Below are 143,849 nucleotides of genomic sequence, written 5' to 3'. Positions count from 1 at the left end.
GGGCTAGGGCTGGGACTGCGGCTGCGGCTACGGCTGGGGCTGGGGCTTGGGCTCGGGCTGGGGCTAGGGCAGGGGCTAGGGCTGGGCCTGGGGCTACTGCTGGGGCTGGGGCTGGGACTGGGGCTGGGGCTGCGGCTGGGGCTGGACTTGGGGCCTTAGTTAGAAATAGTGTCAAGGCCTTAGTTACCACATTGTCAGGGGAAGGCCTAGGAGGATCGCAAGGGCCTCTATAGGATCAGCATAAGGGGCTAGGGCTGGGGCTGGGGCTGGCGCGGGGGTTGGGGCTAGGGCTGTGACTGCGGCTATGGCTAGGGCTAGGTCTGTGGCTGGGGCTGGGGCTGGGGCTGGGGCTGGAGGTGGGGCTGAGGCTAAGGCTAGGGCTGGGTCTGGGGCTAGTGCTGGGGTTGGGGCTGGGGCTGTGGCGGGGGTTGGGGCTAGGGCTGGGACTGTGGCTGCGGCTAGGGCTAGGGCTGGGGCTAGGGCTGGGGCTGGGGCTAGGGCTGGGGCTGGGGCTGGGACTGGGGCTAGGGCTGGGGCTGGGGCTGGGGCTGGAGCTGGGGCTGAGTTTAAGGCTAGGGCTGGGTCTGGGGCTACTGCTGGGGCGGGGGCGGGGGCTGGGGCTGGGGCTGGGGCTGGGGCTAGGGCTGGGGCTGGGGCTGGACCTGTGGCTGGGGCTGGGGCTTGTGCTTTGGCTGGTGCTGGAGCTGGGGCTGAGGCTAAGGCTGGGGCTGGGTCTGTGGCTAGTGCTGGGGCTGGGGCTGGGGCTGGGGCTGGGGCTGGGCTGGGGCTAGGGCTAGGGCTAGGCCTGGACCTGTGGCCGGGGCTGGGGCTGGGGCTTGGGCAGGGGCGGGGGCTGGGGCTAGGGATGGGACTGGGCCTAGGGCTGGGGCTGGGGCTGGGGCTGGATCTGTGGCTGGGGCTGGGACAGTGGCTTTGGCTGGGGCTGGAGCTGGGGCTGAGGCTAAGGCTAGGGCTGGGTCTGGGGCTAGGGCTGGGGATGGGGCTGGAGCGAGGGCTGGGACTGGGGCTAGGGCTGGGGCTGGGGCTGGGACTGGGGCTGGGGCTAGGGCTGGGGCTGAGGCTAGGGCTGGGTCTGGTGCGAGTGCTGGGGCTGGGGCTAGGGCTAGGGCTGGGGCTGGGGCTGGGGCTAGGGCTGGGACTGGGACTGGGGTTGGGGCTAGGGCTGGGACTGTGGCTGCGGCTGGGGCTGGTGCTATGGCTCGGGCTGGGGATGGTCCTTTGGCTGGGGCTGGAGCTGGGGCTGGACTTGTGGCTGGGGCTGGGGCTGGTGCTTTGGCTGGGGCTGGAGCTGGGGCTGAGGCTAAGGCTAGGGCTGGGTCTGGGGCTAGTGCTGGGGCTGGGGCTGGGACTGGGGCTAGGGCTGGGGCTGGGGCTGGACCTGTGGCTGGGGCTGGGGCTGGTGCTTTGGCTGGGGCTGGAGCTGGGGCTGAGGCTAAGGCTAGGGCTGGGTCTGGGGCTAGTTCTTGGTCGGGGGCGGGGGCAGGGGCTGGGACTAGGGCTAGGGCTGGGGCTAGGGCTAGGGCTGGGTATGGCCTGGGGCTGGGGCTACACCTGTGGCTGGGGCTGGGGCTGGGGCTACATCTGTGGCTGGGGCTGCGGCTGGGGCTTTGGCTGGGGCTGGAGCTGGGGCTGAGGCTAAGGCTAGGGCTGGGTCTGGGGCTAGTGCTGGGGCTGGGGCTGGGGCTGGGGCTGGGGCTGGGACTGGGGCTAGGGATAGGGCTGAGGCTGCGGCTGGGACTGGGGCTGGGGCTGGGGCTAGGGCTGGGACTGCGGCTGCGGCTACGGCTGGGGCTGGGGCTTGGGCTCGGGCTGGGGCTAGGGCAGGGGCTAGGGCTGGGCCTGGGGCTACTGCTGGGGCTGGGGCTGGGACTGGGGCTGGGGCTGCGGCTGGGGCTGGACTTGGGGCCTTAGTTAGAAATAGTGTCAAGGCCTTAGTTACCACATTGTCAGGGGAAGGCCTAGGAGGATCGCAAGGGCCTCTATAGGATCAGCATAAGGGGCTAGGGCTGGGGCTGGGGCTGGCGCGGGGGTTGGGGCTAGGGCTGGGACTGCGGCTAGGGCTAGGGCTAGGTCTGGGGCTGGGGCTGGGGCTGGGGCTGGGGCTGGGGCTGAGGCTAAGGCTAGGGCTGGGCTGGGGCTAGTGCTGGGGTTGGGGCTGGGGCTGGGGCGAGGGTTGGGGCTAGGGCTGGGACTGCGGCTGCGGCTAGGGCTAGGCGTGGGGCTAGGGCTGGGGCTGGGGCTAGGGCTGGGGGCTGGGGCTAGTGTTGGGGCTGGGCCTGGGGCTGGGACTGGGGGCTAGGGTAGGGCTGCGGCTAGGGCTGGGGCTGGGGCTGGGGCTGGGGCTAGGTTTAGGGTTAGGCCCTTAATTTGGAGTACGGTCAAGGCCTTACTTAAGAACAGTGTCAGGGCAAGGCCTAGGAGGAGCACAAAGGCCTCTATACGATCAGCATCAGAGGATGGGGCTGCGGCTGGGGCTGGACTTGGGGCTTTAGTTAGAAATAGTGTCAAGGTCTTAGTTACCACATTGTCAGGGGAAAGCCTAGGAGGATCGCAAGGGCCTCTATAGGATCAGCATCAGGGGCTAGGGTTGGGGATGGGGCAGGGAGCTGGGGCTGAGGATATGGCTAGGGCTGGGTCTGGGGCTAGTGTTGGGGCGGGGGCTGGGCCTGGTGCTGGGACTTGGGCTAGGGCTAGGGCTGGGGCTGGGGCTGGATCTGGGGCTGGGGCTGGAGCTTGGGCTGGGGCTGAGGCTAAGGCTAGGGCTGGGTCTGGGGCGAGTGCTGGGGCTGGGGCTAGGGCTAGGGTTGGGGCTGGGGCTAGGGCTGGGGCTGGACTGGGGCTGGGGCTAGGGCTTGGACTGCGGCTGCGGCTGGAGCTGGGGCTAGGGCTGGGGATAGGGCTAGGGCTGGGGCTGGGTCTGGACCTGTGGCTGGGGCTGGGGCTGGTGCTTTGGCTGGGGCTGGAGCTGGGGCTGAGGATAAGGCTAGGGCTGGGTCTGGGGCTAGTGCTGGGTCTGGGGCTGGGGCTGGGACTGGGGCTAGGGCTGGGGCTGGGGCTGGGGCTAGGGCTAGGGCTAGGGCTGGACCTGTGGCTGTGGCTGGGGCTGGGGCTTGGGCTGGGGCGGGGGCTGGGGCTAGGGCTGGGACTGGGCCTAGGCCTGGGGCTGGGGCTGGGGCTGAGGCTGGATCTGTGGCTGGGGCTAGGGCTGGGGCTTTGGCTGGGGCTGGAGCTGGGGCTGAGGCTAAGGCTAGGGCTGGGTGTGGGGCTAGTGCTGGGGATGGGGCGGGAGCTGGGGCTGGGACTGGGGCTAGGGCTGGGGCTGGGGCTGGGGCTGGGACTGGGGCTGGGGCTAGGGCTGGGGCTGGGGCTGGGGCTTGGGCTCGGGCTGGGGCTGGGGCTAGGGCAGGGGCTGGGTCTAGGGCTGGGGCTGGGGCTACTGCTGGGGCTGTGGATGGGACTGGGGCTAGGGCTGGGTTGGGGCTGGGGCTGGAGCTGGGGCTGAGTTTAAGGCTAGGGCTGGGTCTGGGGCTACTGCTGGGCCGGGGGCGGGGGCTGGGACTAGGGCTAGGGCTGGGGGTTGGGGTTGGGGCTGGGGCTGGGGCTGGGGCTGGGGCTACACCTGTGGCTGGGGCTGGGGCTACACCTGTGGCTGGGGCTGGGGCTGGGGCTATACCTGTGGCTGGGGCTGCGGCTGGGTCTTTAGCTGGGGCTGGAGCTGGGGCTGAGGCTAAGGCTAGGGTTGGGTCTGGGGCTAGTGCTGGGGCTGGGGCTGGGGCTGGGCCTGGGACTGGGGCTAGGGATAGGGCTGAGGCTGCAGCTGGGACTGGGGCTGGGGCTGGGGCTGGGGCTAGGGCTGGGACTGCGGCTGCGGCTAGGGCTGGGGCTGGGGCTTGGGCTCGGGCTGGGGCTAGGGCAGGGGCTAGGGCTGGGCCTGGGGCTACTGCTGGGGCTGGGGCTGGGACTGGGGCTGGGGGCTGCGGCTGGGGCTGGGACTTGGGGCCTTAGTTAGAAATAGTGTCAAGGCCTTAGTTACCACATTGTCAGGGGAAGGCCTAGGAGGATCGCAAGGGCCTCTATAGGATCAGCATAAGGGGCTAGGGCTGGGGCTGGGGCTGGCGCGGGGGTTGGGGCTAGGGCTGGGACTGCGGCTAGGGCTAGGGGCTAGGTCTGGGGCTGGGGCTGGGGCTGCGGCTGAGGCTAAAGCTAGGGCTGGGTCTGGGGCTAGTGCTGGGGTTGGGGCTAGGGCTAGGGCTGGGGCTGGGGCTAGGGCTGGGGCTGGGACTGGGGCTGGGGCTAGGGCTGGGACTGCGGCTGGACTGTGGCTGGGGCTGGGGCTGGTGCTTTGGCTGGGGCTGGAGCTGGGGCTGAGGATAAGGCTAGGGCTGGGTCTGGGGCTAGTGCTGGGTCTGGGGCTGGGGCTGGGACTGGGGCTAGGGGCTGGGCCTGGGGCTGGGGCTAGGGCTGGGGCTAGGGCTGGACCTGTGGGCTGTGGCTGGGGCTGGGGCTTGGGCTGGGGCGGGGGGCTGGGGCTAGGGCTGGGACTGGGCCTAGGGCTGGGGCTGGGGCTGGGGCTGAGGCTGGATCTGTGGCTGGGGCTAGGGCTGGGGCTTTGGCTGGGGCTGGAGCTGGGGCTGAGGCTAAGGCTAGGGCTGGGTGTGGGGCTAGTGCTGGGGATGGGGCGGGAGCTGGGGCTGGGACTGGGGCTAGGGCTGGGGCTGGGGCTGGGGACTGGGGCTGGGGCTAGGGCTGGGGCTGGGGCTGGGGCTTGGGCTCGGGCTGGGGCTGGGGCTAGGGCAGGGGCTGGGTCTAGGGCTGGGGCTGGGGCTACTGCTGGGGCTGTGGCTGGGACTGGGGCTAGGGCTGGGGGTTGGGGCTGGGGCTGGAGCTGGGGCTGAGGCTAAGGCTAGGGCTGGGTGTGGGGCTAGTGCTGGGGATGGGGCGGGAGCTGGGGCTGGGACTGGGGCTAGGGCTGGGGCTGGGGCTGGGACTGGGGCTGGGGCTAGGGCTGGGGCTGGGGCTGGGGCTTGGGCTCGGGCTGGGGCTGGGGCTAGGGCAGGGGCTGGGTCTAGGGCTGGGGCTGGGGCTACTGCTGGGGCTGTGGCTGGGACTGGGGCTAGGGCTGGGGTTGGGGCTGGGGCTGGAGCTGGGGCTGAGTTTAAGGCTAGGCTCGGTCTGGGGCTACTGCTGGGCCGGGGGCGGGGGCTGGGACTAGGGCTAGGGCTGGGGTTGGGGTTGGGGCTGGGGCTGGGGCTGGGGCTGGGGCTACACCTGTGGCTGGGGCCTGGGGCTGGGGCTACACCTGTGGCTGGGGCTGCGGCTGGGGCTTTAGCTGGGGCTGGAGCTGGGGCTGAGGCTAAGGCTAGGGTTGGGTCTGGGGCTAGTGCTGGGGCTGGGGCTGGGGGCTGGGCCTGGGACTGGGGCTAGGGATAGGGCTGAGGCTGCAGCTGGGACTGGGGCTGGGGCTGGGGCTGGGGCTAGGGCTGGGACTGCGGCTGCGGCTAGGGCTGGGGCTGGGGCTTGGGCTTGGGCTGGGGCTAGGGCAGGGGCTAGGGCTGGGCCTGGGGGCTACTGCTGGGGCTGGGGCTGGGGCTGGGCCTGGGGCTGGGGCTGCCGGCTGGGGCTGGACTTGGGGCCTTAGTTAGAAATAGTGTCAAGGCCTTAGTTACCACATTGTCAGGGGAAGGCCTAGGAGGATCGCAAGGGCCTCTATAGGATCAGCATAAGGGGCTAGGGCTGGGGGGGGTTGGGGCTGGGGCTGGATCTGGGGCTGGGGCTGGGGCTGGAGCTTGGGCTGGGGCTGAGGCTAAGGCTAGGGCTGGGTCTGGGGCGAGTGCTGGGCCTGGGGCTAGGGCTAGGGCTGCGGCTAGGGTTGGGGCTGGGGCTGGGGCTGGGACTGGGGCTAGGGCTGGGACTGCGGCTGCGGCTGGGGCTGGGGCTAGGGCTGGGGATAGGGCTAGGGCTGGGGCTGGGGCTGGACCTGTGGCTGGGGCTGGGGCTGGTGCTTTGGCTGGGGCTGGAGGTGGGGCTGAGGCTAAGGCTAGGGCTGGGTCTGGGGCTAGTGCTGGGGCTGGGGCTGGGGCTGGGACTGGGGCTAGGGCTGGGGCTGGGGCTGGGGCTAGGGCTAGTGCTAGGGCTGGACCTGTGGCTGTGGCTGGGGCTGGGGCTTGGGCTGGGGCGGGGGCTGGGGCTGGGGCTAGGGCTGGGACGGGGCCTAGGGCTGGGGCTGGGGCTGGGCCTGGGGCTGGATTTGTGGCTGGGGCTGGGGCTGGGGCTTTGGCTGGGGCTGGAGCTGGGGCTGAGGCTAAGGCTAGGGCTGGGTCTGGGGCTAGTGCTGGGGATGGGGCTGGAGCTGGGGCTGGGACTGGGGCTAGGGCTGGGGCTGGGACTGGGGCTGGGGCTAGGGCTGGGGCTGGGGCTTGGGCTCGGGCTGGGGCTGGGGCTAGGGCAGGGGCTGGTTCTAGGGCTGGGGCTGGGGCTACTGCTGGAGCTGTGGCTGGGACTGGGGCTAGGGCTGGGGCTGGAGCTGGGGCTGGAGCTGGGGCTGAGTTTAAGGCTAGGGCTGGGTCTGTGGCTACTGCTGGGGAGGGGGCGGGGGCTAGGGCTGGGACTAGGGCTGGGGCTAGGGCTAGGGCTGGGGCTGGGGCTGGGGCTGGGGCTACACCTGTGGCTGGGGCTGCGGCTGGGGCTTTGGCTGGGGCTGGAGCTGGGGCTGAGGCTAAGGCTAGGGCTGGGTCTGGGGCTAGTGCTGGGGCTGGGGCTGGGGCTGGGGCTGGGACTGGGGCTAGGGATAGGGCTGAGGCTGCGACTGGGACTGGGGCTGGGGCTGGGGCTGGGGCTAGGGCTTCGACTGCGGCTGCGGCTAGGGCTGGGGCTGGGGCTTGGGCTCGTGCTGGGGCTAGGGCAGGGGCTAGGGCTGGGCCTGGGGCTACTGCTGGGGCTGGGGCTGGGACTGGGGCTGGGGATAGGGCTGAGGCTGCGGCTGGGACTGGGGCTGGGGCTGGGGCTGGAGCTGGGGCTGAGGCTAAGGCTAGGGCTGGGTCTGGGGCTAGTGCTGGGGCTGGGGCTGGGGCTTGGGCTCGGACTGGGGCTAGGGCAGGGGCTAGGGCTGGGCCTGGGGCTACTGCTGGGGCTGGGGCTGGGACTGGGGCTGGGGCTGCGGCTGGGGCTGGACTTGGGGCCTTAGTTAGAAATAGTGTCAAGGCCTTAGTTACCACATTGTCAGGGGAAGGCCTAGGAGGATCGCAAGGGCCTCTATAGGATCAGCATAAGGGGCTAGGGCTGGGGCTGGGGCTGGCGCGGGGGTTGGGGATAGGGCTGGGACTGCGGCTATGGCTAGGGCTAGGTCTGTGGCTGGGGCTGGGGCTGGGGCTGGGGCTGGGGCTGGGGCTGGAGCTGGGGCTGAGGCTAAGGCTAGGGCTGGGTCTGGGGCTAGTGCTGGGGTTTGGGCTGGGGCTGGGGCGGGGGTTGGGGCTAGGGCTGGGACTGCGGCTAGGGCTGGGGCTAGGGCTGGGGCTGGGGCTAGGGCTGGGGCTGGGGCTAGTGCTGGGGCTGGGGCTGGGGCTGGGGCTGGGACTAGGGCTAGGGCTAGGGCTGCGGCTAGGGCTGGGGCTGGGGCTGGGGCTGGGGCTAGGTTTAGGGTTAGGCCCTTAGTTAGGAATAGGGTCAAGGCCTTACTTAAGGACAGTGTCAGGGCAAGGCCTAGGAGGAGCACAAAGGCCTCTATACGATCAGCATCAGAGGATGGGGCTGGGGCTGGGGCTGGACTTGGGGCTTTAGTTAGAAAGTGTCAAGGCCTTAGTTACCACATTGTCAGGGGAAAGCCTAGGAGGATCGCAAGGGCCTCTATAGGATCAGCATCAGGGGCTAGGGCTGGGGCTGGGGCAGGAGCTGGGGCTGAGGATATGGCTAGGGCTGGGGCTGGGGCTGGGGCTACACCTGTGGCTGGGGCTGGGGCTACACCTGTGGCTGGGGCTGCGGCAGGGGCTTTGGCTGGGGCTGGAGCTGGGGCTGAGTTTAAGGCTAGGGCTGGGTCTGGGGCTACTGCTTGGGCGGGGGCGGGGGCTGGGACTAGGGCTAGGGCTGGGGATGGGGCTGGGGCTGGGGCTGGGGCTACACCTGTGGCTGGGGCTGGGGCTGGGGCTACACCTGTGGCTGGGGCTGCGGCTGGGGCTTTGGCTGTGGCTGGAGCTGGGGCTGAGGCTAAGGCTAGGGCTGGGTCTGGGGCTAGTGCTGGGGCTGGGGCTGGGGCTGGGGCTGGGACTGGGGCTGGGGCTAGGGCTGAGGCTGCGGCTGGGACTGGGGCTGGGGCTAGGGCTGGGACTGCGGCTGCGGCTAGGGCTGGGGCTGGGGCTTGGGCTTGGGCTGGGGCTAGGGCAGGGGCTAGAGCTGGGCCTGGGGCTACTGCTGGGGCTAGGGCTGGACCTGTGGCTGTGGCTGGGGCTGGGGCTTGGGCTGGGGCGGGGGCTGGGGCTAGGGCTGGGACTGGGCCTAGGCCTGGGGCTGGGGCTGGGGCTGAGGCTGGATCTGTGGCTGGGGCTAGGGCTGGGGCTTTGGCTGGGGCTGGAGCTGGGGCTGAGGCTAAGGCTAGGGCTGGGTGTGGGGCTAGTGCTGGGGATGGGGCGGGAGCTGGGGCTGGGACTGGGGCTAGGGCTGGGGCTGGGGCTGGGGCTGGGACTGGGGCTGGGGCTAGGGCTGGGGCTGGGGCTGGGGCTTGGGCTCGGGCTGGGGCTAGGGCAGGGGCTGGGTCTAGGGCTGGGGCTGGGGCTACTGCTGGGGCTGTGGCTGGGACTGGGGCTAGGGCTGGGGTTGGGGCTGGGGCTGGAGCTGGGGCTGAGTTTAAGGCTAGGGCTGGGTCTGGGGCTACTGCTGGGCCGGGGGCGGGGGCTGGGACTAGGGCTAGGGCTGGGGTTGGGGTTGGGGCTGGGGCTGGGGCTGGGGCTGGGGCTACACCTGTGGCTGGGGCTGGGGCTGGGGCTACACCTGTGGCTGGGGCTGCGGCTGGGGCTTTAGCTGGGGCTGGAGCTGGGGCTGGGACTGGGGCTAGGGCTGGGTCTGGGGCTAGTGCTGGGGCTGGGGCTGGGGCTGGGACTGGGGCTAGGGATAGGGCTGAGGCTGCGGCTGGCACTGGGGCTGGGGCTGGGGCTAGGGCTGGGACTGCGGCTGCGGCTAGGGCTGGGGCTGGGGCTTGGGCTCGGGCTGGGGCTAGGGCAGGGGCTAGGGCTGGGCCTGGGGCTACTGCTGGGGCTGGGGCTGGGACTGGGGCTGGGGCTGCGGCTGGGGCTGGACTTGGGGCCTTAGTTAGAAATAGTGTCAAGGCCTTAGTTACCACATTGTCAGGGGAAGGCCTAGGAGGATCGCAAGGGCCTCTATAGGATCAGCATAAGGGGCTAGGGCTGGGGCTGGGGCTGGCGCGGGGGTTGGGGCTAGGGCTGGGACTGCGGCTAGGGCTAGGGCTAGGTCTGGGGCTGGGGCTGGGGCTGGGGCTGGGGCTGGGGCTGAGGCTAAGGCTAGGGCTGGGTCTGGGGCTAGTGCTGGGGTTGGGGCTAGGGCTAGGGCTGGGGCTGGGGCTAGGGCTGGGGCTGGGACTGGGGCTGGGGCTAGGGCTGGGACTGCGGCTGGACCTGTGGCTGGGGCTGGGGCTGGTGCTTTGGCTGGGGCTGGAGCTGGGGCTGAGGATAAGGCTAGGGCTGGGTCTGGGGCTAGTGCTGGGTCTGGGGCTGGGGCTGGGACTGGGGCTAGGGCTGGGGCTGGGGCTGGGGCTAGGGCTGGGGCTAGGGCTGGACCTGTGGCTGTGGCTGGGGCTGGGGCTTGGGCTGGGGCGGGGGCTGGGGCTGAGGCTGGATCTGTGGCTGGGGCTAGGGCTGGGGCTTTGGCTGGGGCTGGAGCTGGGGCTGAGGCTAAGGCTAGGGCTGGGTGTGGGGCTAGTGCTGGGGCTGTGGCTGGGACTGGGGCTAGGGCTGGGTTTGGGGCTGGGGCTGGAGCTGGGGCTGAGTTTAAGGCTAGGGCTGGGTCTGGGGCTACTGCTGGGGCGGGGGCGGGGGCTGGGGCTGGGACTAGGGCTAGGGCTGGGGCTAGGGCTAGGGCTGGGGCTGGGGCTGGGGCTACACCTGTGGCTGGTGCTTTGGCTGGGGCTTTGGCTGGGGCTGGAGCTGGGGCTGAGGCTAAGGCTAGGGCTGGGTCTGGGGCTAGTGCTGGGGCTAGGGCTGGGGCTGGGACTGGGGCTGGGGCTGGGGCTGGGGCTAGGGCTGGGACTGCGGCTAGGGCTGGGGCTGGGGCTTGGGCTCGGGCTGGGGCTAGGGCAGGGGCTAGGGCTGGGCCTGGGGCTACTGCTGGGGCTGGGGCTGGGACTGAGGCTGGGGCTGCGGCTGGGGCTGGACTTGGGGCCTTAGAAATAGTGTCAAGGCCTTAGTTACCACATTGTCAGGGGAAGGCCTAGGAGGATCGCAAGGGCCTCTATAGGATCAGCATAAGGGGCTAGGGCTGGGGCTGGGGCTGGGGCTGAGGCTGGAGCTGGACCTGGGACTGGGGCTGGGGCTGGAGCTGGGGCTGAGGCTAAGGCTAGGGCTGGGTCTGGGGCTAGTGCTTGGGTTGGGGTTGGGGCTGGGGCTGTGGCTGGGACTGGGGCTAGGGCTGGGGCTGGGGCTGGGGCTTGGGCTGAGTTTAAGGCTAGGGCTGGGTCTGGGGATACTGCGGGGGCGGGGGCTGGGGCTGGGACTAGGGCTAGGGCTGGGGCTAGGGCTAGGGCTGGGGCTGGGGCTGGGGCTGGGGCTACACATGTGGCTGGGGCTGGGGCTGGGGCTAGGGCTGGGACTCCGGCTGCGGCTAGGGCTGGGGCTTGGGCTCGGGCTGGGGCTAGGGCAGGGGCTAGGGCTGGGCCTGGGGCTACTGCTGGGGCTGGGGCTGGGACTGGGGCTGGGGCTGGGGCTGCAGCTGGACTTGGGGCCTTAGAAATAGTGTCAAGGCCTTAGTTACCACATTGTCAGGGGAAGGCCTAGGAGGATCGCAAGGGCCTCTATAGGATCAGCATAAGGGGCTAGGGCTGGGGCTGGGGCTGGCGCGGGGGTTGGGGCTAGGGCTGGGACTGCGGCTATGGCTAGGGCTAGGTCTGTGGCTGGGGCTGGGGCTGGGGCTGGGGCTGGAGGTGGGGCTGAGGCTAAGGCTAGGGCTGGGTCTGGGGCTAGTGCTGGGGTTGGGGCTGGGGCTGGGGCGGGGGTTGGGGCTAAGGCTGGGACTGTGGCTGCGGCTAGGGCTAGGGCTGGGGCTGGGGATAGGGCTGGGGCTGGGGCTGGGACTGGGGCTAGGGCTGGGGCTGGGGCTGGGGCTGGAGCTGGGGCTGAGTTTAAGGCTAGGGCTGGGTCTGGGGCTACTGCTGGGGCGGGGGCGGGGGCTGGGGCTGGGGCTGGGTCTGGGGCTGGGGCTGGGGCTAGGGCTGGGGCTGGGGCTGGACCTGTGGCTGGGGCTGGGGCTTGTGCTTTGGCTGGTGCTGGAGCTGGGGCTGAGGCTAAGGCTTGGGCTGGGTCTGTGGCTAGTGCTGGGGCTGGGGCTGGGGCTGGGGCTGGGGCTGGGGCTAGGGCTAGGGCTAGGCCTGGACCTGTGGCCGGGGCTGGGGCTGGGGCTTGGGCAGGGGCGGGGGCTGGGGCTAGGGCTGGGACTGGGCCTAGGGCTGGGGCTGGGGCTGGGGCTGGGGCTGGGGCTGGGGCTGGATCTGTGGCTGGGGCTGGGACAGTGGCTTTGGCTGGGGCTGGAGCTGGGGCTGAGGCTAAGGCTAGGGCTGGGTCTGGGGCTAGGGCTGGGGATGGGGCTGGAGCGAGGGCTGGGACTCGGGCTAGGGCTGGGGCTGGGGCTGGGACTGGGGCTGGGGCTAGGGCTGGGGCTGAGGCTAGGGCTGGGTCTGGTGCGAGTGCTGGGGCTGGGGCTAGGGCTAGGGCTGGGGCTGGGGCTGGGGCTAGGGCTGGGGCTGGGACTGGGGTTGGGGCTAGGGCTGGGACTGTGGCTGCGGCTGGGGCTGGTGCTATGGCTCGGGCTGGGGATGGTGCTTTGGCTGGGGCTGGAGCTGGGGCTGGACCTGTGGCTGGGGCTGGGGCTGGTGCTTTGGCTGGGGCTGGAGCTGGGCCTGAGGCTAAGGCTAGGGCTGGGTCTGGGGCTAGTGCTGGGGCTGGGGCTGGGGCTGGGACTGGGGCTAGGGATAGGGCTGAGGCTGCGGCTGGGACTGGGGCTGGGTCTGGGGCTAGGGCTCGGGCTGGGGCTAGGGCAGGGGCTAGGGCTGGGCCTGGGGCTACTGCTGGGGCTGGGGCTGGGACTGGGGCTGGGGCTGCGGCTGGGGCTGGACTTGGGGCCTTAGTTAGAAATAGTGTCAAGGCCTTAGTTACCACATTGTCAGGGGAAGGCCTAGGAGGATCGCAAGGGCCTCTATAGGATCAGCATAAGGGGCTAGGGCTGGGGCTGGGGCTGGCGCGGGGGTTGGGGCTAGGGCTGGGACTGCGGCTAGGGCTGGGGCTGGGGCTGGGGCTGGGGCTGGGGCTGGGGCTCAGGCTAAGGCTAGGGCTGGGTCTGGGGCTAGTGCTTGGGTTGGGGTTGAGGCTGGGGCTGTGGCTGGGACTGGGGCTAGGGCTGGGGCTGGGGCTGGGGCTGGGGCTGAGTTTAAGGCTAGGGCTGGGTCTGGGGATACTGCGGGGGCGGGGGCTGGGGCTGGGACTAGGGCTAGGGCTGGGGCTAGGGCTAGGGCTGGGGCTGGGGCTGGGGCTGGGGCTACACATGTGGCTGGGGCTGGGGCTGGGGCTACACCTGTGGCTAGGGCTGCGGCTGGGGCTTTGGCTGGGGCTGGAGCTGGGGCTGAGGCTAAGGCTAGGGTTGGGTCTGGGGCTAGTGCTGGGGCTGGGGCTGGGGCTGGGACTGGGACTGGGACTAGGGATAGGGCTGAGGCTGCGGCTGGGACTGGGGCTGGGGCTGGGGCTGGGGCTAGGGCTGGGACTGCGGCTGCGGCTAGGGCTGGGGCTGGGGCTTGGGCTCGGGCTGGGGCTAGGGCAGGGGCTAGGGCTGGGCCTGGGGCTACTGCTGGGGCTGGGGCTCGGACTGGGGCTGGGGCTGCGGCTGGGGCTGGACTTGGGTCCTTAGTTAGAAATAGTGTCAAGGCCTTAGTTACCACATTGTCAGGGGAAGGCCTAGGAGGATCGCAAGGGCCTCTATAGGATCAGCATAAGAGGCTAGGGCTGGGGCTGGGGCTGGCGCGGGGGTTGGGGCTAGGGCTAGGACTGCGGCTAGGGCTGGGGCTGGGGCTGGGGCTGGGGCTGAGGCTAAGGCTAGGGCTGGGTCTGGGGCTAGTGCTGGGGTTGGGGCTGGGGCTGGGGCGGGGGTTGGGGCTAGGGCTGGGACTGTGGCTGCGGCTAGGGCTAGGGCTGGGGCTAGGGCTGGGGCTGGGACTGGGGCTAGGTCTGGGGCTGGGGCTGGGGCTGGAGCTGGGGCTGAGTTTAAGGCTAGGGCTGGGTCTGGGGCTACTGCTAGGGCGGGGGCTGGGGCTGGGGCTGGGGCTGGATCTGTGGCTGGGGCTGGGACTGGGGCTTTGGCTGGGGCTGGAGCTGGGGCTGAGGCTAAGGCTAGGGCTGGGTCTGGGGCTAGGGCTGGGGATGGGGCTGGAGCGGGGGCTGGGACTGGGGCTAGGGCTGGGGCTGGGGCTGGGACTGGGGCTGGGGCTAGGGCTCGGGCTGAGGCTAGGGCTGGGTCTGGGGCGAGTGCTGGGGCTGGGGCTAGGGCTAGGGCTGGGGCTGGGGCTGGGGCTGGGGCTAGGGCTGGGGCTGGGACTGGGGTTGGGGCTAGGGCTGGGACTGCAGCTGCGGCTGGGGCTGGGGCTAGGGCTCGGGCTGGGGATGGTGCTTTGGCTGGGGCTGGAGCTGGGGCTGGACCTGTGGCTGGGGCTGGGGCTGGTGCTTTGGCTGGGGCTGGAGCTGGGACTGAGGCTAAGGCTAGGGCTGGGTCTGGGGCTAGTGCTGGGGCTGGGGCTGGGGCTGGGACTGGGGCTAGGGCTGGTGCTGGGGCTGGTGCTTTGGCTGGGGCTGGAGCTGGGGCTGAGGCTAAGGCTAGGGCTGTGTCTGGGGCTAGTGCTGGGGCGGGGGCTGGGGCTGGGACTAGGGCTAGGGCTGGGGCTAGGGCTAGGGCTGGGGATGGGGCTGGGGCTGGGGCTACACCTGTGGCTGGGGCTGGGGCTGGGGCTACACCTGTGGCTGGGGCTGCTGCTGGGGCTTTGGCTGGGGCTGGAGCTGGGGCTGAGGCTAAGGCTAGGGCTGGGTCTGGGGCTAGTGCTGGGGCTGGGGCTGGGGCTGGGGCTGGGACTGGGGCTAGGGATAGGGCTGAGGCTGCGGCTGGCACTGGGGCTGGGGCTGGGGCTAGGGCTGGGACTGCGGCTGCGGCTAGGGCTGGGGCTGGGGCTTGGGCTCGGGCTGGGGCTAGGGCAGGGGCTAGGGCTGGGCCTGGGGCTACTGCTGGGGCTGGGGCTGGGACTGGGGCTGGGGCTGCGGCTGGGGCTGGACTTGGGGCCTTAGAAATAGTGTCAAGGCCTTAGTTACCACATTGTCAGGGGAAGGCCTAGGAGGATCGCAAGGGCCTCTATAGGATCAGCATAAGGGGCTAGGGCTGGGGCTGGGGCTGGCGCGGGGGTTGGGGCTAGGGCTGGGACTGCGGCTATGGCTAGGGCTAGGTCTGTGGCTGGGGCTGGGGCTGGGGCTGGGGCTGGAGGTGGGGCTGAGGCTAAGGCTAGGGCTGGGTCTGGGGCTAGTGCTGGGGTTGGGGCTGGGGCTGGGGCGGGGGTTGGGGCTAAGGCTGGGACTGTGGCTGCGGCTAGGGCTGGGGCTAGGGCTGGGGCTGGGGCTAGGGCTGGGGCTGGGGCTGGGACTGGGGCTAGGGCTGGGGCTGGGGCTGGGGCTGAGTTTAAGGCTAGGGCTGGGTCTGGGGCTACTGCTGGGGCGGGGGCGGGGGCTGGGGCTGGGGCTGGGGCTGGGGCTGGGGCTAGGGCTGGGGCTGGGGCTGGACCTGTGGCTGGGGCTGGGGCTGGTGCTTTGGCTGGTGCTGGGGCTGGGGCTGGAGCTGGGGCTGAGTTTAAGGCTAGGGCTGGGTCTGGGGCTACTGCTGGGGCGGGGGCGGGGGCTGGGGCTGGGGCTGGGGCTGGGGCTAGGGCTGGGGCTGGGGCTGGACCTGTGGCTGGGGCTGGGGCTTGTGCTTTGGCTGGTGCTGGAGCTGGGGCTGAGGCTAAGGCTGGGGCTGGGTCTGTGGCTAGTTCTGGGGCTGGGGCTGGGGCTGGGGCTGGGGCTGGGGCTAGGGCTAGGGCTAGGCCTGGACCTGTGGCCGGGGCTGGGGCTGGGGCTTGGGCAGGGGCGGGGGCTGGGGCTAGGGCTGGGGCTGGGCCTAGGGCTGGGGCTGGGGCTGGGGCTGGGGCTGGGGCTGGATCTGTGGCTGGGGCTGGGACAGTGGCTTTGGCTGGGGCTGGAGCTGGGGCTGAGGCTAAGGCTAGGGCTGGGTCTGGGGCTAGGGCTGGGGATGGGGCTGGAGCGAGGGCTGGGACTGGGGCTAGGGCTGGGGCTGGGGCTAGGGCTGGGGCTGAGGCTAGGGCTGGGTCTGGTGCGAGTGCTGAGGCTGGGGCTAGGGCTAGGGCTGGGGCTGGGGCTAGGGCTGGGGCTGGGACTGGGGTTGGGGCTAGGGCTGGGACTGTGGCTGCGGCTGGGGCTGGTGCTATGGCTCGGGCTGGGGATGGTGCTTTGGCTGGGGCTGGAGCTGGGGCTGGACCTGTGGCTGGGGCTGGGGCTGGTGCTTTGGCTGGGGCTGGAGCTGGGGCTGAGGCTAAGGCTAGGGCTGGGTCTGGGGCTAGTGCTGGGGCTGGGGCTGGGGCTGGAACTGGGGCTAGGGATAGGGCTGAGGCTGCGGCTGGGACTGGGGCTGGGGCTGGGGCTAGGGCTGGGACTGCGGCTGCGGCTAGGGCTGGGGCTGGGGCTTGGGCTCGGGCTGGGGCTAGGGCAGGGGCTAGGGCTGGGCCTGGGGCTACTACTGGGGCTGGGGCTGGGACTGGGGCTGGGGCTGCGGCTGGGGCTGGACTTGGGGCCTTAGTTAGAAATAGTGTCAAGGCCTTAGTTACCACATTGTCAGGGGAAGGCCTAGGAGGATCGCAAGGGCCTCTATAGGATCAGCATAAGGGGCTAGGGCTGGGGCTGGGGCTGGCGCGGGGGTTGGGGCTAGGGCTGGGACTGCGGCTAGGGCTGGGGCTGGGGCTGGGGCTGGGGCTGGGGCTGAGGCTAAAGCTAGGGCTGGGTCTGGGGCTAGTGCTGGGGTTGGGGCTGGGGCTGGGGCGAGGGTTGGGGCTAGGGCTGCGACTGCGGCTGCGGCTAGGGCTAGGCCTGGGGCTAGGGCTGGGGCTGGGGCTAGGGCTGGGGCTGGGGCTAGTGCTGGGGCTGGGGCTGGTGCTGGGACTAGGGCTAGGGCTAGGGCTGCGGCTAGGGCTGGGGCTGGGGCTGGGGCTGGGTCTAGGTTTAGGGTTAGGCCCTTAGTTAGGAGTAGGGTCAAGGCCTTACTTAAGGACAGTGTCAGGGCAAGGCCTAGGAGGAGCACAAAGGCCTCTATACGATCAGCATCAGAGGATGGGGCTGCGGCTGGGGCTGGACTTGGGGCTTTAGTTAGAAATAGTGTCAAGGCCTTAGTTACCACATTGTCAGGGGAAAGCCTAGGAGGATCGCAAAGGCCTCTATAGGATCAGCATCAGGGGCTAGGGTTGGGGATGGGGCAGGAGCTGGGCCTGAGGATATGGCTAGGGCTGGGTCTGGGGCTAGTGTTGGGGCGGGGGCTGGGCCTGGTGCTGGGACTGGGGCTAGGGCTAGGCCTGGGGATGGGGCTGGATCTGGGGCTGGGGCTGGAGCTTGGGCTGGGGCTGAGGCTAAGGCTAGGGCTGGGTGTGGTGCGAGTGCTGGGGCTGGGGCTAGGGCTAGGGCTGGGGCTAGGGCTGGGGCTGGGACTGGGGCTGGGGCTAGGGCTGGGACTGCGGCTGCGGCTGGGGCTGGGGCTAGGGTTGGGGATAGGGCTAGGGCTGGGGCTGGGGCTGGACCTGTGGCTGGGGCTGGTGCTGGTGCTTTGGCTGGGGCTGGACCTGGGGCTGAGGATAAGGCTAGGGCTGGGTCTGGGGCTAGTGCTGGGTCTGGGGCTGGGGCTGGGACTGGGGCTAGGGCTGGGGCTGGGGCTGGGGCTAGGGCTAGGGCTAGGGCTGGACCTGTGGCTGTGGCTGGGGCTGGGGCTTGGGCTGGGGCTGGGGCTGGGGCTGGGGCTAGGGCTGGGACTGGGCCTAGGGATGGGGCTGGGGCTGGGGCTGAGGCTGGATCTGTGGCTGGGGCTGGGGCTGGGGCTTTGGCTGGGGCTGGAGTTGGGGCTGAGGCTAAGGCTAGGGCTGGGTCTGGGGCTAGTGCTGGGGATGGGTTGGGAGCTGGGGCTGGGACTGGGGCTCGGGCCGGGGCTGCGGCTGGGACTGGGGCTGGGGCTAGGGCTGGGGCTGGGGCTTGGGCTCGGGCTGGGGCTGGGGCTAGGGCAGGGGCTGGGTCTAGGGCTGGGGCTGGGGCTACTGCTGGGGATGTGGCTGGGACTGGGGCTAGGGCTGGGGTTGGGGCTGGGGCTGGAGCTGGGGCTGAATTTAAGGCTAGGGCTGGGTCTGGGGCTACTGCTGGGGCGGAGGCGGGGGCTGGGGCTGGGACTAGGGCTGGGGCTGGGGCTAGGGCTGGGGCTGGGGCTGGGGCTACACCTGTGGCTGGGGCTGGGGCTGGGGCTACACCTGTGGCTGGGGCTGCGGCTGGGGCTTTGGCTGGGGCTGGAGCTGGGGCTGAGGCTAAGGCTAGGGTTGGGTCTGGGGCTAGTGCTGGGGCTGGGGCTGGGACTGGGGCTAGGGATAGGGCTGAGGCTGCGGCTGGGATTGGGATTGGGGCTGGGGCTGGGGCTGGGGCTAGGGCTGGGACTGCGGCTGCGGCTAGGGCTGGGGCTGGGGCTTGGGCTCGGGCTGGGGCTAGGGCAGGGGCTAGGGCTGGGCCTGGGGCTACTGCTGGGGCTGGGGCTGGGGCTGGGGCTGGGGCTGCGGCTGGGGCTGGACTTGGGGCCTTGGTTAGAAATAGTGTCAAGGCCTTAGTTACCACATTGTCAGGGGAAGGCCTAGGAGGATCGCAAGGGCCTCTATAGGATCAGCATAGGGGGCTAGGGCTGGGGCTGGGGCTGGCGCGGGGGTTGGGGCTGGGGCTGGATCTGGGGCTGGGGCTGGGGCTGGAGCTTGGGCTGGGGCTGAGGCTAAGGCTAGGGCTGGGTCTGGGGCGAGTGCTGGGGCTGGGGCTAGGGCTAGGGCTGGGGCTAGGGCTGGGGCTGGGGCTGGGACTGGGGCTAGGGCTGGGACTGCGGCTGTGGCTGGGGCTGGGGCTAGGGCTGGGGATAGGGCTAGGGCTGGGGCTGGGGCTGGACCTGTGGCTGGGGCTGGGGCTGGTGCTTTGGCTGCGGCTGGAGCTGGGGCTGAGGCTAAGGCTAGGGCTGGGTCTGGGGCTAGTGCTGGGGCTGGGGCTGGGACTGGGGATAGGGCTGGGGCTGGGGCTGGGGCTAGGGCTAGGGCTAGGGCTGGACCTGTGGCTGGGGCTTGGGCTGGGGCTAGGGCTGGGACGGGGCCTAGGGCTGGGGCTGGGGCTGGATCTGTGGCTGGGGCTGGGGCTGGGGCTTTGGCTGGGGCTGGAGCTGGGGCTGAGGCTAAGGCTAGGGCTGGGTCTGGGGCTAGTGCTGGGGATGTGCCTGGAGCTGGGGCTGGGACTGGGGCTACGTCTGTGGCTGGGGCTGGGGCTGCGGCTGGAGCTGGAGCTGGGGCTGGGGCTGGAGCTGGACATGGGACTGGGGCTGGGGCTGGAGCTGGGGCTGGAGCTGGGGCTGAGGCTAAGGCTAGGGCTGGGTCTGGGGCTAGTGCTGGGGTTGGGGCTGGGGCTGGGGCTGGGGCGGGGGTTGGGGCTAGGGCTGGGACTGCGGCTGCGGCTGGGGCTGGGGCTAGGGCTGGGGCTGGGGCTGGGGCTGGGACTAGGGCTAGGGCTAGGGCTGCGGCTAGGGCTGGGGCTGGGGCTGGGGCTGGGGCTAGGTTTAGGGTTAGGCCCTTAGTTAGGAATAGGGTCAAGGCCTTACTTAAGGACAGTGTCAGGGCAAGGCCTAGGAGGAGCACAAAGGCCTCTATACGATCAGCATCAGAGGATGGGGCTGCGGCTGGGGCTGGACTTGGGGCTTCAGTTAGAAATAGTGTCAAGGCCTTAGTTACCACATTGTCAGGGGAAAGTCTAGGAGGATCGCAAGGGCCTCTATAGGATCAGCATCAGGGGCTAGGGCTGGGGCTGGGGCAGGAGCTGGGGCTGAGGATATGGCTAGGGCTGGGTCTGGGGCTAGTGTTGGGGCGGGGGCTGGGGCTGGGCCTGGGGCTGGGACTGGGGCTGGGACTGGGGCTAGGGCTAGGCCTGGGGCTGGGGCTGGATCTGGGGCTGGGGCTGGAGCTTGGGCAGGGGCTGAGGCTAAGGCTAGGGCTGGGTCTGGGGCGAGTGCTGGGGCTGGGGCTAGGGCTGGGGCTGGGGCTAGGGCTGGGGCTGGGAATGGGGCTGGGGCTAGGGCTGGGACTGCGGCTGCGGCTGGGGCTAAGGCTAGGGCTGGGTCTGGGGCTAGTGCTGGGGCTGGGGCTGGGACTGGGGCTGGGGCTGGGGCTGGGGCTGGGGCTAGGGCTGGGGCTAGGGCTGGACCTGTGGCTGTGGCTGGGGCTGGGGCTTGGGCTGGGGCTGGGGCTGGGGCTAGGGCTGGGACTGGGCCTAGGGCTGGGGCTGGGGCTGGGGCTGGGGCTGGGGCTGGGGCTGGGGCTGGATCTGTGGCTGGGGCTGGGGCTGGGGCTTTGGCTGGGGCTGGAGCTGGGGCTGAGGCTAAGGCTAGGGATGGGTCTGGGGCTAGTGCTGGGGATGGGGCTGGAGCTGGGGCTGGGACTGGGGCTAGGGCTGGGGCTGGGGCTGGGACTGGGGCTGGGGCTAGTGCTGGGGCTGGGGCTTGGGCTCGGGCTGGGGCTGGGGCTAGGGCAGGGGCTGGGTCTAGGGCTGGGCCTGGGGCTACTGCTGGGGCTGTGGCTGGGACTGGGGCTAGGGCTGGGGTTGGGGCTGGGGCTGGAGCTGGGGCTGAGTTTAAGGCTAGGGCTGGGTCTGGGGCTACTGCTGGGGTGGGGGCTGGGGCTGGGACTAGGGCTAGGGCTGGGGCTGGGGCTGGGGCTACACCTGGGGCTGGGGCTGGGGCTGGGGCTACACCTGTGGCTGGGGCTGCGGCTGGGGCTTTGGCTGGGGCTGGAGCTGGGGCTGAGGCTAAGGCTAGGGCTGGGTCTGGGGCTAGTGCTGGGGCTGGGGCTGGGGCTGGGACTGGGGCTAGGGATAGGGCTGAGGCTGCGGCTGGGACTGGGGCTGGGGCTGGGGCTGGGGCTTGGGCTCGGGCTGGGGCTGGGGCTAGGGCAGGGGCTGGGGCTAGGGCTGGGGCTGGGGCTACTGCTGGGGCTGGGGCTGGGGCTGGGGCTAGGGTTAGGGCTAGGGCTGCGGCTAGGGCTGGGGCCTTAGTTAGTGTCACTGTCAGTGCCTTAGTTAGGTTTAGCATCAGAGCTTTCGTTAGGTATAATGACAGGGCCTGAGTTAGGAGTACTGTCAAGGCCTTATTTAGGATTAGTGTCAGAAATTTAGTTAGGATTAGCATCAGAGCCTTCATTAGGTATCGTGTGAGGGCCTGAGCTTGTAGTAGTGTCAGGGACTGAGTTAGGAATAGAATCATTGCCTCTCTTAGGAACAGTGTCAGGGTCTGTGTTCAGTGTAGTGTCAGGGCATAAATTAGGACAGTGTCAGGGCCTTACTTAGGACTAGCATCAGAGCCTTGGTTAGGATTAGCATCAGAGCCTTCATTAGGTATCGTGTCAGGACCTGAGCTTGGAGTAGTGTCAGGGCCTGAGTTAGGATTAGCATCAGAGCCTTGGTTAGGTATCGTGTCATGGCCTGAGTTAGCCGTAGTCTCAGGCCCTACTTTGGGACTGTGTCAGGGCCTTGGTTAGCACTACCATCAGAGCCTTTGTTAGATACAGTGTCAGGGTCTTGGTTAGGACTGGCGTCCGGGCCTTCTGTTAGGTACACTGTCAGGGCCTGAGTCAGGCATAGGGTTACGGACTTTGTTAGGGACAGTATCAGGCCCTGATGCTCTCCCCTATAGTCTCAGCTGTCACTAAATAATGCCCTGATCCTGTCCACAACTAAGGCCCTGAATATGTCCCTAAGTGCATCTCTGACGATGTCCTTAACAGCCTGAACTCTCTTCAAGTTATCTCTGAGGCTTTGACACTGGCCCTTCCTAAGGCCTCACCCCGGGGTTGTCCCAGGCTGCTGGGCAGTTTTCTCTTGTCCGCATCTCAGGCCAGCGGCCTGCCACTGCATTCTGCGATGCAGTGGTCCCACGTGGGATGTGCCTGTGTAGGCTCACCTGTGGGAGGAGAGTCATGGCCACTCCGCCCTCCAGGGGACTGCGGCTCAGGGTAGGAATCTCTCAGCCAGTGTCTGGAGAACGGGTTCTGTGTCCTTGTTTGTTGTAAATCCCTTGGAGTTACCTCTAACATTTTTTAAATGGATATCCCCCTCAGGATAATTTGATAATAATTTGATTATATCAATAATCAAATTACTGATAAATAATATAAATTACTTACCACATAAAAATTCAGGAATGACACTATGAGAATGAGCAGGAAAACACTGGATGCCCCCCACCCCCAATGATCTATTACTTGGAGGATTTAAAATTCTAATGAGAAAACACTCACTCTCCTCACCCCTTTGGGTGTCAGCACAAGGCGGAAATCAGCTGCATCCTTTATTTATCCCTCTGATTTTCCAGAACCTTTCCTTCAAGGAGAAATCTCTGGGCTCTGCGGGAGCTGTCAGTGGTGACCATCAGGTAAATCTGACACTGAAAAGCAAGAGGAAAAGAGATAGAGGAGATGAGAATCGGTGATGGGGAGAAGCAGGGGCATCCCCGTTCAATCGCAGGCCGAGGGTCTGGGTTAATCTCCAACGAAGCTAAGGACCACCAGGATCTGGCCCCACTGGCCTTGTCACCTGGTGTGGGGACTGGGGACAGCCAAACCACCATGGCCACTCTCAGAGAAATAAAGAAGGTGGGAGGGCACCCCGAGAGCCAGATTGAAAATGGTCATGCTGTGAGATAGTAAGATGCCCTTTTCAGAAAAGTGAAGACTGTTCTCTTGGCTCTCAAAGACTTGCAAATACTCTGTGTCCTTCTGGAGGCATGCTGAAGGCTTCAGCCTTTGAGGGCAGTAATGGGAGTGCATCGGGGCTCAACACCATCCAGCACTCACTCACTCCTTGAGGGTGCCGAGGATGACCAGTGACCACCCCTCGGGTGCCGTGGGGCCTGAAATTCCCTGATCACCGAGGACGGGAGGGGCCGCACAGACACTCCACTGGACAACCGGGGGCTTGGCCGGTGGGCTACATACAGTCCTTTATCAGATACATGGTTTGCAAACATCCTGCGCCATTTTGGATGGTGGATTATCTTATTCCTTGCTCCTTTTACACACAACTCCTTTTCATTTTGAGGAAGTCTAATTCATCTATTTTGTCTTTTGTTGCTTGTGCTCTCGGTAGATCTAAGATATCATGACCAAATCCAAGGTCGTGAAGATTTACTCTCATGTTTTCTTCTACGAGTTTTATAATTTTGGCTCTTGCACCTAGGCCTTTGGTCCATTTTGTGTTGATTTTGTATATGGGGTGGGGGGAGGTAAGGGTCCAACTTTACTCTTCTGCATGTGGGTATCCAGTTGTTCCACTACCTGTGCTAACTGTTTGGGAGAAAATACCTGCAAATGATGCGACCAACAAGGTCTTAATTCTAAAATATACAAACGGCTCATACAGCTCAAAAAAGAAAAAAAAATCAAAAAAATAAGCAGAAGGTCTAAACAGACATTTCTCCAAAGACATACAGATAGCCAACAGGCACATGAAAAGATGCTCCACATCGCTAATTATTAGAGAACGCAAATCAAAACTACAGCGAGTTATCACCTCATAGTGGTCAGAATGGCCATCATTAAACTGTCTAGAAAGAAATGCTGGAAGGGGTGTGGAGAAAAGGGAACCCTACTACACTACTGGTGGGAATGTAAATTGATGCAGCCACTATGGAAAACAGTATGGAGGTTCCTCAAAAACTAAAACTAGAATTACCATATGACCTAGCAATCCCACTCCTGGGCACATATCCAGACAAAACTATAATTCAAAAAGATACATGCACCCCAGCATTCACAGCAGCACTATTCACAATAGCCAAGACGTGGAAGCAACCTGAATGTCCCTCAGCAGATGAATGGATATAGAAGATGTGGTACATATATACAACAGAACATTACTCAGCCATAAAACAGAATGAAATAATGCCATTTGCAGCTACATGGATGGACCTAGAGATTATCATACAAAGTGAAGTCAGTCAGACAGAGAACAACAAATACCATATGATATCACTTATATGTGGATTATAAAATGAGACCCAAATGAACCTATCTACAGAACAAAAACAGACTCACAAATATAGAAAACAGACTTGTGGTTGTCAAGGGGAAGACAGGGGAGAGGGATGGATTGAGAGTTTGGTATTAGTAGATGCAAATTATTAGATATAGGATGGATACGTAAGGTCTTCCTGTACAGCACAGGGAACTGTATTCAATACCCTGTAATGAACCATAATGGAAAAGAATATGAAAAATATGTATATATGTATGTACGTATATATGAATCACTTTGCTGTGCAGCAGAAATTAACACAACATTGTAGGTTAACTATACTTCAGTATCAATTAGTTTGAAGGCACTTTTATAAATTAGGTCTTAGTTCTCTTGTCCTTTCATCCTGGGACAAATGTATCACAGAAACTAACCTGGATTACTCCCGGATGAACTCATATCACACAGAACTTTAACTGTTGAACAAACCATGAATACCAGTTACACCAGGGGATGTCCTGATCCAATATGAAGTTTGTAAACCTTGTAACAAGCCTGCAGAATCCACTAAATTTGGAAATTCAAACTGAAATGAAGCCACCTATCCCATGACTTCTCCACAACTAGTTATACAACATCAATTGGAAACCATATACAATCAAATGAATGTAGACAGAAACAACTATAGCCTTCCTTTTTTTCCCTTTTAGATGAAGACGGTACTTAAGGTGATGTCTTGGGCCGTTTCAGGGTGTTACTCCATTTCCTGGGTATCTGCCATGCACACAGGAGGTACACATGTTAGTTAACTTGTTTGTGCAACTAAATGAAGGTAGTTAATACCACAAAACTGTATACATAAAGTGAATTAAATGCTAAAGTCGTGTTTTGTATTTTTAATGACAATGAAAAAAAAAGTGTAGCGCTGATATTTGTTACAAAAATGAACGTTAAAAACATTCTTAGTGAAAAAAGCCATACAGAAAAGGCCCCCTAGATCCCATACTCATCTTGTCTGCTTCAAATCCATCAAGGTTGTCCAAATGAGGGAGAAACTCAGTCATGGTTCCAGAAAAAGAAAACTGGATCAGGATGGAAAAAGACATTTTCATACCGTTCGGACAGTAGGTGAAGGTTGAAGTGGGGCTGAGTATTAAATTATAACGTGGACATCAGGATTTCTTCATTTAGGGGTTATGTGCTGGTGCCTTGGGCAAAACACACTGAGCATTTTGTGTCAAGTGGCAAATGTGAGTACTTTTTGACATTATTGCAACTTTTCTGTACATTTTAAATTGCTGGAAAGTAAATTACTTTTCTAGACAACCATGTCAGGATCATGCCAGAAAATCAGAGAAGACAGACATCAAATTTTTCTTACAGAGGCCAAGACTTACCCAGACCACGTTCAACCAAAGTTGTGATACTTATTTCCCTTGTAGGAGTCCGCACGGGATTAAGAGGCACCGTGGGAAGAGTATATTAGTAGCTACCATGTCGTGGGTCCTGTGGATCACCTGGGGGGCAGTAGAAACGGTGAGATTTTAGTATTGCAATTTCTCACATTACTTCAAAAAATATGTTAAAAAATAAATGCAGTAAAGTTGCAAAATATGCACTCAATATACACACATCAGTTTCGTTTCTATACACTAATAATGAACCACCAGCAAGAAACATTAAGAAAACAATCCCATTTACAATTCCATCCAACAGAACGAACTATTTAGCAATGAACTTAACCAAGGACACGAAAGACCTACACGCAGAAAACTATAAAGCACTGGTAAAGAAACTGAAGACACAATAGGAAACAATATTCATTGCTCATGCGTCAGAAAAATTACTATTATTAAAATGTTTGGGAGAGGGGGAAGATGGCGGAAGAGTACGACACGCAGATCACCTTCCTCTCCACAGGTACATCAGAAATACAGCTACACGGGGAACCACCACTACAGAACACCTACTGAACGCTGGCAGAAGACCTCAGACCTCCCAAAAGGCAAGAAACTCCCCACGGGGCTTCCCTGGTGGCGCAGTGGTTGAGAGTCCGCCTGCCGATGCAGGGGACACGGGTTCGTGCCCCGGGCCGGGAAGATCCCACATGCCGCGGAGCGGCTAGGCCCGTGAGCCATGGCCGCTGAGCCTGCGCGTCCGGAGCCTGTGCTCCGCCACGGGAGAGGCCACAACAGTGAGAGGCCCGCGTACCGAAAAAAAAAAAAAAAAGAAAGAAAGAAACTCCCCACGTACCTGGGTAGGGCAAAAGAAAACAGAATAAACGGAGACAAAAGGATAGGGCCGGGACCTGCACCAGTGGGAGGGAGCCGTGAAGGAGAAACGGTTTCCACACACTAGGAGCCCCTTCGCGGGCGGAGACTGCGGGTGGCGGAGGGGGAAAGCTTCGGAGCCGCGGAGGAGACCGCAGCCACAGGGGTACGGAGGGCCAAGCAGAGAGATTCCCGCACAGAGGACCGGTGCCGACCGCCACTCACCAGCCCGAGAGGCTTGTCTCCTCACCCGCCGGGGCGGGCGGGGCTGGGAGCTGAGGCTCGGGCTTCAGTCAGAGCGCGCTGGCGGCGTGAACACAGCCTGAAGGGAATTAGTGCGCCACGGCCGGCCGGGAGGGAGTCCGGGGAAAAGTCTGGAGCTGCCGAAGAGGCAAGAGACTTTTCCTTCCCTCTTTGTTTCCTGGTGCGTGAGGAGAGGGGATTCAGAGCGCTGCTGAAAGGAGGCTCCAGAGACGGGCGCGAGGCGCGCCTGAAAGCGCGGACCCCAGAGACGGGCGTGGGACGCTGGGGCTGCTGCTGCCGCCACCAAGAAGCCCGTGTGCGAGCGCAGGTCACTCTCCACACCTCCCCTCCCGGGAGCCTGTGCTGCCCGCCACCGCCACGGTCCCGGGCTCCACAGACAACATCCCCGGGAGAACGCACGGGCGCGCCTCGTGCTGACGCAACGTCACGCCGGCCTCCGTCGACGCACGCTCGCCCCGCCTCCGTGCCCCTCCCTCCCCCGTGGCCTGAGGGAGCCAGAGCGCCCGAATCAGCGGCTCCTTTAACCCCGTCCTGTCTGAGCGAAGAACAGACGTCCTCCGGCGACCTACACGCAGGGGCGGGGCCGAATCCAAAGCTGAGCCCAGGGAGCTGTGCGAACGAAGAAGACAAAGGGGAATCTCTCCCAGCAGCCTCAGAAGCAGCGGATTAAAGCTCCGCAATCAACTTGATGTACCCTGCGTCTGTGGAATACCTGAATAGACAACGAATCATCCCAAATTGAGGAGGTGGACTTTGAGAGCAAGATTTATGATTTTTTTCCCCTTTTCCTCTTTTTGTGAGTGTGTACGTGTATGCTTCTGTGTGAGATTTTGTCTGTATACCTTTGCTTTCACCATTTGTCCTAGGGTTCTATCCGTCCGTTTTTTGGGGGGTTTTGGTTTTTTTACTTAAAAATTTTTTTTCTTAATAATTCTTTATTTTAATAACTTTATTTTATTTGACCTTACTTTATTTTCTTTTATCCTCTTTCTTTCTTCCATTCTTTCTTTCTTTCTCCTTTTTCTCCCTTTTATTCTGAGCCGTGTGGATGAAAGGCTCTTGGTGCTGCAGCCAGGAGTCAGTGCTGTGCCTCTGAGGTGGGAGAGCCAACGTCAGGACACGGGTCCAAAAGAGACCTCCGAGCTCCACGCAATATCCAACGGCGAAAATCTCCCAGAGATCTCCATCTCAACACCAACACCCAGCTTATCTCAATGACCAGCAAGCTACAGTGCTGGACTCCCTATGCCAAACAACTAGCAAGACAGGAACACAACCCCACCCATCAGCAGAGAGGCTGCCTAAAATCATAATAAGTCCAAGACACCCCAAAACACACCACCAGACGTGGACCTGCCCACCAGAAAGACAAGATCCAGCCTCATCCACCGGAACACAGGCACCCTCCTCCAGGAAGCCTACACAACCCACTGAACCAACTTTAGCCACTGGGGACAGACACCAAAAACGACGGGAACTACGAACCTGCAGCCTGCAAAAAGGAGACCCCCCCCCCCAAACACAGTAAGAGAAGCAAAATGAGAAGACAGAAAAACACACAGCAGATGAAGGAGCAAGATGAAAACCCACCAGACCTAACAAATGAAGAGGAAATAGGCAGTCTCCCTGAAAAAGAATTCAGAATAATGATAGTAAAGATGATCCAACATCTTGGAAATAGAATAGAGAAAATGCAAGAAACATTTAACAAGGACCTAGAAGAACTAAAGATGAAACAAGCAATGATGAACACCACAATAAATGAAATTAAAAATACTCTAGAAGGGATCAATAGCAGAATAACTGAGGCAGAAGAACGGATAAGTGACCTGGAAGATAAAATAGTGGAAATAACTACTTCAGAGCAGAATAGAGAAAAAAGAATGAAAAGAACTGAGGACAGTCTCAGAGACCTCTGGGACAACATTAAACGCACCAACATTCGAATTATAGGTGTTCCAGAAGAAGAAGAGAAAAAGAAAGGGACTGAGAAAATATTTGAAGAGATTATAGTTGAAAACTTCCCTAATATGGGAAAGGAAATAGTTAATCAAGTCCAGGAAGCACAGAGAGTACCATACAGGATAAAGCCAAGGAGAAACATGCCAAGACACATATTAATCAAACTGTCAAAAATTAAATGCAAAGAAAACATATTAAAAGCAGCAAGGGAAAAACAACAAATAACACACAAGGGGATCCCCATAAGGTTAACAGCTGATCTTTCAGCAGAAACTCTGCAAGCCAGAAGGGACTGGCAGGACATATTTAAAGTGATGAAGGAGAACAACCTACAGCCAAGATTACTCTACCCAGCAAGGATCTCATTCAGATTGGATGGAGAAATTAAAACCTTCACAGACAAGCAAAAGCTGAGAGAGTTCAGCACCACCAAACCAGCTTTACAACAAATGCTAAAGGATCTTCTCTAGGCAAGAAACACAAGAGAAGGAAAAGACCTATAATAACCAACCCACGCACATATGGTCACCTTATCTTTGATAAAGTGGCAGGAATGTACAGTGGAGAAAGGACAGCCTCTTCAATAAGTGGTGCTGGGAAAACTGGACAGGTACATGTAAAAGTAGGAGATTAGATCACTCCCTAACACCATACACAAAAATAAGCTCAAAATGGACTAAAGACCTAAATGTAAGGCCAGACACTATCAAACTCTGAGGGGAAAAACATAGGCAGAACACTCTATGACATAAATCACATCAAGATCCTTTCTGACCCACCGCCTAGAGAAATGGAAATAAAAACAAAAACAAACAAATGGGACCTAATGAAACTTCAAAGCTTTTGCACAGCAAAGGAAACCATAAACAAGATGAAAGGACAACCCTCAGAATGGGAGAAAATATTTGCAAATGAAGCAACTGTCAAAGGATTAATCTCCAAAATTTACAAGCAGCTCATGCAGCTCAATAACAAAAAAACAAACAACCCAATCCAAGAATGGGCAGAAGACCTAGACATTTCACCAAAGAAGATATACAGACTGCCAACAAACACATGAAAGAATGCTCAACATCATTAATCATTAGAGAAATGCAAATCAAAACTAGAATGAGATATCACCTCACGCCAGTCAGAATGGCCATCATCAAAAAATCTAGAAACAATAAATGTTGGAGAGGATGTGGAGAAAAATGAACACTCTCGCACTGCTGGTGGGAATGTGAATTGGTACAGCCACTATGGCGAGCAGTATGGAGGTTCCTTAAATAACTACAAATAGAACTACCATATGACCCAGCAATCCAACTACTGGGCATATACCCTGAGAAAACCATAATTCAAAGAGAGTCATGTACCAAAATGTTCACTGCAGCTCTATTTACAATAGCCCGGAGATGGAAACAACCTAAGTGTCCATCATCGGATGAATGGATAAAGAAGACGTGGCACAGATATACAATGGAATATTACTCAGCCCCCAAAAGAAACGAAATTGAGCTATTTGTAATGAGGTGGATGGAGCTAGAGTCTGTCATACAGAGTGAAGTCAGTCAGAAAGAGAAAGACAAATACCGTATGCTGACACATATATATGGAATTTAACGGAAAAAATGTCATGAAGAACCTAGGGTTAAGACAGGAATAAAGACACAGACCTACTAGAGAATGGACTTGAGGATATGGGGAGGGGGAAGGGTAAGCTGTGACAAAGTGAGAGAGTGGCTTGGACATATACACACTACCAAACGTAAAATAGATAGCTAGTGGGAAGCAGCCGCGCAGCACAGGGAGATCAGCTTGGTGCTTTGTGACCACCTAGAGGGGTGGGATAGGGAGGGTGGGAGCGAGGGAGACGCAAGAGGGAAGAGATATGGGGACATATGTATACGTATAACTGATTCACTTTGTTATAGAGCAGAAACTAACACACCATTGTAAAGCAATTAGACTCCAATAAAGATGTTAAAAAAAAATGATTCTTTGGCAAAATCCTGCACCTTGTTGCTACTTGTTCATTCCTCATTGCTTTCAATTCCTAGAAAGTATCTTTGCAAGGCAACATGGACATTCACACCTGGATGACGCTGTTGCTACAGAAGGCCCTGACACTGCCCCTAAGTAACGGCCTGACACTGGTCCCAAGTATGGACCTGGTCCTGTCCATAACTAAGGCCCTGAAGATGTCCCTCATGAAGTCTCTGACACTGCCCTTAATAAGCCCCTGACACTGTCCCTAGCTAATGGCCTAAGCTATAACTTACAAAGTCCCTAACACTATCCCCAGCACGCTGACACCCTCCCTGAGGCTTTGATGCTGTCCTTTAGTGCCTAAGCGGTGACAAAATAACACCCTGATTCTATTACTAAGGCCCTGAATATACCCCCAAGAAAGTCTCTGAAGTGTCCCTAACTAACGGCCTGAACTGTCTCTTACGAAGGCCCTCAAGTGATCTCTGAGGGCCTGACAACACTGTCCCTAACTAAGGCCCCGTTGCTGGCCCTAACTAACGTCCTGATGCTGAACCTAACTGAGGCCCTGATGCCCATTCTACCTGAGGCCCTAAAACTGGCTGTAACTAATGACCTGACTCTTTTCCTAACTAACACCCTCATTTTGTCCCTCATTAATGCCCTGACACTGGTCGACACCACAGCCCTGATGCTGGCCCAGTCTAAGGCCTTGACGATGTCCCTAATGGTCTTAGATGTCCCTCACCAAGGCCCTGACCCTCTTCCTAACTAAGGCCCGGATGCCGTCTCTACCTCAGAATCTGAAATTCTCATGTCCCGACTCTCCCTAACATCCTGACGCTGCCCCTAAGTGAGGCCCTGACACTCTTCTTAACTAAGGACTTGCCGCTGTCCCTACCTAAAACCCTGACGCTGTCCGTAACTAATGACCTCTTTCCCTAACTAACACCGCAGTTTTGGCCCTACCTAACGCCCCCACACTGGTTCTAATTATGGCCACGATGCTGGCTCTAAGGCCCTGAAGAGATCCCTAAGTAACAGCCCGAACTGTGTCTAGCTAAGGCTCTCACGTTATCTCTAACTGAAGCACTGACACTGTCCCTAACTTAGGCCCTGATGCTCTCCCCTACAGTCTCAGCTGTCACTAAATAATGCCCTGATCCTGTCCACAACTAAGGCCCTGAATATGTCCCTAAGTGCATCTCTGACGATGTCCTTAACAGCCTGAACTCTCTTCAAGTTATCTCTGAGGCTCTGACACTGGCCCTTCCTAAGGCCTCACCCCGGGGTTGTCCCAGGCTGCTGGGCAGTTTTCTCTTGTCCGCATCTCCGGCCAGCAGCCTGCCATTGGCCACTCTAAGATTCTGCGATGCAGTGGTCCCACGTGGGATGTGCCTGTGTAGGCTCACCTGTGGGAGGAGAGTCATGGCCACTCCGCCCTCCAGGGGACTGCGGCTCAGGGTAGGAATCTCTCAGCCAGTGTCTGGAGAACGGGTTCTGTGTCCTTGTTTGTTGTAAATCCCTTGGAGTTACCTCTAACATTTTTTAAATGGATATCCCCCTCAGGATAGTTTGATAATAATTTGATTATATCAATAATCAAATTACTGATAAATAATATAAATTACTTACCACATAAAAATTCAGGAATGACATTATGAGAATGAGCAGGAAAACACTGGATGCCCCCCACCCCCAATGATCTATTACTTGGAGGATTTAAAATTCTAATGAGAAAACACTCACTCTCCTCACCCCCTTGGGTGTCAGCACAAGGCGGAAATCAGCTGCATCCTTTATTTATCCCTCTGATTTTCCAGAACCTTTCCTTCAAGGAGAAATCTCTGGGCTCTGCGGGAGCTGTGAGTGGTGACCATCCGGTAAATCTGACACTGAAAAGCAAGAGGAAAAGAGATAGAGGAGGAGATGAGAATCGGTGATGGGGAGAAGCAGGGGCATCCCCGTTCAATCGCAGGCCGAGGGTCTGGGTTAATCTCCAACGAAGCTAAGGACCACCAGGATCTGGCCCCACTGGCCTTGTCACCTGGTGTGGGGACTGGGGACAGCCAAACCACCATGGCCACTCTCAGAGAAATAAAGAAGGTGGGAGGGCACCCCGAGAGCCAGATTGAAAATGGTCATGCTGTGAGATAGTAAGATGCCCTTTTCAGAAAAGTGAAGACTGTTCTCTTGGCTCTCAAAGACTTGCAAATACTCTGTGTCCTTCTGGAGGCATGCTGAAGGCTTCAGCCTTTGAGGGCAGTAATGGGAGTGCATCGGGGCTCAACACCATCCAGCACTCACTCACTCCTTGAGGGTGCCGAGGATGACCAGTGACCACCCCTCGGGTGCCGTGGGGCCTGAAATTCCCTGATCACCGAGGACGGGAGGGGCCGCACAGACACTCCACTGGACCACCGGGGGCTTGGCCGGTGGGCTACATACAGTCCTTTATCAGATACATGGTTTGCAAACATCCTGCGCCATTTTGGATGGTGGCTTATCTTATTCCTTGCTCCTTTTACACACAACTCCTTTTCATTTTGAGGAAGTCTAATTCATCTATTTTGTCCCTTGTTGCTTGTGCTCTCGGTAGATCTAAGATATCATGACCAAATCCAAGGTCGTGAAGATTTACTCTCATGTTTTCTTCTACGAGTTTTATAATTTTGGCTCTTGCACCTAGGCCTTTGGTCCATTTTGTGTTGATTTTGTATGTGGGGTGGGGGGAGGTAAGGGTCCAACTTTACTCTTCTGCATGTGGGTATCCAGTTGTTCCACTACCTGTGCTAACTGTTCGGGAGAAAATACCTGCAAATGATGCGACCAACAAGGTCTTAATTCTGAAATATACAAACGGCTCATACAGCTCAAAAAAGAAAAAAAAGTCAAAAAATAAGCAGAAGGTCTAAACAGACATTTCTCCAAAGACATACAGATAGCCAACAGGCACATGAAAAGATGCTCCACATCGCTAATTATTAGAGAACGCAAATCAAAACTACAGCGAGTTATCACCTCATAGTGGTCAGAATGGCCATCATTAAAATGTCTAGAAAGAAATGCTGGAAGGGGTGTGGAGAAAAGGGAACCCTACTACACTACTGGTGGGAATGTAAATTGATGCAGCCACTATGGAAAACAGTATGGAGGTTCCTCAAAAACTAAAACTAGAATTACCATATGACCCAGCAATCCCACTCCTGGGCACATATCCAGACAAAACTATAATTCGAAAAGATACACGCACCCCAGCATTCACAGCAGCACTATTCACAATAGCCAAGACGTGGAAGCAACCTGAATGTCCCTCAGCAGATGAATGGATATAGAAGATGTGGTACATATATACAACGGAACATCACTCAGCCATAAAACAGAATGAAATAATGCCATTTGCAGCTACATGGATGGACCTAGAGATTATCATACAAAGTGAAGTCAGTCAGACAGAGAACAACAAATACCATATGATATCACTTATATGTGGATTATAAAATGAGACCCAAATGAACCTATCTACAGAACAAACACAGACTCACAAATATAGAAAACAGACTTGTGGTTGTCAAGGGGAAGACAGGGGAGAGGGATGGATTGGGAGTTTGGTATTAGTAGATGCAAATTATTAGATATAGGATGGATACGTAAGGTCTTCCTGTACAGCACAGGGAACTGTATTCAATACCCTGTAATGAACCATAATGGAAAAGAATATGAAAAATATGTATATATGTATGTACGTATATATGAATCACTTTGCTGTGCAGCAGAAATTAACACAACATTGTAGGTTAACTATACTTCAGTATCAATTAGTTTGAAGGCACTTTTATAAATTAGGCCTTCGTTCTCTTGTCCTTTCATCCTGGGACAAATGTATCACAGAAACTAACCTGGATTACTCCCGGATGAACTCATATCACACAGAACTTTAACTGTTGAACAAACCGTGAATACCAGTTACACCAGGGGATGTCCTGATCCAATATGAAGTTTGTAAACCTTGTAACAAGCCTGCAGAATCCACTAAATTTGGAAATTCAAACTGAAATGAAGCCACCTATCCCATGACTTCTCCACAACTAGTTATACAACATCAATTGGAAACCATAAACGATCAAATGAATGTAGACAGAAACAACTATAGCCTTCCTTTTTTTCCCTTTTAGATGAAGACGGTACTTAAGGTGATGTCTTGGGCCGTTTCAGGGTGTTACTCCATTTCCTGGGTATCTGCCATGCACACAGGAGGTACACATGTTAGTTAACTTGTTTGTGCAACTAAATGAAGGTAGTTAATACCACAAAACTGTATACATAAAGTGAATTAAATGCTAAAGTCGTGTTTTGTATTTTTAATGACAATGAAAAAAAAAACTGTAGCGCTGATATTTGTTACAAAAATGAACGTTAAAAACATTCTTAGTGAAAAAAGCCATACAGAAAAGGCCCCCTAGATCCCATACTCATCTTGTCTGCTTCAAATCCATCAAGGTTGTCCAAATGAGGGAGAAACTCAGTCATGGTTCCAGAAAAAGAAAACTGGATCAGGATGGAAAAAGACATTTTCATACCGTTCGGACAGTAGGTGAAGGTTGAAGTGGGGCTGAGTATTAAATTATAACGTGGACATCAGGATTTCTTCATTTAGGGGTTATGTGCTGGTGCCTTGGGCAAAACACACTGAGCATTTTGTGTCAAGTGGCAAATGTGAGTACTTTTTGACATTACTGCAACTTTTCTGTACATTTTAAATTGCTGGAAAGTAAATTACTTTTCTAGACAACCATGTCAGGATCATGCCAGAAAATCAGAGAAGACAGACATCAAATTTTTCTTACAGAGGCCAAGACTTACCCAGACCACGTTCAACCAAAGTTGTGATACTTATTTCCCTTGTAGGAGTCCGCATGGGATTAAGAGGCACCGTGGGAAGAGTATATTAGTAGCTACCATGTCGTGGGTCCTGTGGATCACCTGGGGGGCAGTAGAAACGGTGAGATTTTAGTATTGCAATTTTTCACATTACTTCAAAAAATATGTTAAAAAATAAATGCAGTAAAGTTGCAAAATATGCACTCAATATACACACATCAGTTTCGTTTCTATACACTAATAATGAACCACCAGCAAGAAACATTAAGAAAACAATTCCATTTACTATTCCATCCAAAAGAACGAACTATTTAGCAATGAACTTAACCGAGGACACGAAAGACCTATACTCAGAAAACTATAAAGCACTGGTAAAGAAACTGAAGACACAATAGGAAACAATATTCATTGCTCATGCGTCAGAAAAATTACTATTATTAAAATGTTTGGGAGAGGGGGAAGATGGCCGAAGAGTAAGACACGCAGATCACCTTCCTCTCCACAGGTACATCAGAAATACAGCTACACGGGGAACCACCCCTACAGAACACCTACTGAACGCTGGCAGAAGACCTCAGACCTCCCAAAAGGCAAGAAACTCCCCACGGGGCTTCCCTGGTGGCGCAGTGGTTGAGAGTCCGCCTGCCGATGCAGGGGACACGGGTTCGTGCCCCGGGCCGGGAAGATCCCACATGCCGCGGAGCGGCTAGGCCCGTGAGCCATGGCCGCTGAGCCTGCGCGTCCGGAGCCTGTGCTCCGCCACGGGAGAGGCCACAACAGTGAGAGGCCCGCGTACCGAAGAAGAAAAAAAAAAAAAAAGAAAGAAAGAAACTCCCCACGTACCTGGGTAGGGCAAAAGAAAACAGAATAAACGGAGACAAAAGGATAGGGCCGGGACCTGCACCAGTGGGAGGGAGCCGTGAAGGAGAAACGGTTTCCACACACTAGGAGCCCCTTCGCGGGCGGGGACTGCGGGTGGCGGAGGGGGAAAGCTTCGGAGCCGCGGAGGAGAGCGCAGCCACAGGGGTACGGAGGGCCAAGCAGAGAGATTCCCGCACAGAGGACCGGTGCCGACCGCCACTCACCAGCCCGAGAGGCTTGTCTCCTCACCCGCCGGGGCGGGCGGGGCTGGGAGCTGAGGCTCGGGCTTCAGTCAGAGCGCGCTGGCGGCGTGAACACAGCCTGAAGGGAATTAGTGCGCCACGGCCGGCCGGGAGGGAGTCCGGGGAAAAGTCTGGAGCTGCCGAAGAGGCAAGAGACTTTTCCTTCCCTCTTTGTTTCCTGGTGCGCGAGGAGAGGGGATTCAGAGCGCTGCTGAAAGGAGGCTCCAGAGACGGGCGCGAGGCGCGCCTGAAAGCGCGGACCCCAGAGACGGGCGTGGGACGCTGGGGCTGCTGCTGCCGCCACCAAGAAGCCCGTGTGCGACCGCAGGTCACTCTCCACACCTCCCCTCCCGGGAGCCTGTGCTGCCCGCCACCGCCACGGTCCCGGGCTCCACAGACAACATCCCCGGGAGAACGCACGGGCGCGCCTCGGGCTGACGCAACGTCACGCCGGCCTCCGCCGACGCACGCTCGCCCCGCCTCCGTGCCCCTCCCTCCCCCGCGGCCTGAGGGAGCCAGAGCGCCCGAATCAGCGGCTCCTTTAACCCCGTCCTGTCTGAGCGAAGAACAGACGTCCTCCGGCGACCTACACGCAGAGGCGGGGCCGAATCCAAAGCTGAGCCCCGGGAGCTGTGCGAACGAAGAAGGCAAAGGGGAATCTCTCCCAGCAGCCTCAGAAGCAGCGGATTAAAGCTCCGCAATCAACTTGATGTACCCTGCGTCTGTGGAATACCTGAATAGACAACGAATCATCCCAAATTGAGGAGGTGGACTTTGAGAGCAAGATTTATGATTTTTTTCCCCTTTCCCTCTTTTTGTGAGTGTGTACGTGTATGCTTCTGTGTGAGATTTTGTCTGTATACCTTTGCTTTCACCATTTGTCCTAGGGTTCTATCCGTCCGTTTTTTGGGGGGTTTTGGTTTTTTTACTTAAAAATTTTTTTTCTTAATAATTCTTTATTTTAATAACTTTATTTTATTTGACCTTACTTTATTTTCTTTTATCCTCTTTCTTTCTTCCATTCTTTCTTTCTTTCTCCTTTTTCTCCCTTTTATTCTGAGCCGTGTGGATGAAAGGCTCTTGGTGCTGCAGCCAGGAGTCAGTGCTGTGCCTCTGAGGTGGGAGAGCCAACGTCAGGACACGGGTCCAAAAGAGACCTCCGAGCTCCACGCAATATCCAACGGCGAAAATCTCCCAGAGATCTCCATCTCAACACCAACACCCAGCTTATCTCAATGACCAGCAAGCTACAGTGCTGGACTCCCTATGCCAAACAACTAGCAAGACAGGAACACAACCCCACCCATCAGCAGAGAGGCTGCCTAAAATCATAATAAGTCCAAGACACCCCAAAACACACCACCAGACGTGGACCTGCCCACCAGAAAGACAAGATCCAGCCTCATCCACCGGAACACAGGCACCCTCCTCCAGGAAGCCTACACAACCCACTGAACCAACTTTAGCCACTGGGGACAGACACCAAAAACGACGGGAACTACGAACCTGCAGCCTGCAAAAAGGAGACCCCCCCCCCAAACACAGTAAGAGAAGCAAAATGAGAAGACAGAAAAACACACAGCAGATGAAGGAGCAAGATGAAAACCCACCAGACCTAACAAATGAAGAGGAAATAGGCAGTCTCCCTGAAAAAGAATTCAGAATAATGATAGTAAAGATGATCCAACATCTTGGAAATAGAATAGAGAAAATGCAAGAAACATTTAACAAGGACCTAGAAGAACTAAAGATGAAACAAGCAACGATGAACACCACAATAAATGAAATTAAAAATACTCTAGAAGGGATCAATAGCAGAATAACTGAGGCAGAAGAACGGATAAGTGACCTGGAAGATAAAATAGTGGAAATAACTACTTCAGAGCAGAATAGAGAAAAAAGAATGAAAAGAACTGAGGACAGTCTCAGAGACCTCTGGGACAACATTAAACGCACCAACATTCGAATTATAGGTGTTCCAGAAGAAGAAGAGAAAAAGAAAGGGACTGAGAAAATATTTGAAGAGATTATAGTTGAAAACTTCCCTAATATGGGAAAGGAAATAGTTAATCAAGTCCAGGAAGCACAGAGAGTACCATACAGGATAAAGCCAAGGAGAAACATGCCAAGACACATATTAATCAAACTGTCAAAAATTAAATGCAAAGAAAACATATTAAAAGCAGCAAGGGAAAAACAACAAATAACACACAAGGGGATCCCCATAAGGTTAACAGCTGATCTTTCAGCAGAAACTCTGCAAGCCAGAAGGGACTGGCAGGACATATTTAAAGTGATGAAGGAGAACAACCTACAGCCAAGATTACTCTACCCAGCAAGGATCTCATTCAGATTGGATGGAGAAATTAAAACCTTCACAGACAAGCAAAAGCTGAGAGAGTTCAGCACCACCAAACCAGCTTTACAACAAATGCTAAAGGATCTTCTCTAGGCAAGAAACACAAGAGAAGGAAAAGACCTATAATAACCAACCCACGCACATATGGTCACCTTATCTTTGATAAAGTGGCAGGAATGTACAGTGGAGAAAGGACAGCCTCTTCAATAAGTGGTGCTGGGAAAACTGGACAGGTACATGTAAAAGTAGGAGATTAGATCACTCCCTAACACCATACACAAAAATAAGCTCAAAATGGACTAAAGACCTAAATGTAAGGCCAGACACTATCAAACTCTGAGGGGAAAAACATAGGCAGAACACTCTATGACATAAATCACATCAAGATCCTTTCTGACCCACCGCCTAGAGAAATGGAAATAAAAACAAACACAAACAAATGGGACCTAATGAAACTTCAAAGCTTTTGCACAGCAAAGGAAACCATAAACAAGATGAAAGGACAACCCTCAGAATGGGAGAAAATATTTGCAAATGAAGCAACTGTCAAAGGATTAATCTCCAAAATTTACAAGCAGCTCATGCAGCTCAATAACAAAAAAACAAACAACCCAATCCAAGAATGGGCAGAAGACCTAGACATTTCACCAAAGAAGATATACAGACTGCCAACAAACACATGAAAGAATGCTCAACATCATTAATCATTAGAGAAATGCAAATCAAAACTAGAATGAGATATCACCTCACGCCAGTCAGAATGGCCATCATCAAAAAATCTAGAAACAATAAATGTTGGAGAGGATGTGGAGAAAAATGAACACTCTCGCACTGCTGGTGGGAATGTGAATTGGTACAGCCACTATGGCGAGCAGTATGGAGGTTCCTTAAATAACTACAAATAGAACTACCATATGACCCAGCAATCCAACTACTGGGCATATACCCTGAGAAAACCATAATTCAAAGAGAGTCATGTACCAAAATGTTCACTGCAGCTCTATTTACAATAGCCCGGAGATGGAAACAACCTAAGTGTCCATCATCGGATGAATGGATAAAGAAGACGTGGCACAGATATACAATGGAATATTACTCAGCCCCCAAAAGAAACGAAATTGAGCTATTTGTAATGAGGTGGATGGAGCTAGAGTCTGTCATACAGAGTGAAGTCAGTCAGAAAGAGAAAGACAAATACCGTATGCTGACACATATATATGGAATTTAACGGAAAAAATGTCATGAAGAACCTAGGGTTAAGACAGGAATAAAGACACAGACCTACTAGAGAATGGACTTGAGGATATGGGGAGGGGGAAGGGTAAGCTGTGACAAAGTGAGAGAGTGGCTTGGACATATACACACTACCAAACGTAAAATAGATAGCTAGTGGGAAGCAGCCGCGCAGCACAGGGAGATCAGCTTGGTGCTTTGTGACCACCTAGAGGGGTGGGATAGGGAGGGTGGGAGCGAGGGAGACGCAAGAGGGAAGAGATATGGGGACATATGTATACGTATAACTGATTCACTTTGTTATAGAGCAGAAACTAACACACCATTGTAAAGCAATTAGACTCCAATAAAGATGTTAAAAAAAAATGATTCTTTGGCAAAATCCTGCACCTTGTTGCTACTTGTTCATTCCTCATTGCTTTCAATTCCTAGAAAGTATCTTTGCAAGGCAACATGGACATTCACACCTGGATGACGCTGTTGCTACAGAAGGCCCTGACACTGCCCCTAAGTAACGGCCTGACACTGGTCCCAAGTATGGACCTGGTCCTGTCCATAACTAAGGCCCTGAAGATGTCCCTCATGAAGTCTCTGACACTGCCCTTAATAAGCCCCTGACACTGTCCCTAGCTAATGGCCTAAGCTATAACTTACAAAGTCCCTAACACTATCCCCAGCACGCTGACACCCTCCCTGAGGCTTTGATGCTGTCCTTTAGTGCCTAAGCGGTGACAAAATAACACCCTGATTCTATTACTAAGGCCCTGAATATACCCCCAAGAAAGTCTCTGAAGTGTCCCTAACTAACGGCCTGAACTGTCTCTTACGAAGGCCCTCAAGTGATCTCTGAGGGCCTGACAACACTGTCCCTAACTAAGGCCCCGTTGCTGGCCCTAACTAACGTCCTGATGCTGAACCTAACTGAGGCCCTGATGCCCATTCTACCTGAGGCCCTAAAACTGGCTGTAACTAATGACCTGACTCTTTTCCTAACTAACACCCTCATTTTGTCCCTCATTAATGCCCTGACACTGGTCGACACCACAGCCCTGATGCTGGCCCAGTCTAAGGCCTTGACGATGTCCCTAATGGTCTTAGATGTCCCTCACCAAGGCCCTGACCCTCTTCCTAACTAAGGCCCGGATGCCGTCTCTACCTCAGAATCTGAAATTCTCATGTCCCGACTCTCCCTAACATCCTGACGCTGCCCCTAAGTGAGGCCCTGACACTCTTCTTAACTAAGGACTTGCCGCTGTCCCTACCTAAAACCCTGACGCTGTCCGTAACTAATGACCTCTTTCCCTAACTAACACCGCAGTTTTGGCCCTACCTAACGCCCCCACACTGGTTCTAATTATGGCCACGATGCTGGCTCTAAGGCCCTGAAGAGATCCCTAAGTAACAGCCCGAACTGTGTCTAGCTAAGGCTCTCACGTTATCTCTAACTGAAGCACTGACACTGTCCCTAACTTAGGCCCTGATGCTCTCCCCTACAGTCTCAGCTGTCACTAAATAATGCCCTGATCCTGTCCACAACTAAGGCCCTGAATATGTCCCTAAGTGCATCTCTGACGATGTCCTTAACAGCCTGAACTCTCTTCAAGTTATCTCTGAGGCTCTGACACTGGCCCTTCCTAAGGCCTCACCCCGGGGTTGTCCCAGGCTGCTGGGCAGTTTTCTCTTGTCCGCATCTCCGGCCAGCAGCCTGCCATTGGCCACTCTAAGATTCTGCGATGCAGTGGTCCCACGTGGGATGTGCCTGTGTAGGCTCACCTGTGGGAGGAGAGTCATGGCCACTCCGCCCTCCAGGGGACTGCGGCTCAGGGTAGGAATCTCTCAGCCAGTGTCTGGAGAACGGGTTCTGTGTCCTTGTTTGTTGTAAATCCCTTGGAGTTACCTCTAACATTTTTTAAATGGATATCCCCCTCAGGATAGTTTGATAATAATTTGATTATATCAATAATCAAATTACTGATAAATAATATAAATTACTTACCACATAAAAATTCAGGAATGACATTATGAGAATGAGCAGGAAAACACTGGATGCCCCCCACCCCCAATGATCTATTACTTGGAGGATTTAAAATTCTAATGAGAAAACACTCACTCTCCTCACCCCCTTGGGTGTCAGCACAAGGCGGAAATCAGCTGCATCCTTTATTTATCCCTCTGATTTTCCAGAACCTTTCCTTCAAGGAGAAATCTCTGGGCTCTGCGGGAGCTGTGAGTGGTGACCATCCGGTAAATCTGACACTGAAAAGCAAGAGGAAAAGAGATAGAGGAGGAGATGAGAATCGGTGATGGGGAGAAGCAGGGGCATCCCCGTTCAATCGCAGGCCGAGGGTCTGGGTTAATCTCCAACGAAGCTAAGGACCACCAGGATCTGGCCCCACTGGCCTTGTCACCTGGTGTGGGGACTGGGGACAGCCAAACCACCATGGCCACTCTCAGAGAAATAAAGAAGGTGGGAGGGCACCCCGAGAGCCAGATTGAAAATGGTCATGCTGTGAGATAGTAAGATGCCCTTTTCAGAAAAGTGAAGACTGTTCTCTTGGCTCTCAAAGACTTGCAAATACTCTGTGTCCTTCTGGAGGCATGCTGAAGGCTTCAGCCTTTGAGGGCAGTAATGGGAGTGCATCGGGGCTCAACACCATCCAGCACTCACTCACTCCTTGAGGGTGCCGAGGATGACCAGTGACCACCCCTCGGGTGCCGTGGGGCCTGAAATTCCCTGATCACCGAGGACGGGAGGGGCCGCACAGACACTCCACTGGACCACCGGGGGCTTGGCCGGTGGGCTACATACAGTCCTTTATCAGATACATGGTTTGCAAACATCCTGCGCCATTTTGGATGGTGGCTTATCTTATTCCTTGCTCCTTTTACACACAACTCCTTTTCATTTTGAGGAAGTCTAATTCATCTATTTTGTCCCTTGTTGCTTGTGCTCTCGGTAGATCTAAGATATCATGACCAAATCCAAGGTCGTGAAGATTTACTCTCATGTTTTCTTCTACGAGTTTTATAATTTTGGCTCTTGCACCTAGGCCTTTGGTCCATTTTGTGTTGATTTTGTATGTGGGGTGGGGGGAGGTAAGGGTCCAACTTTACTCTTCTGCATGTGGGTATCCAGTTGTTCCACTACCTGTGCTAACTGTTCGGGAGAAAATACCTGCAAATGATGCGACCAACAAGGTCTTAATTCTGAAATATACAAACGGCTCATACAGCTCAAAAAAGAAAAAAAAGTCAAAAAATAAGCAGAAGGTCTAAACAGACATTTCTCCAAAGACATACAGATAGCCAACAGGCACATGAAAAGATGCTCCACATCGCTAATTATTAGAGAACGCAAATCAAAACTACAGCGAGTTATCACCTCATAGTGGTCAGAATGGCCATCATTAAAATGTCTAGAAAGAAATGCTGGAAGGGGTGTGGAGAAAAGGGAACCCTACTACACTACTGGTGGGAATGTAAATTGATGCAGCCACTATGGAAAACAGTATGGAGGTTCCTCAAAAACTAAAACTAGAATTACCATATGACCCAGCAATCCCACTCCTGGGCACATATCCAGACAAAACTATAATTCGAAAAGATACACGCACCCCAGCATTCACAGCAGCACTATTCACAATAGCCAAGACGTGGAAGCAACCTGAATGTCCCTCAGCAGATGAATGGATATAGAAGATGTGGTACATATATACAACGGAACATCACTCAGCCATAAAACAGAATGAAATAATGCCATTTGCAGCTACATGGATGGACCTAGAGATTATCATACAAAGTGAAGTCAGTCAGACAGAGAACAACAAATACCATATGATATCACTTATATGTGGATTATAAAATGAGACCCAAATGAACCTATCTACAGAACAAACACAGACTCACAAATATAGAAAACAGACTTGTGGTTGTCAAGGGGAAGACAGGGGAGAGGGATGGATTGGGAGTTTGGTATTAGTAGATGCAAATTATTAGATATAGGATGGATACGTAAGGTCTTCCTGTACAGCACAGGGAACTGTATTCAATACCCTGTAATGAACCATAATGGAAAAGAATATGAAAAATATGTATATATGTATGTACGTATATATGAATCACTTTGCTGTGCAGCAGAAATTAACACAACATTGTAGGTTAACTATACTTCAGTATCAATTAGTTTGAAGGCACTTTTATAAATTAGGCCTTCGTTCTCTTGTCCTTTCATCCTGGGACAAATGTATCACAGAAACTAACCTGGATTACTCCCGGATGAACTCATATCACACAGAACTTTAACTGTTGAACAAACCGTGAATACCAGTTACACCAGGGGATGTCCTGATCCAATATGAAGTTTGTAAACCTTGTAACAAGCCTGCAGAATCCACTAAATTTGGAAATTCAAACTGAAATGAAGCCACCTATCCCATGACTTCTCCACAACTAGTTATACAACATCAATTGGAAACCATAAACGATCAAATGAATGTAGACAGAAACAACTATAGCCTTCCTTTTTTTCCCTTTTAGATGAAGACGGTACTTAAGGTGATGTCTTGGGCCGTTTCAGGGTGTTACTCCATTTCCTGGGTATCTGCCATGCACACAGGAGGTACACATGTTAGTTAACTTGTTTGTGCAACTAAATGAAGGTAGTTAATACCACAAAACTGTATACATAAAGTGAATTAAATGCTAAAGTCGTGTTTTGTATTTTTAATGACAATGAAAAAAAAAACTGTAGCGCTGATATTTGTTACAAAAATGAACGTTAAAAACATTCTTAGTGAAAAAAGCCATACAGAAAAGGCCCCCTAGATCCCATACTCATCTTGTCTGCTTCAAATCCATCAAGGTTGTCCAAATGAGGGAGAAACTCAGTCATGGTTCCAGAAAAAGAAAACTGGATCAGGATGGAAAAAGACATTTTCATACCGTTCGGACAGTAGGTGAAGGTTGAAGTGGGGCTGAGTATTAAATTATAACGTGGACATCAGGATTTCTTCATTTAGGGGTTATGTGCTGGTGCCTTGGGCAAAACACACTGAGCATTTTGTGTCAAGTGGCAAATGTGAGTACTTTTTGACATTACTGCAACTTTTCTGTACATTTTAAATTGCTGGAAAGTAAATTACTTTTCTAGACAACCATGTCAGGATCATGCCAGAAAATCAGAGAAGACAGACATCAAATTTTTCTTACAGAGGCCAAGACTTACCCAGACCACGTTCAACCAAAGTTGTGATACTTATTTCCCTTGTAGGAGTCCGCATGGGATTAAGAGGCACCGTGGGAAGAGTATATTAGTAGCTACCATGTCGTGGGTCCTGTGGATCACCTGGGGGGCAGTAGAAACGGTGAGATTTTAGTATTGCAATTTTTCACATTACTTCAAAAAATATGTTAAAAAATAAATGCAGTAAAGTTGCAAAATATGCACTCAATATACACACATCAGTTTCGTTTCTATACACTAATAATGAACCACCAGCAAGAAACATTAAGAAAACAATCCCATTTACTATTCCATCCAAAAGAACGAACTATTTAGCAATGAACTTAACCGAGGACACGAAAGACCTATACTCAGAAAACTATAAAGCACTGGTAAAGAAACTGAAGACACAATAGGAAACAATATTCATTGCTCATGCGTCAGAAAAATTACTATTATTAAAATGTTTGGGAGAGGGGGAAGATGGCCGAAGAGTAAGACACGCAGATCACCTTCCTCTCCACAGGTACATCAGAAATACAGCTACACGGGGAACCACCCCTACAGAACACCTACTGAACGCTGGCAGAAGACCTCAGACCTCCCAAAAGGCAAGAAACTCCCCACGGGGCTTCCCTGGTGGCGCAGTGGTTGAGAGTCCGCCTGCCGATGCAGGGGACACGGGTTCGTGCCCCGGGCCGGGAAGATCCCACATGCCGCGGAGCGGCTAGGCCCGAGAGCCATGGCCGCTGAGCCTGCGCGTCCGGAGCCTGTGCTCCGCCACGGGAGAGGCCACAACAGTGAGAGGCCCGCGTACCGAAAAAAAAAAAAAAAAAAAAAAGAAAGAAAGAAACTCCCCACGTACCTGGGTAGGGCAAAAGAAAACAGAATAAACGGAGACAAAAGGATAGGGCCGGGACCTGCACCAGTGGGAGGGAGCCGTGAAGGAGAAACGGTTTCCACACACTAGGAGCCCCTTCGCGGGCGGAGACTGCGGGTGGCGGAGGGGGAAAGCTTCGGAGCCGCGGAGGAGAGCGCAGCCACAGGGGTACGGAGGGCCAAGCAGAGAGATTCCCGCACAGAGGACCGGTGCCGACCGCCACTCACCAGCCCGAGAGGCTTGTCTCCTCACCCGCCGGGGCGGGCGGGGCTGGGAGCTGAGGCTCGGGCTTCAGTCAGAGCGCGCTGGCGGCGTGAACACAGCCTGAAGGGAGTTAGTGCGCCACGGCCGGCCGGGAGCGAGTCCGGGGAAAAGTCTGGAGCTGCCGAAGAGGCAAGAGACTTTTCCTTCCCTCTTTGTTTCCTGGTGCGTGAGGAGAGGGGATTCAGAGCGCTGCTGAAAGGAGGCTCCAGAGACGGGCGCGAGGCGCGCCTGAAAGCGCGGACCCCAGAGACGGGCGTGGGACGCTGGGGCTGCTGCTGCCGCCACCAAGAAGCCCGTGTGCGACCGCAGGTCACTCTCCACACCTCCCCTCCCGGGAGCCTGTGCTGCCCGCCACCGCCACGGTCCCGGGCTCCACAGACAACATCCCCGGGAGAACGCACGGGCGCGCCTCGGGCTGACGCAACGTCACGCCGGCCTCCGCCGACGCACGCTCGCCCCGCCTCCGTGCCCCTCCCTCCCCCGCGGCCTGAGGGAGCCAGAGCGCCCGAATCAGCGGCTCCTTTAACCCCGTCCTGTCTGAGCGAAGAACAGACGTCCTCCGGCGACCTACACGCAGAGGCGGGGCCGAATCCAAAGCTGAGCCCCGGGAGCTGTGCGAACGAAGAAGGCAAAGGGGAATCTCTCCCAGCAGCCTCAGAAGCAGCGGATTAAAGCTCCGCAATCAACTTGATGTACCCTGCGTCTGTGGAATACCTGAATAGACAACGAATCATCCCAAATTGAGGAGGTGGACTTTGAGAGCAAGATTTATGATTTTTTTCCCCTTTCCCTCTTTTTGTGAGTGTGTACGTGTATGCTTCTGTGTGAGATTTTGTCTGTATACCTTTGCTTTCACCATTTGTCCTAGGGTTCTATCCGTCCGTTTTTTGGGGGGTTTTGGTTTTTTTACTTAAAAATTTTTTTTCTTAATAATTCTTTATTTTAATAACTTTATTTTATTTGACCTTACTTTATTTTCTTTTATCCTCTTTCTTTCTTCCATTCTTTCTTTCTTTCTCCTTTTTCTCCCTTTTATTCTGAGCCGTGTGGATGAAAGGCTCTTGGTGCTGCAGCCAGGAGTCAGTGCTGTGCCTCTGAGGTGGGAGAGCCAACGTCAGGACACGGGTCCAAAAGAGACCTCCGAGCTCCACGCAATATCCAACGGCGAAAATCTCCCAGAGATCTCCATCTCAACACCAACACCCAGCTTATCTCAATGACCAGCAAGCTACAGTGCTGGACTCCCTATGCCAAACAACTAGCAAGACAGGAACACAACCCCACCCATCAGCAGAGAGGCTGCCTAAAATCATAATAAGTCCAAGACACCCCAAAACACACCACCAGACGTGGACCTGCCCACCAGAAAGACAAGATCCAGCCTCATCCACCGGAACACAGGCACCCTCCTCCAGGAAGCCTACACAACCCACTGAACCAACTTTAGCCACTGGGGACAGACACCAAAAACGACGGGAACTACGAACCTGCAGCCTGCAAAAAGGAGACCCCCCCCCCAAACACAGTAAGAGAAGCAAAATGAGAAGACAGAAAAACACACAGCAGATGAAGGAGCAAGATGAAAACCCACCAGACCTAACAAATGAAGAGGAAATAGGCAGTCTCCCTGAAAAAGAATTCAGAATAATGATAGTAAAGATGATCCAACATCTTGGAAATAGAATAGAGAAAATGCAAGAAACATTTAACAAGGACCTAGAAGAACTAAAGATGAAACAAGCAACGATGAACACCACAATAAATGAAATTAAAAATACTCTAGAAGGGATCAATAGCAGAATAACTGAGGCAGAAGAACGGATAAGTGACCTGGAAGATAAAATAGTGGAAATAACTACTTCAGAGCAGAATAGAGAAAAAAGAATGAAAAGAACTGAGGACAGTCTCAGAGACCTCTGGGACAACATTAAACGCACCAACATTCGAATTATAGGTGTTCCAGAAGAAGAAGAGAAAAAGAAAGGGACTGAGAAAATATTTGAAGAGATTATAGTTGAAAACTTCCCTAATATGGGAAAGGAAATAGTTAATCAAGTCCAGGAAGCACAGAGAGTACCATACAGGATAAAGCCAAGGAGAAACATGCCAAGACACATATTAATCAAACTGTCAAAAATTAAATGCAAAGAAAACATATTAAAAGCAGCAAGGGAAAAACAACAAATAACACACAAGGGGATCCCCATAAGGTTAACAGCTGATCTTTCAGCAGAAACTCTGCAAGCCAGAAGGGACTGGCAGGACATATTTAAAGTGATGAAGGAGAACAACCTACAGCCAAGATTACTCTACCCAGCAAGGATCTCATTCAGATTGGATGGAGAAATTAAAACCTTCACAGACAAGCAAAAGCTGAGAGAGTTCAGCACCACCAAACCAGCTTTACAACAAATGCTAAAGGATCTTCTCTAGGCAAGAAACACAAGAGAAGGAAAAGACCTATAATAACCAACCCACGCACATATGGTCACCTTATCTTTGATAAAGTGGCAGGAATGTACAGTGGAGAAAGGACAGCCTCTTCAATAAGTGGTGCTGGGAAAACTGGACAGGTACATGTAAAAGTAGGAGATTAGATCACTCCCTAACACCATACACAAAAATAAGCTCAAAATGGACTAAAGACCTAAATGTAAGGCCAGACACTATCAAACTCTGAGGGGAAAAACATAGGCAGAACACTCTATGACATAAATCACATCAAGATCCTTTCTGACCCACCGCCTAGAGAAATGGAAATAAAAACAAAAACAAACAAATGGGACCTAATGAAACTTCAAAGCTTTTGCACAGCAAAGGAAACCATAAACAAGATGAAAGGACAACCCTCAGAAAATATTTGCAAATGAAGCAACTGACAAAGGATTAATCTCCAAAATTTACATTAGCTCGTGCAGCTCAATGACAAAAAAACAAACAAACCAAACCAAAAATGGGCAGAAGACCTAGACATTTCTCCAAAGAAGATATACAGACTGCCAACAAACACATGAAAGAATGGTCAACATCATTAATCATTAGAGAAATGCAAATCAAAACTAGAATGAGATATCATCTCACACCAGTCAGAATGGTCATCATCTAAAATCTAGAAACAGTAAATGCTGCAGAGGATGTGGAGAAAAGGGAACACTCTTGCACTGCTGGTGGGAATGTGAATTGGTACAGCCACTATGGCGAACAGTATGGAGGTTCCTTAAAAAACTACAAATAGAACTACCGTATGACCCAGCAATCCAACTACTGGGCATATACCCTGAGAAAACCATAACTCAAAAAGAGTCATGTACCAAAATGTTCAATGCAGCTCTATTTACAATAGCCAGGACATTAGGAAGCAACCTAAGTGTCCAACATCAGAAGAATGGATAAAGAAGATGTGGCTCATATATACAATGGAATATTACTCAGCCACAAAACGAAAGGAAATTGAGCTATTTGTAATGAGGTGGATGGACCTAGAGTCTGTCATACAGAGTGAAGTCCGTGAGAAAGAGAAAGACAAATACCGTATGCTGACACATATATATGGAATTTAAGAAAAAAATATCATGAAGAACCTAGGGTTAAGACAGGAAGAAAGACACAGACCTACTAGAGAATGGACTTGAGGATATGGGGAGGGGGCAGGGTAAGCTGTGACAAAGTGAGAGAGTGGCTTGGACATATATACACTACCAAACGTAAAATAGATAGCTAGTGGGAAGCAGCCACATATCACAGGGAGATCAGCTTGGTGCTTTGTGACCACCTAGAGGGGTGGGATAGGGAGGGTGGGAGGGAGGGAGACGCAAGAGGGAAGAGATATGGGAACATATGTATATGTTTTACCGATTCACTTTGTTATAAAGCAGAAACTAACACACCATTCTAAAGCAATTACACTCCAATAAAGATGTAAAAAAAAATGTTTATTCTACCTAAAGCTATCAACAAACAGTTCCAGGAAAACTAGACAGCAGACTCCAACGAACGACAGTGGTCACCATCTACACTGCATATAAAGCTAACTAAAAGCACACAGTATTCCACATTAAACTCTTTCTCTCCTGAGTCCCCTGAAGTTGCACCCCACCCAGCCAGCAGTCAGTTGCACAGGAAAATTCTCCACCCTTGCTCATTTTTTCCTCTTGCAGAGTCTCCTCACCAGTGGCTCCTGAGAAAACCCAGCTCCTGTCAGTGTGGACAATGCCTCATGGTCCAGAAACCTAAGCCCTGACAGGAGACAAAGCTCCCGTCTGCTTGTCACAGAGCAAAGTCTGTGGGCAGGGTGCACCTGTGCCCCCAGGGTCAGACAGGTGGGTTTGGCGCCCCCTGTGGGACGTGAGAAAAGTGCCGGGAGTGCCGCACTCACAAACCCAGAGGCCTCATCCGGAAGGCAGTTCTGCTATATATACTAAGTTTAGAAATCCAAACTGAAATGGAGCCAAGTGTCTCACTGTATGTTCTCAAAAATTGGTTAAGGAGCAATTAATTACAAACCATATATAATGAAATGAATGTAGACACAAACTTTACAACTTAAACCAGAATTCACTCAAAATTGCCCATAGACAAATTTAAATTACTAAACTATAAAAATCCTAGACAAAAAAAGATAATCTACATGAATTTAGGTCTGGTGACTTTATTCAGAAAACTGGAAGACAAACCACAAACTGCAAGAAACTATTTCCAAAACACATATCTGATAAAGGATTTGTACTCAAATTATGCCAACAACGCCATTAAAATTTAGTAGAGATTGAAACACACAGCTGGCCCAAGAAGATAAACAGGCAGTAAATAAGCATACAAGAATATACTCAAGAATCTGGTGGAATGCATGTACAACCAACTTTGGAAGACAGTTTGGCAGTTTTTTCCAAATCTAAAAAGTCTCACCTTAGGATCCAAGAAGTGTACCTCTTTTATTTAGACAATTGCTTTGAAAAACTGTGTTCAAACCAAAACTAGCATCAAGTAATGCACAGCACCTCTATTCATAACGGCTAAAAACTTAAGATATCAGGATGTCCTTCTGTAGATGAATTCATAAGAAATTAGGGCACATACATGTCAAGGGGAGCAGAATACACCACCCCAAAATATGCCCATTTGACAAAAGAATTATTTTGCACTGATTAATTTAAGAAACAGCAGACCCAGGAGAATCTTTCAAAACCAAGTAGATGGCTTCCCTGGTGGCAGAGTGGTTGGGAGTCTGCCTGCCGATGTAGGGGACACGGGTTCGTGCCCTAGTCCGGGAAGATCCCACATGCCGTGGAGCGGCTGGGCCCATGAGCCATGGCCGCTAAGCCTGCACATCTGGAGCCTGTGCTCCGCAACGGGAGAGGCCACAACAGTGAGAGGCCCCCATACCGCAAAAAAATAAATAAAGTAGAAAATGCCCTTTTAGGAGGTAAATTTACATTTATTAAGGATATCTCCATTTGTAAGGGTATGTCTCTCTTTGGACCAGGAATTGAATGATGACTAAATATCAAGAAAAGCTTGTTGGGACTTCCCTGCTGGTCCAGTGGTTAAGACTCCACACTCCCAATGCAGGGGACCATGGTTCAATCCCTGGTCAGGGAACTAGATCCCACATGCTGCAATTAAGGGCCTGCATGCCGCCACTAAAGATTACACAGGCTGCAACTAAGACCCAGTGCAGCCAAATAAATAAATGTTTAAAAAAAAAAAAAAACCTTGTCAATGAAATAGGCCTAGATGTAAATCTGTGTAACAACCATACCCTTGTTTACTGGGCTTTGACTAATAATATCCCTTAAATGGCTTCCTCCATTCCCTAACATCTTTCTTTTGTTCTCAGCAGAAGATAGAATTTAAGGTAATGGCTTGGGCCATTTCAGGGAGTGACTCAGTTTTCCTGGGTATCTTTCAAGTATACAGGAGGTACACATGGTATATATTAAACTTCTGATTGTTTTCTCCAGTTCGTCTCTTTTTCATTACAAGGGAGATCTCAATAAAGAACATAGAAGTGTAGAGGGAAAATTATTTTTCCTCTCATATACATGCAGTGCAATAGTATTCAGAGATATAAAGGAATGGATCATCAACCCGTGCAAATATATATATATATAGATATAGATGCAACTAACACTTACATTGCTAAGTGAAAGAATCCAGTCTGAAGTGCTACACACTGTATGACCTCATTTATATGACATTCTAGAAAAGGTAAAACTGACACTGGTAAACAATTTAAGGAATATGTGGTTGAAATAGTCCATATGATACTTTAGTGGTGAATACCTGTCACTATGCATTTGTCTACACCCACAGATTTTTACAACCCAACAAGTAATTTACAATCTATTCAAACTTAGATACTTAGGATATGGGAGTGTCAAAGACTGGAATACAGAATGTAACAAAGAATCTAACTGTTTCATAAATGTATGGAAAAACTCACTGTTGGTAGTGGGACAAATGGGCTGACCTAAGTTAACTTTGGAAATGTACAGAATCTGTAGGCCAAAGACAAAATGTGCCATACATACACAGTGGACTCTAAGTTCTTTCCCATGAGGGGTAGTAGCTAACAGTACTGAAACTACTATATCAGTAATCGAATGGAAAAAGCACTGAATTTAATAAATGACAAATGGTGGAAGCCAGGTTTCTTACCACTGGAGTGGGATGTTACAGTCAAACAAAGGGAGAAGGTTACGATATCCATGTCATAACAGATCCGGTTGGAGACATCGGTATAAACTATCTTTAGCCTACACATAGTTCCACATGGAAATCTTTATAATTATGTGTATATGCATAGGCTGGGATACAGGCATGTATTTCTATGTACTGTCAGCTGAGCATATTGAGCTCCTACATGTAAGTTTTTAATACCATTCTCTAATGAAAGGAACAAGGGCTCTTTGAAGAAAGGGCTGATGCTAGGACTGAGACAGTAAATATAGGAAGCAGCGTAATCTTAAAATATCAGAAAGTAAAGAAGTACCCCAAATTTTAAAAAACCACAAAAGGAAAATTATGTAAAATGAAAACAGGAGCAAATGGAAAAAGCTCTCAACAGTCAAAGCAAGAATGAACTAAGCAGTCTAATCATGTAGTGCTGGATTATAAACAAAAGTTTACAATAATCATTCACGTGTCCAAACTGGTAAAAATAAATTACATAGTTTTCAATGAATGGTGTTAAATAGAAATCTCCTATGCACAAAGCTTCTAAACAATTCATATAGACACTCAGCTGTCCATCAAGGATGTGAAGCTAACCCCTCTCTCCTCAAGTGTGGCTTCTGCATTATGACTTCCTCCTAAATAAGACACACAGGATGGACATGGGAAAAAAATTAACCCTGTGGGAAAACTTGACAAACACTACTTCAGCTAGGTGACCAAAGTTAAGAATATAAGTGAGAAGTTTCCTTAAGAGCCTGTCCTCTTGATATATAGTGAAGAGGAAGCACTTCACCTCTGTGATCTGCTTTTTCAAAGCCAAGTCTAACCACGACAAAAACACCAAGCAAATCCCAGTGCCCGGCAGTCTATAAAATACCTGACCAGTCCTCCTCCACACTGTCAAGGTCATGGAAACAAGGAGAGTCTGAGCAACTGTCAGGACCCAGAAGAGACTAAACAGACATGATGACCCCATGTCCTTTGAGGCCCTGGAACAAGGAAAGGTATAACAAAGGGAAAGTGAATAGGGACTTCAGTTAATAGTAAAGTGTCAGTATTTGTTCATTATTTGTCATGATTCTGTAGAAAATTAGACAGGAAAAAGTAAACGTCAAATAAGAGAAACCTACTGTAACAAACTGGAAACCTAGAGGAAAAGGGGGATTTCTTTGTAAAAACACATTACCAAAATGGTCCCTAAATTAAGGAAAACACAAAAAGGCCAATTAATCACTGAGGAACCTCTTCCCCTACTGGTTATCCTATCACTGTTCCAGGGTTTCCCTCTCCTGGGACAGGGAAGGAGCAGGGACAGAGATGTCTGGCAGCTCCCCTAGTACATGACCCCACCCAGTGTCTTCACCTCCCCCAGCCACGCCTACCCAGTGAGGACACCTGAGCAAGGGTCAGGGATTATTGATTCAGATGTATCAACCAGGACTTTTTCTTTTCCCAGCGACTGGACACACTTAGTATTTATTGTAAGGGTAGAAATACATTAATACTTGCAAGTGACAAGTTCAAGAATGGGTTTGGACCTGGCAGGTCCAGCGGCTCACACTGTCTCAGTGTGACCTTGCTTCTCTCCAAATCTTTGTCCCACTCAGTGCCTTTGGGGGACCCCATTCACAGGCACAGTCTCTCTCACTGCCTTTGGGCCAACAGCAGTTCTAGGTTGACAAACACTCACCATCCATTTTCCGAGAAAGAGTTTCTCCTTTTCTTGGATTCCAAAAAGTCATGGGTTTAAATGCCTTTGATCTGGCTTGGGTTACATTCTCATCCTTGACCCAACACCAGAAGATGGAAAATGGGACAGGCTAGATGTGGGTTGTAAACCCTTCTTCGAGCTGGGTGGAACATGGGGTCATCCTTCTGCAACTGTTTGGACTGGAAGCAGGTGAGATGTAATTCCCAAAGGAAAACTGAGGCACTTGGGCCTGAGAACAGATGTTCGCTGGGAGAAAGCAACAGATTCTAAGTCAATGACAGCTCACTGCACAGCACAGAGTCTGACACAAAAGGAAGAAAGGGGTTCACTTAGGGTCAGGGGCTGCAGCTATGTATCCAGTGCTCTTACTGTCCCTCCCAAGACTACAAGAAGTTCTTTCACTTGCTGAAAAGTCAGGATCATTGGTGGTGGTAAACTCAAGTCTCTTTCCTTGGGCATCAGGTCCTCCCATCTCAGAGGCTGGCCCAGAACAGCCCATGTGCCCTCAGAAGACCCACAGACCTCATTCCTGCCCCTGAGAGGTGGAAGCCCGTGAGTTATGCCATCTCCCTGGCCATATTAACTACCCATCCCTGAAAAACAATACTGCTCCTTTTCCAGTTTCTTCTCTCTCCTTTTCTAAGGGAAGAAACCAAATGCTAGGGTGGTAAGGAAACTCTTGTGCAATGAAGTAACGGGAGGCTCAAGAATTATTCCATGCCATGGAACCCATAATTGGCAGGCTTCCAGAGGCCACATGGATGCATATGGCTCTCCAAGACAATGGCAGTGTCAGTGTAAGCCTCCCACTGGGAGGTCCAGGTGCTCCCATATCTTTGATTCTTAATGAATATGCATGTCAAAAGTTTCTAACGACTGAAAAGACAAAGGATTGCAGGGCCATGGTCTGCTGTATGGGTGTTGTGTCAGGGACACACTCCAATGTTTAGAGGATTATTACTTCTCTTGGCAGCCTATGAGGCTGTGAGCGGGAGGCCTTTTTCTCAGCCACATGCATGTTGGTAGTTGAAACTTCTCAAAGGAATGTCTACACTGTCCAGGTAGCTCTTGAATTGCCCAGCATCATGGTCAGCTCCGTAACTGTACATGAGGGCCTGACAATGCCCAGGCTGGACTGAGCTAGAGGACCACAGATGCCTGCCTGGATAGTCAGAGGTCATAGGCTGTCCTGCCTGAGACTTGATCATCTATTCATGCCCACTCAGATGGAACAAAGGATGCCTCCAGTGCCAGGAGGGCCCCACCAGCCCTTAAGAAGGCAGCATCTGGGGTTTGGCAGGTCACTGGCCCCAGTCCTGTATAAATCCATACGTGTCCGCTGAGTGTCCTCCTGTCTAGGCTGTGTTGGAACCTGGGGCTGCCCAGACAGAGTAGGGCCAGCATCACCCTTCCCAGGTAGGAGGGCAGAAGGAAACCATGCATGACTTCTGACACCCTCCCCAATCCTTGACAGAGGTTGACTTGGATAAGAAACAGTCCGAGACAAGAACAGACATTTCATTCTTCTCTCAGAGCCCAGGACTGGGGGAAGGGAGGCCAGAAAAACAGTTATTGACCTCAGCTCCCTGACTCCTGTTTGACCCTGGGCAAGTCCTATCCATTCTGGAGGCTTCAGAGAGAAAGAGAGGGGAGGGCAATGAGGGCCAATTGTGCTTAAACCTAACTCTAGCCTTTAACCTAAGAACCCTAACCTCTAACCGCAACCCCCTAACAACCCTAGCCCCAGACCCCTAGACCCTTGCCCCTGACCCCTAAACTCTAACCCCCGACCCTTTAGCCACAGCCCTCTACCAGGATGCTCCAACAATGACCCCTAACCCTAAACCGTGACCCCTGAACCCTCACACTGACTCAAACCTAGGCCTAAAGCCTGGCCTAGTGGGTACCGAGGGATGACTGTATGAACTCTCAAATAAACCAAGGAATTAAATCTTCCTGACCATGAATTTAGCAATGGTTTCTTAGATTTGACAGTAAAGCATAAGAAATGAAAGAAAACATAGATAAATTGGATTTCCTCAAAATTACAAACCTTTGTGCATCAAAAGAGGCTATCCAAAAAGGAAGAAGACAGCCCACAGAATGGAAGACAATATTGGCACATTCTATATCTGATAAGACTCTTTACCTAGAATATACCCAGGACTTTTCCAACTCATCAACAAAAAGACAACAACATTTTTGAAACAGACAAATGGCTGCATGGACTGCTCTCCAGGCAAGACATACAAATGGTCAACAAGGACATGGAAAGATGTCAAACGTCAGTAGTCATGATGAAAATGCAAATGAAAGCCACAGTGTGATGCCCCTTCACACACACTAGAATAAAAATAAACTTTAAAATCAATTTTAAAATATATAAATAAAAATAACAAATGTTGGCAGCAATGCAGAGAAATTGGAACCCTTAAAAGTTACTTGTGGAGATGCACAATGGTGCAGTCTATGCATACAAACCTTTACCATTTACTTAAAAATATAAAATATAATTACCATGTGGTTCAACAACTCCACTCCTAGATATATACCAAAAAAATGGAAAACAGGCATTCAAACAAAAACTTGTACACCAATTATTCATAGCAGCACTGTTCACAATAGCCCAGGGTAGAAAAGATTTAAATGTCCATCAGCAGGTAAACAGATAAGCAAAATAAGGTAGATTCATAAGCTACATTATTCTGTCATATAAAGGAATAAAGTAAAATTATACAGCCGCTGTGGAAAACTGTATGGTGGCTCGTAAAAAACATGGATGTGATCCCTTGATTCCACTCCAGGGTGTACACCCAGAATATTAGAAAGCAAGGGCTGGAACAGACATTTGTACCCCACATTCATAGCAACATTATTCACAATAGCCAAAAGGTGGAAGCAACACAACACATCCTTCAACAGATGAATGGATAAGTACAGTGTTATATATACACAATGGAATATGATTCAACCTTTAAAACTAAGGTAATTCTCACACATGCTACAATGTGGATGAACCTTGAAGTCATTATGCTAAGTGAAACCAGCCAGACACAAAAAGGACAAACGTTCTATGATTCCACTAGTATGAGGTATCCAGATAAGTCAAACTCAAAGACAAAGTAGAATAAGGTTGCCAGGGGTTGAGATGAGTTCGTGTTTAATGGTTACGGTTTCACATGGGGAAAATAAAGCTCTGGATATGGATGGTGAGGATATTTTTACAACAATGTGAATTTAGTTAATGCCACAGAACTGTGTACTTACAAATGGTTTAAATGGGGCTTTCCCCATGGCACAGTGGTTAAGAATCTGCCTGCCAATTCAGGGGACACGAGTTCAAGCGCTGGTCCTGGAAGATCCCACATGCCGCAGAGCAACTAAGCCCGTGAGCCACAGCTACTGAGCCCTCGTGCCACAACTACTGAAACCTGTGTGCCTAGAGCCCGTGCTCCGTAACAAGAGAAGCCACCGCAATGAGAAGCCTGCACACAGCAACGAAGAGTAGCCCCGCTCGCCTCAACTAGAGAAAGCCTGCGTGCAGCAACAAAGACCCGACACAGCCAAAAAATAGAAAATAAAATAAAATAATTTTTTAAAAAGTTTTTAAAAAATGATTTAAATGGTAAATGTTATGTGTTTTTAATCACAATGGAAAAAATGAATGAAATAATGATCAATGTTACAATGTGGATAAACACTGAAAACATCCTAAGTGAAAGAAACCATACAGAAAAACCACCCAGATCATGCTCATCTTGTACACTTTAAACCCAGCAAGGTTTTTTAAGTGAGGAAAAGCCCCAGTGGTGGTTCCAAGAAAAGAAAACTGGATTCGAATAGAAAAATACATTTCCACAAAGCTGGGGCAGCTGGTGAAAGTTGAAGCAGGTCTGTAGATAGGATTATAATGTGGAAACCATAATTATTCCTCATTTGGGGGTTATGTGCTCGTTCCCTGGGAGAGTGGCCCTCCTACTCTCACAGGGTAAAACAAACTGGAGTATTTTGTGAATGTGGAAAACTTTATACTGCTATTTAAAGTTTTTTATACAATTGAAATTTACTAGAAAATAAAGTACTTATCAAAACAGCCATGTCATACCATGCCAGAAATACAGACAGAGCTATAGGGACTTGCCTGGGGGCGCGGTGGTTAAGAATCCAACTGCCAATGCAGAGGACATGGGTTCGAGCCCTGGTCCAGAAAGATAACACATGCTGCGGAGCAACTAAGCCCGTGCACCACAACTACTGAGCCTGTGCTCTAGAGCCCATGAGCCGCAACTACTGAAGCCCGAAGCCTAGAGCCCATGCTCTGCAAGAAGAGAAGCCACTGAAATGAGAAGCACATGCACTTCAATGAAGAGTAGCCCCAACTTGCTGCAACTACAGAAAGCCCACGTGCAATAACAAAGACCCAACACAGGCCAAAAAAATTAATTAATTAAAAAAAATAGAGCTACAGAGCATACAGCACTTCCACTCCTGGGTGTATATCTCGGGAAAACCATAAATCCATAAGACACAGGCACTTCAACTATTAGTGCAGCCCTTTTGCAGGAGCCTCGACTTAGAAACAATATAAATGTCCTTGGAAGGAAAAAATGGATAAAGAAGATATGGTACTTATGTACAATGGAATATTACTCAGCCATGAGATCAATGAAATAAGGCCAGTTGCAGCAACTCAGGTGAACTTAGGTACAATCATTCTAAGTGACATAAGTCAGACACAAAAAGACACTTAGCATAAGATATCACTTATAGGTGGAATCTAAAAATGGCTACAGGCCTCCCTGGTGGCGCAGTGGTTGAGAGTCCGCCTGCCGATGCAGGGGATACGGGTTCGTGCCCCGGTCTGGGAGGATCCCATATGCCGCGGAGCGGCTGGGCCCATGAGCCATGGCCACTGGGCCTGCGCGTCCGGAGCCTGTGCTCCGCCACGGGAGAGGCCACAACAGTGAGAGGCCCGCATACTGCAAAAAGAAAAAAAAAAATAAATAAAATAAATAAATAAATAAAAATGGCTACACATGAACTAAATTACAAAAGAGAGTCACACATTTAGAAAACAAACTTAAGGCTGCTAAAGGGGAAAGGTGGGGTGGGGTGAGGCATAAACCAGAGGGTTGAAATTAGCACATATAGGGTTCCAAAGACCAAATAGGTAATTGACAAGACCTACTCTATAGCTCAAAAAACTAGACTGGGCACACTCTACTCACCATAAAAGAATATATACGACTGGTAAGAATCTGAAAAAGAATTTATGGATGTCTCTCTGTAAGTGAATCAAGTGGATGTGCAGCAGCAAGAAAGACAGCATTGAAAATCAGCTATACCCCATTATAAAAATAAATTACAGAAAAAAAAAACCAAGGAGAAACTGTTACAAAATTCGTTCAGGGGCTGTGATGAAACCTGCATTGACCCCATCTAGATCTACAGTGAAACGGGACAAGAGCAGAGGGCTCAATCTCTGTCTTTACATTTACAGTCTAATGCGAGCTCAGGTCATTTTACCTCTGTTCATACACTGCTGATTATTTTCAACAAATCACAAAGATATCGGTGTTTTATATTTACTATTTGGTGCTTGAGCTGGAGTAGCAGGCAGCGCCTTGAGTATATTAATCCTGGCTGAGCTATGTTAACCTGTAGCGCTACTTGGAGATGCCCAAATCTTTAACGTAGTCATAACAGTCCCTGCACTTGTAATAATTTTCTTTATAGTTGTACCCATTATACGGCAGGGTTCAGAAAGTGACTTGGACCACTAATAACTGGGATACCTGAGGTAGCATTTCCCCAAATAAATCATGTAAACTTTTGACTACTTCCCCCATCATTCTTACTCCTACTCATATTACCAATAGTAGAAGCTGGTTCTGGTAAAAGTGGAACTGTATATTCAGCTCTAGCCTGCAATCTGCCCCACGCAGGAGCCTCTGTTGACCTAACCATTTCCTCCTTACCTTTAGCAGGTGTCTCTTCAATTCTTCGTGCTATTTCTTGTATTACTATAGTCTTTAATCCAAAACCAGCGGTCAAATCCCAATACCAAACACCATTATTTGTTTAGTCTTCCCTAACTATAGCCATATTACTATAATTACCACTCTCAGTCCAAGCAGCCAGAATTGCCACACTGTTAAGAGATAGAAATCTCAACACTACATTCTTTGACCCTGAAGGAGGAAACCGAATCCTATAGCAACACCTAGTTTGATTCTTTGGTCACCCTGAAGTGTGTATTCATGGCCTACCAGGGTTTGTTATAATTTCACATATCATTACGTACGATTTAGGACAAAAACTGCCTTTCAGCTATTTGGGAATATTATGAGTCATGTCCACTGGCCTTTTAGGATTTCTCTCGTGGGCCCATCTCATATTTACCATAAGGGTAGCTGTCGACTCAGGAGCACACTTTGCATCAGCTACCATAATTACTTCTATCCCTACAGGAGTAAAAGTATCTAGCCGACTAGAAACTCTTTATTTAATTTTTTTTTTTTTTTTTTTTTTTTTTTTGCGGTACGCGGGCCTCTCACTGTTGTGGCCTCTCCCGTTGCGGGGCACAGGCTCCGGATGCGCAGGCTCAGCGGCCATGGCTCACGGGCCCAGCCGCTCCGCGGCATATGGGATCCTCCCAGACCGGGGCACGAACCCGTATCCCCTGCATCGGCAGGCGGACTCTCAACCACTGCGCCACCAGGGAGGCCCTATTTAATTTTTTAATTTTTTTATTTTTGGCTGCGTTGGGTCTTCGTTGCTGCGCACCGGCTTTCTCTCGTTGCGGTGAGCGGGAGCTACTCTTCGTCGCCATGCGCAGGCTTCTCATGGCGGTGGCTTCTCTTGTTGCAGAGCACAGGCTCTAGGCATGTGGCCTTCAGTAGTTGTGGCTCACGGGCTCTAGAGGTCAGGCTCAGTAGTTGTGGCGCACGGGCTTTTTGCTCCGCGGCATGTGGAATCTTCCTGGACCAGGGATCAAACCCGTTTCACCTATATTGGCAGGCCAATTCTTTACCACTGCATCACCAGGGAAGTCCCTGATTAGCAACTCTTCACGGAGGTAATATTATATGAGATCCCACTCTATTATGAGTTTTAGGCTTTATTTTCCTTTTTACAGTAGGTGGTTTGACAGGAATCATCTTAGCCAACTCATCCCCAGACATTGTCCTCCAGGACACATACTATGTAGTAGCACACTTCCATGACGTAGTGTCCATGGGAGCAGTCTTCACTATTATAGGAGGCTTCCTACACTGATTCCCACTATTCTCAGGTTACACAGTTAACTCAGCAGTAGCAAAACTCACTTCACAGGTATATTTGTAGTAGTAAATATGACTTCCTGCAGCACTTTCTTGGCCTCTCAGGGAGGTTACTACATTCCTCTGAGGCACACACAACATGAAATATTTTGTCTTTAGGCTCATTCGTCTCAGTAGCAGCAGTAATGCTAATAATCTTCATAGTGTGAAAACCATTTGTGTCCAAACGAGAAGCCTCAGCAGTGGAAACTGCTGCCCCTAACCTAGAATGGTTGCACGGATGCCCTCCACCATATCCTATATTTGAAGTCCTACCTATGTAAATGTAAAATCAGGTAGGACTCAAGTCCTTTTCAAGCAGTTTGAAGCCAACAGCATAACAATTATGTCTTTCTCAATAAATGAGATAAAAGTAAAAAGTGATGTAAAATTTCCAAAGTGAAATTATAGGCTAAAATAGTGTATATCACGAAGGCATATCAATTTCATCTAGGCTCTCAAGATACAACATAACCGATTATGGAAGAACTTTTACATTTTCATCACATACATTAATAGTGATTTTTAAAAGAAGTTCTCTAGTCCTCTATATTATTTCACTAATATTGACAATTAAACTAACTCATATATGTACAATAGATTCACAGGTAGAGAAAATTTGAACATTTTACCAGCCATTATTGTAATCTTAGCTGCTCTATCATCATTGTGAATCCTTTACATGATACATGAAATCAATAACTCTTCCCAAAGCATAAAAACTATGGGTCAGTAATGATACTGATGCTACAAATACACAGATTAAGAAGATTTAAATGTTGACTGCTCTGTAATCCCCACATCAGAGCTAAAACCAGGAGAATAGTGATTAATAGAAGTCAACAACCTAGCACTATAGAGACAGTCATTGAATATTAGTTTCATCTGAAATTGTTGTACACTCCTGAGCTGTTCCTTCTCAGGCCTAAAAAGAGCTGCCACCTCATTACAAATAGCTCAGTTTCGTTTCTTTTTATGGCTGAGTAATATCCCATTGTATATATGTGCCACATAATGAGGTGGATAGACCTAGAGTCTGTCATACAGAGTGAAGTAAGTCAGAAAGAGAAAAGCAAATACCGTACGCTAACACATATATATGGAATCTAAAAAAAAATGTCATGAAGAACCTAGGGGTAAAACGGGAATAAAGACACAGACCTACTTGAGAATGGACTTGAGGATATGGGGAGGGGGAAGGGTAAGCTGTGACAAAGCGAAAGAGAGGCATGGACATATATACACTACCAAACGTAAGGTAGATAGATAGTGGGAAGCAGCCGCAGAGCACAGGGAGATCAGCTTGGTGCTTTGTGACCGCCTGGGGGGGTGGGATGGGGAGGGTGGGAGGGAGGGAGATGCATGAGGGAAGGGATGTGGGAACAGATGTATATGAATGACTGATTCACTTTGTTATAAAGCAGAAACTAATAAAAAAAAAAAAGATTTAAAAAATAAATAAATAAATAAAAAGAGCTGCTATCCCAGGACGCCTAAATTAAAGAATCCTAATACCAACAGGACCAGGCCTATGTTGTGGACAAGAGAGCTCGTTTTCCTGAGGTCAAAGACAGGACAGAGGGATATGGCTGAGATATGGGGTGAATCTGGAGCCCATGGGGATGCACCCTCCAAGCTCCAGGATAGGAATGGGGCCTCTGGGGTCCCAGGCCACCCACCACGCCCTCCCGAGCAGGATCTTGGCAACATTCCCTGTCAGTGATGAGGGAGCCCTAGCACTTGTCACGCCCCAATGCTGTGTCCTATGTGGGTCCCATGCTCTTGGGACCACACCCACACTCTGCAGGTCCACGCTGCAGGGTCCTTCCTGCCTCAGGAGTACAGACCCCACAGCAAGCAGTTTCCTCCCCAACCAGCAGGAGGAGGGGAGGAGAGCAGGGGCACCAGGGGAATCTCACTCAGACAACAAACACCCCAGGGGTGCCAGCGGGAACAGTGATGATGCAGATGAGGCACAGACCAAGAGATGGATCCAGAGGGCCCAACAGGCAGCTGGTCAGGTCCTGGCTCATCTGTACCCCAGACACCTTTGTCCCTCATACAGCCCCTTCCTCATACACCCTCTCCTTAAATGCAGATTCTTCAGATGCAAACAGGCAGAGCTTCAGGCTGAAAGTCAGCTCTTCCAAAGTGACCCCTCAGCAAACACTGCAGGATTCTACTCCAGTGGGTGCCCTGGAGTCCACAACTCAGGGACTGAAGTGGATATCGGTGCCAGGGGCAGTGGGAGAGAATGGGGAGTGAGACGCTCGTGGTTGTGGAATTTTGGTTTTGCAAGATGAAAAGTCCTAGGAATGGTGGTGATGGCTCCACGAGAAAGTAAATAGATCTGATGCCTCAGAAACGTGCACTTAAAATGGTGAAGATGGTAAAGGGTATGTGACGTGTGTTTTATTTCACTTAAAATAAATTCTTAAAATAATGTCTTGTTCACTGTGATTCCATTTCGACTCCCCTTCATCACAGATATCAGAGGCCCAGACACAGTCCACTACCTTAGGGGCCATCACGGTACCCTCACATGGCACATGGGAGACCATTCTTAGGGGGGGCTAGTCTGTGCTCACCTGACCTCTGTCCAGGGGGACCCAGGCAGTGGTGACCCCCATAGATTAGACATATGATATGATATATTATTAATATGATACCACCAAGCATTGTCACTCACCAGAACACAGAGCAGCAACCCACTCAAACATGCCTGACTTCACATGAATGTGAGAAGATTAAGAGAAGAAAAGGTACCACAGGTTAATCAGGTCAACACCCTTAAAGCAGAGGTTGGAAATCTCAAAGGGGAAAAGACACACTGCAGGCAAAGAGCACATATGGGCTCTCCCCGTACATGTGATCCTGACCCATGCAGATGTGGTGAGAGCCACACAGTCCCCACACCCTTTACCTGGGGTCGCACGTCCACACTCACCACGGTGACCCCACCTCCCTAGACCCTGCACCTAAAGTCACACGTTCTCTCTCAACAGGTGACCCCTCCTACCCAGACCTCTCCACCTGAGTCACATGTCCACAGTCCCAGGGTGAGCCGCCCTCCCCAGACTCCCCCAACTGGGGTCACATTTGCACAGTCTCCAGGGTGACCTCACCTCCCCAGACCCTGCACCTGGGGTGACATGTCCCCTTGGTCAGGACACCATGGCTCTGCTGGTGGATCCCCTCATGTGGAAACAAGCTGTGTTCCTGGGGCCTCCTGGGATGGGAAAATGTGGCAAGTGGGTCTCCTCTCCCCACACTTGTACCAGAGAAGTCCTCCTCTTTTCAGTTTGATTCTGTTGATTTTACCTGTTTTTAAAGCTTTCATGCTAAAGTTGAGCACACTACTTGGTTCTGGCAGGCTCAGTCCTTTCTTGTCTCACATGCTTGTTGAGATAACTCACAGGACAGCAGGGCTGAAAGCAGGGGGGCAGCTCTGGACGCTTCTGAGTAGGGACGGTAGACTGGAAGGAGAGCTCAGCAGCAGCCTCAGCTGTTACCCATCGGGCTTTTGCCCGATCTGCGTGCCCTGCAATCAATTCACCAGCTAAACCTGCCTCCCTACGCACCATGCACGTGCTGGTGAATTGGAATTATTGCCAGGTAGCCCTCCTGTGGATTCTCCACGAGCCCCAGGGAAGGTGAACCTTACAGGGATTAAGACTAAGGCCCCGACCACAGCACTGACCCTTGGGAGGACCAAGTAACCACACTCAGAAGAGAGGCTGTTACTTAGAGAAGCCCACCTCAGTTCCAGACCCCAGACATTTAAGCACTCACCTTCAGATGCAGGCACGGAGCTTCCCAGTCCTGAGGCCAGGCCGGGTTTCTACCCAGGTTCCCATAGTCCTAGCGTACACAGAACATGGTCAGGCCTAATCTTCTTCTTATAGACAACACATGGTCAGCTCTGAACATAATCAGTAGAAAGGACATGCAGAGGTCTAAATCTACCGTGTAGACAGAACTTGACCATGTTTAAACTAGCTTAGGGCTGATCTCATAGGAGGTACAGACCACACACATGGGTCTCTCATCTTTGGACACCCACATCAGGAAACTGAACAAAATCTTTGTCATTAAACATTTCAACAGGCAAAACCAAAATGTTACCAATATCTCTGGCCACCTGATGGTCAGGATCCATGAGTGAGCCACGAACTTCTGAGAGTGCAGCCCCGTCTGCTGCCAGGACAGACAAGAAGTGGCCTGATTCCAGCCTCCCAGGCTTCCAGAAGGAGGCGGCCGCACTGGAAGACCAGGCAGGACAGTCCTGCATGGTCCGGACCAGGAGATCCTGTCTGTCCGCTCCACTGGCCGATTCCGGGCGGGGCGCTCAGGGCCGCTGAGAGCCCTGAACTCAGGTCCTGCTTCCCTGCAGCGTGTGCATGTGCATGTGTGTGTGCGTGTGTGTGTGCGTGTGCGTGTGGGTGTGTGTAGAGGGGGCGGTGGCTGACGGCTCCCATGGCTCCCGTCCCGGGCACCGCACTGTCTTCGAGGGGAGTCACGGGGAGAGGTAGGGGCACAGAAGCTGTTGGAGAGGAGAACCCACCGTGGAGCTCCTTGCACACTGGCTCACCCCACCTGGTGACCCGCCTGCCCATCGTGGGCCGCATGTCACCCCCCAGCCCCCACCCCCGAGGGCAGGGCGCCTGCTCTTTCAAAAGGACAAGGTCTCACATGAAGGAGACCCAGTGGGGACTGTCACGCCCCCACTCCTGATGCTGACTTTGGGAGAATGAACCCCCTTGACTGGGCGATGGGACACTGTGAGGAAAGAGGTGGCGGCCCCATCCAAGTCGGGGCCTGGCTGAGAGATGGGAACACAGGAGCCAAGTGCAGGGCCTGGAGGCCAGGCCAACAGGAGGGGCATCCCCAGCCTTGACCGGACTCTCCAACTGTGACATTGTAGCTTTAGGGGACCTGGGGCAGGTGACTGAATGTAATGCGTGTCTAAAGTGGACCCTGAATGGGGCTTAAGGAAGGTGTGAAGGATGTTACTGAGACCGTGACAGTCATTGGAAGACAGACTCTGTGTCAGGACATCCTGCTCCATCCATTTAAATCCCTGAGATCTGTGACCTTTACGTGGCTACGCAGGATTGTTAGAGCAGCTACGTGTGGATATATCTGCAAGTGGTTCCAGCAAACACACAGTTGTGCACACAGGCGGGCACAGCACACACACAAACATATGTAGGTGCACAGCACAAATATATTCACACACTAGCATATGAACACACATGCACGCATATGCCCATGCACACACTAACGTGAGCAAGTGCACACTAACGAACGTGTGCAAGTGCACATACCTATGCACATGCACAGCATAGGTATGCAAACAGGCACAGGCACACGCATGTACATAGCACACACACAGGGAATAAAGTGAATCCATAAAGTGAGTCCGTAAAGCATTAAGTCCTGAACACAAGTGAAGCTGACATGTATTTTTCCCTTTTCTTAGCTTTGATGTTTTTCACAATAAAAAGTTTAAGGAAAAAGTTAATGGCAAATGACTTTTGATTCATAGGACTTTCTGACGTTATTCCACAAATATTATGACAGGAGAAATGAATGTAGATAGTACATGTGTCCACTAATGGATGAATGGAGAAGAAAAACATGGTCCATCAATACAAGGGAATGTTATTCAGCCTAAAAGGGAAGGCAATTCTGACACAGGCTGCAGCAGGGATGATCCTTGAGGGCATTAATGCTCAGTGATGTAAGCTAGACACAAACAAACAAACAGTGCTTGATCCATTCATACAAGGCCCCTAGAGCAGTCGGAAACACAGAGACAGAAAGTAGGATGGTGAGTGCCAGGGGCTGAGGGAGGGACAATGGCGACTGAGTGTTTAATGGGTACTGTTTCAATTTTGCAGGATGAAAAAATTCTGGAGGACGATGGCGGTCAGGTTTGCACAACAGTGCGAATTACTTCTGGACCCTGAAATGTGCACTTAAAAACGGTTAAGATAGTAAAGTTTATGTTTTGTGTATTGGACCACAATTTTTAAAACTTTAAAAAAAAAACAACAGGAAGTAGTCCGTGAATAACACAAGATGCACAACTTCACTGACAACCGAGGGATTAAAACCGTAAGAAAACTATTGTGCACACACCTACCAGAATGGCAGACATGAAGACACAGTATCAAATATCAGCAGGATGTGGAGCAATGGAAAGCCCGGTGCGCAGCGGGGGGTGCAACCACTTCTGAAACAATCGGGCCTCAGAGAGCGAAGTCCGTGCACACAGACCCACAGTGTTCCTCCCAGCTGAACACAACCCCCCCAGCCCTGCACCAGGACACACGGACATGGACTCTGCAGCCACAGGAGCCAAACCTGAAAGAACCTGAAGACCATCACAAGCAGATGCAGAAATGAACCATGCACGCTCCTATGAAGGAATATTCCACAGCGATGGAGTACATTTTGTTTAAAGGCAGTAAAACTATAAAAAATTATTTTTTTAAAAAAACTATATTCACAAGATGAAAGAATCTATAATTCTGGCACCTAAGGATTGTCGAATGCTCCTAAAAATAGATTGTTGTGGAAACGTTTATTATAAGGAAATTAACATATTCTCTAGGAAGGACGGGGTGAATGTGCCTGCTACATTTTCTACATTGAAGACATATACAGGTTTTGATTCTACTTCTGTTAACTCAAGTGGGGCTTCATTGGATTTCTGCTACCGCGGAGATAATCAAATTCTGGGGAGGGGTCAGGAGAAAACTAGTCATAGGCGTTCTCGTGTAATAATTACTGTTGAAAGTGTAAATGATCCATTTATCAGTAAGACTGAGAATAGAATAACTGCTACATTACTTCATATGAGATTGTGTCTGCTACTGTCCCTAGGGCTCCAGTGAGTGAGTATTTTGAATGTGAAGCTCATCCAGATCTGAGAATGGAATAAATGGCTAGGTGTGATATAGCTAATATAAATAATATGCCTACATTTATATTAATTAGTGGGTAAGATATGGGAAGAGGAATTCATGTTTTGAGAGCCAGGGTTAAGGTTAGCATTGGGGCAATAATATATAAATTGATGATGTTGATGGACATAGTGGTTCTTTAATAAGTAATTTGTATGCCTCAGCAATGGTTTGTAATCATCCATGGGGGCTGAGGATTGTTGGCCGTTTCTGGATTTGTATATAGCCTAGGATTTTCCATTTAATTAATATGAGGAATGCTATGGTGAATTAAATTGGGTCATTTGTGAAAGAATGTTGATTATAAACATATTCTTAGGAAGAGGACTTGAACCAGTGCAGATAAAGGTTTCAGTTTTACATAATTACCGGGCTCTGCCACCTTAACAAACATGGTTCTACAGTAGGGTATGTATAAATTAATTGAATGTAGAGTATATCATCATTTAGTTTCCAGACATTTTGTAAAGTAAGCCGTAATGCTCTTGTCCTTTCCTACTGGCAGAAATCTGCAATAGACAGAAAGCAACCAGGATGACTCCAGTCTGAACTCAGATCACGTGAGACTTTAATCGTTGAACAATTAAGAGCAGTTATACCATTGAAATGTCGTGATCCAGCATCAAGGTCATAAACCATATTGCCGCTATGAACTCCAGAATACAATTACACTGTTATCCCTAGTAAAACTTGTTCTGTTGATCAGTGTTTTAGAACAGGTGATAAAGCATTTTGACTAGTTGGTCTAAATTTTGATCACTCAGAGGTGGTTGCTTCTCCAAAAAATAAATGGCACACGGGCCCAAGGCGCACCAGCTTCAGTAGTTGTGGCACACAGGCTCAGTAGTTGTAGCCCACTGGCTTAGTTGCTCTGTGGCAAGTGGGATCTTCCCAGACCAGGGATCGAACCCGTGTCCCCTGCATTGGCAGGCGAATTCTTAACCACTTCATCACCAGGGAAGTCCCAGAATCACAGTCTCTCCCTTTTAGTATACCTTAAGCCCAAAGAATCCATAGAGAATTGTTACAGAAAATAAGACAATAAAATATTGTAAGGACTGTAACAGAAGCATATAGTACATTGTTCATATAGACACAACCCAAGCAGTTACAAAGTATATTAAAAGGGAGGCTGAAATTTTATTTTATTTATTATTTTTTTAACATCTTTATTGGAGTATAATTCCTTTACAATGATGTGTTATTTTCTGCTTTATAACAAAGTGAGTCAGTTATACATAAGCATATGTTCCCATATTTCTTCCCTCTTGCATCTCCCTCCCTCCCACCCTCCATCTCCCACCCTCCCTCTCCCACCCCTCTAGGTGGTCACAAAGCACCTAGCTGCTCTCCCTGTGCTATGCGGCTGAGGGAGGTTGCAATGTTAAAAGAATAAGATAAATTATACCCACAAACTCCCAATCTTTCCTGAAACGTTGCAATCTGGAACCCTATTGTAGGAAGCAGAAGATTCCAGGAGACATTCTACAAATGAAGGACTCTAAAGCCTGTGGTTGGATAAGGAATTCTGGAAGGAAGGTATCCTCACCAGAGGAGAGCAGGTTCCTATACTTGTCTAACATCACATACCTGGACAGTTCCCACTGATCTTGGTCCAGGCATTGCCTGTCCTCTTGAGAGAAAACTAGGGCCATATCCTGGAATGTCAGCAGTCCCTGAAATTAAAAGTACACATACCGTGTGGCCACGGGAAGAGTTCATAATGTGACCCAAGAAGAAAAGAGCAAGTTAAGAGAACTGGTTTTAATTTAGAAGAGTGTCTTCAATTACCCACTAATATATATATATATATATATATATATATATTTTTTTTTTTTTTTACAAAGTAAGTTTCTCTATCTTATTTCTAACTACAAGAAAAGAGTGTGGCATGTGATCCACAAAACCAGTATAGAGACTATACTTATCTGGAAAAGAAATGATAAAATGATGGTTTCAACACAGGCATATGCATTTTTGAGTGTTTTATTTATATCAAATTGGATAAAATGTGTGTATTTCTCAGACAGAAAAGACGTGTCGAGGTAGAAATGTACCTTTCAACTATTCATGGGTACACAAGTACACTGGGGAGACTGTACTAGTTCAGATTGTGATTCAGTAGTTCCGGTGGGCCTGAGTTCTATTTTTTTAACAAGCTCATTTTTAACTAGTGATGCCACAGTCTCTGATTCATTAACGACAATTGTGAATAGCAGAGACATAATTAGAAAGGTAAAAATTCATATTTAATTTTGAACTTAAAGTGTTTTATGGATTTTACACCTTTAATAGGATAGTAAGCACAGCAGCAACAATCATTTGTGAATATTTACTATAGACCGTGTATCTTTCTAACTTTGTAGTGTAGGACTCCAGGAAAAATGCCTGGGCTGCGGTCACAGTGGGCGGGGCCCTCAGGCCGGGCCGCCCCTCCAGGACCCCCGACGGGGCCCTGCGCTTCTGGCGGCTCCCTCCCCTGGCGCCTCCGTCCCTCCCAGAAGGCCTCGGGGCAAAGCGGTCCCACCCGCTGCGCCCAGAACGAAGCCCGCGTTTCCGCAGAGCTGGAGCTCCCGGCTCGGGGTCTCTTCCCTCCGCCTTCACGGAACTGCCCCGGAGCCCGCGGCGAGGGCGGCCTCACTGACGCTGCCGGCTCTGGAGGGGCCCCGGAGGCCGAAGCCGCGACAGTCGTGCGGACGGCGGGCCGGGTAAGTGGGCGCCGACCCTCCGCCTGGTACGGTGCCCTGGCGGCAGGGCAAGACCAGCTTCTGAGGGGCAGGGGTTCGCTGCCACCCGCCGCTGCTGTGCAGAAAGGGCGGCCCCCAGCGTCTGGTCCCGGGAACTTCGGTCCCTCCTCTCGCCCCTGCCCTCGGCCTGGCTCGCGGGGCCTGGGGGGCGTGGGGAGGGTGTCGGCCTGAGTGTCCTGAGGGGAAACGGGGCAAGGGAGGCGCAGGGCCGGGCTGCAGCGTCAGCGCGCCTCCCCCCGACTGCGGGGAAAGCGGCTAAAAACTCCTCCCGAGGCTCGCAGGCCCCTTACTCAGCGGAGTCCCTCTGCCCTCCTTCCTCCCTGAGCTAAAGGACCGGGGGGAGGGGACAGGGCAGGGCACTGGCGCAGGTAATGGGGACCATCAGCAGGTGATTGTTAACTAAGGAAAACCGGCTCTCCCAACGTGAGGAATGCAGCGCTTTTCTTTGTTTGCGGAGATGCCAGATGCTGGGCTCCCTGAATTCCTTCCTTTCATATGCACCTCAGCGCTCTGGGGCCTGCATTCTGTATTTGCATATCCTGAGATCCTCAGGGCTCGCGGCTCACACTGGAGGGCTGCAAAGGCTGGTGACTGTGATATCCTTTGTTTACTGAGATGGCAAGAAATATTCCATTTCTCAAAGGCTTGAGGGGCACAGAGTGAAAAGGGTAGGAGAATCTCACTCGGCATGTACTTTGGTTTACACATAGATAATATTTACACTTAACTGTGCTACTAGAGGTTCTCAAGTGCGATCAACTTGTACCACTGCCCTCTATGTATTAACTTCATGAATATCATAAGATAAGTGCCTATAGAATTGACTTAATCCATTTAAATAGGATAATGGTTTTTAAAGGAAACATAATAGAAATATGACAACAAATCCCTTACCACTAAAGGCTGGGTCTGGAGCAACCTAAATAAATGTTCCATTGTTAAAATATTGAAAGATGTATTCAATAGAAATATCAACAAAAATGACAAATAATGAGGGCAGCAGAATGTTGAAATGTTCTATCTTTATCCTTAAAGTGGCAGAACATCATGTATTAGTAGGCATTGGGGGCAGAAGATGCCTGATTTTATACCTTTGTCATATTCGTACAGTTGTTTCAACAAGTAACTTAAAGACCAAATGGAAAAAAAGGAGGTTTGTGCCTGAGATCATGTTGATGTGAAACCAGGGATGGCTACCTTGTCCCAGGTGAGTTAAGTTTACCTGGCAGGTAGACCACAGAGCTCCTGAGAAGCAAGGGTTGGAATTTTTCTGCTGGGTGCCCCTTAGGTTCTGTGACTTGACTGATTGTGAGTCATGTTTCGGGAAAGACCTGATCACAGGAAAAGGGTGGGGAAGAGTGATTTGGGGAGCAGCTAACAACATGCATCACGGCTCATGGCTTGAATGAATTTTAAAGAAACAGGAAAACAAATACTTCTTATGGAATCAGAGAATGTCCAGCCGGACAATCCCAGAAAATGAGGAACACCCATCCCATTTTCCAGATGAGAAAACAGAGGCCCAGCAAGGTGAAATCCCTCACCCAAGTTGCACCCGTCTCTCCTCCCCACTACATGGTTCATGAAAGCACGACTTTTCCTGTCGTGATCACTGCTGAACCCCAAAAAGGACCAGGCATCTAGCCGCTGCTCCAAAAATTTTGGTTGACTGTAGGAACAATGCTATTTCTTTCTTTCTCACTCTTATTCAGGATTGTGCCAAGAACTCCCCAGGCTGCAATGTAATTCGATAAATGTAAATATTAATTGAGTTTTGTTGTGATGAGGACTTAGGCTTTGGAGGTAACAGACTTGGTTCAGATCTTGGTTCTGCCACTCAATAGCTGTTTGGCTTTGGGAACATTACTAAACCTCTCTGAGCTTATTTCCTCCTTTGTAAAGTGGGGATAAATGTATCTGAGCCAGCAGAGCACCTGCATGAGAGATGTGCACTAAATATTGGTCTTTCTCACTCTCCCACGCCATCTCTGTTCTTCCCAGAGAAGTTGTACAGAAGGATATAGTACTTTTTAAAATTAATTAATTAATTTTTGGCTGTGTTGGGTCTTCGTTGCTGTGCGCGGGCTTTCTCCGGTTGCGGCGAGCGGGGGCTACTCTTTGTTGTGGTGCGCGGGCTTCTCATTGCAGTGGCTTCTCTTGCTGCGCTTGTTGTGGAACACCGGCTCTAGGCACACGGGCTTCAGTAGTTGTGGCCTGCAGGTTCACTAGTTGTGGCGCATGGGCATAGCTGCTCCGCAGCATGTGAGATTTTCCCTGACCAGGGCTCGAACCCATGTCCCCTGCGTTGGCAGGCATATTCTTAACCACTGTGCCACCAGGGAAGTCCAATATAGTACTTTATAAAGAGGGGTTTTAATTGATTTCAGATAGTGTACATGTTTCTTGTAGAAAAGATTTTTCCACTATAGAAACATTAACATGCAATAGCACTACAAATGCAGTATTCTATGGGTTAGATATTGTCAGTAAATTTTATAAGTAATTGGGCAAAGGCCAAGGCAGTAGGTACTGGGGAGTAAGAAGTCTCAAGTCTGGGGTGCCCCCCCACCCCAATTTCAAGAGCAGGGTGTGTTTTTCAAATCCATATTTCATCTGGTCTTTGTTTCTCATCCATCCTCTGTGTCTGCCTTTCACAAAAGGCTCAGATCCTCCACTTTCACACCCTCCTGGCTGGCTGTGCCCCAGCTCCTGTCCTGGAACCTCTGCACGCATGGGTGTGCCTGCTCTCCCTGGGCTTCACCAGCTTTGCCAGGGAGCTGCTGTATCGTGCACTGCTAGCTGTACCCCAAAGTGCCTAGACCCTTCTGGTACATGATGTACACCCTCATCACCATGAGTGCACGCCCATCCCCTTACCTTATATCCTGCCTCTAAGCCAGGCTTGGGGGTGACTAGTGTGCATTCAGCTATGTGAGGTGCTGGGATCAAAGTGAAGTTCCCAACTTTTGAAGTTGCAGGCTTGAGGAGCACACAGTGATTTAAAGTCGGGTCAGCTGACTTAAAGGGGGAGCTGATTGCTTTAAAGCCATGGCAGCTGGCTTAAACCCTGCGTCCCTCCGCTGCAGGACGAGACCAACTTTGGCGGTTCTCGGGTTTGCTCCAAGCCAGCACTGCTGTGCAGGAAGAGCTTCCAGTAGTGCCTTAGTGCGGGGGAACTTGGTCCGTTGTCTTGCCGCTGCCCTCAGAGCGGGACCACCTGCTCTTCTGGAGGAGAATCAGGGAGGGGGAAGTGCAGAGTCCCGGCTGGAGTTGCGGCACCCCTTGTCTGATGGCAGGGAAGGGGGGACGGGGCTGTGTGGTGTCCTGGGGCTGGACTCACCAGGTCAACTCAGCCTCTCAGCCTCCTAACCTCACCCCACACACCCCACAAGAGTCTCCAATGATATGTAATTGTGCCTTAGGTTCTCGGTCTTCAAACTCATACCCAGGCTCCCAGGTCCCTTGATTCATCCAATTCCTCTGTGCTCTTTCTTCTATTAGATACAGTCCCAGAGGGAGGGGCTGGGGGATGGGACTGGAGGGACCCCGGCAGCACTGGCCTAGGCTGACTAAAGAGATCCAGGGCCTGCGCTCTCACACATGTGCGAGGACCCTTAAGGCGCAATAGAGGAGGCCGGTTAGAGGCAGTCCTTGTTGCCTCAAGTGAGTATGGATCACCGTCGGGTGGGGAGCATGCTGACCCCTGAGAAGTACTGTTAGAAGGATGTGTTCCTCCCTCGGCTTCAAGGACGTGGGTGGGCTTCAGGGCTCCATTTCCCCTCCAGACCTCCAGGGCTGACTGCACCCCAGCGGCCTTGCAGACCTGGCTTCCTGTCCCAGAACTTGCCAGGCTCCAGGAAGAATCCAGACTGCAGAGATGGTGCTTGAGCGCTCCAGCTTAAGAAGTGCTGTCCCTGGGGACCCAACAGTGGAGGGAGGAAGGGTGAAGGGAGTAGGGGGGTGGGGTTGGGAGGGGTGGCTGCCCTGGGAGACGTTGAGAGAGAAATATCGCCCCCCACACCACCTGCCCCCTGCAACTGACTGACCCACTGATGCCATAGGATCTCAGGCCCTTTTAGTCAGAGATGCCTCGGTTTCTTTACTCCTGAGTTCAAAACTATGCAAAACCAACTCTTCATTCTCTTGCTGCCTGGCCAGGACTTGTAAAGCACTGTTCTTTTGGAGCACTCGTTCCCTAAACTGCAGTTTGGAGCTGTCCCAGCTATTTAAACATGTTCTCCTTAAACTGAGACTAAATCCTACTCTTTTGGAAAAACGCCCTGCACTTCCGAGGAGATCATGTTTTCTGCCCATTTCTTCCTTCTACTTCCCTCTTAAGAAGCCCTGTGCTCAAAGGGCTTGGTGACTTATTTTTTGCTTGATGTCAAAAAGAAACCTTCCCCATGCACCACAAAAATCTTTCCTGGAGCATAGGTGTTTCAAAACCATGACCGTGTTTTGCAGTCAGTATACACTGGGTAGACTGCCTAGCAGTCCCTCCAAGAGCCAGAGGTGAGCGTAATCAACTTATCTGATTGGATGCCCTTCAAGTTTAGGAAGGTCCCATTCTTATGCCCCAGCAGATAAGACAGGGCCCTGGATGGCTGTGGCTGTGATTAGGTAACTTCTGATGATTTTATTTCCCTTACTGAGCTGCTGCTTCTAGGTTAAATTCATTTTATTACCTGTCCTTTTTTTTTTTTTTTTTTTTTTTTTTTTTGCTGTACGCGGGCCACTCACTGTTGTGGTTTCTCCCGTCGTGGAGCACAGGCTCCGGACGCACAGGCTCAGCGGCCATGGCTCACAGGCCTAGCCACTCCGCGGCATGTGGGATCCTCCCGTACTGGGGCATGAACCTGTGTCCCCTGCATTGCAGGCGGACTCTCAACCACTGCGCCACCAGAGAAGCCCTACCTGTACATTTTTAAAGAAAGACTGAAAAAGTCACTGTAATAGGTCAGGAGTCTGAGCTCAGGGTTAGTCAAAGGTACTCACAGGGAGGAAGGTGGATAAACATAGGTGCGTAAAATAGGAGGGTTGGCAAATACAGCCAGGACGACCGGGTTCACCGTGTGCACTAATAAAGGCCAGAATCTCCTCATTTATCTCTGGTGGGAAGTTCTGATGGTTTCTCAGGATCAAACTCAAATCATATTCAAACTAGGGGGCTTCCCAGAAGGCGCTGAAGCACCGGCAGAGCCCACCTGCGCTCCCACCTTGGCACTCCAGGATCAGAGTTGGGTTTGGAGATGGGGTTGCTGTAACCCCAAGGAGGTGAGCAGAGAGGAGGAGTTGATTACTGGTCTCCTCTGACTCTCTGGCCCAAATTGCCTGGCTTCACGGGGGGGGCAGAGTTTTGCTTTGAGCAACTTATGGGGCACTTCCAGACTGGTGGGGTTGCCCAGTGGCCCGACAGTCTGACAGGCTGGCTGCGGTGTGACCGCCCTTTGTTTCTTCAGAATCTGTTCATCAGGAGGTGCATGGTTGCGGAAGCCCATTCACCGCCCCCCACCGAGGGTGATGGCACCTTCCCTGGCTGTACCCTATGATCACCAGGTACTTGAAATGAATGCAAGGTTTTTGACTTCAAGGAAGAGCTCACATAACCCCTTCTGCCTCATAATGTGTGGGATTTACTATAATGGAAGGACATTATAAAGAACAGGTAGAAAACCCACCTGTTGGTCTCCATGTAGGAGTTTACTTTGCGTGAATCTCTCCTACACGAGTAGATAGCAGAGGTTTATTTTTGTTCCCGTGTGTGTAGTTGTGGCAGAGGACGTAGGTATGGTGGTTTGAAGCCCTCAAAGAAATATCCTCAGAATTCTCAAGACTTCTCTTGATTGGAACCGAAAGAGACCTGGAAAAGGAGGAAAAGCAAAGGAGGAGGGAGAACGAATGGCTGTTTCTCAGTAAATTCACCCTCCTGGTTGATTTTTCTGTCTTCTCATTTCTTTTAACTTCTATGTATGTCTAATGGAATGATGTAGAAAGGCTGATTTTTATGCTTTAAAAGATTTTACATCACAAAGAAACTAGAAGTGGCTAACAGAAGTTATTCACATCAATGTTACATAGAGACTTTGATATTAATTTTGTATACTAAAATGGGTTAATCCAAATTTTCTCTTTCTTTTTGAGTGAATATTTCTAACATATTTTTGTAGATAATAATTTATCCTAGATATACAAAATTGTGAGAATGGGTACCATTTTTCACCACTTAAATGATTTCTTTTAAATGAATAGATCGTACACTTTAAAGGCCAATGTTGTCTTACATGTTGTTTTTTAATTCCTTGATTTCCAAAACTTGTGTTTATTTAATTGATTTCTATCTAATAATCTGTCTCTGCTTTATTGTTTCTTACTTTATATTTTATTGATCTATAGTTAATTTACATTATTATATTAGTTTCAGAGGTACAACATAGTGATTCATAAATGTTTAGGTTCTTCTCCATTTATACTTATTATAAAAGAGTGGCTCTATTCCCCATGCTATACAGAACGTCACTGTAGATTATTGATTTTATACATAGTGGATTCTTCCTCAGAATCTCCTACCACTATTTTGCTCCTCCACCCTGACTCTCCCTGCTGGTAACCACTAGTCTGTTCTTTAATCTGTGAGTCTGTTTCATTGTTGTTGTTGTTGTATTCAATGTTTTAGATGCCACGTGTAAGTGATAACCTACCAGGCTTGTTTTCTCTGTGGCTTATTTTACTAAGCATAATACCCTCCAAGTCCATCCATGTTCTTGCAAATAGCAACATTTCATTTTTTGCTGAAGTCATCATAAATATCATTTTTTTATCCCCTAACCTATTGATGAACACTTAGTTTGACTCTATATCTTGGCTATGGCAAATAACACTGTTATGAACATTGGTGTGCAGTTATTTTTTTTTTAAATAGTGTTTTTGTTTTCTTCTGATATACCCAAGAGGGAAATTGCTGGATATTATGGTAGTTCTATTTTTAGTTTTTTGTGGAACCTCCATTCTTCTTTGCACAGTAGCTGCACTACTTCACATTCACATCAAGAGTTTACAAGAGTTTCCCTTTCTCCACATCCTCACTAACCTTTGTTATTTGTGACCTTTTTGATGACAGCCATTCTGACAAGATTGAGGTGATATATCTCATAGTTTTGATTTGCATTTTATTGCCGATTAGCTATGTTTAGCATCTTTGTGCATTCTGGCTGTCTATCTGCATTTTTTCCTTGGAAAAATGTCTATTTAAGTCTTCTCATTTTTTAAAAAAATATTTTGGGTGCAGTTCTGATATTGAGTTGTATGTGCTGTTTCTGTAGTTTAGATATGAACCCTTGCTTGGTCATCTTTTTGGTGTTAACCTCTTATCATGTGCAAATATTGTCTCTCCTTCAGCAGGTTGTCTTTTCGTTTTGTGTTTGGTTTCCTTTGCTGTGCAAAATCTTTTAAGTTTAGTGAAGTCCCATTTGTTTATTTTTGCTTTTGTTTCATTTGCCTTAGTAGACTGAACGCAAAACTGTTGCTATCATTTATGTTGAAGAATGTTCTGTATTTTCCTCTCGGGGTTTTATGGTCCTACATTTAGGTCTTTGTTCAGTTTTGCGTTAATTTTATATACGGTGTGCTAAAATACTCTAATTTTATTCTTTTCCATGTAGCTGACCAGTTTTCCTAGTACCACTTATTGAAGAGACAGTTCTTTCTCCATATTGCCTGCTTTGTCATAAATCAATTAAATATACGTGTGTGGGCTTATTTCTGGGATCTCTATTCTATTCCAGTGATCTTTGTGTCTGTTTTTGCTCCGGTCCGATGCTCTTTGATTACTGTCGCTTTGCAGTATAATCTGAAGTAAAGGTGCCTGATGCCTCCAGCTCTGTTCTTTCTCAAGATTGTTTGGCTATTTGGGGTCTTTGTGTTTCTATACAAATTTTAAAATTACTTTTTCAAGTTCTGTGAAAATGCTTTGGTATTCTGATAGGGATTGCATTAAATCTGTAGATTGTCTTTGGCAGTATGGTTATTTTAACAGTATTAATTCTTCCAGTTCATGCACCTGCTATATTTTCTCATCTTTTTCTGTTGCCTTCAACTTCTTTCACCAATGGCTGATACATTCCTGAGTACATGTCTTTTACCTGCTTAGGTGTGTTTGTTCTTAGGTATCTTATTATTTTTAGTGTGATTGCATGTGGTATTGTTTTCTTAATTTTTTTCTTTCTGACAGCTTTGAGTTTTGTTTTTTTCTTCTTTTTCTAATTCCTTCAGGTGTAATGTTAGGTTGTTTATTTGATATTTTTCTTGTTTCCTAAGAATAAGCTTGTATCACTATAACTTCCCGCTGTGAACTGCGTTGGCTGTGTCCCATAGATTTTGGATCACTGTGTGTTCATTTTCATTTCTCTTGGGTATTTTTAGAATCCCTCTTTAATTTCTTCACTGTTCCTTTTTTCCCCTTTTATTCATCTGTGATGTGAGGACTATCTTTAATATGATGTTTGGATTTCTTTCAGTTGTGTGTGTGTGTGTGTGATTATTTAAGTTGCTGAGCTCTGAGTTTCACGTGGACACTAACAACCCTGCATTGTTACTCTGCTCCCCCACAGTTACTGAATTTGACCTTATATTTTACATCTACTTGTTTTGTGTGTCCCTTAACTTCTTATTGTGAATATAGATGATTTTATTACTGTTTTCTTTCATCCTTCCTATTAGCTGTGTACGTGGTTGATTTACTGCCTTTGTTGAATATTTGCCTTATCCAATGAGGTTTTTCCGTTAGTAAGTTTCCTTTTCTAATTTTTATGTTTCAGTCATGGCCTTTTCTTTTTCACTGAGAAAAGCCCCTTTAAGATTTCTCATAAAGCTGGTTTGGCGATGCTGTGCTCTTTTAGTTTTGCTTCTCTGTAAAACTTTAGATCTCACCATCAAATCTGAAGGAGAGCCTTGCTGGGTAGAGTATTTTTGGTTATAGGCTTTTCCCTTTCATGACTTTAAATATACCATGCCACTCCCTTCTGGCATGCAGAGGTTATCCTGAAAAGTCAGCTGATAACTTAATGCAAGTTCCATGTTTGTAACTTGTTGCTTTTCCTTTGCTCCTTTTAATAGTGTCTTTTTATCTTTATTTTTTTGCCATTTTAATTACAATGAGCCTTGGTGTGGTCCTCTTTGGGTTGATCCTGTTTTGGCCTTACTGTTTTTACTGGACTTGGATGTCTGTTTTCTTTCCCAGGTTATGGAAGTTTTCAGCTCTTATGTCTTCAGGTATGCTCTACACTGCTTTCTCTTTCCTTTTTGCTTCTGGGACCAGTATAATGCAAATATTAGTACACTTGATGTTTCACATGTCTGTTCAACTTTCTTCATTTCATTTTAATCTATTGTTTTACAGTTCATCTTCAGTGATTGCCAGTACTCTGTCCTTCAGTTTTCTGATTCATTCCTCTGTCATTTAGTCTACAGTAGTTTCCTTTTAGTGTATTTTTCATTTCAGTTATTGTATTCCTCATCTCTGTTTTGTTGTTCTTTAATGCTCTAACTCTTTTTTAAAAAATTCTTCCTTCTTGCTCTGGTCGTCCATTCTTCTCCTGAGTTCTTTGATCATCTTTATAGTCATTACCTTGAACTATTTTTTGAGGAGATTGGCTACCTCCACTTCACTTAGATCTTCTTCTGAGTTCTTATCTTGTTCCTTCATTTGGATCGTGTTTCAGTGTCACCTCATTTTTCTTAACTTGCTGTTTTTATTGCTATGTATGTAGTAGGTTCGTTACATTTCCTGACCTTCTAGAAGTGGCCTTTTGTAGGAGAGGTCCTATGTGTCCCAGAAGCCCACTGTCCCCTGGTCACTAGAACTATATGTTCTAGGTGTACCCCCTATGTTGGCTACTTGGGCTCTTCTATTGTGGTGGGCTGACTGCTGTGGGTGGTCTGGTAGGCTTGGCTGCCCCCAGACTGCTTGTTTGACAGACTCTGCCTTGTATGGAGGCTGTCTGTGCTGCTTGGTGAGGCTAAATCATAAGGCAGTTGGCTGCACGACTCTGTGGGACGCCAAATCTAGTGCTGGTTCACTTATGGGTAGAATTGCAGTCCAGGTGATGTCAGGGCTAGTGCCCAGTCACTGGGGTGATGCTGGCTACTGGGAGGAAGACACAGGTCCTGAGTTCTGGCTGCAGGGCCCAGGAGTCTCAGAGTTGGTGTTGGATCACTGTTCCTGACACAGCTATCTGCAGGGTCTGGGGTATCCCTAATCTTGTGCTGTCATTCTGATGGGCAGGGTCGAGACCCAAGTGAGTGCATGGCTGCTTGTGGCCTGCAAGTGAGTGTTCTGGTCACGCAGGCTGCTGGGCTGTGGTATTCCTGGAGCTGGTGTGTGCCTGTTGGTGTATGAGGCTGATCCCACTGCTAGAGCAGATTTGCTGTTGGGTAGGTCCAAGCTCCATCCAGTCCCTGTGCAGTAATCACCTGCCGACGGTGAGACTGATTCCAAGGCCAGAGCAGGCTCACTTGTCAGAGGGGCCAAGGACTCTGGGGCTGGTGCCTCTCCACTTAGGTGTGGAGGCTGGTCCTGGGGCTTTTGGTTGCTGGGCCCATGTCCAGCGGCAGCTGTGCATTGAGAGGGTCTGAAAGCAGCCTGTTTGCTGGTGGATGGGGCTATGCCCCTGCTCAGTTAGTTGCTTGGCCTGCAGCATCCTAGTACTTGTATCTATAGTCTGGTGGAAATGGGTAGGGCTAGACCCTGAGGCTAAAAAGATAGAGGGAGGACTCTGAAATTATGCTTGCTGGTACCAGTGGCCACGAGGTAGAAGGAGCTCCCCCAAGTGGCTGCTGCCAGTGTCTATGTCCCTGAGGCTGTGCTGTAGTTGCCTCTGGACTCTCTGGGAGACTCTCCAAGATCAGGAGGTAGGTGTGACCCAGGATCCGTTCAAATGAGTCATACCTGAGGTTTCTAAGGAGTTATATACACAGTTGCTATTTGGATTGCTTGTTGATGAAGATAAGTGGGAAAACTAGAGTCGTTTCCAAGTGTAGGTAAGATATAATGAGAGGATGGAGGTGGGAAGTAGGGAGGCCCAGAGAAAAGTGGGAAGGTCATACTGGGCCAAGATGGTGGTAATATCCAGCAGAATGGATGGTAGGGCAGACTGTGGTTTCATCTTTTTTATTTCGGCTCCCCACCTCATCCTTAATAATTCTTTGGGAATATTTCATTGCTCTGTGATGCAGGTACAGAATTCGAGTGAGGAGACTACACCCTCAGCGTCCAGCTGTCTGAGTCCTCAGTGTGCTTCAAATGATGGAGAACTATTGCTTCTTTATGAGAAGAGTTAGTACCTCGTAACTAAGCTTTAGCTGGAGCTTATGCAGGATTGATTCCAACTTATATATACTGTTGGCATGGAGGTTCCTCCTCCTCTTTTCTTGACCATTATGAAATGAATCTATACTTCTCAATATTTGTGTATATCAGATAAATACATTAAGTAAAGGAATCTTATATATTGCTCCCTGCATAGTTTGCTCTTTCTTGTTTCTCTTTTACCTTTACTAAATTAGCACAGGGAGAGACCGTGCAATGTTCTAATCAGGAGAGATTAGAACATCATATTTCTAGAGAGGTTGGTTGGACAGAGCAGGGGTCCCAGTGAGAATCAAAGCTTCTGTTTCTACTTGGAAGTGTACCTGTATAGAGTAGAGGGCTCCAGGAAATATCCTAGAATATTGCAATGTCCCTGCGGGAGATCATTAAGAGAGGCAGGATCTGGTCCCAGATCACTGTACTATGACATGTTTGTCAGTCATCTGGTGTGAGATTCTCAGAGCCAATCCCATATGGTAAGGCTGAGTGCAGAGTATGAAGCACCTGTGAAAGCCTTTGATTGAATGTTAAAGATGAAGCTCTGATTTTGGGGAGAATTTTCTTACCTGACTGAATGTCACACTTCTGTGGGGATGAGATTCTGTGCTTTTCTTCTCTTGATGACCACTGACTGAAAGTCATTAGAGGATCATGTCTAGACAGCATTCTTTATTTAATTTCTTAAAGAAGAAAACATAGAAAACATTTTTATCCACTTTCAAATTGAGGATCAAGGGGAATGACATCAGTGAAAATGTCACAGTAGGGAGCTCTAGCTTGTGTCCATCACCAGAAACACTGACATACGTGGTAAAACCTGTCAGAATGATCTTATCAACACATGTAAGTTTTCTTTTCTTTTCACCCTGTAGATTCATCTTTCACTGAAACTTAACTTACTACAAGATGTGGAGAATAAACAGGGAAGTAGAAACTGCATTTCCTGATGAGAGAATCACTAAGTCACATTAGTTGTTCTGAGCTATGTCTTACTCACCGTGACTGTAATTAAAACAAACAAACAAACAAAACACTTTTTTTTAGTAAGTCAGTTCTGACATTTCCTCGTTAAAGACAAAGTAACAGATACAGATTTAGATCTACCAGAATTGAGCAAAATGTTGATTGTACCTGTGCTGCATATATGAGCATGACCTGCTACAACTCTTCATTATACTTATTGCCACAACTCTTCATTATACTTATTGCCACAACTGACAAATTCACTTTGGCCACTCCTGATATGTTGCATGTAAGGAATGCATAGGACACTAACCCCAGCTGGTCACAGGTAAACTCTGCCACGTGGATTGCTGCATGTTTTCCTGCTGGAAGACCACACATTCTCGAGTATCATGACTGCAGAGTATGTGGGCTCTTCTTTTTTCTGGATAAAGGTTAGATAATCACCTAATTTTATGAGAAATATATAAATTGTATTTGCATATTCTTCAGGTTTTTATTTATCCATTCTCTTTCAAGTCCTAAGTGCAAATATTAAAGTGATTTCCAAGAGGGTGGTAAATAAGACAGCTACGTTTATGCTCCAAAATTAGCAATAAAGCATAATACAATTGTAAATGCATTAATGTGTGATTAATATGTAGATACTATGTAAATGCAATTTTAGTAATGCTTTGTGGAGAACTTCAGAATCTAGGTATTTAAAAAAAAAAGAAGAAGGAGTTTTTGAAACTCTCAGGGAATTATATAGAAGTTTTTGTGTCTATAATTATCAATCTGGAATAATGCATTTTCTCAGAAATAAACTAGGCATAAAATTGTAGGAAAAAACTTCATGAAATGAAAGAGCATGTGAGATGGGCATACAAGAAAAAGAATATTCTCAGAGAATAATGAACAGTGTGAAGTTCAGCAGAAGTGTAATACAGATTCAAAGAGTAAAACTTTGGAGAGCCTACTTATGAGTTCCTCATATTGCATCTTTGGAGAGACGGTAGTCATTTGAAATATGTTATAAGATGACGTTAACATACTTAAATACTTTCGTTTAGAAATGACCACTTAGAACCAGAATAAATGAAAGAGAGCACAAAATTATGTTTTTGTTGATTTTTGAAGATCTCAGGTGAGTGCTGATAATTTAAATATATATGTCAGGCTTCCCTGGTGGTGCAGTTGTTGAGAGTCCGCCTGCCGATGCAGGGGACACGGGTTCGTGCCCCGGGCCGGGAAGATCCCACATGCCACGAAGCGGCTAGGCCCGTGAGCCATGCCCGCTGAGCCTGCACGTCCGGAGCCTATGCTCCACAATGGGAGAGCCCACAACACTGATAGGCCCGCGTACTGCAAAAAAAAAACAAAAAAAACAAAAAAAAACATGGTGTCTTTCACTGCAAAATAAAGGAGCTTTGGAGGATTCCTGGAATGAATGTCAATATTATGACAATAGTATGAGTGTGTTTCATGTTTGGTAATTACAATCATTGTTGCTTTTGCTGTGGTCATCCATTTACAATGTTTGGTGTCAGTTGATTTTTCTCTTGTAAAAATAAAATGCAGTCTGTGTGTGTGGAAAAAAACATACGTGATGTCATGATAAAGTTGTATGTAATTTGAGATCTGGCAAAAAGCATTTCTTTTCTGTAATGCTAGGATGCTAATTGGACATTTTTGCAAGAAAGAGATTTCAGGATGCAAATCTCGTGTCTCTAAGGTAGGAAGCCAGTTCATGGTGGAACATTCTATTAAACTTGTGTGAGTGCAGAAATATTTCTTTGGAAGAAAGAGGTCATGAATCCCTTTTTAACAGTTAGTTGTTTATAGTATACCGAATGAGCAAAATGGGTATTTCTGAACTTTAGAAAAAAATAATATAGTTTTTCTGCATTTATATTATGCAGCTGATGTAGAATATCAAAAATTCTTTATTTTGAAAAACAATGTAATCAATTTGACATAATTCATATATATTGAACCTGTGGTACACACACACAATAAAACATACATTCAAAAAATCTTTTTCACTTAAGAAATATTTTCTAGTGTAGTTGATTTACAACGTTGTGGTATTTTAAAATACATGTTTATTAGAGTATAATTGCTTTATAACACTGTATTAGTTTCTGCTTTACAACAAAGTGAATCACCTATATGTATACATATATCCCCATATCCCCCCATCTTGAGGCTCCCTCCCAGACTCCCTATCCCACCCCTGTGGGGGACATAAAGCACCGAGCTGATATCCCTGTGCTATGTGGCAGCTTACCACTAGCTCTTTTACATTTGGTAGTGTATATATGTCAGTGCTACTCTCTCACTACGTCCCTGTGTCCCCTTCAGCCCTGTGTCCTGAAGTCCGTTCTCTATATGTGTGTCTTTATTCCTGCCCTGTCGCTAGGTTCGTCAGTACCATTTTTCTGAATTCCATATATATGTGTTCACATACAGTATTTGTTTTTCTCTTTCTGACGTACTTCACTCTGTATGACAGACTCTAGGTCCAACCACCTCACTACAAATAACTCAATTTTATTCCTTTTTATGGCTGAGTAATACTCCATTATATATATAGGCCATATCTTCTTTCTATATTCATCTGTCGATGGACATTTAGGTTGGTTCTATGTCCTGGCTCTTGTAAGTAGTGCTACAGTGAATATTGTGATACATGTAGCTTTTTGAATTATGGTTTTCTCCGGGTATATGCTCAGTAGTGGGATTGCTGGGTCATATGGTAGTCCTATTTTTAGCTTTTAAGGAACCTCCATATTGTTCTCCATAGTGGCTGTATCAGTTTACATTCCCACCAACAGTGCAGGAGGGTTCCCTTTTCTCCACACCTTCTGCAGCCTTTATACATTATTGTATTAATTTCTGCTGTGCAGCAAAGTGATTCAGTCATATATATACATATATATATATATATATATATATATATTCTTTTCCATTATGGTTTATCAGAGGATACTGAATATAGTTTCCTCTGCTGTACAGTAGGTCTTTGTGGCTTGTCCATCCTATGTAGAATAGTTTGCTTCTGCTATTCCAAAACTCCCAATCTTTCCATCACTCTCTCCTTGGCAACCACAACTCTGTTTTCTATATCTGTGTGTTTGTTTCTGTTTTGCTGACATGTTCATTTGTGTCCTGTTTTCGATTCCACATGTAAGTGATATTATATGGTATTTGTCTTTCTCTTTATGACTTACCTCAGTATCATTATCTCTATGTCCATCCATGTTGCTGCAAATGGCATTATTTCATTCCTTTTTATGTCTGAGTAATATCTATTGTATATGTATACCACACTTTCTTTATACATTCATTTTTTAATGAACATTTAGGTTGTTTCCATGTCTTGGCTATTATAAATAGTGCTTCTATGAACATAGGGTTTTATATATTTTTTGGAATTATAATTTTGTCTAGATATATGTCCAGAAGTGGGATTGCTAGATCAGATGGCAACTCTCTTTATAGTTTTTTTGCGGAACCTCCATACTGTTTTCCATAGTGGCTGCACCAACTTACATGGCCACCAACAGTGCTGAAGGGTTCCCTTTTCTCCATACCCCATCCAGCATTTGTTAATTGTAGATTTTTTTTAATGATGGCCATTCTGATCAGTGTGAAGTGATACCTCATTGTAATTTGGATTTGCATTTCTCTAATAATTAGTGATGATTAGCATCTTTTCATGTGCCTATTGGCTATCTGTATGTCTTCTTTAGAGAAATGTTTATTTAGGTCTTCTACCCATTTTTCCATTGAGTTATTTGTTATATTGTTATTGAGTTGTAGGGGCTGTTTGTATAGTTTGTAAATTAAGCCGTTGTCAGTCTCATCATTTGCTAATATTTTCTCCCAGCCCATAGGTTGTATTTTCATTTTGATTATGGTTTCCTTTGCTGTGCAAAAGCTTATAAGTTTGATTAGTTCCTGTTTCTTTTTTGCTTTTACTGTAAGTCCGCTACGTATGAACAAGTTCTGTTCCAAGAGTGCGTTTGTAAGTCCAGTTTGTTTGTAAGTCCAACAAAGTTAGCCGATGTACCCAGGTTACACAGTCGGCTATATGGTATTGTACCATAATAGGTTTATAATACTTTTCACACAAACAGTATATAAGAAACAAACACAAAAACAAAGAAGACATTTTTAGTCTTACAGTACAGTGACTTGAAAAGTACAGTAATACAGTACAACAGCTGGGATCCTGGGGCTGGCATCGAGGGAACAGGTGAGAAGAGTTACTGATTGGAGGAGGGGGAGGAGGTGGGAGATGGTAGAGGTGAAGGAGTATCAGCAGTAGGAGACAGAAGGCAAGTTCCAATTTCACTCATACCTGACATTGATGACACAGGTTCTGGTTCCTTGCTGGATTTAATTCTATCTACCCTCTTGAAAAACTGACCCATTGATGTCTGGGTCGTAGCTCGTTTCTTCTCATCATAGATGATGACACGGTAGCACTGGTTTGCCTTCTGAATGGCTGCTGCCACCTTTGGGTACCATTGTAGGTTCGAGCCCTGTGCCTCAGAAACTAACAGTGCCTCCTCCAATTTAGAAGATGCCCTTGGCATTTTCTGTGTCGTGAATCTCTTCAGTTCTTCAGTTACTTCTTCTTCCTCCTGTCCCTCTTCATCCTTTCTCTGCGCCTCCAATTCCATCAGTAAGCTCCTCATGTTGCACAGCAAGGAGTTCAGTGAAATCGTCCTCTTGCGGATCTAGCTCCAGCTTCTCGCTGAGGGTCACTACGTTGCTGAAGACCTCTTCAGACTTCTGATCTGCCTTCTCAAATCCACAAACATCATGAACAAACTGTGGGCAAAGTTTCTTCCAAACCCCATTCATGGTGACCAACATACACTCACACCATGCAAAGTCAATGTTTTTTATGGCCTTGTAGATGTTATGGTCCTTCCAAAATTGTCCCTAGGTTCTTCCTGATTTCTCACTTACCTTTACTGCCTGACAAAAAGTGTGACATAAATAATATTTCTTGAAAGTCGCTATAACTTTCTGGTCCATAGGATGGATGAGCAATGCAGTATTCGGTGACAGATGCACTACTTTGACGTTGGGAAAAGTCATCCATGAAAGGGGGGTGGCCCAGAGCATTGTCAAGCAGCAAAAGAATGTTTTTCTGGGACGTCCTTCTCCGAGCAATATTTCTCTACATCTGGGATAAAGTGTTGGCAAAACCAGTCCTGGAACGTGGCCTGTGTAATCCAGGATTTGGGGTTACACTTCCACACAATAGGAAGAGAGTCATTGGCTATGTTTTTGAGTCATTGGCTATGTTTTTAAGGGTTCTTGGGTTCTCTGAATGATGAACTAAGAGAGGCTTCAGCTTCATATCACTGGAAGAATTGCCACCAAACAACAGTTAGCCTATCTGTTTCTGCTTTACAGCCCGGCATCAACTTTTCCTTCTTACTGATGTAACTTCGGTCTGGCATCCTCTTCCAGTACAGTTGTGTCTCATCCACATTAAACACCTGGTTGGGTAAATGCACACCATTATCAATAATTTCTCAAAGTGTTTCAGGAAGTTCCTAGACAGCTACCCTATCTGCACCTGCTGCCTCTCCACTTACTTTTACCTTGTTGAGGTTGGCTCTACCCTTGAACCGATGAAAACAGCCATGGCTGGCATTAAAAAATATGCCCTCTGATTCTTTCCCGTGTTTCTTCTTCAAGTCTTCATAAAGGCTTTTAGCTTTCTCTTGAATCACCATAAGCTGAGCAGGATTTAGCGCTGATGTTGATCCTGCACCTGCCCACTGAGAAGTTTCTCCATCTCCTCCATCACTTTTCCGTGCTTCTTTGATATTTTGTCATGAGCATTGAATATTATATTGGCTGTGGGTTTGTCATAAATAGCTTTTATTATGTTGAGATGTTTCCTTTATACCCATTTTAGTAAGCGTTTTTATCATGAATGGATGTTGAAGTTTCTCAAATGCTTTTTCGGCATCTATTGAGATGATCATTTGTTTTGTGTTTTTCCTTTGTTGATGGAGTGTATCGTGCTGATTGATTGGCATATGTTGAAACAACTTTGTGACACGGGGGTGAATCAGATTCGATCATGGTGTATGATCCTCTTATGTGTTGTCAGATTCGGTTTTCTAATATTCAGTTGAGAATTTTTGCATCCATATTTATCAGAGATATTGGCCTGCAATTTTCTTTTTTGCTAGTGTCTTTCTCTGTGTTGTTGTTGTTTTTTAAAGTCCTTATTGAATTTGTTACAGTATTGCTTCTGTTTTATGTTTTGGTTTCTTATTTGTGAGGCATGTGGGATCTTAGCTCCACCACTAGGCATTGAACCCACACCCCCTGCACTGGAAGGAAAAATCTTAACTGCAGGACCACCAGAAAAGTCCCCATCTGTGTTTTTTTATTTTTCAGTAAATTTCTTTATTTACTTATTTTTGGATGCATTGGGTGTTTGTTGCTGTGAACGGGCTCTCTCTAGTTGTGGCGAGTATGGGTTACTCTTTGTTGTGGTGTGCAGGCTGTTCACTGCACTGGCTTCTTTTTTGCAAAGCATGGGCTCTAGGTGCGTGGGCTTCAGTAGTTGTGGCTATTAGGCTCAGTAGTTATGGCTCGTGGGCTGTAGAGCACAGGCTCAGTAGTTGTGGCACACAGGCTTAGTTGCTCCACGGCATGTGAGATCTTCCCGGACCAGGGCTTGAAACTATGTCCCCTGCATTGGCAGATGGATTCTTAACCACTGTGCCACCAGGGAAGTCCCCCCCCCATCTGGTTTTGATATCAGGGTGATGGTGGCTTCATAGAATGTCATTGGATGTATTCCTTAATCTTCAATCTTTTCGAAGAGTTTGAGAAGAATCAGTGTAAGTTTTGCTTTGTATATTTGGTAGAATTTGCCTGTGAAACCATCTGATCCTGGATTTTTGTTGGTAGGGAGTTTTTGTAAATTACAGTTTCTATTTTGCTTGTAGTGATCAGTCTGTTCAAGTTATCTATTTCTTCTTGATTCAGTTTTGTTTGGCTGTAAAAAACAACATATATTTTAAAGTTATGTTAGCAGCTAAATACTTACCATGTATTAGACCACAAAAGAGCAAAGAAAAAAAATATTAAAGTATTTTTTCCAATAGAAAAAGTATTGAAATATTTTTAAGAAATTGGGATAATAGTACTAGTTACAATATTGACAAATTGTTCTGAAATTAAACACTACTTTATCTAAGATGCATATCATATGCTTATCGTTTTACTGTTTTTAAATACATGGAATGTTTTCACCTTTCTAAAGTAATTATTTTATTTTACCTGTATATTGGGAAAAAATTTTAGTTGCACATAATATAAAAAATTACACTTTAATAGGAGACATTAATCCATTTACCTTTGCTGTAGTATTGAAAATACTTAGGTTTAGAGTTACCATGTTATTGAGTACCCTTTTTTATTTATTTGTTTGTTTGTTTGTTTGTTTGTTTTTTGCGGTACGCGGGCTTCTCAATGTTGTGGCCTCTCCCGTTGCGGAGCACAGGCTCCAGACGTGCAGGCTCAGCAGCCATGGCTCACGGGCCTAGCCGCTCCGTGGCATGTGGGATCTTCCCAGGCCGGGGCACGAACCTGCGTCCCCTGCATTGGCAGGCGGACTCTCAACCACTGCGCCACCAGAGAAGCCCTATTTATTTATTTTTAAAAAAACTTAATTTGGGGGAGGTATAAATTATTTATTTATTTATTTATTTTTAGCATCTTTATTGGACTATAATTGCTTTACAATGGTGTGTTAGTTTCTGCTGTATAACAAAGTGAATCAGCTATACATATAAATATATCCCGATTTCTCCTCCCTCTTGCATCTCCCTCCCACCCTCCGTTTCCCACCCCTCTAAGTGGTCACAAAGCACTGAGCTGATCTCCCCATGCTATGCAGCTGTTTCCTACTAGCTATCTATTTTACATTTGGTAGTATATATAAGTTAATGCCACTCTCTTACTTCGTCCCGGCTTACCCTTCCCCCTCCCCATGTCCTCAAGTCCATTCTCTACGTCTGCGTCTGTATTCCTGTCCTGCCCGTAGTTTCTTCCCAACCATTTTTTTTTCTTTTTTAAAATTCCATATATATGTGTTAGCATACAGTATTTGTTTTTGTCTTTCTGACTTACTTCACTCTGTATGACAGACTCTAGGTCCATCCGCCTCACTATAAATAACTCAATTTCATTTATTTTTATGGCTGATAATATTCCATTTTATATTGAAGATGTGCAAAATCTTTTTTATCCATTCATCAGTTGATGGACACTTAGGTTGCTTCCATGTCCTGGCTATTGCAAATAGAGTTGCAATGAACATTGTGGAACATGATTCTTTTTGAATTATGGTTTTCTCCAGGTATATGCTCAGTAGTGGGATTGCTGTGTCATATGGTAGCTCTATTTTTAGTTTTTTAAGGAACCTCCATACTGTTCTCCATAGTGTCTGTGTATCAATTTACATTCCCACCAACGGTGCAAGAGGGTTCCCTTTTCTCCACACCTCTGCAGCATTTATTGTTTGTAGATTTTTTTAATGATGGCCCTTCTTACCTGTGTGGGATGATACCTCATTGTAATTTTGATTTGCAATTCTCTAATGATCAGTGATGTTGAGCATTCTTTCATGTGTTTCCTGGCAATCTGTATATCTTCTTTGGAGAAATGTCTAATAGGTCTTCTGCCCATTTTGGATTGGCTTGTTTGTTTCTTTGATATTGAGCTGCAGGGGGTGCTTGTAAAGTTTGGAGATTAATCCTTTGCCAGTTGCTTCATTGGCAAATATTTTCTCCCATTCTGGGGGTTGTCTTTTCATCTTGTTTACGTTTTCCTTTGCTGTGCAAAAGCTTTTAAGTCTCATTAGGTCCCATGTTTTTATTTTTATTTTTATTTCCATTTCTCTAGGAGGTGGGTCAAAAAGGATCTTGCTGTGATTGATGTCATAGAGTGTTCTGCCTATGTTTTCCTCTAAGAATTTTATAGTGTCTGGCTTTACATTAAGTCTTTTATCCATTTTGAGTTTATTTTTGTGTATGGTGTAAGGGAGTCTTTTAATTTAATTCTTTTACCTGTAGCTGTCCAGTTTTCCCAGCACCACTTATTGAAGAGGCCGTGATTTCTCCATTCTATATTCTTGCATCCTTTATCAAAAATAAGGTGACCATATGTGTCTGGGTTTATCTCTGGGCTTTCTCTCCTGTTCCGTTGATATATATTTCTGTTTTTGTGCCAGTACCATACTGTGTTGATTACTGTAGCTTTGTAGTATAGTCTGAAGTCAGGGATTCTGATTACTCCAGCTCTGTTTTTCTTCTCAAGATTGCTTTGGCGGTTCGGGGTCTTTTGTGTTTCCATACAAATTGGGAAATATTTTGTGGTAGTTTTCTGAAAAATGCCATTGGTATTTTGATAGGGATTGCATTGAATCTGTAGATTGCTTTGTGTAGTATAGTCATTTCACAGTGTTGATTCTTCCAATCCAAGAACATGGTATATCTCTCCACCTGTTTGTGTCATCTTTGATTTGTTTCATCAGTGTCTTATAGTTTTCTGAGTAAAAGTCTTTTGTCTCCTTAGGTAGGTTTATTCCTAGGTATTTTAATCCTTTTGTTGCATGGGTAAATGGGAGTGTTTCCTTAATTTCTCTTTCAGACTTTTCATCTTTAGTGTATGGGAATGAAAGGGATATCTGTACATTAATTTTGTATCCTGCAGCCTTACAAACTTCATTGAATAACTCTAGTAGGTTTCTGGTAGCACCTTTAGGATTCTCTATATATAGTATCATGTCATCTAGTGGCAAACAGTGACAGCTTAACTTCTTCTTTTCTGAGTTGGATTCCTTTTATTTCTTTTTCTTATCTGATTGTTGTAGGTAAAAATTCCAAAAGTGTGTTGAATAATAGTGGTGAGAGTGGGCAACGTTGTCTTGTTCCTGATCTTAGTGGAAATGGTTTCACTTTTTCACCATTGAGAACAATGATGACTGTGGGTTTGTCATATATGGCCTTTACTATGTTGAGGAAAGTTCCTTCTATGCCTACTTTCTAGAGGTTTATCATAAATGGCTGTTTAATATTGTCGAAAACATTTTCTGCATGTATTGAGATGATCATATGGTTTTTATCCTTCAGGTTTTTTAATATGGTGTATCACATTGATTTGCATGTATTGAAGAATCCTTGCATCACTGGGATAAACCCAGCTTGATTATGGTGTATGATCCTTTTAATGTGCTGTTGGATTCTTTTTGCTAGTATTTTGCTGAGAATTTTTGCATGTATGTTCATCAGTAATATTGGCCTGTAGTTTTCATTATTTGTGACATCTTTGTCTGGTTTTGGTATCAGGGAGATGGTGGTCTCATAGAATAAGTTTGGGAGTGTTCCTCCCTCTGCTATATTTTGGAAGAGTTTGAGAAGGTTAGGTGTTAACTCGTCTCTAAATATTTGATAGACTTTGCCTTTGAAGCCATCTGGTCCTGGGCTTTTGTTTGTTGGAAGATTTTAATGACAGTCTCAATTTCAGTGCTTCGGATTGGTTTGTTTATAGTTTCTATTTCTTCCTGGTTCAGTCTTGGAAGTTTGTGCTTTTCTAAGAATTTGTCCATTTCTTCCAGGTTGTCCATTTTACTGGCATATAGTTGCTTGCAGTAACCTCTCATAATCCTTTGTATTTCTGCAGTGTCAGTTGTTACTTCTCCTTTTTCATTTGTAATTTTATTGATTTGAGTCTTCTCCCTTTTTTTCTTGATGACTCTGGCTAATGGTTTTATCACTTTTGTTTATCTTCTCAAAGAATCAGCTTTTAGTTTTTTTGATCTTTGCTGTTTCCTTCATTTCTTTTTCATTTATTTCTGATCTGACCGTTATGATTTCTTTCCTCTGCTGACTTTGGGTTTTTTTTTTTCTTTCTTTCTCTAATTGCTTTAGGTGTAAGTTTAGTTTGTTTATTTGAGATGTTTCTTGTTTCATGAGGCAGGATTGTATTGCTATAAACTTCCCTCTTAGAACTGCTTTTGCTGCATCCCATAGGTTTGGGGTCGTCATGTTTTCATTGCCATTTGTTTCTAGGTATTTTTTAATTTCCTCTTTGATTTCTTCAGTGATCTCTTGGTAATAAAGTAGTGTATTGTTTAGCGTCCATGTGGTTGTATTCTTTTACAGATTTTTTTCCTGTAATTGATATCTATTCTGATAGCGTTGTCGGAAAAGATACATGATACAATTTCAATTTTCTTAAATTTACCAATGCTTGATTTGTGACCCAAGATATGATCTATCCTGAAGAATGTTCCTCAAACACTTGAGAGTGTATTCTGTTGTTTTTGGATGGAATGTCCTATAAATATCAATTAAGTCCATCTTGTTTAATGTATCATTTAAAGCTTGTGTTTCCTTATTTATTTTCATTTTGGATGATCTGTTCATTGGTGAAAGGGGGGTGTTAAAGTCCCCTACTACGATTGTGTTACCTTCGATTTCCCCTTTTATGGCTGTTAGCCTTTTCCTTATGTATGGAGGTGCTCCTATATTGGGTGCATAAATATGTACAATTGTTATGTCTTCTTCTTAGGTTGATCCCTTGATGATTATGTAGTGTCTTTCTTTGTCTCCTGTAATAGTCTTTATTTTAAAGTCTCTTTTTTCTGATATGAAAATTGCTACTCTAGCTTTCTTCTGATTTCCATTTGCATGGAATATTTTATTCCATCCCCTCACTTTCAGTCTGTATGTGTCCCTAGGTCTGAAGTGGGTCTCTTGTAGACCGCATATATACCGGTCGTGTTTTCAGATCCATTCAGCCAGTCTATGTCTTTTGGTTGGAGCATTTAATCCATTTACATTTAAGGTAATTATTGATATGTATGTTCTTATTACCATTTTCTTAATTGTTTTGGGTTTGTTATTGTACGTCTTTTCCTTCTCTTGTGTTTCCTGCCTAGAGAAGTTCCTTTAGCATTTGTTGTAAAGCTGGTTTGGTGGTGCTGCATTCTCTTAGATTTTGCTTGTCTGTAAAGGTTTTAATTTCTCTGTCGAATCTGAATGAGATCCTTGCTGGATAGAGTAATCTTGGTTGTAGCTTTTCCCCTTTCTTCACTTTAAATATGTCCTGCCTGTCCCTTCTGGCTTGCAGAGTTTCTGCTGAAAGATCAGCTGTTAACCTTATGGGGATTCCCTTGTATGTTTTTTGTTGTTTTTCCCTTGCTGCTTTTAATATTATTTCTTTGCATTTAATTTTTGATAGTTTGATTAATATGTGTTTTGGCATGTTTCTCCTTGGGTGTATCTTGTATGGGACTCTCTGCACTTCCTGGACTTGATTAACGATTTCCTTTCACATATTAGCGAAGTTTTCAACTATAATCTCTTCAAATATTTTCTCTGTCTCTTTCTTTTTCTCTTCTACTTCTGTGACCCCTATATTCTAATGTTGGTGTGTTTAACATTGTCCCAGAAGTGTCTCAGATTGTCCTCAATTCTTATCATTCTTTTTTCTTTATTCTGCTCTGTGGTAGTTATTTCCACTATTTTATCTTCCAGGTCATTTATCCATTCTTCTGCCTCAGTTATTCTGCTATTGTTTCCTTCTAGAAAATTTTCAATTCCATTTACTGTGTTGTTCATCATTGTTTGTTTGCTCTTTAGTTCTTCTAGGTCCTTGTTAAACATGTCTTGTATATTCTCCATTCCAGTTCCAAGATTTGGGATCATATTTAGTATCATTACTCTGAATTCTTTTTCAGGTAGACTGCCTATTTCCTATACATTTGTTTGGTCTGGTGGGTTTTTACCTTGTTCCTTCATCTGCTCTGTGTTTCTCTGTCTTCTCATTTGGCTTTGTGGACGGTGTTTGGGGTCTCCTTTACGCAGGCTGAAGATTCGTAGTTCCCATTGTTTTTGGTATCTGCCCCCAGTGGCTAAGGTTGGTTCAGTGGGTTGTGTATGCTTTCTGGTGGAGAGGACTGGTGCCTGTGTTCTGGTGGGTTTGTCTGGATCTTGTCTTTCTGTTGGGCAGGTCTGCATCCGGTGTTGTGTTTTGGGGTGTCTGTGACCTATTATGATTTTAGGCAGTCTCTCTGATAATTGGTGGGCCTGCATTCCTGTCTTGCTAGTTGTTTGGCATTGGATGTCCAGCACGGGATCTTACTGGTCTTTTAGTGGAGCTGGGTCTTAGCATTGAGACGCATATCTCTGGGATGCTTTCGCCGTTTTGATATTACAAGGTGCCCAAGGTCTCTGGTAGACCAATATTCTGAACTCTGCTCTCCCAACTCAGAGGCACAGGCCTGACACCCGGCTGGAGCACCAAGACCCTCTCAGCCACACAGCTGGGGGTGAGAGCAAGAGCTAGCTTTGGTACATCTCAAAGAACACCAATGAGATTCACTCACCATTTTCTCTCCATCAGTGAAGAAAACAAAATTCAGTGTTCGGTGAGTCAGCCACCTTGGTAGCCAGCCTCCAAGAAGGCCCTAATCATACCCTAATTATCTCCCAGTCATCATGCACCTGTGTGCCTCCTCACAGTTGAAAAGGGCTGATGTTTTAACTAATAAGACATTGCAGAAATGACAAAGTGCAGCTTCCAAAGGTATAAAAGATATTGGAGCTTCTGCTTTGGTTTCTGCTAGATCACTCATCCTGGGGTAAGCCAGCTGCCATATCATGAGGACACTCAAGCAGCCCTAAGGAGAGATTCATGTGGCAAGGAGCTGAGGCCTCTTACTTACAGCCACATGAGTGAGTCAACTCACAAGTCACAATACTTAATTTTATTTATTTATGGTTGTGTTGGGTCTTTGATGCTGCACAGGGTTTCTCTAGTTGTGTCGAGCAGGGGCTACTCATCATTGTGGTGCATGGGTTTCTCCTTGCTGTGGTTTCTCTTCTTGTGGAGTATGGGCTCTAGGTGCATGGACTTCAGTAGTTGTGTCACGCAGGCTCAGTAGTTGTTGCTTGCAGGCTCTAGAACGCAGGCCAAGTAGTCGTGGCACACGGGCTTAGTTGCTCTACAGCCTGTGGGATCTTCCCAGACCCGGGATTGAACCCCTGTCCCCTGCATTGGCAGGCAAATTCTTACCCACTGAGCTACCAGGGAAGTCCAGTGTGCTCTTTTTTAAACCTAGTCTGTTTTCATTATTTTCTATCTTAACTGTTCTATATTAAATAAAAAATAATAATACTCCTTTCTACCCCTCCTCTTTGAGGATGATATATGAAGAAGTATGTCTTATTTATTAATCTGAAATTTTCACCTTACTTTTAAGAAGTAATCACAGTGTCAAATATTTAATACCTTTCACTTCCACCTTGAAAAGCATGGATATTAAAGTGCTAATATAATTACCTTCCCTAGTCTATCATTTTTACTTTTCGTTATGTATAAAAAACAACTAAAAATATGCATGGTTTGTAAGGAAATGACAAATTTCAGAAAATTCAGAATCTGCATACACTCTATACATAGCTTCTAGATACAGACACAGAAAATTGCCAGATACTCAGAGCCCCCCTTGTCCAATTCTAGTGACTCCCCTTAAGGTTTAATATTGTTCTGGTATCTAACAAAAAGATCACTTTACCTGTATTTTGTATTTTATATAAATGTAATGGCACAGTAAAATCACTTTTGGATTGGGCTTTTTTATTTTATGTTGTTTATGAATACGCCTATATGGTTGCCTGTTGTTGTTGTCATGCACTGACACTGTTGCATAGGATTCCATAGTGTAAATATTTAACTATTAATTAATTTTTTCCAAAATGTATTACAATATGAGTGATTTTCAGTTTGGGTCTATTGAGAATTGCACTGGTATATACATACTAGAACTTGAGCTTTGGTGGTATGTGTATAAATTATTGTTCAATATACATGTAGTAGTAAAATTTTTGACTCATAGCTTTCATCTGTTTATCTTTTTAGATATTTCTAAATATTTTCAAAACATTTGTATGATTTTTCATCCTCAGCAGCAGTGAATGAGATTCAAGGATTACACACATTCTTGTCAAACTTGATAATACCTGTCATTTTCATTTGAACTTTCTGGTTGGTGAGTGATAATTCCAGGTATGACTTTTTTGCATTTAATTGACTACTAAGAAGCCAAGCATCTTTTGATATGTTTACTTAGCATTCTGTACTCTCTTTCTTGAAATATCTTTTGGTATATTTTTCCCATCTTTGCTATTACATTATCTTCTTATTGAAGACTTTTTTTTTTTAACATCTGAAGACTTCTTATTTAGGAGTTTTAAATATATACTTGATATAAGTTCTTCTGTCTTTCTGTCTCTCCTCTTTCTTTAGATGAGTGTCAGTTTTTAATGTTAATAACATCTAATTTGTTATTTTCCTCTATTTAGTCTTATTTCTATTTATTTATGTAATCTTCTTATCTGTTGCAGAACACATTATATATTCTAAACCACAAATATGTTTTCGTTTCTTCAATAAATCTAATTGTTAAGCTTTAAATTTAAGTTAACTTTCTGAACTAAATATGTTGTGTCATAGTGAGCATTAATTTGTCTATGACAGCTGAAGGGTTACATTTATTCAGAAAATGTTGTATTCAGCTTTCTTTTCATTTGCTCCTACTTCTCATTGATTCACAGAGGTAAACATCACTTCATCCATGGATCTGACTTTTCTTGATTTCTCATGGTCATTCTCATTAATTCTTCTTGCCTCATGAAATCTTTAGGCATTGCATTATTCCACAAAAGCAAAAAGCTTCCTTGGGCCTTTTTCCTCAGAAGATTGATTATTCCCACATTTTAAATGGGAGATTGCAGTAAGTTAGGAGAAAATGCCACAGGGGTCTCTCTCTTTTTTTTTTTTTCTTTCACATCTTGTATCAGCCTCTGCTTGCACTCTGTGTTCAAAGATTTTTGTACAACACATTGATAGAAGTGCCAGGTGTTTCTCTCCTTGGGGCATAAGACAGATTAATTACCTGACAAATAAAATAAAGACAGTGTCCTTCTCTGTTCACATGTTGGAAAGGATTGCTTGCATCCTAATTTAAAAGTTTCAGGTGAGTGAAGCTTAAGATTCCAAAGCTTTAATCCATATTTGCACCATGCACAGCATCCAACAGGACTGCTTTACATAACCCCATGAGACTTTTGTGTGCAAGTGAAATAGATAAAAATATAAAACTATTGCTGTCGTTTTGGGTCATAAAAAAGATTTTTTGTCTCATTTAAAATATATTTTTTTCTAAAATCCAAAAACGTGTCAGGCTAAAATATTGGAATTTCAAACATGGTAAAACCCCTTTTGAACGAGGCGAAGTGAGACTTCTTTGTAGTGCTGATTTGCATTGCCCACTTGCTTGGTTGGCCAAAAAGGGCCTACGCGTTTTTTCCTTAATATATTCAGGAAAAAGAAAACGTACGCCCATTTTGGCCAACTGCATCATTGTCGAAGTTCTGCCGCTTTTCATGTGCTTTAAAGGCGACTCCGATCTACCTCTTGAAAACGGTTTCCTGCAATTCTGCCTTGTTTTCAAATCCTCTTCGTTGCCTTACCTCAATAAGGTACGAAAGTTATCATTTATTATCCTGCAGGTTTGTGAATTTTAGTGCCTCTGAGATCCATTTTTCAACTCGCCTTTTTGGGAGCTGGCCTCCAAACCGCAGGATTGCTTCAGGCCCTATTCTGGTTCCGGGGGGCAGGCAGAGCCTTTGGTTAATTCTTCTTCCTGATTGGAAATTAGAGTGACATGTGTCTGTCCAAACACCTAGAGCTGATCTCTCATTGGTTCCCCCTCTACCTGTTCAACCTCTGGACAAATTGCAAACTGTACGAAACAGGAGGTTAAAGGTGCTGATTCTCCAAGTGGGGAGATTGTTGGTAAAGCAGCTGGAATGGCGAACCCGAGCACCACGAGATGAAAAATGAGGTGCGTTTTAGAAACGTTTCCCGATCATATGGTGTACCATCCTCTGGGTTTCCCATGCATGTTTTAGCTGTCGGAAGATTCCCTTGAACCTGGAGATTTCTGACCCATGGAATGGGTAGCACACAGTATTACTTTAAAGGGTCTGCATTTGCTCACGCAACCTCACCAATCCGGTCGCCCCCAAGAGTGTCCAGCCTTATGTCTCTTCCAGCTGTGGGTCTAGATGTGGTCAATCCAGGTTGCATCACAGCCACTGAACGAATTTTGTAAGAATTTCTCTCTCTTTCACTATCTTTGCTTTTTTTTGTAGTTTGTATTTATAATGGGATTTAGCTGATTTTCAATGCTGTGTTTGTGCCTCTTTACACCCACCATATTCACTTACCGAGAAATATCAATACATACTTTTTAAGATTCTTACTACGTGGATATATTCTTCTGTGGTGAATAAGGTGTGTTGAATCCAGTTCACTGAGCAATGAGTATGTCTTCTCTATTACATATTTGGTTGATTGAATGGTATCTGTGCTAATTTCAAACTGTTGTTTTATGCATCACCCCACCTCACCTTTCCCCTTAAGCAGCCATAAGTGTGTTTTCTAAATGTGTGACTCTGTTCTGTTTTGTAATTTAGTTCATGTAGCGATTTTTACATTCCGTCTATAACTGATATCTTATGATAAGTTTCTTTTTTTTTTTTTTTTTTTGCAGTATGTGGGCCTCTCACTGTTGTGGCCTCTCCCCTTGCGGAGCACAGGCTCCGGACGCGCAGGCTCAGCGGCCATGGCTCACAGGCTCAGCCGCTCCACGGCATGTGGGATCTTCCCGGACCGGGGCACGAACCCGTGTCCCCCGCATCGGCAGGCGGACTCTCAACCACTGCGCCACCAGGGAAGCCCTATGATAAGTTTCTTTATCTGTGTGACGTATTTCTCTTAGAATCATCGTACCTAAATCCACTCATTATGCTGCTACTAGCCTTAGGACATTGATTTCATGGCTGAGTGATATTCCATTGTACATAAGTACTACAACTTGTTTATCCATTTTTCTCTTTCATGAGATACTTAAGGTGTACCCGAGTCGAGGATTTTGTGAACACAGCAGCCCTAAAATTTGGGGTGCCTGTGTCCTGTCGATTTTTGGTTTTCTCAAGATATAAGCCCATGAGTGGAAGTGCCCTGTGCTCTGTAGCTCTGTTTTTTAGATGTTTTAGGAAACACCATACAATTTTCGAGAGTGGCCGTTGGCAATTTATATCACGCCCATCAGCGTAAAAAAGCTCCCTTTTCTCCTTGACTTGCCCTGCATTTCTGGTTTTTACACTTTTTCAGCATGGCCCTTTCGACCGATGCCTAGTGAGACTTCTTTGCAGTGTTGATTTGCATTGCCCGCTTGTTTGGTTGGCCAAAAAGGGCGAATGCGTTTTTTCCTGAATATATTCAGGTGCTCACCAGGGCATGTAGCAGGTGTGGGTGAGTGTCACGTAGCGCACACCCAGCGCATAGAAGGTACGCAAGATGGAGAGGCTACTGTCCAGTGAGTGCCCGCCCTCCACACCAGTAAGGCAAGCCAACTTCCGGGTATTGTTGAGAGCTGGGGGCACGTAGGTCAGATGATCATTTTCAGAGGCAGGGGTAGCTTACTGAAGTCCCTAACACCCACTACCACCAGTCTGTTTACCTTTTTTTTTTGGCCGTGCCACGCAGCATGAGGGCTCTTAGTTCCCCCACCGGGGATCAAACCCGACCCCCCTGCAGTGGAAGCGTGGAGTCTTAACCTCTAGACTACCAGGGAAGTCCCCCATCTACCTTTAACTGAGGTCACAAGCTCCAGCTCAGAATAGGAGGCACACATGAGGCGGATGAGGTCAATTTGTTCCAGGATGAGGCGCACAGCATCCCGTTCGTGGGTCTGGCATGGGACGTAGGCTGACCAGAACTGAGGGAAGGCCAGGGCTTAGTTTGGGCTTTGGAACTCCTTGGGCTTCTCATAGCCTCCTCAGCTGGCACAGCACTTACTGTGCCCAGAAGTCACATGTAATGCGTTGCTTTTTCTGTGGTACTTGGAAGCCCGTCAGGTGGGCTCACTGTGACCCCTGTAGCCCCCAGCATCCATGGCATGGCACTTTCTAGGTCACTATGGTAACTTCGTTCCAATGTGACTAACCTGTGGTCTCTGTGGCCCCCAAACTGCCCCACATTCCCCAGCAGCCATGGTGGCACCTTGTGTGTCCCTTTGGTACCTGGCCACCCACGAGACCATCTTTCAGCCTGTCCAAGCTGGTCTAGCCATGGCTGAAATTGCGCAGATTACCATGCTATAGCCCATTGTGGTAAAACTGCCTCAGGACCAGGGGCATGTTGTTGTGGCTGGAGGGAGGTCAAGGCAAATGGGTGGGCTCCTTAGGTCTTGGGATCGGGCAGGACACATTGCCTGGCCTGGGCCAGCCTGGGGGTCCCCCACCTCACACTGTCACACAGACTATACTAGGAGCAGCTGAGGCCTGGGCTGAGGGTTTCCCACCAGGGAGGGGATGACAGAGAAGGGGAAGGGCATCCATAGATGATGGAGAGGACATCCAGGGGTGGTGTGAGGGAGCCTCCCCACTAGCGCTACATGCTCCGGACCTCCTCCCCTGCCCAGGGCCAGGCTAGGCCCCCACCGGCCCCCAGCAGCCCGCACACACTGCAGCCACCCTTCCACAAGCGGGAAGTCCCGCATCAGGGCCCGCGTGCGCTCCCGCGGACTTGGGGTGCTGGAGGTGCCCAGCGTGGTCTGCACGAGGGTTACTGATCACAGCAGCAGACCCAGCAGGAGCAGCAGGCACAGCAGAGGCCGCTGGCTGCGTGCACGGGGACCTTCGAGGCCCCCGGGCCGCAAGCTGCGCAGGGCAAGGCAGGCGGGCAGAGGCGGGTCTGAGAGGGGCGGGCGATGGGGTTCTGCCCGTCGACACAGGCCACCCAGCGGCGCGGCCTCGCGAGGGGGGCGGGGTGAGGGAGGGGATACAGAGTCACAGGACCCTGCGACCCGTGTGTGGAGAGCCGCGATCCGGGAAGCCCGGCAGCCACAGGGCGGCACTGCCCTCCCGCCCCCTGCTCAGAGGCAGCTCCCGCGGGCTAAGCTGGCCTCTGCTGAGAGCCCACTCGCCTCCCATCGCGGGTTCCCTCCGCCCCCGCCCCTCTTCCCACACCCACTGCTCCGAGGGGGCGCCCTAGGGTGCTCTCCCCCGCCTCTAACCTTCCTGTCCAAAATGAGGTGCTTCTCTCGGAGGGCCACCTGCAGCCCGTGGCCTCCCGGGAGCACACCTCGTCCCCATCTGCCTGCAGCCGGCCCCGCCCACCCCGAGGGCTGCGTGCGAGGGTCTCTGTGGCCACAAGTGCTCTGGGCTCCCGGTTTCCCGGTACTGGGCCATGGGGGCTGGTGTGGGGGAAGAGATAGTTTCTGGAAATGGGGGGGGGTAACCTTGTGAGCTCTGGACTCAGGAGGGGGCCCTCTGCCCCCGACCTTCTCTCTCCTCCTACTTGACTCCCCAACCTGCATGACCATTCTCTGGGGACTTGAACCAGCGCTTGGGAACTATCAGGAACCTCCCCCACTTCTGTCAGCCAGCCTCAGGAGAGCGCCCTCAGGAGCTGCTACACCTCCCCAGGGCCTGAATAGAGGGACTTTTGGGATGTGAACTGAACAACCTTCTGGGGAGAGTCAACACCCTTTTACTCAACAGAGCAGGAACTCAGTCAGTAGGCTATTTGTGTGGAAGGAAATGAAGTCGCTTCCATGGCAGAAGAGCCTCCACCGCAGCAACCTTCGTCCCAGAGCTGCTGGCTGACCTTCTGGCCAGGATCCCTCCTACCTCAGCGTGGAAGGCCCGGCCTCGTGGAGAAGTGTAGGTTCTGAAGAAAGACCTGGCACCTGGGTTCTGCTGCTACACTTGCCTTATCTCGTGGCCCTTGTGGCTCTAGCTTTCCCAGAAACCTCAAGGGCTAAGTGCCTGTGCTTGCTCAGAGGCCGCACGCCATTCCCCATTTCCAGCCTCAGGCCCTCCCTCTAGCTGCCTCCTCTAGGGACCCCCTCCCCCCAACACACACACACACACACACGCACACTGGGGATGTGCCTTCTCACAGCAGCTCAACCACTGAGATGATTTAGGGACTGTGCCCAAACTCCTGCATCCCCAGCCTCTCAAGTTTTTGCTCTGATCCCTGGCACCCCCTGGAGCTGTTCCACCTTTGGAACCTTTCCCAGGTGGCAGGAGTGCCTAGCACAGGGGTAGTGACCTAAGTCTGAGCACTGGTGACCCTACAAATCTGTTACAGAAAAACATTTTATTGAGCAGTAAGGGACCCCACTGGGGACAGAAAGGGCTGGCAATAAAGGAGCATGTGAACCTCGGGGCGGGGTACGTGCTGCTTGACTCTCCATCCTGTTCTTGCTTCAGGGAGCAGGGCTTCCTGGGCCTCTCTGTCCTGCCTCCTGAGACCCCAGGCAGGAGGCTCTTTGGGAAGCCACAGATTGCTGCTTTCAGTTTCAAAAAGGCCAGCTCCCCCCTGGTTTGTGGTGGTGGCCGCTGACAATGGCTCAGGGCAGGAGCCCATGTGGTAGACTGCTAAGGCTTCTCTGCACCCTGTCTCTGCTCCTGCATCCTCCTCGGCTCGCAAAGTGCAAACTTCACTTTCTCCAGCTCACAAAGGGGCCCGTGAGGATTGAGCAGAGGAATGCCAGGTTTTCTTCCAGGCCAGCTTCCGCCCTGGGATGTTCAGGGCAGACTCTCATTTCAAACCTCACTTTCTGAGGCTCCTGGCTTATGGCCATTTAGTGTGCAGGGAGGCTCCTGGCTGAGGAAGGCTCAGACAGAACGACGCAGGTTCTAATCTGTGGTAGTGGGCAGTGGGGGAGGGGGCGGGAGGGGTCACTGCAGGAAGAGGCATTCGCTGTCTTAGGCAGTTAAACCATTGCCCTGTCTTCAGAATGGTTCAGCCAGCAAGATTCTGTGGAGTCCGCCTCCTGGTACCATGCTACAATCGCCGGATTTTGGGTCTGGAGCAACCGAGATCTTCGTCCGACTCTTCCGGAGCGTGCTTTCTCTCGGGAGCACATCTGGGGACTGGCTTCTCGGCTTCCGCCTTTGCTGGCATGGCCAAAGGAGCATCCCCGTAGGCCCGGTAGCCACCAACCAGGCAGTATGTCTCCCCATGCCGGCCCAACTGCGTTTCTCCACACCCTCGGTTGAGGACATGGTAGTGACCAGGTTTAGGGGGAGAAATGGGAGCCACAGCTGCTGCAAAGAAAATCAGAACTGATCAGTCACTTCTGCTGTACACAGTCTCCTGCCAGAATTTCCCTCTCTCATGTCTCTCCCAGTTTCTGGCTGAAGACCTTTAATCTACTTGACATCCCAAACACAGACTTGGCCCATCACCTCTATGAGTCCCTAGAGAAGGGACACTGGCTGCAAAAGCAATTCCTAGAGCCTACGGCTGCATCAGGTGAGGTAGTCTCTTCACCGTTGCCAGGGAAAACAGTAGAACCCGAAAGAAATTGCAATCATGATCCTCTCCATCTCTCCCTTCCACAACAGAGAAAACATTTCTTGCAGTGTGTCACTTCTGAGGCTTTAATGGAAACGTCTTTCAAGTTTTGGAAAAAGATAACCTAATATAAATTGGTTAAGGACCCCTCCCACTTTGGCAACCCCTCTTGGGCCCCATTTATACTGCCTGTTACAACCACACTGAACTCTAGCCCTCTGATACTTTTATCTAGATTAGAACAAGGCCAAATACTGAGGCACAGTGATCAGGAGACTCAGAACCGGGTTCTGGGTACCAAGTGTAGGCTCACATCCACCCAGCCTCCTGGGACACCATCTGCTCAGCCCTCCAGTCTCACTAGCGCTTCATCACCCCCCTTGGTCCTTCCGGTCTTCCCATGAATAGGGCACCACCCTCTCCCCTAGTACTCAGCAGCTCAGTATGGGATGTGTCTGAGGGGACCGATATAGATGTGTACATGGCAGCACAGAGGCGCCTGGGTTTGAAGGTGCGGTTCCAACTGCTCCGTTTACCATCTGCCAACAAAAATGCGCTTGTCTTTTGCTAAGAGGCCAATCAGGAAAGGGTCTGAGTAGAAGCATCCTGTAGCCCAAAGCGGAAGGCTACATTTATAAAGATCAGAAGCTTCCTGAACACTAGTTCAGGGATGACCTTTCACTTGTCCTCAGCAGTGAGCACTGTGGGACCCTGAAGGTGTCCCAGGTCACTGGTATTACTTACAGCTGGGAAAGTGCTGAGGTTTACGTAGTGGGCAAGCCCCACAGGAACATGTGGCAGCCAGGTGAGGTTGTGTGTACACCATGCCTCTTCTACAGGTGCCCGGTCTCGGTGTACCTGCTGCGCTGCCCAGTCAGGGAACAGAGCACAGGTTTGAGTAAATATAGACGATCCGGTCAGACATTCTCTCTCAGACAACCAAAGAGATTGGTATCTGGTGGAGAACTGGTAGGGAAGTTTCTCTGAGAGCAGCACGTTTCCATAGTTACGCTGCCATGGAAACTGTGAGAAGGCCTGTGAGGTCATCACTACCCAGTGAGGTCATAAAAAGGAACCTGTGACTTGCGGTCAGGCTTCAGGAGGAGGGGCAGTTTTGTGGAGGAGAGCAGGGTGGAGGCAGAGGTACTCTGCCTGGCCCCTCACACCTGGGCCTCCCCACCCATGCCCTAGTCTAGTAGACACCCCACGTGGGGCGTGCAGGTGGGCTGGTACAGGAGGGCAAGAGAGACCCACATTCTGAAATTGGCTTGAGAGGCAAGATTAACGTTAAGAGACAGCTAGGTTGTATGGCACTGACCCTAAGAGGCAGAGAATTGTGTGGACTGGGGAATCAGGGAAGGCTCCTTGGCAGTGGGCCTGAAGGACAAGTGAGATTTGGACCCATGGGGAAGAGAGGGAAGACATTCCAGTTTGGAAAAATACAAGCAAAGACACACTCTTCTCGACCTTGTCCTGCCCCAAATATAAATTCATAGAACCCTCACATTTTTACACCTGAGGGCTTAGAAAAACCAAGATGTTAAGGAGCCTACCCAGTGTTACACAGCTAGTGGAGAGGGGTTCTGCTCAATGGTTACGTTCATGTCGGGGCTCCGGATTTACAGCTGATAGGAATGTGAGGACAAGCTCATGCCGTTTCAAACATTTCCAAGTGATACTGAGAGAGATGTTAAAGGTGCAAAATGAGGGTGCTGAATGACCTCACAAAGTGGGAATGGTGGGCCCATTTTAATATGAAATTCAAAACAAATTCATGACAAAAGGACATAATACAAAATGACAACATAATCATTACACTCCCCTCTCCCCTAGAAGTAAAAATCATTATAATCCTCTCTCTCTCCACCATGAAAGGATGAGATAAAGGCTCAGCAGCAGCCCCCGTGAAAATCATGGTCAACACTGTGAAGAGGGGTTAGTAAGACAACTTGGTCCGACTCAGAGAAGGAAAGAGACAACTCTGCCCTTAGCCTGATCAGGCCCACAGGAAGGAACCACATCTGGGGCAGCTTTTGATAGTGTGGCAATGAGAGAGAACCTTCTTTAGGAGGGGACTCCCTGTTGCCGACCTTGAAAAAGCGAAGATGGGACCTTCGTTTACTGGGGCTGTTGCAGAGGGGATGTGCCCATGAGGTAGAGACTGCTTGGACTACCCTTTTACCCTGGTTGAGAACCACAGCACCTTCTATCCCTAAACTGCTTGAATCAGTGGGTGCCCGTTAGGACAGACGAAGTCAGGCCTCATTGGAGCAGACTGCCTTTGGGAGTGGTAGAAGGTAAAATGTGAAGGGGAATGCTCTGGCGGAGGTTTGTCACGGCAGGTGGGCCAGCATGAGACCATTCAGAATCTCCAAGGCTCCGGAGATTACTTGGCTGGGAGCATCCCTCTGATGTGGTGTGGGGACTCCTACCTTAACAGGACCTGGCTGGGCATCTGGGGGAGGCAGAATAAACGGTTTATTAACTTAAGAGAGCGAGAGAATCACCTGGGGGGTTCCACCAAACCACTTAAAAAGCCTTGTACCTGGATTCTTGAGCCAACCCTCAGAAAACTTATCTAGATCTGGAGTAGGGCTCAGGAAGCTGCACTTTTCATAAGCTTCCTGGGCAGTCCCACCACAGTGGTCCATGGATAGAGAGACCAAATTATTGTGTATTCTCGGTTGCTTTTGGGAGTCAAAGTGGGCAATATTAAAAACTGCAGCAGGCATATGTATAAACGGAATATTCAAGGCAAGCAGAGGTGTATAGTTATTCTATGCATGAATCAGATTTGAGAAAAGCTAGCCTGGTGGTTAAAGAACACAACCCTGAGGACAGACAAACCAGATTCTTTCCTACTGACTTGTGTGATTTTGACCAAGTTCTTTTATCCTTCTGACTGTTTCTTCATATGGAAAAGAGCTATGACTGTACATTTAGCACAGTATTCTCTTTCGGCAAAGGTTGCTCTGGGTCCATTTGTGTTCTCTGCAACTTAACCCTTTCCAGTGCGCATTTTTAAGTTGTTTGGTGAAGTATTACATTTGACTTTCAACAGTTCATTACATTGGGCAAAGCTTATATAATGCTGCAGAGACTAGAACCTATGCAGAGATAGTGAGAGGATGTTATAAGCTTATTCTGCTGGTTTATAAAAAAGTTTAACCTTTTCTTCTCTTCCTCCACCTGCCACCAAGAGATGAGAAAGAAGGCAGAGCCTGGAAATGCACACCAAGCAATATTTCTGTGTCACTTTGCCTTTTATTCCTCTGCCAGTACTTCCCAGAGAGATTTCACCAAAAGTGCCTAAGCTTGCCATGGCCATTGTTGTGAAGAAAATTTCTCTTTATTGCTAGTCACATCCCCTTTTCCTTCTCCTGGAGGCTTAATGGATGTTTGGGGGCAGGAAACAAAATTTAAACTAAAACATCAATTGAAAGAGCCTTCGTCCTAAGTGTGGTAGTTTGGAGTGTGAATCTTCTCAGGGTCTACTGAATTCTGCCCCAGTGGAAACTGTTATTAAGGGGAACCCATAGAAACATCGCTTATTGTTAGAAACCATGACATAATACAGAGCCAAGATCGACATTCTTCACGTGAAAGACTACAGAGAGCCAAGCTCAGTAGTTCACCCTCAAGTGTTGGCCAGCAACTTACCTTTTGAAGCCAGACAGCAGCCCGGGTCTTCAGAAAGTGACTAGGCAGCCCAGAGCACCCTACTGACAAGTGTGCTCACCCATCCAGCACAGAGGGAAAGGTCCCTGTTATGGCATCATATATAAGCCTGCTGCAATAAGGTTTGCTGGTGCAAAGGCTCTCTCACTGAGGACCCCAGTCCTGGAAGGCTTCTCCTCTGGCAAGCTGCCAGTTCAATCTTCTGAGCCAGGCTCACGTCCCAGGGATGGGTCACAAAGCTGATGACAGTGACTGGCACCTCGATCCCCACCCGGCCCACCCTCCCTGCTCTGTGGATGTAGTCTTGCAGGGTGAGAGGGAAATCATAATTGATGACTAGCTCCATCTGGGTGCTGTCCAGGCCCTGAGAGGCGATGTCTGTGCAGAGAAGAATGTCTCGGGAGCCCTTCTGGAAGGACTGGAAGATGCCTGCTCTCATTGAGGCTGGCATTTGTCCCTGCAGTCTTAAGTGTTGGATTTTGTGGTCATCCAGAATATATACCCCAGCCAGTTCACAGCGCTGTAGCAATTACAGAACACCAGAACAGTTCCTGCGGCGCCAGTCCTATATGCTCTGTCATGCTGCCTAAGGATCTGTACCAACCCAGTCACCTTCTCTGTTCCCTTCGGCCTCATGAATGTCTGTCTGACATGAGGCATGATGCAGTGGAGCTTGTCACTGGTAACGGGGGTTAAAGAGTCTAAGCTGGCAACTTTACTCAGCAGCTGGCCTACACCTTCGGGAAATGTGGCACCCACCAGCACTAACTGAGCTTTGGGATTGAAGGGGTCTTTTATGTCAGCTGAGCCTTCTGCTATATGGCTCCCCTCCAAGATGTAATCCACCAGTTCCAGGAAGATTTCATCCAACAGCATGTCTGCATCATCCAACACCAAGAAGGAGAGCTTCTCCAGGCTGATCAGTTGAGTTTACAGGGCCTTCCACAGAGCCCCCAGAGTGGCCACCAGAATATCTGCTGGAGGTTGTTTGGACAGTTGCAGCCGGATCCTCCTCATGCCATGGCCTCCCCCTAACTCCCGCACCTGGAGGTCCAAGGAGCTGCCCAAGGCCTGGGCCACGGCACGTACCAGTTCGGCTAATTCTCGAGAAGGCACAAGAACCAGGCCTCGAGGAGCAGGGATACGACAGGGGTCCAGCCTTGGCTGGCCCAACAGCCGTTGAAGGAGAGGTAGCATGTAGCTGAGAGTTTTGCCACTGCCGGTTTCTGCGGCGCAGAGAATGTGGCGGCCGCGAAGAAGTCGGGGAATGGTACTCGACTGCACGTTTGTGGGCCGAACAACTTCGGGAGCAGCCTCCTGTAGCGCGCTCAGAACGGGGAGCTCCAGACACACTTCAGTGCAGCTGCCCTTGGGCGAAAGGTTCCGCAGCGCTGGAGCCTCATGTTGCGCGCACTCGATGGAGAAATGGTCCGCGTGGGTGCACCGATTCCTCCAGCCCCACGAAGAGAGTGGCGCGGGTTCCAAGAGCCCAGCGTGAGGTGAGCCGGCTGGTTCAAGTCGGGTCGCCGCACTGACATCAGCGTCAGCCCAGGACGCGCCAGCATCGGGCGCGGGGGGGGCCCGCTGCCCACTCTGCCGCTCTTCCTGCCGCCGCTGTAGAGCCCGCGGGATGCGCACCACGGGCAGGGGCTCGATGGGACCGCAGACCGTCAGGTCCCGGCGAGGCGCCAGAAGCAACCGAGCCGCGAGCGACAACAGCCGCAGCCGCCGTGCGAGAGCCATACGCCCCTCGTTGCGGGAGAGGCGCACGACAGTGACGTCACAGGCGCGCCAAGGCCTCGCAGACGGTGGCCGGCGCGGCTCAGTAAGGCCCGCGGACTCAGCGAACTGTGTGGAAGGAGCGGGATGTGTAGAGCTCAGCAGCGGCGAGGTGTGTAGGTCCGAACCGGGGATGGTGACTCCAGACCCCCGCCAACCTTGGGGAAGGGTGCGCGACGGAGGCAGGACCGGGGTCCGGCGATACGCGGCGATGGGGCCCTGGCATTACGAACCAGGAGGGCGGAGGGCTTCTGGCGATCCGATGTCCGATCCCTGCTGTGCTCTTTTGTCGCCCTCACAGCTCCTGTCATGGCTTGGCCAGTTCGGGTCTCCCCCTGTGACTTACGATGAGGGTGCGGCGATGTTTTCCCAGATGTGGTCCCCGTGTAAGGTCTTTGAATACAAGTATTTATTGAGAGTCTGAGTGAATGGGTCAGGCCTGGGGGCCGAGACCAGGAGTCCGGAGTCGTAGGTCCAGGCTCACCCTTCCCTTAGAGCTCCCCAGAGAGCTGAGGGCCCCGAGGGCAAGCTGATGGCTTTCAGCGTATCTTCTCTTCAGTCAAGAGAACTCATCTCTTGGTACTTTTCCCCTTTCTTTTCAGCTGAGGTTCATTCTCCCCTCCCTTGTCACCCTTTCCAAATTCTCATCCTGAACCCACTGCTTTCTTGGGTAGTTCACCTCCAACGGCTTTCCAGTCAGATACCTCAATTCCGTAAACAGCAGAGAGGAGGGTCCTGCTACAGGTTTGTGTCTTGTCTCACAAAGCCACGGTCAGGCAGAATATTTTACTTTAATTCAGTTGTTCAGGTTGCCAAAAAGCCTTAGACAACAGGTACTTCCTGAACGGATACCGAAAATGGGTGTCCGATCATTTCTGTAATTTCCAGTGTCTTGGGTAGGAGATAAGGTAAACGTGGATTAATCACCTGGGAGGTTCTTAACATCTGGCGAAAGGGTTTTACTTTCATCAGACACCGTTATAGAGATAAATACTATCAAATTTCAAATAGCATTTTGATACACGATAGACGTTCTGGAGAGTTGAATGCTAAGCCAGCAGAGGAGAGGGTTTTGAGTCCTCATGGGTGAACAGAGTCATTGGAAAGAGCAGTGGCTCCTGAGTGAGGGTGATTTTGCCATCACCCGTCCTCCAGAACGTTTGACAATGGCTGGAGACAGTTTTCTTTGTCACATCCGGGGTGTGGGGGCGGGTGGGGCGGTGCTGCAGACATCTAGTGGGTAGTGGCCAGGATGCTACTACATATCGTACAAGGCATAGGACAGCCCTCCCCACCACCCCAAAAGAATTATCTGGCCCAAAATGTCAATAGTGTGCTATGGAGAAACCTTGGATAGAGGCTGAGGACTGAAGAGAGGCTGAGGTTGTCCCATGTACTCTCCCTTCAGGTAGTCAGTCACATTTGCCAGACCCTTGTGTGGCCCTGCCCCTTTCCCAGAATCTGTAGCAGGCACACTGATGCCATTGCTTGTCATGGCCTTGGGATGAGAAAACCTTGGGGGCTCCTCAAAGTCATAAACACAGGAAGGAAGGAGTGATTTAGGAGGGTGACGTGGGAGAAGAGAGCTTTAGGAAGAACAAAATTGTCCTCATGTGTTTGGGAAATGTGCCAGATGGAAAAGAGATGAGGTGTGCCATGGGGTGTACCATTGCAGAAGGCAGACTGGGACTGATGCGTGACAGGGAGTCAGATTCTGAATTTGATATAGACTGCTGTAACAACTTGAAGTGCGTATATGTGTCTAGAGAGTGCTGGGTTTTCTGTCACTGTAAAGTTCATGTATAGGCTGATGACCACTGATTGGTGGTATGATAGAGGGGAGTTGATATAAAGGATGCTCTAAGATACTGTGATTCTACACCACTTTTACGATTCTTTCCCAGAACCCGGAGCTCCTCGTTCGTTAGCTGAAGTGCTCGTTGGATGTCTGCTGTGACATGTTTCATCCATTTACATGTGCCACTCATTTTTCAGGTACAAAACAAAGAATCGCTTTGCACAAAGCCAGAAGGGCTACACTGAAAGAATGATCAGAAAAGAATAATACATAGGTATGTATTTGCATTGACTTTCTCCAAATATTTGAGACAGGGTAGCTGGTTAGTGGCTGCTTTCTCGTGCTTGAGCCCTTACAACGTGATCTCCTCCGAATGTCATAGGGATAGGAGCCTGTCTGAGCCTGTGTGTCTCTGCCCGTGGCCCCTAGTTTCTTCGTGTCATTGCTTTAGATACTGTGTAAGGCCCTTCTCTTTTCCTCCGATCACAGCAGACATTGAGTAACCTCTAGTTCTGACTGAGATGCATATTTCACAGTATAGTACTTTAGAAATGAGAAAGGTTTACTTATTGTGGAAACAAATGTAGGCTCCTGGGAGTGTTAGTGTCACTTGGTAATGTTTTTCCCAGGGCTGCCATGGTAACTGACTTTGCCTGGTTACTCCCTACGTTTTCCATTCGGCGCAGCAGGCCCACCGCTAGGCCTCTCACCTGAGAAGTCCAAAATCGGGAAGACACAGGCTGTATCAGTTGCACTGCAGACTTATTCACAGTAGCCAAGATGGTGAAGCAACCAAAATGTCCATCAACAGGTGAATGGATAAAGAAGAAGAGGTCCATGTACACAATGGAATATTCACCATGGAGAACAATGAATTACTGCTCTTTGAGGCACCACAGATGAGCCTAGAGATAATCATGGAACATGAGGTAAGTTGGAAATCAAAAGACCTATATCCTATGATATTACTTAGAGGTGTTATCTAATAACTGACCCACAGGAAAATATTTCCACAGAGAAAGACACTCACAGCTGTAGGAAAAAATTATACTTATCTAAAAGGAAAGGTGGGAGGAATGGATAAATGAAGATCAGTGTTATGTATACCAATACATAACAAAGACCGACCATATAGCAAGGGAGGTCTACGGAACACTGTGTAATATTTTGCATGGGAAGAGGATCTGTATATGAATAGACATATATAATGTACAAATGATCCAGATTGTGTACAGCTAGGACAAACATTATTCTAATAATTACCCCGATTACAAAAATTAAGACAACCAACAAGAAGTAATGAGACATAAACGTACGGGGGTTTCTCCTGGCACATTCCATTCTAATTTACAACCTAGGAACACGACTTCCAGAAAGCCTCTCCTGCCCTACTACCCAGATTGGGGAATGGAGAAATGCTGCCTCCTTGTGACCGTTTCACACAACAGCAGCTTTAAACCCACTGCTAATGGTCACTAACTATTCACCAAACGTGCAGTTCTGTAATGGCACCTGTCCACCAAAAAATTCCTGGGGTCGAAAACCGAATAGGAAATTCAAGAGGGCAACCTTCCAAGAAGACAATTTCAAGAGGTATATTGTATGCACACTTTGTTCTCCTTTTTTTTAAACAGAAACAAAAACGGCTTGGAAAAATGATGAATTTTAGGTATTTGTAAAGACACGCAAACCCAAATTACAAAAACCTATCAGCTCACAGCAGTCAGAATGGCCATTAGCACAAATGCTGCAAGCAATAAATGCTGAAGCGATTGTGGAGAAGTGCGTACCCTCCGTTCTAAGGGGGACGTGGTAAGAGCCACTAATGAAAACACAATGGAGGTGCTTTGAAAAGGGAAACATTGCGCTACCAGGCAATCAATCATACCCACTGCTGGACCTGTCACCTGAGAAAATGAGAATCAAAACCTCACAGACTGGCAATTCTGCACTCCAGCAATACTTACCATAGCCAACACTTGGAAGCAACGAAAATGTCCATCAACAGAGGAGTGCACCAAGAAGCAGTGGTCCATGTACACAATGGAATATTACTCCAATAAAAAGTATAAATTAAATTTAAAAACAAACATAAGTAAGGAGACGTAAGCATTTGGGGGTTTATCCGGGCACATTCCTCTCTAATTTATAACCGAGGAACACCACTGGCAGGAAGGTCTGTTTCCCTAGTACCAGCGTGGAGAACGTAGAAAGGCTGCCACCCTCTGGCCGTTACCTGCAAAAGCAGCTTTAAAGCCTGTGCTAATGGTCACTTCATGTGAACAAGTACTGCAGGGCTGTAAATGAGACCTGCCCACAAAATGCCTTGAGGGAGGTAATGGCCAAAAAATTTCAAAATGTGACTCATACTTTAAGAAAACACTTTGAAGAGCTAAGCTGTAATCACAGTTTGAAAAATAAAATGGACATGCCTTAAAGCTTAATTTCAACGGATTATGAGACACACGCAAATTCAGCTACAAAGAGGTTTTAGCTGGTACACCTCAGAATAACCATCAGCAAGAAACCTATAAACAATAAATGCTGAAGTGTTTGTGGAGAAATGCATAACCTCAAGTTTCAGTTGGACGTACCCTTGAAAGATCCACTAATGAGAACAGAATGGAGATGCCTTTAAAAGGTACACGTTGAGCTACAATATCATTCAGCAGGCCCATTCCTGGACCTATAACCAAAGAAGACAGAATTGGAAAGGCACAGGAAGGCAAATGTGCACTGCACAGTATTACAATAGCCAAGATATGGAAGTAACCAAAAAGTCCATCAACAGATGAGTGGACAAAGAAGAACTGGTACAAGTACAGACAAAATATTAGCCAAGGAAAAAAAGGACACATTGCCCTGTGCAGCACCGTAGATGATTCTAGATGTAATCACACAACCTGGAGTATGTCAGAAAGAGAAAGACACATATCGTATGATATCCTTATAGGTGTTACCTAAAAATTGATACCAGTGAAGATATTCCCACAGAGAAGGGCTATCAGAGATTCATTAAACAAATTTATGGTTCACCAATGGAAAGGTGTGAGGATTGGATACATTAGGATATTGGGGTTAACAGACGTATACAAACACAGGTGAAATATATAATCACCAAAGACCTACGGAATACCAAGAGAAGACTATTCAACATTCTGTCATAACGTACATGGGATAAGGATCCCAGGAAGAATAGACATATGTTTATGTGTAAAAGAACCACATCTTGCACACCTAGAACAAGCCAAACACTGTAATCAAACTTGCTGTGATAAAAAATAAAAATTAAATAAAAACAACGAACAAGAAGTAGTGAGACATAAACTTGAGGGGCTTTCTCCTGGCACATTCCATTCTAAGTTATAACCTAGAACACGACTTCCATTGAGGCTCTGTTGCCCTAGTAACCAGATTTGGTAAAGGAGAACTGCTGCCACCTTGTGGCCGTTTCACACAACAGCAGCTTTAATCCCAGCGCTAATGGTCAGTTGATATTCAAAATCATTGTAGGCCTGTAAATGACACCTGCCCTGAAAACAAATCCTGGGGTCCTATATAGACCAAAAATTCAAAAGACGTCCATATTTCAAACCGACAGTTTCAAGAGGCATAATTTATGCACATTTGGCTTCTGTTTCTTTTCCTTTCTTTGTTTCTTAAAAAATTGGGAACGGAAAAGGGCTGAACATCAGGAATTAATAAAGCCATGCAAGTCCAGTGTACGAAAACGTTCACCTCACAGCCGTCAGAATGATTATCAGCAAAAAAAGGTCTAAAAGAATAAATGCTGAAGGGGTTTTAGAGAACTGTATACCCTTTAGCTGCTGGTGGGATGAAACCTGGTAACAGCCAGTAGTGAGACCAGATTGGAGGTGCGTTTAGGGGTAAAAATGGAGCTACCATGTGATCTTGTAGGCCCACTCATGGGGTTATCACCTGATTAGACCAGAATCAAAAAGACACAGGCTGGCAATCCTGCACTGCAGCAACATGTACCATCCCAAGACCTGGAAGAAACCAAAATATCCATCAACAGAAAACTGCACCAAGAAGAAGTTGTCCATGTACACAATGGAATATTAGCCATGAAAAAGCATGGAACAGTGCCGTTGGCACCACCATAGAAGGATCTACAGATAATCACCCAACATGAAGTAAGAAAGAAACCGAAAGACAGACATCCTATGACATCACTTATAGGTGTTACCTAAAAATTGATACCCATGAAATAATTTCCAAGAGAAGGACACACATAGATTCAGAAAACCAAATTATGTTTAACCAAATGGAAAGGTGTAAGGAATGTATGAATTAGGATATGGGGGTTAACAGACATGTACTAATACATATGAAATATATAATCACACAATACCTATGGAATACGAAGAGAGGTCTACTCAACACTCTATAATAACATACACGGGAAAGGATCCAAAGAGGAATAGACAGATACATTGATAGGATGAACCAGAGACTGTACACCTAGGAGAATCTACATTTTTATCAAATTTGCTCTGATAATTAATAAAAATTAAATTTAAAAAGCAAACAACAATTTAGGATATATATGCTCTTGGGGCTTTGCGCTGGCACATTCCACTCTAATTTGCTGCTTACTAACACAATTTCCAGGAAAGCTCCGTTGCCCAAAAACCCAGAGTTGGAAATGTAGAAATGCTGCCGCCTTGTGGCCATTTCCCACAAGAGCAACTTTAAACCCACCGCTAATGGTCACTTAACATTCAGAAGGACTCAGGACTGTAAAGGACACCCGCCCTAAACAACTGTGCGGAGGTAGGGAATGGCCAAAAAAATTCAAAACTGCAAATTTTTCAAGAAAATAATATGAAGAGGTTAATTTGGCTCACTCTCTTTAGGAAAACGGATAAAAGCCCAACCTCAGTAATTATTAGACTCGTGCAAATCTAATCTACAAAAAGGTTTCAACTCACACCAGTCAACTGGCCATCAGCAAAAAGACTACAAACAATAAATATTGAAGGGGTTTTAGAGAACACTGTACCCTCTAGCTTCTGGTGAGATGTAAAGTGGTAACAGCCAATAATGAGAACAGAAGGGAGCTGCAATTAAAATAAAACTTGAGGTACCATTCAATCCAGCAGTCACACCACTGGGCCTCTCACCTGAGACCTGAATCGAGAAGACCCGGGCTGCAAAATCTGCACTGCAGCCTTATTCACAATAGCCAAGACAGTGAAGCAACCAAAAGGTCCATCAACAGATGAACAGATAAAGAAGAAGTGGTCTATTTATACAACAGAATATTAGCCATGGAAAACAATGAAACACTGCTATTCGAGGCACCATAGATGAGCTTGGAGATAATCACAGAACATGCGGTAAGTCAGCAAAAACCTATATCCTATGATATCACTTATAGGTGTTAACTAATAACTAACACAAATGAACATATTTCCACAGAGAAAGACACTCACAGACTTAGAAGTATGCTTATCTAAAAGGACAGGTGGGGTGAATGGAAAAATTAAGATTAGGGTTACCATACGTGTACAAATACCTATTAAATACATATATCAAAAGACCGACCATATAGCAAGTGAGGTCTATGGAACTGTGGAGACGTCCCAATCACCTGACTGCCCTCCGACCTGCCGTGAATTGGAGACTGAGACCAGGCATGCCTCTCTCCTTCTCCATTCACTCAGGGACAGACTGGGGGTCATGGGAACCTCAGAATCGAAACCAGATTCTAAGACACCCCTGGGGTGTCTCCTAGCCAATTTTACAGCCCTCGGTTTCTCCCAAGTTCTCCGTTGCCGACGGCTTATTTTCTATTCCACTGTGGTCAGGCCACAGTATCCTCTAGACAATCAATCCAAATGGCCTCCTGAAGGGACTTTCAATTTTAACATCCTCCGTGATCTAGATAATTACTGCCGCAGGATGGGCAAATGATCCGAGGTCCCCTATGTTCAGGCCTTCTGGTATTTACGCTCCCGCCCCTCCCTCTACGTCGATTGTTCCACTTCCCAGATCTTTCCTGCCAAACAGGCATCTCCTACATCCAAGTCCCTAATTTCCTTTGATGATGACTCCTCTCCACTAGGCGACCCACCCGAATCTCTCGCCTCTCCCCCCTCCAGAGCTCCTCTCCAGCCTCCACCCAACCCTGAAGCGGTCCCTCCTCATCCCGCAGCCGCTCCGGCCCATCCAACTGCTCCCCCGCCTCCCTCAACGGTTTCTCCTCCCTCGCCCCTTGCTTCGCCAATTAGTGCACATACACGCTCTCACGACTCCCAAGATCCAAATCTCCTCTGCCCTCTGAGGGAGGTAGAAGGAGCGGAAGGATTAGTTAGAGTTCATGTTCCCTTTTCCCTCCAAGTTCTCTCTCAAATAGAAACGCGATTAGGCTCCTTTTCGGCCGACTCTTCCCGCTACATCAAATAATTTCGCTACCTCTCTCAAGCTTACGATCTAACCTGGTATGATATCTCTGTGATCCTATCTTCTACTCTGACCCCTGATGAGAGGGAAAGAGAATTCAAAGTGCTGCCCGAAACCATGCAGATCAGGTTCACCTTACCGACAACTCCATGCCTGTCGGAGTGACTGCTGTACCTGGTACCAATCCAGGCTGGACTTATCAGGATGGGCAAGATGGCCGTCATAAACACGACCTCATGATCCAGTGCCTCCTGGCTGGCATGCAGGCTGCTGCTCATAAGGTAGTCAATTTTGAAAAACTAAAGAGATAATCCAAGAACCTAACGAAAATCCAGCTATCTTTCTCAATCGCCTAACAGCGGCCTTAACTTTCTACACCCAGCTGGATCCCGACATCCCGACAGGGGCAGCGGTCCTAGCCATCCATTTTATCACCCAATCAGCCCCGGACATCCGAAAGAAATTAAAACGGGCAGAAGATGGCCCTCAAACCCCTATTCGAGATCTGGTAAAGATGGCCTTTAAAGTCTACAATGGCCGTGAGGATTTGGCAGGATCCAGCTGACAGGCTCGGATGCACCAGAAGGTGGCCCTCCAAACCCAACCTCTTGTTGCCGCCCTAAGGCCGGCCATCTCCCATGTATCACAGCATCCATGGGGTCCACAAAAGGCAACCCCGCCGGGGGCCTGCTTCAAATGCAGAAAAGAAGGCCACTGGGCTCGCCAATGTCCCAATCCCCGACCTCCTTCTAAGCCCTGTCCCAGCTGCAGGTTAACGGGCCACTGGAAGAGTGACTGCCTTACGACTGGCCCTCCCTCAGCGTCTCCACGTGGGGGGCGGGCCGACCCAATGGCATTACCACTCGAACTGCTGGGATTGGCTGACGACTGACGGCACCCGGACTCGAAGACCCCCATTACCCTCGCCGAGCCCAGGGTAACGCTACAGGTAGTGGATAAGTCCATCTCATTTCTGGTGGACACGGGGGCTACCTATACGGTCCTGCCTACTTATTCTGGGCCAGTTACTCCTTCCCAGATCTCGGTCATGGGTATTGATGGCAAACCATCCTTCCCACTCCAGACCAGTCCACTCCCATGTCATATCGAAGGACTCACTTTTACTCATTCCTTCTTAGTGATACCATCCTGCCCAGTTCCCTTGCTAGGCCGAGATGTCCTTTTCCACTTAGGGGCCTCCCTCCAGCTGGTTAGACTTGACGCTAAGGTCCCCTCCTCCCAACTCCTGCTTCCTCTTCTCGGCCTGTCTCTAGAACCCTCCCCCTCCTATCCCCCTCTTCCAATCACACCAACCCCATCAATCCCCAAGTCTGGGATACTTCTAAGCCCATAATAGCAACACACCATTCCCCCGTCCTCATCCGCCTAAAGAACCCCTCCAAATTTCCATCAAGGCCCCAATTTCCCATCTCTGAGACTCACCTTAGGGGCCTACAACCTATTATCACCAGACTCCTAAGCCAGGGACTCCTTATCCCCACTGACTCTCCCTGAAACACCCCCATCCTGCCTGTCCGCAAGGCCTCTGGGGATTATCGCCTGGTCCAGGACCTCCGACTAATCAATGAGGCCATAATTCCTCTGCACCCAGTAGTACCAAACCCATACACCTTGCTCTCCCATATCCCCCCATCCACAACCCAGTTTACGGTTCTGGATCTCAAAGATGCCTTTTTCACTATCCCCCTACATCCCGACTCCTATTTCCTCTTCGCCTTTACCTGGACGGATTCGCATACTCATACTTCCAGTCAGCTCACCTGGACGGTTCTTCCCCAGGACTTCTGCGACAGTCCTAACTTCTTCGGTCAGGCGCTGGCACGGGACCTCACTTCCTGCTCCGGTACCCCCAGCACACTCCTTCAATATGTAGATGACCTCCTCCTTTGTAGCCCATCTCTCAGCCTCTCAAGACAACATACTGCAGATCTCCTCAATTACCTTGGCTCTCGCGGTTATCGGGTCTCCCCAGCCAAGGCTCAGTTATCTGTATCTTCTGTAACCTACCTGGGGCTCCATCTTACCCCTACCACAAAAGATCTAACAGCCGATCGCACCCGGATTATCCGTGAACTCCAGCCTCCGGGAAATTCTCTCCTTTTTGGGCCTTATAGGATTTTTCTGACACTGAATCCCTAACTTTGCTCTCCTCACTAAACCCTTATATCTAGCCGCTAAGGAAACCCCTCAAGGACTCCTCACCTCTCCTTCCGCCGTTCAACAGGCCTTTCTCACCCTCCGTAACGCTCTGGTATCTTCTCCTCCCCTTTCTCTGCCCAACCCAAACTGACCTTTTCACCTTTTTGTGGATGAACGGGCCGGAATAGCCACTGGACTCCTTGCCCAGCCTGTAGAGCCTTCCTACCGCCCCGTGGCTTACCTCTCCAAACAGCTAGACCCAACCATTCAGGGATGGCAACCATGCCTTCGGGCCCTAGCAGCAGCAGCCGAACTGACCAAACAAACACTACAGATACTCAACCACACAGGAATAGGTAACATCTCCAACTGCTTTCTATGTGCCTCGCTTGGCCGTCCACCCTTGGCTGCTGTCCCACTCGACCAGCCCTTCAATTCTACTTCCTACACATCCCAAAACCCACCTTTTTCCCCGTTAAAAGTCCCCATATTCCTTGATTCAAAAAAATCTCACTATCTGTTATGGCAGCCGCCCAAATCTACCTGATACTGGGTTTCTTTGCAACACATCCCTCACGGTAAACACATCAATTGAAGCACCACCAGGCATGTTTTTGTGGTGCAATGGTTCCCTCACAAGAGATCAATTCTTCCTCCCCCTTCCCATGTATCCCCGTTACTCTCGTCCCACAACTCACACTGTATAGCCAAGACGAATTTTCCTCGCTAATCACGCCGCTCTTTACCCAACAAAAAAGAGCTATCTTTCTTGCTCTGGTCGCAGGCATCTCTCTCGCCTCCTCCCTGGTCGCTGCAGGCCTCGGGGGCGGGGCGGGGGGGAGCTCTAACACATAGTGTTTCAACATCCCGCGACTTAGAACATAAACTCCAGCTAGCCATTGAAGGCTCCGCCGCCTCCATCTCCTCTCTCCAGTGCCAAATCACCTCCATAGCCCGAGTCGCTCTCCAGAATCGACGAGCCCTGGATCTCCTGACGGCCGACAAAGGTGGTACCTGCCTCTTCCTACAGGAGGAATGCTGCTGTAAACGTCCTCCATCGCTTAAGAGAAGAACTCCAACGCAAACGCCAACAGTCCGCCTCCCCAATTCCCGATTGGTGGCGATCCACCCTCTATACCTGGCTAACACCAATCTGAGGCCCCTTAATTCTCATCTGTATCTTGCTCATGTTTGCCCCGTTTTCTTAGGTTCCTTCGCCGGCGCATGGAGGAAGTCTCTCGGGTGGCCACAAACCAAATGTTCCTCGGTCCTTACACCTTGCTTCCTACAGAAACCCCCACTGGTCTCCCCTAAGCCTCGGACCTCTGGTCGCCCGACCCCCCTTTCGACGCCCCCATTCAGCATGAAGTAGCCAGAGATCGGAACGCCGCCCCATTACACCAAAGATGTCGGGATGTAAGGCCAACTGGCCCGAGGCAGGGGAACGCAATCAGATTCACAGGTTGCATCAGACCGAAACTCTCCGGACCACCCAGTTCCAGAAACTGACCTGGAGACATTCCAGACCACCCAGTTCCAGGAACTGACCTGGCGGCCCAGCCTTCTCGCCTTTCGAGGGACGGGACTAGCGGTCCCAAGACTGATGTAACCGGCACCAGATAGTGCCACGACACCCGAAGAGACCACCAGATAAGGAATACCCTGCGCCCTCCCAGATTCACCACACCCTTTTCCCTTCCCCTATAAAATCTTGCCCAGCCCTCGCCCGGGGGCGACTTCTCTGGCCCCTTTCTCTCGGACCAGTGAACCTCGTCCGGCAGCGCCCCCTAATAAAGCTCACTTGAAGCTTTCCTCTGTTTCGCGATGCCGTTTGTTAAGATCCGACCTTACACTTACACATCAAGGATGGCTCTGAGCTGAATTTCTGCAAAACAAGACTATCCCGTGCAAAGAACCCAGTAGAGCTTTGTATCCCATCAGCTACAGGAAGAGAATGGCTGCAGGCTACTGAAAGCCAGCAGCATTTACAACTTAACTCCCATGGCCTCTGCAGTGGTACGTCTGAGTTTTCTGTTTCTGCCCCTGTACCAAACAGCTCTGGTGTAATTCCTCGTTCCTTCCTCCACCCACCCCCACCAACCCCTGTCCCCTTACCTGCGGTCCGCAGCCCTCCGCTCCGCGCTCGGATGCCGCTGGGGTGCCAGGGACCCACAGGACGGGTCGTTCCCAGCCGCCGGGCGCTGGCCCTCTAGACCCCCGCTGGCTCGCGTGGCGCCGACGGCGAGGAGCCCCAAGGAGGCCCCGCGCCAGGTGCGCTCTGGCCGGGACGCCCACTTCCGGGACACGCTCCTCCAGGAGAGGCGCGCAGACCGCCGCCGCGCTCAGGTGACCCGCAGCCAATGCCGAGCAAGACCCGCCCCGGCGGCGCCGCGTCCCCGCGGCGCAGCACCATCTCGGCGCTCCAGGCACGGGCGCCGGGGTGCGGGCGTCTCCTCTCCTGAGAGGCAGCTAGCGATGCCCCGGGGCGCGGGCCCCTGCGGCGCGGAGACCGCTCCAGGCTGGACTCATCGACACCAACGCCGCCAGGAGGAGCGCTTGGCGGGACTCGGCAAACAACCCAATGTTTTAAATGGAAAAAGGACTTCAAAAGACCCTTCTCCAGATAAGACATACAAATGGTCAGCAAGCACATGAAGAGATGTTAATCGTCATTAGTCGTGATGAAATGCAAGTTAACACCACAACGCCGACCCCTCCACACACTAAAACGCCTACAATCAAGAAAGCTAAAAATAACAAATGTTGGCAAAAATTTAGAGAAACTGATACACAATTTTCCATAGGGAAAATGAATAACTTCCGGAGGTGGATGCTGAGACTATTTGCACAACAACGTGAATGTAGTTAATGCCATAGAACTGTATGCTCAAAATGATTTAAATGGTAAATGTTATGTTATGTGGGGGGTTTTAACATAATTTAGCCCCTGCTTTATACCAGACCCCAGAGTCAAAGCTTCTCATCCATTTTCTCACTTTTACTTCACCTCCTAGGATCTTCACACTCCCATTTAACAGACGAAGCTGAGCCTGAGAGGTTAAACTAAGTGACTTGCCCAAGGCTCACTCGACCAAGTCTACACTATTCAATGTTACTGTATTTACTGAACACCTACTAGAGCATCTACTGAGCAATACCTCCAGCACCTGCCAGAGACATTGTGGGAAGACCAGGATGAACGGGGGCTGAAAGCAGATTACAAAACATGGGTAGATCCTGGGGCCCTGCTCTCAAACACTGAAGTTTCTTGGAGTGGAGGGGATGGCCTTTGTCACCCTTGTGGAGCCTTTTATTCCACCCCACCGCACCCCCACAGAGGAGGGAAGCAGCTGGCCTGATACTGAATATTAGCTCAGCTGGGGAGGAGTCCTGGGGCTTTGAAGAAGGCATCTCCTGCCCCACTCCCCACATTGCCCCCTAGAGTCCAGTATGTGGGCACAAGCATCCCTGTGGCGGGGCAGGAGGCACATCTCATGGCACCCCTCTCCTCCCGCCCTGCAGTAATGACACTGTACCCATACACCCGCCAGAAGGACAATGAACTTTCCTTCTCTGAGGGCACCATTATCTGCATCACCCGCCGCTACTCCAATGGCTGCTGTGAGGGCATCGGCTCAGAGGGGTCTGGATTCTTCCCCGGGAACTATGTGCAGCCCAGCTGCTGACAACCTGGGATCTCTGGGATGCTGACCCAAGCACCGCCTTGAGTGAACCTCTTGAGTCCCACACCAAAGCCTGCTCCAGTCAAGACTGGACCAGCCCGGCACGCCTCCTGGGCTGTGAGCTGTGTCTGTTCCTTCCCCCCATTTCAGTGGGAAGGGGTCCTGGTAAAGACAGAGGAGGTACCCAGAGGCCTGCTGGAGACAGGAAAGAACTGGAAGCCAAGGAGTTTGGTGGCCTTACCCACAGGGGACCCTTACGCCATGCAAGACAGGGTCTCCAGCTGCAAGTGCCAACTTTGAATAAAATTCTGATGACCTCCTAATGATTGCCCTGCAGGGCTAGCGGGCCGAGGGACTGAAAGGCAACCCACTTGTAAGACTCCCGCTCATTGAGCCTCCTCTGCCTGCCCTAAGCAGCAGTATCTCCCATCTCCTCGGTGCTCACTGAACCCTCCACACTAGACCCCTGTGCCCCTCTGCGAAGGTGGGCCGCACCCTGCTCTTTTGCCTGTTGCCTGCTTTGTTATGTATTCAGTCTTGGTTCCCCAGGCTGGGCACTCCTCCAAGAGTGGGGACCAGCTCCCTCACTTAAGTGGGGCTCTCTGAGAGCAGAGCTCACCTCGCCCTCATCCCCCAGACGGCAGCGTGAGACATCTCGCTCACCTCCGCCCCTTCACCTCCTTCACAGCTCTGAAACTCCAGAAGAGGGAGGTGGGCCTTGGGTTTCCACTCGCTCTGCTTTACAGCATCATGGCTTTCTGTTCCATACGGGAGGAGGGGGACTCAAAAGGCCCAGTCAGTGGGGCGACTTTGGGTAAGTCCCTGGTTTCTTGCTGCATAGAGGAGGCTGGGGTGCAAGGAGACATCTTCGGGCTCTGTGAGGTCCCTGGCTGGCCAGACCCGAGCCCCGGGACAGTGTGCTACCTCTTTCCACCAACAGGAGGTGACTGTTCCCTCTAGCTTTTTATCCTGTGGGGATGCTAACAGGGTGGGGGGCGGGGGGCAAGGAGTGTAGTGTAAAGTCACAGTAGGTAAAGCAAGATCTAGGCCTGGGACCGTCGGCAGGGAGCACCTCTCTCTGTGGGGAGTCCGATGCGGGGGAGGTCGGGGGGTACATTTCGGGGCCTAGGTCCTCTGGACAGAAGACTGGAGGAGGGAGGCCACGCAGCCCAAGGCAACAGTTAACCACAACGTGGCGGGACATGTTCCTTCTCGACCCTGACAGGGAACCGCGTCCTCCCAGCTGAGAGGACAAGGTTTGTGGAAACACTGCTGCCTGCTCAGATACGCGCGCCACGCTGCTGAAGCCGGACTCCGGAATTCGCTTGCAGTGGAACTGGGGGAGGCAGCCGAGCTGGGTTAACTGCACAGATGGGGACAGCTCCCAACTCCCTCCTCCAGTCCCCAAATGGACCAACCTGGGATTCCAGGAAATCCTGAAGGGATATACCAAAACGAAAGGGAAAGGGAGTAATAAAACTAGCTTTCTCTTTCCCGACCCCCACCGCCCCACCCCCTCCCCGCCCGGGTGGCCCCTGCAGGCCACATCCTCAGCACCTGATGCAGGTGTAGGCGCACTTCGGTGGAGGTTTCCCAGGGCACCACCCTGGCGCGGAAGGAGCTGGGCTCGGCCTTCTGCGCCTCCTGCATAAGGCGGTGCATGGGGTAGTGGCGGCGCGGGAAGGCCACGTCGCCGCCTGCCAGCAGCCCCATGGGGCAGAAGTCATTGGCGCCGTCGCTCACGTACAAAAGGTGCTCGAAGGCCACGCCATCGTGGGCTTTCTCGCGCAGATAGTCGCTGAGCACCTTGTGCTGGCACATGTTGGCGGGGCAGCGAGCGCAGCTGTGCGCGTGGAAGGGCCGCAGCGCCAGCAGCCCCCAAGGGTCGGGCCCCGACGGGTTGCTGAAGATGCAGCAGAACAGGCCGTGGTGGCCGGCGGCGCGCAGCGCACTCTCCACGCCAAAGGTGTTGGCGTCTGAGATGAGAATAATCTCAAAGCAGGCACCCTGCTTGGCCACAAACTGCAGCAGCTCGCCCATGTCGGGCGACAGGGGGATGGCCTCGTAGATGGCGCGCAAGTCCCGCGGCCGCACGCCCTGCTCGCCCAGGTACTGGAAGACGCACTGCATGTACTCGTTGTAGAAGCCCTCACGCTAGGTGGCACGCAGGCTCTCAGGCAGCCGCTGGCCCGCCTCGGCACGCACACGACAGAGTCGTCGCTGTTTTCGTCCACGATAGTCTCGTCCAAGTCGAAGGTCAGGAGGAAGCGTGGCGCGCCGGGCGCAGCCATCCCACTCTCCTCTACCAGCTTTGTCCTGAGCGACCCAATCCTTTTGTGGTCACCAAAAAGAGTCCCTCAGAGGAAAGGGGGACGGGACCTCTGAGCTTCTCCTGCAGGGTGGGGAGCGGCGGCTGCGGAGGTCTGTCCCGGCTGAGTCTGGAGTGTCAAGAGTGGGGAGAGGGCCTAGCTGAGGTATTTGGGCGCAGGATGGAGCAAGGGGTGCTCACGGGAATTGGAGGGGACGCTGTTTCTTATCCGTTCCCGGATTTCTGGGCTCCGGCTCTCACGAGTCCCTCCAGTCCAGAGGGTCCATGAATGCTGTGCATCTGGGCCGTTCCCTCCACTTGCCCCCCATCCCCATGTTATGTATTTTTAACCACAATAAAAAAAATGAATGAAACACTGATAATCCATGTTACAACATGGATAAACATTGAAAACATTCTAAGTCAAAGAAGTCATACTGAAAAGCCCACTCATATCACAACCATCTTGTGTGCTTTAAATCCATAGCAGTTTTGAAAATGAGGGGATGGGACTTCCCTGGTGGTCCAGTGGTTAACACTCTGAGCTCCCAATGTAAGGGGCACAGGTTCGATCCTTGGTCAGGGAACTAAAATCCCGCGTGCACAGTATGGCCAAAAAATAAAATAAAATAAACGTCATTGGCCTGGTTTGGATTATAGCATCGTCCTTGAACCCATCAGAGCACCCATAGGATGGAACAAGGACTTGGCTAAATGTGGATCATATGCCCATCTTCAAGGTGGGTGGAACATAGCATCAACCCTCTGGACTGGACTGGGAACAGGTAAGAAGTTCCCAAAGGAAAGCTGAGGTTCTGGACTTTGGCATGAGAACAGATGCTGGATTGGGGAAAGCGGCAGATTCCACATCACTGATGGCCCACTGCACAGCTATGGGATCTGAAGGCCAAGGAAGGAAGGGGCTGATTTAGGGTCAGGGGCTGCAGCCACCCATCCAGTGCTCTTGCTGTGTGTCCACAACAGCAAGAACCTCTTCCTCTTGCAAAAGGCACAGCCCTCCTTGATGTCTCTGGTGGCAGGAGCCCAGGAGTCACACCTGCCCCCTGGCCACATGACTCACCCATCCCCCAAGAACAATACTGCTCATTTATCCAGTCTCCTCCCTCCTTTACAAAGAGCAGAGACTAAATGCTATGGTAGTTAGGAAATTCTTGCTCAATGAAACAGTGGGAGGCTCAAGGATTATGCCGTATCATGGAATCCATCATTGGCAGCTTTCAGAGACCACATGGGTGCACGTGGCTCTCCAAGACCATGCAGCCTCAGTGTGAAATTGTCCACTGGGTGGCCCAGTTGCTCCCGTATCTCTGACTCTTAATGAGTATGAATATCAGAAGTTTGTTACAGCTGGAAGCCCAAAGGATTGCAAGGCCATGGTCTGCTGTATGGTTGTTGTGTCAGGGACACACTCAAATGTTTAGACGGTTATTACCTCACTTGGCAGGCTATGGGCCTGTGAGGGGGAGGACCTTTTCTCAACCACATGCATGTTAGTAACTGAAACATCCCAAAGGGCTGTCTGTGCTGCCCAGGTAGCGGTTCAATTGCCCAGCAGCAAGGTCAGCTCAGTAATTGGCCACAGAGACTTGACAGGGACCGGACTGGCTTGAGCTGGAGGACCACAGATGACTGCCTGGATGGTCAGAGGTCAAGGGCTGTCCTGAGACTTGATGTCTATTGATGCCCACTCAGATGGGACAAAGGATGCCTGCAGTCCCAGGAGGGCCCCAGCAGCCCTCAGGAGGCAGCACCTGGGGGCTGGTAGGTCGCTGCACCAAGTTCTGTATAAATTCATAACATGACCATGGAGTGAGCTCAGTCAGGCCTGTGCTGGACCCGGGCTGCCCAGGCCAAGTGGGGCCAGCACTCCTCTTTCCAGTTCAGATGGTAGGAGGAAACCCTGTGGGCTTCTGAGGCCCTAACAGCCGTTGACTGAGGTTGAGGTGGATTTGAAACAGTCAGTGACCAGAGCAGACGTTTCGTTCTTCTGCTCTCAGGTTCCAGGACGGGGGTAGATAACCAGCGGCCCAGGTGAACCCCCACTCGTGAGTGACCCCGGGCAAGTCCTGTCCATCCTACAGGACTCAGAGGTGTGGGGTTAGGGGGGCCGTGGGCCAGTTGTGCTTAACACTAACCCACTAACCCTAACGCCGAAATCTCTACTGTTCACTCCCTAACCCTAACCTCCTCATCTCTAATCCTAAACCCTAAGGCTCCTAACCCCTAGCCCCTAGATACTCGACCTTGACCTGTAAACTCCTAACCCTTACCCTGACCCTGACTCAGACCATCTAACCTGACCCTCTAACCCTGACCCTCTAGCCTGCATCCTTTAACTCTAATTCCTCAAAACCTGGGCTCAGCTGAGTGGCTCCATCCAGAGGTGAATCAGGACCTGTCTTTGGGCCCCCACTGCCTCTGCCCTCTCCTCCCCCCAGGAACCAGAAAGCCCTGGGTTGTTGGACTCTCCTGACCAGAGGGGCAGCTGCTCCTGGTCTACCTGCGACCACACCCCCACCTCCTCTGGGGCCCTTGGCCTCTGGACTGTCTGACCTTCAGTCCACCTACAAGAGCCCCGAGACAAATCCAGGTGAGACGCCTACTTCATTGGCACAGGTGGGACCTGGTCCCCATCCTCACAGCCCGGCCAGAAAGCTTTGTGCACACTGTCTCATGAGGCTGCCTGTCCCCAGCCAGCTGGAGGGGTCGGGAGTCAGATGGGGAACCGAAGTGTCCTTGAGGTTGGAGTGTGGGCAGGACAGGGTAGGAGGGGCAAGAGGTGAGGTGTCATCATTCCCAAACCAGGCAGGGAGTGTGTGCTGTGTTTGCATTTCAGACAGGGAAGAGTATGTCAGATGGAGGCTCTGAAGTAGCACACCTTGCAGGCCAACCTACTAGGGCAGGTCTTCCCTAAGCCAACGGGTGGCGCAAAACAACGCAACAAACTGTACATATATCCTTATAATGAATCTGGCAACTGGAAAGGAAACGCCACAGGTCATGGCAACTGAGACACGAGGAGCCCATCCCGCCCGCCCAGCCTTGCGCAGTCTGGAGGTGGAGCCGGGGTAGGCTGGACAGGCAGCTCCCAGCTAAGGCCTGGGCCAGAGAGCCCCAGGAGGCATGGCAACCCGCAGACAATTTCCAGAGCCCACTGCAGCCGGGAGACATTCCCTACAGAACAGCCTCGGGCCCTGTGTGTCCACCCTGTACACAGCACGACCCCGTCGACCCCTGGGCCTCATTCACGGCTGTCTGGCCACCCCTCCCCTCACTCCCTGAGTGCCTGAGCCCCCAGGGCCCCCTTGGCCGAGCCTTCTCTGCACACCTGGCTCTCCTGACTATCCCTGCCTCTCTGAGCACACCGTGTCCTTCCCTGGGGTCTGCGGGTCTGGCTAAGGGTTCCCCCTTGACCCCGGGTAGGCACCCCAGCCAACGCTGACGCTTGCCTTTCCTGCAAGATGGCCCCCTCAGTCTCACCAACTCCAAACTGTGTTGCGTTTACTTCTGGGAAAGAGGGAATGAAGAGGAAGCCCCATTCCGGCCTCACACAAGGTGCGTGCTAACCTTGTGGACCCAAGGGACCACCACAAAGAGGCTGGAAGCCTGGCAGAGGCACAGCCCCTACCGTCACCCCTGTTCCTCGGCCCAGCTTCTCTCTTCTACCATCAAACCCCTCAGCCGCCACCAGAGGAAAAATGTGGGCCTAATCCTGTCACTCTGGTTCCAAAACTGTTCTCTCTGTCTATAAAACGAAGTCAAAGCTAGCTGTCTGGCCACCCTTGCAGCCCCTCTGTGATGCGTCCTCCCCGCGAGCCAGGCACCCAGCCCCTTCCCCTGCCCTCTGCCCCCACCCTCCTCTAGAGCGAGCTCCGTCCACCCCGCTCCTTCAGTTCAGCTCAGCTGCCACCTCCGCTGACCCACCAGCCAGAGGTAACCTCTCCCTCCGCAGACACACCTGGCCTGCAGCTTCTGTGTCCCGCGCCCGGCTGGGCTGAGCAGAGCTGAGAGCACGCGCCTGCTTCACTGTGGACCCCAGGCCCCAGCACATGGCACAGGCTCAGGGATGTTTACTGGACAGATGGATGACCGTGAGGATGAGCAGGCAGATCACTCACGGTAGCGGGTAGTGGTCCTCCTTCTGAGTCTCTACACTTCACCACAAAGTGCTGAGGCCACAGCAAAAGGGAGGGTGGGGGAAGGCGGCACCAGAAAGCCACAACCCGGTGCCTTCCTCATCCCCCCACAGCACGCATGTGTACACACATATGTGCACGAACATGCCCAAGCATACCGGCATTCACACACATGTACACACACACATGAAAAGATGGACTGCAGTCACACACAGGCACACAATCACACGTGCTGTGCATGCAAAAACACGTGCATACACACATGTGCCTGCCTGCACATAAACACACTCACATGCACTCGGATGTACACAGACCTGTGCACAGTCAGCACACACATGCACATGCTTGCGCACACTCACATAATACACAAACAAGCTCAGGAAATTTCACAAAGTTTGTTTGTGTTTCACCCTCCCCAAGAACGAGGAGACACCAGATGGTCCCTGGGAAATAAAGATGGTCACAGCCCTGCACCTGTCACAGAGGCTAGCTGAAGGCTCAAGCACGCTCTGCCCTGCCCAGTCGTGGGGTACAGACCCAGCCTGCTCAGCTGCCTCAGCCGAGCCTTCCGCTGCCCCAGCCGCTCGTGGGAGAAGCAAGTCTGAGTGTCACTTGCAGGTCATGTCTGTGCTACTTCCGGACTGGGGGTCTTGTGTTATCTTGCATGGTATCTGGCTGTGGGCTGAGGCTTACATTTTGCTAACTACTCTTCCATAAGCACTTCACCATATTCCTGAATGCCTATGCCCTCCAGAGGCCCCAGTTTTAGAACCCTGGAGTTGGGAAACAGTCAGCCGTCTCTGTGCACAATCGCAAAGCTGCAGTCTGACCCAAGTCCACTTCTTCTATGTCTTAATGCTGCTCCACCTGGGGCTGATTGCAGAGGTGCTGGGTCTACAGTCCATGAAGATCTGGGAGACATGATCCCCCTCTCGCAGGCCTGCACGGACTTGCCTTTGCCTGTTAGTCCAAGTCATGCTCTATACAACATCTCTGTTTTTCTCCTCTAGAAAAAAATATTCGCAGAAGCAGCAGCATCTCTTTAGACCACAGTCAGGATGACCCTCCTGGAATGAGCCTCAATCCTACCTCAACTGGACTATCTCCTGCCCTCTGCCTGACAAGGACCAGGCCTTGGATGTGGTCAGTCTCCCCTCCAGTCTGACTGGGCCTTTCTGACCAGAGAACCCAGGAATACCCCCTGAGCCTGTGGACTCAAGCACGTGCTGTGGGAAAATGTGCTGATGCATAAAAAAAACGATAGGACTCTCCAAGACCATAAAAAATCACACACAACACAAACCATAAATAACCGCCAGGCTTGTTCTACACTGTGTGAAAACTGTCAATTTTTCACTACACTGGAACATACTCAGAGATGCTCTGGGCCTGGAAGAGCCCCAGGGCACTGGTGCTGCCCAGACTGGAAAGGGCCTCACAAAGCACCTTCTGGATACTCACTGTGGTGGGATGGGGGATCCAGGGAGACTGCATAAGAAGTGGGTATGAGAGCCCAGCCAAGCTCCCAGGCTTCTGGTGCCTGGAGGGTCAGAAAGTTCCAGAGTATTCCCCTTGCTGAACTTGGATTCAGAGTCCCAGGTGCTCTGTGGGCAGCAGAATCCTCCCATGAGGACACTGACCATCTCCTCCAGGCCTCTACCACACAAAGGGTGACCAAACACAGAGCTGTGCCACAGGGACGCGGGCAGGCCAGGGAGCCTGAGGGAGAGGAGGCGGGAAGCGGTAGCAACCCAGTTGCATGGTCTTCTCGTCCCCCTGGAGCCCCTGCCCTGGTGCACAGTTCACTCCCGGGCTCAACGTGAGTGACGCGCTGAGCAGGCCTTAGTCTTAGCGATGTCCAGATCTCTCGGGCCCTCTGCATCCTGTGTTTTGCTGCAGACAGTACACCCTTAGTAACTGCTCAAGTCACGGATCGAGAGGGTCCATGAACGAATGAGCAAGGGAATGAGTGAGCGATGAAGGAACAGAAAAATGGGCAGATGGTGGATCCACGCTGCCATGCTGACCCCGAGAACGAAATGTCACAGGTGTGCATGACTCTCCCACGGAACAGTCTCCACCGCCTCCTGACCCCAAGCCACTTCCTTCAGGACACACTTGCTCCACACCCTAAACTGTACCCTAGCCCTAGCCCGTACCCTAACCCATACCCTAACCCTAACCCGTAGCCATACACTAACCCATACCCGAATCCTAAAACTAAGGCATACAATACACTAACCCATACCCTAAACCTAAACTAACCCTAACCCTGAACCTGACCCTGACCCTAACCCCTAACCCTAAACCTAACCCTAACCAACACTAACACTAACCCTAACCCTAACCTTAACCCTAACCCGTAACCCTAACCCTAAACCTTACCCTAACCTTCAACCTAACCTTAACACTACCCTAACACTCACCTTTACCATAAACCTTACCCGTTCGCTAACACTAACCCTAACCCTAAACCCTAAACCTAACCCTAACCCGACCCTGACCCTAACCCATACCCCAACCCTAACCCGTGCCCTAACCTTAAACTGTACCCTAACCTGTATCCTAACCCTAATCCATACCCTAAGCCTAACCTGTACCCTAACACATACCCTAAGACTAAGCCATAGCCATACCCTAAACTGTACTGTAACCCGTATGCTAACCCTAAGCCTACCCTCTTACCCTAACTCTCACTGTAACCCTTAAACCCTAACCCCAAAACCCTAGTCTTGACTCTGACCCTGACCCTAACCCTAAACCCTAACCCTGAAAGCCTAAAACCCTAAAACCCTAAACCTAACCCTAAACCCTAAACCTTAATCCCTAACCCTACCCCAACCCTAACCCTAACTAACCCTACCCATAACTAACACTAATGCTAACCCTAACCCTAACACCTAACCCTAACCCTAAACCTCTAACCCAAAACCTCTATTCATAACCCTAACCCTAACCCTAACCTAACAAAAGCACCGATGCTACTCCTATCTCAGGCCCTGACACTGTCCCTATATAAAGACTTGCTGCTGTCAATACCTATATCCTGACACAATCCTAAGCTTATATCCTGACCCATCTCTTACTGAAGTCCTGAAACTCTCCCTAAGTGAACCTTGATGCTGTCCCTAAGTGAGGCCCCGAGGCTGTCCGTAACAGACACCCCGATAATATCTTTAACCAACACCCTGATGCCGATCCTACAGAGGCACTTGTGGTGCTACTAAGCCTTTCCCGGACACTGTCCCTAGATAAGGCCCTGACGCTGCTTCTAAATAAGGCCCCGATGTTCTGAGTAACTAAAGCCCTCAAACTATCCCTTGCTCATTTACTGACATAATCCCTAGCCCTTAACCTGACTCGATCCACAGCTAATGTCCTGCCTCTGATCCTACCTGAAGCCCTAATCCTTTCCCTAACTAAGGCCCTGACTAGTCCTAACTCAGGCCCTGACACGATACCTAACAAAGGCTCTGATGCTACTCCTAACTAAGGCCCTGACACTCTCCGTAACTAAGGCCCTGAACCTGCTCCTAACTCAGGACCTGAACATGTCTTTAACTAAGACCCTAATACTGATCCTACAAAGGCCCTGATGCTGCTCCGAAGTCATGACCTGACAGTGTCCCCAGCTAAGGGCCTGATGCTAGGCCTCACTCAGGCCCTGTCACTCTCCCTAAGTCAGGCTCTCATGCTGTCCCTACCTGAAGCCCTGACATTGCTTCTAAAAATGGCCCTGGTACTCTCAGTAACTAACGTCATGACACGATCCTTAGATGTTAATCTGACCCTGTCACTAGCTAATGTCCTCCCTCTGATGATAACTAAAGCCCTGATGCTGCGCCTAACTCAGGCCCTGAATTTAGTCCCAAGTCCGTGACACTGTCCTTAATTAAGGCCTAGATGCTTCTCCTAGGTCAGGGCTTGATACTGTTCCTAACTAAGGCCCTGACACTGTCCCTAACTAAGGCCCTGACACTACACCTAACTCAGGCCCTGACACTGGCCCTAACTAAAGCACTGACACTACTCCTAACACAGGCCCTCACACGATTCCTTTGAAGGCTCTGATGCTAGTCCTAAGGCCCTGACACTGACCCTAACTAAGGCCCTGCTGCCGTCAATATCTAAAGTCCTGACACTATCCTGAGAATATATTCTAACAAATGTCTTAATAACGTCCTAGAACTCTCCTGATGTAAGCCTTGACACTGTCCCTAAGTGAGGCCCTGAGGCTGTCCCTAACACAGGCCCTGAGAATGTCTTTAACAAAGACCCTGATGCTCATCCTACAGAGGCAATTGTGCTGCTTCTAAGCCTGGCCTGACACTTTCCCTAGATAAGGCCCTGACGCTGGTCCTAAATAAGGCCCTGATGCTCTGAATAACTAAGGCCTTCAAACTATCCCTCGCTCATTTCCTAACATTTTCCATAGCCCATAACCTGACTCGATCTGTAGATAATGTCCTGCCTCTTATCCTAACTGAAGCCCTAATGCTGTCCCTAACTAAGTCACTGACTACTCCTAACTCAGGCCCTGACACTGGCCCTAACTAAAGCCTTCAAACTACTCCTAACTCAGGTCAGACACTGTCCCTAACAAAGACCCTGACACTACACATAACACAGGCCCTGACATGATGCCTAACAAAGGCTCTCATGTTAGTCTTAACTAAGGCCCTGACACTCCCCCTACCTAAGGCCCTGAACCTACTCCTAACTCAGGCCCTGATCATGTCTTTAACAAAGACCCTAATGCTCATCCTACAAAGGCCCTAATGCTGCTCCTAAGTCATGCCCTGAGAATGTCCCTAGCTAAGGGCCTGATGCTAGGCCTCACTCAGGCCGTCGCTCTCCTTACATCAGGCTCTGACGCTGTCCCTACCTGAAGCCCTGACACTGGTTCTAAACAAGGCCCCTGGTACTCTCAGTAACTATGGTATTGACACTATCCCCAGGTCATTTCCTGACACTATACCTAGATATTAACCTAACTCTAGCTAAAGTAGAGCCTCTTATGCCGACTAAAGCCCTGCTGCTGTGCCTAAATCAGGCCGTGAATTTAGCCCCAAGGCCATGACACTGTCCCTAACTAAGGCCTAGATGCTGGTCCAACGTCAGGGCCTGATACTGTCCCTAACAAAGGCCCTAACACTATTCCTAACTCAGGCCCTGACACTGTACCTAACAGAAGGCTCTGATGCTACTCCTAACCAAGGCCCTGACACTGTCCCAAACTAAGGCCTAGATGCTGGTCCAAAGTCAGGACCTGATACTGTCCCTATCTAAGGACCTAGCACTATGGCTAACTCAGTCCCTGACACTACCTAACAGAAGGCCCTGACCCCAGTCCTAATTAAGACCCTGACACTGTCCCTAACAAAGGCTCTGATGCTATGACACTGTCCCTAAGTAAGGCCTGAGATTACTAATAACTCAGGCCATGACACAATACCTAAAAAAGGCTCTGATGCTGTTCCTAACTAAGGCACTGACACTGTCCCTAACTAAGACCCTGACACTACTCCTAACTCAGGCCCTCAAACGATTCCTAACAAAGGCTCTGATGCTAGTCCTAACTAAGGCCCTGACACTGTTCCTAACAAAGGCACTGATGCCACTCCTAACTCAGGCCCTAACACTGTCCCCAATGAAGGGCCTTGTGCGACTCCTAATTCAGGCCCTAACACGATACCTAACAAAGGCTTTGATGCTAATCGTACCTAAGGCTCTGACACTGTCCTTAACTAAGGCCTGGACACTACCACTAACTCAGGCCCTGATACTGTCTCTACCTAAGGCCCTGACACTACACCTACCTCAGGCCATGACAGTGTCCCTAACTAAGGCCCTGACACTACTCCTAACTCTGCCCTGACATTATAACTAACAAAGGCTCTGATGCTAGTTCTAACCAAGGCCCTGTCACTGTCCAAAACAAAGGCGCTGACACTACTCCTAACTCAGGCCCTGACACGGTACCTAACGAAGGCTCTGATGCTAATCCTAACTAAGGCCCTGACACTGACCCTAACTAAGCCCTTGACACTACTCCTAACTAAGGCCCTACACCTAACTCAGGCCCTGACACTGTCCTTAACGAAGGCCTTGACACTACTAATAACTCAGGCCCTGACACTGTCCCTAACTGAGGCCCTGACACTACTACTAACTCAGGCCCTGACACGATACCTAACGAAGGCACTGATGGTAACCCTAACTAAGGCCTTGACAGTGTTCCTAACTTAAGGCCCTGATGCTACACTTAACTCAGGCCCTGACACTGTCCCTAAATAAGGCCCTGATACTACACCTAAAACAGGCCCTGACACTGTTCCTAACAGAGGCACTGATGCTAGTCCTAAATCAGGCCCTGACACTGTCCCTAATAAAGGCCCTGCTGCTGTCAATATCGAAAGTCCTGACACTATCCTAAGCTTATATCCTGACCAATCTCTTACTAAGTTCCTGAAACTGTCCCTAAGTGAGGCCTTGACACTGTCCCTAAGAGAGGCCCTGAGGCTGTCCCTAACAGAGGTCCTGATAATGTCTTTAACAAAGACCCTGATGCTGATCTTACAGAAGTACTGGTGCTACTCCTAAGCCTTGTGTGGACACTGTCCTTAGATAAGGCCCTGATGCAGCTCCTAAATAAGGCCCTGATGATCTGAATAACTAAGGCCTTCAAACTATCCCTCGCTCATTTCCTGACATTATCCCTAGCCTGTAACCTCAGTCCGTAGCTAATGTCCTGCCTCTTATCCTACCTGAAGTCCTAATGCTGTCCCTAACTAAGGCCCTGACTACTGCTAAATCAGGCCCTGACACTGGCCCTAACTAAAACCTTCACACTACTCCTATCTCAGGTCCTGACACTGTCCCTAACTAAGGCCCTGACACTACTCATAACTCAGGCCCTGAGACGATACCTAACAAAGGCTCTGATGCTAGTCTTAACTAAGGCCCTGACACTCTCCCTACCTAAGGCCCTGAACGTACTCCTAACTCAGGCCCTGATCATGTCTTTAACTAAGACCCTACTGCTCATCCTACAAAGACCCCGATGCTGCTCCTAAGTCATGCCCTGAGAGTGTCCCTAGCTAAGGGCCTGATGCTAGGCCTCACTCAGGCCCTGTCACTCTCCCTAAGACAGGCTCCCAGGCGATCCCTACCTGAACCCCTGATGCTGGTTCTAAACAAGGACCTGATACTCTCAGTAACTGTGGTATTCACACTATCCCCAGGTCATTTCCTGACACTATACCTATACCTTAACGTAACCCTGTCTTTAGCTAAAGTCGAGCCTCTTATGCCAACTAAAGGCCTGATGCTGTGCGTAACTCAGGCCCTGACTTAGTCCCAAGGCCTTGACACTGTCCCTAACTAAGGCCTAGATGCTGGTCGAACGTCAGGGCCTGATACTGTCCCTAACAAAGGCCCTAACACTAATCCTAACTCAGGCCCTGACAGTGTACCTAACAGAAGGTCCTGACGTTAGTCCTAACTAAGACCCTGACACTGTCCCTAACAAAGGCTCAGATGCTAGTCCTAACCAAGGCCCTCACACTGTCCCTAACTAAGACCCTGACAGTACTCCTAACTTAGGTCCTGACCCGATACCTAACAAGGCTTACTTATTAAGTAAGTAATAATTAGCCTACCTGAAGCCCTAACTCTGTCCCTAAGGACCTGAATAGTCCTAACTAAGGCCCTGACGCTGTCCTCACCAAGGCCTTCACCGTACTCCTAACTCAGCCCCTGACACTGTACCTAACTAAGGCCCTGACCGTACTCCTAACGTAGGCCCTGACACGATACCTAACAAAGGTTCTGACGCTATTCCTAACTAAGGCGCTGAAACAGGACCTAACTAAAGCCCTTGGCTTAGGAGTAGTGTCAAGGCTTTAGTTAGGGACAGTGTTGGGCCTTAGTTCGGACTAGCATCACAGCCTTTGTTAGGTATCATGTCAAGGCCTGAGTTAGGAGTAGTGTCAGGGCCTTAGTTGGGGACAGTGTCAGGTCCTTAGTTAGGACTAGCAACAGAGCCTTTGTTAGTAATCGTGTGAGGGCCTGAGTTAGGAGCAATGTCAAGGCCTTAGATAGGGACAGTGTGTGTCAGGGCCTTGGTTAGGACTATCATCAGAGTCTTTGTTAGGTATCATGTCAGGGCCTGAGTTAAGAGTAGTATCAGAGCCTTAGTTAGGAACAATGTCATGGCCTGAGTTAGGAGTAGTATCAGGGCGTTATTTGGGGACACTGTCAGGGCCTGAGTTAGCAGTAGTGTCAAGGACTTTGTTACGGATTGTGTCAGGGCCTCAGTTAGGAATAGTGTCAGGGCCCTAGGTAGGGACAGTATGAGGCCCTGACTTAGGATGAGCATCTAGGCCTTAGTTAGTGACAGTGTCATGGCCTTGGGACTAAAGTCAGGGCCTCAGTTAGGCACAGCATCAGGGCTTTAGTTGGCATAAGAAGTTCAACTTTAGCTAAAGAAACGGTTAGGTTAAGGTCTAGGTATAGTATCAGGAAATAACCTAGGGATAGTGTCAACTTTAGTTACTGAGAGTATCAGGGCCTTGTTCAGAACGAGTGTCAGGGCTTCAGGCAGGGACAGCATCAGAGCCTGACAGAGAGACGGTCAGAGCATGACTGAGGCCTAGCGTCAGGCCCTTAGCTAGGGACACTGTCAGGGCATGACTCAGGAGCAGCATCAGGGCCTCTGTAGAATCAGCATTACGGTCTTAAGACATGATCAGAGCCTGAGTTAGGGAGAGCGTCAGGGCCTCAGTTAATGATAGCTTCAGGGCCTATGTTAGCGGCAACCTCACGGCTTTATTTGGGGACAGCGTCAGGGCTGACATAGGAATAGTGTCAGCACCTTGATTAGACATGGGTCAGTATATTAGCTCAGTATAGTGTCAGGCCTTTAGTTATTACTGTCAGCAGGGCCTACATTAGGGAAAGCTTTGGGGCCTTACTTACAGACAGTGTCAGGGCCTTAACAGGACTATTCAGGGCCTTAGTTAGGGACAGCTTTAGGGCTTTACGTAGGATGAGAGGCAGGATATTAACTATGGACTGAGTCAGGTTACGGGCTAGGGATAAGGTCAGGAAAGCACCAAGGGACAGTTTGAAGGCCTTAGTTACTGAGAGAACCTGGGCCTTCTTTACAACCAGCGTCACGGCCTTCGGTAGGGACAGTGCCAGGTCAAGGCCTAGGAGGAGCATAAGGGCCTCTGTAGGATCAGCATCAGGGTCTTGGTTAAAGACATTCTCAGGGCCTCACTTAGGGACAAGCTCAGGGCCTCACTTAGGGACAGCGTCAAGGCTCACGTAGGGACAGTTTCACGACCTTAGTAAGAGATGTGACAGGATATATGCTCAGGAGAGTGTCACAACTTTAGATATTGACGGCAGCAGGGCCTTTGTTAGGGACAGTGTCAGGGCCTGAGTTAGGGACAGTATCAGGGACTGAGCTAGGGTCAGTGTCAGGGCCTTAGTTAGGACTAGCATCAGAGCCTTTGTTAGGTATCGTGGCAGGGCCTACATTAGGAGTACAACAAGGGCCTTAGTTGGGGACACATTCACGGGTTGAGCTAGGAGTAATGTCAGGGCGTTATTTAGGGAGAGTGTCAGGGCGTGAGTTAGGAGTAGTCTCAGGGCCTTAGTTAGGAGTAGCACCAGAGCCTTTCTTAGGAATAGTGTGAGGGCCTGAATTAGGACCAGCATCAGAACCTCTGTTCGGTATCGTGTCACAGCCTGAGATAGCCGTAGTCTCAGGCTCTACTTAAGGACAGTGTCCAGGCATTGGTTAGGAGCAACAGAGCCTTTGTTACGCACACTGTCAGGACCTTGGTTAGGACTAGTGTCAGAGGCTTCTGTTAGGTAAACTGTCAGGACTTGAGTTAGGAATAGCATTAGGGCCTTAGTTAAGGACAGTATCAGGAGCTGACTTAGTTAGAGCATCAAGGCCTTAGTTAGGGACAGTGTCACAGCCTTGGGGCTAAATTCAGGGCCTGAGTTAGGCACAGCATCAGTGCTTTACTTGCCATAACAGGCCTGATTTTACCTAAAGACAGGGTTAAATTATGATCTAGGTATAGTGTCAGGAAATGACCCAGGTATAGTGTCAACACCTTAGTTACTGAGAGTATCAGGGCCCTGTTTAGAACCAGTGTCAGGGCTTCAGGTAGGGACAGCGTCAGAGCCTGACGTAGGGAGAGCGACAGGGCCTGAGTGAGGCCTAGCATCAGGTCCTTAGCTGGGGACACTGTCAGGGCATGACTCAGGAGCAGCATCAGGGCCTCTGTAGGATCAGCATTATGGTCTTAGTTAAACACATGGTCAGGGCCTAAGTTAGGCAGAGTGTCAAGGCCTCAGTTAGGGATAGCTTCAGGGCCTGTGTTAGGGACAGCCTCAGGGCTTTATTTAGGGCCAGCATCAGGGCTGACTTAGGCATAGTGTCAAGACCTTGGTTAGAGATGGGTCACTATATTAGCTCAGGATAGTGTCAGGCCTTTAGTTATTGCCGGCAGCAGGGCCTGCATTAGAGACAGCTTCCGGGCCTTACTTACAAACAGTGTCAGGGCCTTAGTGATGACTAGACAGGGACTTAGTTGGGGACAGCATTAGGGCTTCAGGTAGGGTAAGAGGCCGGACATTAACTATGGACTGAGTCAGGTTACGGGCTAGGGATAAAATCAGGAAGGTAGCAAGGGACAGTTTGAAGGCCTTAGTTACTGAGAGCACCTGGGCCTTCTTTAGGACCAGCGTCACAGCCTTCGGTAGGGAGAGTGTCAGGGCAAGGCCTACGAGGAGCATGAGGGCCTCTATAGGATCAGCATCAGGGTCTTGGTTAAATACATTCTCAGGGCCTCACTTAGGGACAGGCTCAGGGTCTCACTTAGGGACAGTGTCAAGGCTCACTTAGGGACAGTTTCAGGAACTTAGTAAGAGATGGGACAGGATATATGCTAAGGATACTGTCAGAACTTTAGATATTGACAGCAGCAGGGCCTTTGTTACGGACACTGTCAGGGCCTGAGTTAGGACTAGCATCAGTGCCTCTGTTAAGAACAGTGTCAGGGCATATTGTAGGTGTAGTATCAGGGCCTTATTTAGGGACAGTGTCAGGGCCTGAGTTAAATGTAGCTTCAGGGCCTTAGTTAGGAATAGTGTGAAGGCCTTAGCCAGGGTCACTGTCACGGCCTTAGTTAGGTTTAGCATCAGAGCCTTCGTTGGGTGTAATGTCAGGGCCTCAGTTACGAGCAGTGTCAGGGCCTTAGTTAGGGACAGTCTCAGGGCCTTGGTTAGGATGAGCATCACAGCCTTTGTTACGTATAATGACAGGACCAGAGTTAGGAGGAGAGTCAGCCCCTTAGATAGGGACACTGTCAGGGTCTTAGTTAGGGACAGTATCACAGCCTGAGTTAGTAGTGGTGTAAAGGCCTTAGTTAAGGACAGTGTCAGGGCAAGGCCTAGGAGGAGCATAAGGGCCTCCGTAGGAGCTGGGCCAGAGCTGGGGCTTGGGCTGCGGCTGGGGCTAGGGCTAGGGCTAGCGCCTTAGTTAGGAATAGTGTCATGGCCTTAGTTAGGGTCACTGTCAGGGCCTTAGTTAGGGTTAGCATCAGAGCCTTCGTTAGG

The 143,849-nt window shown here is 49.8% G+C and overlaps 2 long non-coding RNA genes and 2 pseudogenes across 11 annotated transcripts; 2 read left to right on the top strand and 2 right to left on the bottom strand.

Moving 5' to 3' along the window:
• Nucleotides 1-71,217: 71,217 nt before the first annotated feature.
• LOC308611428 lies at nt 71,218-125,713 on the top strand. 8 transcript variants are annotated; one of them, XR_014014898.1, is made up of 4 exons: nt 71,218-71,374; nt 113,670-113,746; nt 114,159-114,401; nt 125,076-125,713. It is a non-coding gene; the product is annotated as an uncharacterized lncRNA (long non-coding RNA). The 8 variants fall into 8 exon arrangements; XR_014014899.1 differs by lacking the exon at nt 125,076-125,713 and adding an exon at nt 123,270-124,169 and having other exon boundaries at nt 114,284-114,401; XR_014014900.1 differs by lacking the exon at nt 125,076-125,713 and adding an exon at nt 122,996-124,169 and having other exon boundaries at nt 114,162-114,401.
• On the bottom strand, nt 105,361-111,722 carry LOC308611427 (putative ATP-dependent RNA helicase DDX28; annotated as a pseudogene). The gene is made up of 2 exons (XR_014017893.1): nt 109,878-111,722; nt 105,361-105,967 (listed from the first exon to the last, which is right to left on the bottom strand). The product of XR_014017893.1 is annotated as a putative ATP-dependent RNA helicase DDX28 (transcript).
• On the top strand, nt 111,742-112,420 carry LOC308611429. Its single transcript, XR_014014906.1, has 2 exons — nt 111,742-111,786; nt 111,976-112,420. It is a non-coding gene; the product is annotated as an uncharacterized lncRNA (long non-coding RNA).
• A 1,490-nt stretch (nt 125,714-127,203) lies between the features above and the next one.
• LOC308611425 (phosphoethanolamine/phosphocholine phosphatase-like) lies at nt 127,204-128,397 on the bottom strand (annotated as a pseudogene). The gene has a single exon. The product of its transcript is annotated as a phosphoethanolamine/phosphocholine phosphatase-like (transcript).
• Nucleotides 128,398-143,849: the final 15,452 nt, after the last annotated feature.

Source organism: Mesoplodon bidens (assembly GCF_964165515.1).
Source record: "Mesoplodon bidens genome assembly, contig: HAP1_SCAFFOLD_300, whole genome shotgun sequence".
In the NCBI taxonomy this organism is placed as follows: domain Eukaryota; kingdom Metazoa; phylum Chordata; class Mammalia; order Artiodactyla; family Ziphiidae; genus Mesoplodon; species Mesoplodon bidens.
Note: the sequence above shows the minus strand (reverse complement) of the source record. Positions and strands in the feature narration are given on the sequence as shown.